Source organism: Cyrtonyx montezumae, unplaced genomic scaffold (assembly GCF_038088225.1).
Source record: "Cyrtonyx montezumae isolate F1298 unplaced genomic scaffold, pur_monq_1.0 scaffold_6, whole genome shotgun sequence".
Classification (NCBI taxonomy): Eukaryota; Metazoa; Chordata; class Aves; order Galliformes; family Odontophoridae; genus Cyrtonyx; species Cyrtonyx montezumae.
The window spans coordinates 9,804,473-9,926,368 of record NW_027072067.1 but is presented as its reverse complement, the minus strand read 5'-3'; the positions used below and the strand labels follow the sequence as shown (position 1 = coordinate 9,926,368).

The 121,896-nt window shown below is 36.2% G+C and overlaps 6 protein-coding genes across 9 annotated transcripts in view; 5 read left to right on the top strand and 1 right to left on the bottom strand.

The window, feature by feature from the left end:
• Positions 1-498: 498 nt before the first annotated feature.
• On the bottom strand, positions 499-112,570 carry CENPP (centromere protein P). The gene is made up of 8 exons (XM_065749860.1): positions 112,420-112,570; positions 111,512-111,669; positions 111,065-111,153; positions 108,083-108,171; positions 101,202-101,298; positions 1,893-1,972; positions 939-1,030; positions 499-620 (listed from the first exon to the last, which is right to left on the bottom strand). The coding sequence occupies exons 1-8, from the start codon at positions 112,554-112,556 to the stop codon at positions 499-501; spliced, it is 864 nt and encodes a 287-aa protein (XP_065605932.1). The 5' UTR covers positions 112,557-112,570.
• On the top strand, positions 19,041-34,708 carry ECM2 (extracellular matrix protein 2). 2 transcript variants are annotated; one of them, XM_065749858.1, is made up of 10 exons: positions 19,041-19,086; positions 23,036-23,349; positions 26,902-27,090; positions 28,320-28,862; positions 29,177-29,292; positions 29,648-29,783; positions 30,941-31,098; positions 32,309-32,448; positions 33,488-33,814; positions 34,269-34,708. In XM_065749858.1, exons 1-10 carry the CDS (start codon positions 19,082-19,084, stop codon positions 34,474-34,476), a joined length of 2,136 nt encoding a protein of 711 aa, XP_065605930.1. In that variant the 5' UTR covers positions 19,041-19,081; the 3' UTR covers positions 34,477-34,708. The 2 variants fall into 2 exon arrangements, with proteins under 2 accessions (XP_065605930.1, XP_065605931.1); XM_065749859.1 differs by lacking the exon at positions 19,041-19,086 and adding an exon at positions 19,675-19,894.
• On the top strand, positions 48,193-63,796 carry ASPN (asporin). 2 transcript variants are annotated; one of them, XM_065749292.1, is made up of 8 exons: positions 48,193-48,461; positions 54,121-54,393; positions 56,087-56,199; positions 58,276-58,489; positions 58,876-58,986; positions 60,607-60,700; positions 61,704-61,842; positions 62,597-63,796. In XM_065749292.1, the coding sequence occupies exons 2-8, from the start codon at positions 54,147-54,149 to the stop codon at positions 62,792-62,794; spliced, it is 1,116 nt and encodes a 371-aa protein (XP_065605364.1). In that variant the 5' UTR covers positions 48,193-48,461; positions 54,121-54,146; the 3' UTR covers positions 62,795-63,796. The 2 variants fall into 2 exon arrangements, with proteins under 2 accessions (XP_065605364.1, XP_065605365.1); XM_065749293.1 differs by having other exon boundaries at positions 48,194-48,461; positions 54,228-54,393.
• On the top strand, positions 75,602-80,028 carry OMD (osteomodulin). The gene is given in 5 exon segments (XM_065749390.1): positions 75,602-75,623; positions 75,626-75,724; positions 75,727-75,833; positions 77,866-78,829; positions 79,693-80,028. Coding segments are annotated over 5 exon segments (1,515 nt in total). The 3' UTR covers positions 80,016-80,028.
• On the top strand, positions 88,861-97,473 carry OGN (osteoglycin). Of its 2 annotated transcripts, none has more exons than XM_065749321.1 (7): positions 88,861-88,946; positions 89,940-90,192; positions 94,018-94,102; positions 94,726-94,884; positions 95,496-95,698; positions 96,238-96,333; positions 96,922-97,473. In XM_065749321.1, the coding sequence occupies exons 2-7, from the start codon at positions 90,025-90,027 to the stop codon at positions 97,090-97,092; spliced, it is 882 nt and encodes a 293-aa protein (XP_065605393.1). In that variant the 5' UTR covers positions 88,861-88,946; positions 89,940-90,024; the 3' UTR covers positions 97,093-97,473. The 2 variants fall into 2 exon arrangements, with proteins under 2 accessions (XP_065605393.1, XP_065605392.1); XM_065749320.1 differs by lacking the exon at positions 88,861-88,946 and adding an exon at positions 89,114-89,271.
• A 2,949-nt stretch (positions 112,571-115,519) lies between the features above and the next one.
• NOL8 (nucleolar protein 8) overlaps positions 115,520-121,896 on the top strand; it is a 12,889-nt gene continuing 6,512 nt past the window's right edge. The window contains exons 1-10 of the mRNA XM_065749842.1: positions 115,520-115,755; positions 115,932-115,994; positions 116,695-116,773; positions 116,922-117,069; positions 117,303-117,371; positions 117,664-119,589; positions 119,866-119,982; positions 120,880-120,996; positions 121,350-121,431; positions 121,682-121,826. Of these exons, the coding sequence (XP_065605914.1) occupies positions 115,617-115,755; positions 115,932-115,994; positions 116,695-116,773; positions 116,922-117,069; positions 117,303-117,371; positions 117,664-119,589; positions 119,866-119,982; positions 120,880-120,996; positions 121,350-121,431; positions 121,682-121,826 (2,885 nt within the window). The 5' untranslated portion in view covers positions 115,520-115,616. The remainder of the gene's footprint in view (positions 115,756-115,931; positions 115,995-116,694; positions 116,774-116,921; positions 117,070-117,302; positions 117,372-117,663; positions 119,590-119,865; positions 119,983-120,879; positions 120,997-121,349; positions 121,432-121,681; positions 121,827-121,896) is intronic.

The window sequence follows — 121,896 nt, the reverse complement described above, 5'->3', positions numbered from 1 at the left end:
AAAATGTTCAGATTATTTGCCTACTTCCAGCCTAATTTAATAAGAAAGCTCTTCAACTCTTGGTTCTAGGAGTCTCTTACTGTTCTCTAGTTACTTTAAAATCACTGTACTTTTACAGAGCTGTGAAATGAAACTTCCACTTTTTATGGACTTGATTGTGACAGTGCATGATCTTTTAACGCTTTCCAGGTGTCTAGAAAATGTTAAAGAGATAAACCACTCTGGTACATTAATGATTCAAAAAAGATAAATTTATAATGAAATCACTCTGTACATGTAACTATTTTGTTTGGCATTTTTGTATTTAAATGGCTGTATTTATTTTCATGTCATGACAATTTATATATAACGTGCCATAACTGTACAGATAGCATGTTTTATGGGTATGGTTTCTAAATGGAAAATAACTTAATGTTTATATTCAATAAAATTATAGACTGCGTAACACAGTATCTTAAATAAAACTACTTTTGAAGTTGCTACCTGTTGCACACGTGCTCATTTTTCCAAGGCCATCACTCGGATCAGGGTCTCGATAGCCGTTGCAATCCCAAACAGACGCAGCATGCTTCGGAAGCAGGTAGCTGCGTTTTCCACAGCCGCTTTCTTCTGCCTCAGGGCTACAAGAGAAATGCAAAAGCTTCACGTTATTTTGGCCCAGCTGTGCTGTTCCTCAAAGCAGCTGTCAGCCCTGCGTTTCAGGATGGGATCGGTTGCCTGCTGCCTGAAACAAAAACGTGCTTGTTTTTGCACGTGCTTTTAAATAAAAATGCATTGGAGGGGAAGCTCAGCAGCTTCCTCCGTTTTCATCTGTTTGCCTGGTTAGGGCTGCACGGTGCATTTCCATTTTATTTACGGAGATGCTGAGCAAAAAAAAAAAAATAAAAAGGTGTTCTACTTAAAAGCTCAGGAACGGCCTCTGCAAAGAGTGGTGTTACCTTGCTCTGGTATTTTCGGGAGAAGGTCCAGAACAGGTGTAACCTCCCCTTCTTCACTGATGTGTATCTTCCAAACAATCATTAATTCAAACCTGTACACACAGCCAAAGGAAAGTTAGTTGCTTTGCTTCTTCAAAGCAGAAAGTGGTTAAGAGCATAGAGTTCACGTTGGGTAATGCAACTCTCAGATCTCTGTCTTTGGGAATCAGAAATACTTTGATTTTCTTGAACCAAGGAGAACTGATAGTTTGTTGATGTAATAATTTCCAGGTACATACAACTTTTCAACCCCTCAAGGATTTATTTTTCCCCCCAGATGTTGTATTGGTCTCATACGGATTGTAAGTTGCTATAGCACAGAGGTCAAAGAGCATGCTGTGCCAAGGGAAGAGGGATTTCTCTGCAACTGCAGGTCAGGCATTGTTCTAGGTATAGCATGAAAACAAGTTCACAAGCATAAGCAGCAGCATGTTCTGGGCTGGGGATGAGATCCACCCCTACAGAACTTTTTGCCTTTTTATAACACAGCAATAAATGTAGCCATGCTCAGGAAGCCCAAAGAGCACAGTAATGGCAGTGGAACGATCACCTCTTCTACCTCACTCATTTCCTTCTAAGGAAAAGTAATAACTACAGCTGCTTTCAGCAGCACATTAACTGCAGTTTTGGTTCATTCTTTAATGGAAAAAAGAACCAAGAGCTATACTTTGCTCCACTAATTTCCAATCCTCACACAGAAGAATGAGCTGCAGGAAGGGGCAAGAGCAATAAAGTCTTTGGTTCAGGGGCTGCAAACTGCTGCTTGATCTAACAGAGGAGAGGCACCCGCAGCCTGTGCTGCTGCATGGAGGGCAGCCCCAGGATCTCTTCTGCCCACTGCTGTTGTAGCACAGTTCAGAAAGAAACGTGTCCCTTCTGCTTAAGAACAGTACAAAATCCCACCTACTGCCTTACCCAGGAAGCTGAGGGTTCTTCAGAATTATGTAGTGTCCCCACTGTCCTTCTGGAAAGGCTACGATGTTGGGATATTTGTCCTGCGAATAAACACATTCAAACAGGCATGAATTTGGTGACAGAAGAGACAGGAGGGCCTCCAGAGAGACCTGAATGTCAAAGTTTGCTGCCACTGTTAACTTACATTTTTAATAGTTAACAGTAATCAAATGCACCATCAGAATTTTTAATGATTTTTTTTCTTTAAGTATCATTTATTCGATGTTTAATTTGCTCACCTCCAAAAAAAAAGCAGAGCTCTGCTCTTCACAAAGGGGTCTGGGAAGCCCGAGTAGGATGTACGAAGTGTGGAAGAGCACAGTTAACTAAATCCTGTTCGTTCTCTTCAGTAATGCATTATAATACAACCTCATCTCACAAAACACTCCCAGCCCAGAGCCCTGTGAGTTCACCTTGCTGAGACACAGTGGATAACTCCTCCTGAGGAACAGGGTCAGCAGATCCCATAGCATAAAGGTAATGAGATCTCAAAATAACTGCATTTCCAAATACAATGGGCCAGTGGAAAACAACGAAACAAATGAGTCTGCTGCTGAACATCCTTTTTAGTGGGAAACGGAGCTACTTATAGTTACTACAGTGTGCTAAGATTCATCACTGAGCACTCAGTCCATCACTGCTTTGTTACTGCACTCAATACTATTGTCCTCAATCCTATCCTGAATTACCTTGAACGTACCTTTTGCTGTAGGTATTTTCAAAGCACATTATACAAGCAAAATAGGAGCTACACGTGTTGTTTGGCTGTTACACAGTAAGATGAGTACTCAGAGATCTGTATGCACCCAAACGCTGAGGAGGAACACTTAATGTCTGCGTCCTGCAGGGACATGCTATTGGAAAAGAATCCAGACACAGCTTATTATCGTGGAGACTTCAGCATGCTTACTTGCTTGTACTGTCTTATGTCCTTTTCACTAACCTGTGTTCCAAACACTGCAGTTCATATGAAGTGTGAACAGAGTGCCAGCCTAAGTCATTCTGCAGAGCTCATGGACTAACTGTTAGGGCTCATGGAAAAGGGGCAGGAGGGCTCATCTCTGAAAGCCACTGGAGAAAATGAGTTTGGTTTTATAGGATTATGCCTCATCTGGCAAAATGAAATTGCTACCAGATGTGACCTTGCTCTGGTTTAGGAATTTATGACAAACTGAAGGGGGTTTGTGCAGAGTGCCAAATGACATAAAGCACATGGAATTTGCCAATTTATGTTTTTAGAGTATCTAGTGCTGTATTTATCATGGGGATAAAGGCCACAATCTGGAAACAAAGATGTATAAAAGGAAACAAAGTGCATAGTAGCTATAGAACAAAAACGTGCCTGCTTTAGGGACACGTGCCTAGCAGCACAGTGATATTTTCAGCTTTACTGTCTGAGGAATTGTGCTCCTCTGATGCCAAAAATTTTTCAGGCTTCCTTTCTCAGTAATGAGTATCAGAGAAGTGGTCGCACCCATGGCTTGCTTGTGAATGAGTACCCCTGATAGCTGCCCTAGCTGATCCTTCTAGCTAGTGGCCAGCATTTTATCATAGGGTTGTAAAAACTCCTGCTCAACAGACCCTGCTAAAGAGTCTGTCCCCTTCCTTCTTGCAGCCCCTTTAGATACTGACAGGCTGCTCTCAGCTCTCCCAGCACATCCCCAGCTCTCAACTTGTCCTTGTAGGGAGGTGCTCCATCCCTTGAGTCATTTTCACAGCCCTGCTCTGGACACACTCTGACAGGTCCACGTCTCTCCTGTGCTGAGGACTCCCATCTGGACACAGCACCCCAGGTGAGGTGTCACAACACAGAGCAGAGGGACAATTCTATGCTGTTCAGAAACCACAGCATAATGTATATAATTTTCTCTTGTGCAACAGCTTCCTTGCACACAGGAAAGACTGTTTTGGTGAGTTGTGCACACAGGAAGCAGTTATTCTGTGCCTTAAAGCAAGAGCTTTGGCAATCAGTCTGAGTGCTGTGAGAATCTGATCTTGTGTGAAACTCACAGGATTCAGGATAAGATCCAGCTTCGTAACAGGAAAGAAGATATTTTAGCAATCCACCAAGCACAGAAAAAAAGCCCAGACAGAAATGCCCGCATCTCTTTTCTAGTCATGTTGCATTCTGAAGGAAGCTGAAGCAGTAGGCATTGGAGCAGTGTGTGGCAGCACCTCACCAGGAGCTGTGCAAGGCTGAGTGCCTCTGCTGGGATGGCTGCTCTGGGTGACACTGGGCAGCAATGGGAACTTCAGCTGCCCAGATTAAGTAAGCAATATTAAACACTGACGGTGTAGGAGAGAGGAAGCGGCATCACCATCTACACCCTTCATATGCCTTGTATACAAATGTAGTGCCTGTCTCGCTCAGGTCGAACGTGGACACCTGGCACACAAGTGGAAATATTAGGCACGTAGTACAGAAAAGCTGCAATAGTGCTTATGTCACTACAGTTCAAAATTCATGTTGTAGGTTCTGGATTATCACCCAGCAACCAGCACAGCAGAATAACCCGATCTTCACAGGTCTCCTGGGAAAGTCATCCCTATGAACCTCATCAGCTGGAGATGTCACTTTAAGTACAGCGATACCAGATGGGAAAGATCAGCTTCAGCTGCATTAAACAAAGCCTGACTTCAAACAAGGAGCATCTTTCCTCAGATGACTTTTAAATGTCAGTTCATGATCAAAAATAAAAGCCCGTGCTATTATTACTTCTGGGCAGAAATGGTTTTCCCAGACCCTTCAAGATTCCAGGCAGGGAATCCCATGGGAACTTTTTGTCTAGAACAGAAACAGTCTCCAATCATGAAGGCACAGCCATTATGACTGAAGGCACAACCTCCCCTTTCTCCCAAGACAGATGTTACATGCACACACTCACACGGAGCCAGATGAGCAACTCAACTTGTAGTGTGCCATAAGCAACATACGTTACTCTTCAACTGCTGAAATCTGCATTGCAATTTTCTGCATACTAAGACTCTTCTAAGGAAACTATTTTAAACTGCTTAGCTTTGTTTAAAATAGTTTGCTTTCTTAGAGCTCTGGCTAAGAATGCACAACAGATCTGGCAGGGCAGCAGCGAGCTCAAAGCAAGCAAATTTCCTTCTAGACCACTGACAGAGAAAATGTCCTGCTCTGCTCGTAGATGGAACAATGCTCCACACACTTACTATTACTTTTAATTTAATTGATGCAGTAATCCCACAAGATGTGAGACTTTAATTTATGGCTTCTTCTCGTACAGAGATCACACTAATAATTTTAAAGACCTTTTAACAACTGGCCGTGCTGAGCAGGGCCATGCTGTTAGCTCCAGCATCAGCACTTCCTGCTGAGGACAAACTGAGGCGGTTTGGTTCGTGCCTGAAAGGGAACAGCATTCTGTCTCGAGCTCAAAGACCTAAATTAGAGAAAGAATGGCAGTCTTCTCAGGAAATGAATGGTGTTTAAGTAAATTTCAGTTAAAACATAAAACTACAAACATGGTTAGCACTTCAGAGGTCAGTTTTTTGTCATACACTTCGGAAGATAGCAGCATACTGTTTGGATAAGCATAAATACCAATTTGTAGCAATCAGGATATGCGACCAACTACAGCTATGAAAAGTAGTTACTACCACTGCATGAGAAAACACTCCAGCAAAAACCTTTGTTTGAAACAATAAAACGTGCACAATAGAATTCTGAAAGAGAAAGAATGCTGAAGAACCAAAGTACAAAGATTTGAAAGCTGAAAGCATAAAAGATCTTAAAAGTCATGACAAAGGGATTCACTCTGTGCAATGAAGGGAACTGAAACCAAGAAAAGACAATGCACTCTTTGCTTTCAACTAAATTACGCAGTGTAAGAACAGTTTGCAAATTGCAAATGAATTTTGGTGAAACTTCACCACTCGCAGTTATGTCTCAGGATAAACACAGTTCCCACCCAACCAAACATTTTCCTTGAGTATAAGAGCCCTGCTGGGGGCCTCTCCATGATGCAGAACCTCCAGTGCATCCACAGGGGAACAACTTCACAGAAATGTGCACAAAGACGTTCTGTCTATGTAACCATCACATTATCTGTGGGACAGCAATCTGCCTCCTGTCAAACTAAAGCCACCAGTGATACCACTAACAGACATGTTTTCTCTACAGCAAAGCAGGAAAAGGGTAATTTGAGGGGTGGATTAGAGAACAGCATGAAGAATTGCACTCTTGACAGGGAAAATCTTTGCAGAAGTTTACCAAGCTGTCCTGCAGCAGCACATACACGTACAGCTGGCTGCTTTGAATGACAATTGCCCTGCGTCCAGTAGTTTCAGAGCCGTACTTTTCCAGCAGACCGGAGCTGGAGCTGCGGATCCCTTGGCTAAGGATCGCTCCCGAGCACACAGCAACTTTCTGAGGTTAGGTCAGGGCTTCAAAGTAGTACCTAAAGCCCCGTGCCTGGGAGGGCGTCTCTCTCAGCAGCAGCCCTAAGCAAATGGACAAGGAAGTTTCTTTGCTTTGTTGCCATCCTCCAGATGATTACAGCTTCACTTGGCCGCCACTCCATTTCCGCTGCCATTTATTTTCCTTTCGCACATTTCCATAACGCTATTTTTCATACTTGATTCAAACATCATTTTTGCAGTCAGTGACTCAGTTTGTCACTATTCTCCTCAAAGGAAAAGCAGTTTCCCTTCCAATTATGTTACCATTCCTGTATAATTTTACACGCTTTTCTGTGCTGTTGTTAGCCAGAAGTCTGAGTAACCAAAGTCAACTGAAGTCAATTCTTCTCCTTATCACCTTCCTAAAGACCACAGAGGCAGGGACATGTGTAATATGTGTAACACAAGCTTATACACTGCATTTTGAACTCCCTGCTCCATTGCTGTGGCTAAGTATAATTCAATGCTTTTTGGTGATTAACTTAATATAAGGCACAGTATGAAAATCAGCAGATACCTCTAAATTAGTAAAAGAATTAACAGTAAGTCAAAGACAGTATAGAGACCCAAAAGATTGTGAGAAAGAAGCAACGATGCTGTACTACAAAGCAGTGTGAAGAACAACAGTCTGGGAAGAAGTAACCATGAGTCAATTTTTCAGTAATCTGAACGATGCAGACTAGAAGAAAGGCATTTACAGGAGAGAAGCTAAGATTGTGTCTTCTTCCTGTACAACAGAAGCAAATTATAGATCTTTACGTGTTTCACTTTGTGGAAGACATTGCAAGATTCTCTCTAAGCCTTCTGATGGCTTAATGCAAGGACAAAGCAGCTTACATCTGACATACCACAGAGATGTTGATTATCAAGTGTGGCCCAACTCACTCTTGTGGAGTTTATGTTATTGAGCTAGTACAGACAGCACATTCTAATCATAACATAAATAAAAGCATCTGAATTTAGTTAATGACTTGGCTCTGAAGCTCTGTGAGCTTTTCTCCAAGTACCCTGATGCTTTTTAGAAAAAGATCATGGGACACAACCAAAAGCACTCAGTTCATCTCAGGAAGCACAGCGTTAGGCACTCGCTGCCTTCAGAGCACAAGTACAGAAAGTTTTCAGACAAGGTATTCAGTTTCTGGTCAGTATTTACTGCTACGGATCTTTCATTTTGAATGCATTGAGGACAAGAGCCTGCCTTCAACTACTGGTAATTAATAAACTCCATTTTGACCATTCGAAGAACAGTTCCGCATTGGTACAGTGACTGGAGTTCTTTAAGATAATGTTTTTTAATGCATATATATCTGACATAATGGAAAAAAGAAAAAACCAACACTCTCCTAATCATCACATATAACATACTCAAATATATATTATCAGTTGCTCTGTGGCACTACCACTTCCATCCCTCCACCAAGTTACTTTTGTAATACAGACTTATGCAGAGAGAAAAAGCAAGAAGGCTAGCACACAGAAAAGGACAGAATTAAGTATTCTAATAAACTTCAGTTACCAGTCCTTAATACTGACTGCCAACTAATAGTCTGATGATAGGAAAGGCATTAGGTGTCCTGCCAAAATAAAGCTTAGAGAAGGGCCTTGTTACAGAGCCCAAAGAGCTGCTTATTGCTTTGTGGGCAAACATTTGTCTCAGCGAGTGAAAATGTTTATGTCCCACTCGAAACACGTAAAATGCCACAATTCATCTCTCTGAGAGGGACACAAACTATTTATAAGAGGTCAGTCTCTCATCACTTATGGCAAACCTTCCAATGACAAGGAGGACTGGGGTCAATTAGTAGCTATCACCTCTATTTCTCAAGGTACCTTAGGCAGTAGCTGTACTGTAATCTCTCCCAGACATAAGCAATAAAGGTACATCTGCATTTCCACAAATGCAGACAAGGACTTCTTGTGTGATAGGCGCTTGAATTAAAATATGCTCATTTTTTCAGTTCCACACAGATGATATCAGTGTCTACAGCATTCCCTAATGTATGTAGTACAACTATTCCCATTAGACTACTATCACAAGGACCAGATAAATGCTTAAACACATACAGATATGTAGGACAAATCTAATTTCATATAAGACTTCATACACTGAATTCTTTTCCTGTATGTCCAAATAAGGGAGTTTTTTTTTTTAAATCAAGCTGTCTAAAGCATGACATCTCAGTTTTCCAACATGTCTGTCGCATAACCATCATGCCATTCTCAATAAGATACAAACACCTACAAGAGGAGATTTTTAGCACTCAGAAGCATTCAATATTTTTGTAATTATTGTGTGTGTAAAGGTATGACGCAGCCAACTCGCTAACAGCAGACCAGTTAAAAAACTATTAACTCTCATCAAAATTTGAGCTACAAAACACATCAGAGAGAAAGCGCCAAAAAAACAGAAAACATAAAGAGCAGCTGTCATTACATCAGAACACTCAGCAACTCTGTAAGACTCCATAGATCAAATCTCTCAGAGCAAGGAGGATTTGGAGTGAAATATTTTCTATTGTCAACTACAGAAGAACATTTTGGGCAGCCATGCTAATTCCTTAGTATGGCCACTACAAGAAAGCACTTGCAGTTTCCAGGCAGAAGTGTACTCTAATGCTGCACCTTATTTGGATTTTCAGTGCCAAAGCTGCAGTCAGCAGGAATGCACTTTGATGTGTGTGTGCAAATATTTGTGCTATTGCTAGGTTCTGCTGCAGAACAAAGCGGAGATGGTGACACCAGTAAGAGCTAGCTGCCAGCTTAACTCATTCGCTTTCTGAGGCAAGCTTATGTGAATAAAAGCAGCTGGCACTGCAGAAATATTTCAAGCAAATGTCGGCAACAGCAGATTTTGTTCTTATGGAAGTCTAGGCAGCTCCACTGTCTCTTTGTTCTTGTCCAGTACATCTGAGGAAGCACAAGCAGCCTTTCCTTCCCCACCTGCACTCATCCCAAATCCCTTGGCTCATGTCACACTGCACAGAGGGTGATGCTCTTAATGCACAGCACGCAGCAATGCAATGCTTGGAGACAACTAATGCATGTCCAGCAATTCTGTAATCATTTGAAGTTTCCACAAAAAGTGAGATATATAGAATGCACTGGGACTTTATGGCAGACAGATGCACTAAATCAGCATACAAACACCAGTTCTTCGATGCAGGTGAATACTTCATGATTATTTTCATCGCGTGAGATGAAAGTACAGATGTTAATTATAACCACTTCACTCTACAGACTGGAAGGCAGAGCAGCAGAAAAACCATTTTAGTTTATTCCAATTTCATGAGAAAAGCAGGTTTTCTCTTGGCTGCTCTATCCCCTACACAGAGGGAGCTCTGCTCATCTTCCCCTCACTGAAATAGGAACAAAAAGCAGAGAAACCTTCAAAAGATTTTAGTTGATTCAGAATTATCTTAAAATACACAATACTAGGGGTTCAGAGGACTCTGCTGTAGGACGTAGAGGCTGAAGAAATTTTCAGTAAGAACTTTACAGAATAAATGAAAAAGGAATCCAACATCCTGCACCCCTTCAAAACTCTCTAACCCTTTGAAGGATGATTTAAAGAAAACTTCTGATTTTAAATGATGGCACTCTTCAAAGAACTGCTAGGCTAAAATATGGTTTGCTTTAATCAAAGCTGTTTAATATTTACTAATTAAAAAATAACCTTAGCACTATTGCAAATCACTTCAAGTTAGCTTTAGTGAACTCAATCTTTTGAAATCCATTCTTGAAAGAAAAAGGAACAGTGAAAGCATTTCAGGCACCTGGGCAGTTAAACCTGCTTGGGTTACCTTGCAACCTGTGCTTATAACCCAGCTGAAATAAGTGGCACTACTGCTTCTCCAGCTCACCACTTAACACTAAGGGGGGCACATCTACCCTCTGCCAGCAGTGCATCACCACAGTGCTGAAAACACAGGCTCCTATACTCATCATATTTGGATCATTGTGCTATATTTGTATTTCAAGTAATAACATACCAAGGCAGGATAAGTTCACTTTGGTCTGCTGTGTGTGGAATACGTTGCCATGGTTTTCAAAAGTCTTTGCAGAAGCTGAAGAAAATATCAATTAACAGCCCCCACATATGAATAAAATTATACTGATATGTATTTGACTTGAAACAAAACTTAAAACAGTCTCCAATGTTTTTGTACAATTCAGTTTTTCAAGATGAAAAAATGATGCTTTTCCATCCCACAATAATCCTGTAGATCAGAACTAATTGATTTGAAGTTGGGGCTAGGTTGAATGTGCACAAAGCTGAAAAGCTCTCAAGTCAGCCAGAGCTCATGATGTGCATTCAGAAGCAGTGGCCTGATGTCACTTGGGGCCCATAGCAGAGGATGCTGCACCAGTGGCACAGCTCTATGCAGAGGACAGCATTCAAGGAAATAAATGAAGGTAAAGAGAATAAAATAAATCTGCTGAGTCATCAAAAGCTCCTTATGAGCATCTAGAATGATTCAAACCACACTCCCTTCAATTTCTGTGGGAGAAGATATCTTCTTGGTTAGGGCTTGTTTCAGCTGATGGAATGGGTAATTGTCAGGTTATTTCTGTGTTTCTGTTTCTGTTTTCTGAAGCAGAGTTTCGTAAAACAAGTATCCAGGGCCACTTAAGCTGTGCCTGTTCTTCCTGCCCCCGTTCTCCTTTCAGCAGCTACTGACAGCCCCACATCTGCCAGCAGAGTTGCTCAGGCAGCTGCAGTGTATCTGAGAAAAAAGGAGAAGGCATGGAAAAAAGGGATTTTTTCCTCATTGTGACTAATGGCCCAGCCACAAAACCAGTAGCAGCAGAACAGTCTGCAGACAGTGCATCACAGTGCTCAAGCAAGAATGAATAATGTTACCACCAAAGATCTCATCTTCTGACACTGACTATTTCAGGCGAACAGCTGTTGTGAAGTGAGCAAGAGGGATAAAAGAATAATTGGAGTACTTCTCAGAACACTGGAGCACTGGAATCAGCTAGTGGCAAGTCCTGTTAGGTCAAAAACTGTGCATCTTCTGCACCAAACTGCTTCCAAACACACGGTGCCAAAAGACAAAGCACCTTGATGAAGAAAGCCTGGTATCTATCGGAGTTAGGCGACAAGTTCTTGGCTAAGACTTTAACCAAACTTCTGAGGCTTCTGCTATGGAAATAAACAGTCTCAGTTCTGAAATTGTTAGCTGATGAGATTGTTGTTTTCCAAAAGAAGAAGCTATTGGTTTTGAAGGAAAAAGCCCTGAGTTGTGCAAGCACTGACCCAGAGGGTACGGTGAGGCCTGCAGTCTGTGCAGAGGGGATACACTGCCACAAGTGATGGTCCATTTGCATGGAGACCATCCCCTCAGCTGCAAGCTTGTGCCACTGACCTTATGTCACAAGAAGAACATAGAGAGATTCAGCATGTATCTCAGAAATAACTGCTTCAGTCATTTCCCGGGGCCTTCCATATAACGAAGGAAAGAGAACACAGAGTAAGTGGCAAAGAGTAGGCAGAAATCACAGTAAAATAGGTGAACTGGAAAAGTCTTTCAGAGCTTTGAAAAAAGCCCAGCACTAAAATTCTGCTTCACCAAGGTAAGTTTCTATACACACAAATGCATTCCTCCACAGCAGCATATTCTGTTAAACTGTGGATTTTTTATTTTTTTAGCAGTTCCCTGACCAGCCAAGTTCAGTGGGGGAACGCGTGGGGGAGCGGTGCAGGACTTCCAGGAAACAGCAGCTCCCAGTCTGCACAAGTGGGGCCACGACTGCTGCTCAGATCATAAAGCAAACACAAGTAATTGCTTCACAAGGTGTTTTCAGCTTACACTCAATCCTAAATGATGTTCGTTGTGAAATCACAGATCTCCAGAAATGCCACTATCATTAAAAACATCAGTGCCATATTAAAAATATAGCTCTGCATGCACTCATAACAAACTATATATATGCTTCCCATTCTTTGCCTCTAACTCTCGCTGGTAGCTCACCACAGAATTACTGTGCAAGTAATTTTTGCCATTTTCTGCTAATTAACCCAAACAAATCACTTGGTTCCACTCTTTGTAATGGGGAAAACATGAATCAACAGACAACAACAACTACTTTTTAGATTTAAAAGGAAACCACAAGCAAAATTCATTATTTTCCTTGGTGTTTTCTAGTACCAGCTGCCAACAAACCCTTCGTTTTAACTACAAAGCTTCAAAATACTTGTCTCCTCAGTTTACCTCTCCTTCCTGAGACAGTCAAGCAGTAGTGAGGCATCCTGTTATTATTTTCTAGTTAATATTAAACCCAACAGATGTGAAAATGCCTCAGGCAACAAATGAGCAGTGTAAGCAGCCAGGGGCAGGAACCCATCCATTGGTCTATCAGGTGAAAGCTCGTGACATGCTTATCTATAACATCAAATATACATATTTATTATTACAAATTGATACTATTTAAGATAGCAATAGTATATAAAAGAAATTTATTGAAGAAATGTGTTACCCTTTTAGAGAAGTAGCCCGTGTTCTGTATCAACTTTTTTTTTTTTGCCATTCTGTCTATCCGTGGCAAGAGTAACCAAGCTTGACCAAGTAAATGGAAAGTAAATCATTGCAAACAAATAGGGAAAGATCACTACAATAATTATATATTCATACTTTTAGTGAATTCAAAACAATATATTTACAGTGTTTACAGACAGATAAAATCTCTGTAGTATTCTATATTTGAACAAAAATTAAAACATAGAAGTCCATCTTTCAATCTTTGTTTAAATGTCATGAAAGAAATGTTCTCTCTTCAGTTCCGGCATGGCTACGGAAAAAAAAGGGACTGTATTGAAGAAGCAATGGCAGGACATGAAAGCCCCATAGGCTTATGTCTGCCTGCCAGAAATTTAACAACTCTTTCAGTTGTTGCGACCTTTCAAATCCTATTTTGAACTTTTCTGAACTCTACATTCCCAGCTTCCAGTAGAAAAGGAGGCCAACTATTTTTATGAAAGAAACAAGCAGAAAAAAGGCTCTCTTAAATACAAAGGATCTCTGAGCAACCAGAACTGAAAAGTGGACTTTAAATTTGTCGGAACTATAGTGACAATACCATGGGTCTTCCCAGAACAAAAAAATCTTACAATACCTGAAAATATTAGGACAACGTCTTTGAAATAGAAATCAGAGTTGTTATTATATGAACTATGACAAGGACAAGAGAGAATACTTGCCTTTTGTGCCTGAAGAAGTGATCACCTTTGAAAAAAAATGAGAAATCTCATAGCTATACTGATAAGCAACAACACTGAATACTGGCACATGAAAAAAGCCAACCCCCAAACTAAGACCCTGGTGCTATTTTAACCACACAGAAGATGTGCTCAGTTGCTGAACTGAGTATTTTGGAAAACTGCAAATGAAAACTTCTGAAACATAACTGTTAAGCATAAAAGGACATGCCAGAATCTGAACCTGAAAAATTATGTTATACTACTTGAAAGAGAAAAATACAATTAACATATTTTATGTTTACCACAACACTCAATATTTTAAAGTCATATTAGTAAAGCTAGGTGGACACTGCATCAGAACACCACCGTGAATAGAGTTTAGACAATGAGATGACGACAGCTCTACTGAATTTATTCACTCATGCACATAAAAGCAGTGGGTAAAGCACATCAGCCTCAAACCTCAGTTGGCTGCTTCTCTTAAAGGCTCTTGGTACCTAACTGTATCTTCCATTACTAAAAGTGTGAAAGTGGGCAACTAAAATTGGATAAATGCAACCAGAACTACAATATGTTATGTAACAGACAAAAACCATCAGATACAATCTGCACGTAGCAAAATCCTCAGGCCAAAAGTGAGGTGAGGTACTGTCCGCGCTCCTTATCAGCAGTGAAAACATTTTTGCCAGATAGAGGAAAGGTTTAAGAGTTGTTTTTATCTTCTGTCACACTGGCATTTTATATCTAAAGTGAGAAAAACATATCTCAAACTAAAAATAGTGCTATAGTATTGAGTGTAAACCTAAATAAAAGGCACTGAGTTGTTGCTAGAGGAAGTTAATATTATACATGTTCTATTCACTTCAGTGAAGAACTGGAATTGGGATGCAGTTGCAGCTAAAATGCAATGTTTCTAATGTGAAAAAAGCTGCACACATCTCATGTTGCACATTTAAGTTTATTCCTACCTAAATGCATTTTGAAATGTAGTTAGTATTCCTAAATATGTAAAAAAATAAAAATAAAAATCTGTTTTTAATTTCCCCTAATGTTTCCCAGCAAGATTTTTTCCTTCTGATGCTTTTTTCCTTAACAATATTGGTTACCACTGATTACAAAAAGGAATGCAGTAACTGCTATAGGCTTTACAAATTTAGTGTACTGCCAATGTTTTGTGTCCTCATGTTTTGTGCTGACTTTAGCAGTTACCGATTTGTTTTTTTCCCACTGCTATTCTTTCCAACTATAAAATTCTGTGTTTTCTTTAAGGAAATCTAAACCAACACATCGCTAAGTCCAAAGTTCAGGATTCCATCTTTGTCTCTGATCAAAAACCCTTCAATTGCAAAGATTCATCACGACAACCAAAACAACTTTAAAAATTCACTGCATTCATTTATTGAAAGTTCTTTCTTTCTCTTTTTTTTAATTAAAAAAAAGCGGTTGTGATTCTCAGTGCTGTCTCCTTTCCTTCAAAATTCTTGAACAAAGCAGAAATAGCTTTAAATTCCTGAATGTGGATGTGTTATGTGACTCACAGGAATAATATCTAAATCAGTGCTTTTGGAATCAATTCAATAATGGATCCTACTTCAACAGAACCCTTCTCTAAATAGCGTAGTAAAGCAGGAGACATAATGAAACATCTATTATCAGAAACATGAGAGAAATCTACTGAGCACTGAGCCAATACTTTGATTTGCAAGTCCAGTTTAAAGAACAGAGTAGAAGATAATACCAAGGCAGCTGTAACGATCTTGATTAGACACCTAAAGCCTGGCTGGTGACACAGAGGAGATCTCCTCAGTCAAGGGGCCAGTGCCATTGCCTTCACTGGGACAGATTACTAAGAATACACAGCAAGAAAAGCCATCACTTGATCTACTGCAGGTACTCAACATCAGTGGCACAGTCAGCTGGAAATATAAATCTAAGGAGATTAATAAATGACCAGTATGTGACTAATGGATGCCTCCTGTAAAAGCACTGAAATCTAGAAAATAAGAAAAAAACGTATGTGTGTAAAAAGAAACATGAAACAGCAAAGCGTTCTGACAATTTAAGGAGAAAAAAACGAGTTGATGCAGTGACAGACAGTCCATATAATGCGATACACACCTTATCAAGGAAGAATAAATCAACACACCCTGTGTGATTTTAGGCAATGTTAAGAAAAAACCTTACTTCTTTCTGATTCTGGATAAGTCAAGCAGAAGAGGTGGTATTTCCAAAATTCACATATAATATTTCTCACAATAAATTTATAACTGTAGAAGAAAAAAATTAAACTTGATGTTTTGCAAAAAGCCTTATGTAATTCATTTAATAATGTTCAGTGGAACATCAATATATAACATAAGATTTGTTGCTACTAAAGCATAATTAATTACCTCAACACAGACTATATAAAATACTCTCAGATAATTCCAAAATAACTTCAAAATAAAAGAAATAGAGACTCATGTTACAAATAACATTCTTTCTAAAGTTCTTTTGGGAAGATTTCCAGGTTTTTTTTGTTTTTGTTTTTTTACTGCAGGATGTGGACAAGAAGAAACTAAAAAAAAGAAAAAAGAAAGAAGAAAATGAAAACACTGTGTGTGTACTCCATGTGCAAAGTTCCACAAAAACCCAAATATCATAGCACATAACACTGCCCTATCACTGGCAGCTCTTTGGTACAAATTACAGAAAGAGTCTGTAACAACTTCAGAAACACTAAACTTGCAATGCTATCCACTCACACAATTCCTATCTTTATCTTTATAATTTTCTCTGTGTTTACTCCAACCCTAGAAACAACAAAGCTTATTCTGCATGGCTACTGCATACGTTGTCTGCCTGGTTTTAACTTGGCAAGCCCTCACCAGCTAGAGTCACCGCTGTGAGCAGTCCTGATAGAGACCGAGTTAAGGAGAGCTCGGGGCCAGCTGCACGCAGACAAAACTGGCATGGAAACATGCTGCCTTTTCTTTAATCGTTTGAATACATGGAACAAGAGAAACGAGTTACATACATCAGGAAAATATATCGATTTGAAGGAGCACTTTTTCTTTTTTTGAGAGAAGTTTATTTTAATGTTGTTTCCAATGACAGTTTCATAACCAAGAATGCTATATCCCCTTCTGAACCACTTCCAAATTCCTTGGGATTTGCTAACTATTAATAGAAAAAAAGATGCTGGTTCAGTCTGGAGAAAAGGCAGCTTAGGGAAATCCTAAGAGCAGCCTTGCTATACCTAGGAAAACACAAAGCACAGCTCTTCAGGGAGGCAAACATCAGAAGTGTGAGAGTCAGAGAAACTGGGAACAATCAAAGAAACTGGTTGCCAAGAGAAGCTGGGTAAACTCTGCCCTAGTTTGCCTTGAAAGGTAAAATCAGCTAAAGAAAAACCTGGTCTGATCTCCTGAGGTCCCCTGAAACATGAATTTCTCCAGAATCTTATGATTTCTACCACATGCAGACATACACTCACACAGTAAGTTAATTAAGGAGTTAATTTAAGCAGTATCATTAATTATTGGAAGTTGTCTAAAATAAATCACTCTTCCCTTTACTACGATTAGCTAGGTTACACCTGGCATTAAATCGGTTCGGTGATGGTTGTTGATGTATTTCCTTTGGCTGTTAGTCTGATAAAAGAAGTCACGCTGTACTGAAACCACTGATACTTAAAGAATCCAACTTTTTGGTACAAAAAGGTATAGCTACACTACACCGCACATCAAGTTGAATGAGTTTTGTTGGGACAGCTGCAGAAATTATCCTCCTGTGGCTCCACATTGCCTTAACTAGGCCACTTCACAAAATAGAGGTAAGGTATTTGCATCTTAGATGGCTAGCTTGAAGCACATTTGCACTTACATACTTGCCTAGGATACTTCTTAATGGATTCTAATTCTTTATCAAATTTTGACTTAGCGTGGCAAGAGATTAAAAACCTTGCATAATTAAAACTCAGAAAATGCTTTATACGAAGATAGAAGTCCAGAAGTGTAGCTGCCTTAACTCATGGGATCCGTTATATTCAAAGAAGTGAGATCAGTGTTTGAAAAGAATGTCTTCTGAGGCAGAAATAGAAAACAACCCCTTATTTCAACTGTATCAAATATCTTAAAAGCCTACTTCCAATATTGCTTGTCATCCAATAGGTAGAGATGTTATAAAAACCTGCTGTAACCACTATAACAAGCCTGATGCCAACCTAAATTCCAACCCCTCTTTTTCACTGATGATTTCCTTGAATAATTTCCACTGGTTAGCTTCAGCAAAGGGAGAGGAAAAGCTGTGTCCCTCTACAAATTACAAGCTGTAAGGACAAGGTCAGTCTACACTGTAAAGAATCCATGCCAGAGGCTCCAGGCTTCCACAATTATTTTGCACATTATACAGTTCTTGTTTAAAGCATTAAGTAAAACTTAAGATAGAAGAGTTAAAAATGATTTTATTCATTGCTGTTTAACTTCTGTCTCTGCAGTTTTCAAGGGAGATAAATCCACATTACGACATCTTAATGGACAATAGCATGCATGTAGCACAGCTCTTTTGTGTCCTGAGTAGCAATGCACTTGGGGTGGACAGGCAAAACTTAGAGATGAAGCAGAGTGAATAATTCAGACGAAGACAGTAAATATTAGATCCCTAAGGATACTACTTTTGAAAGATAAAAGAGCAATTACCCAAACTGAACATGTCTGAAATCATTTATGAGACCATTGTAGCCAAAAATACATTGGTGACATACCTTTATTAAAAGCCCAGCTTGGAGGATTTGCTAGACAGAATTCAGCCACATCCAAAGCAGTGCATTAAACCAGAGTTTTGTATGAGCAAAGGTTGGCCAGATCCCCCATTGTGGCTGCTAGCAAGCAACCCTGTGTCCCAGCTTTCAGGAGATGCTGCCCAGCACACTACCAACAGAAGCAGTAGCATTAAAACATATAAAGAAGTGAATGCTGTCACTCTTGTCTTTTCTAAGTACACCGTCATTCATATACATAAAGTCCTTTACCTGACACACACACTTTTTTTCACCCACTGTTCTTCCACTGTTTGACCTAGTCTATATACAAATCAATGGTTTTAACACGGGAACTGATCTGAGCTATCTCATTTCAGACTCCAGTTCCATTTGTTAAATATAATCATCTCCATTCTTCTTAAGCAGGTCCAGCTAAACCACAAAAGTTTGTTATTTCTACTTCTGACTTCGTGGAGCAGACTGAACACTGAAAAACTATTTCGAGAGACAAAGCATTATCCCAACATCTTGCCACCACACACAGGCTAACAATTATGGTTAACGCAACGGCTGTATCGTTCTGTGACTATCTGTCTGAGCACTCCTCAGAGTGTGAATTCAAGCAAACACATTGTTAATGTCAGAAGAACTCAGACGCCTAACTTCATCTAGCAGGTAAATTTGTCATTTCTGAAGCTCAGCACGCTCATCATCTCCTCAAAGAATGGCACACTGAAGCAGTTCTGAGGATGAAGGAAAGGGCTCTGCTGGCACACAAAGGACATGCGGTAACGTACTGTTTTCCCCTCCCTTCCCCCATGCTCAGCTCTCGTATTTGGATTACTTCTGGATTGCTGTGCCTCAGTATCATGTTTCAGGATGTAATTACCCTTACAAAAAATGAAGGGAAAATGCTTCAGTGACTATTTTCCACGCATAAGCTACAACTTATGCTGAAATCATTGCTGTAAATGGACAAAAGAAAGTATTTCCATGCTAAGACTTCAGTATAAAGCTCTGGTTCTTACAGATTATAGGCTATACATGCAGGAGGGGATTAAGAAAATAAGAATTTAAGAAAAATGCTTTAATTTTAATAAATGTTTCTGTATTAACTTTATGCTTGCCAAAATATATATTATCTCTGTAAAATAATAAATCTGCACTAAAATTGCACCACCTGGAAACTATTTTTCTAAGCACATAGAACAGAATCGAACGCACATTTTTCAGGTCTTCTGAAAACACTCAATTTTCTTGGTCTTTCTTATGTAACTGTAAGTAATGGGAGAGAATTTCCAGCTGTGCCTTGTCAGCCTACGGACCGAACACATTGTGCTGCTTTTCATTTTGCTTAACGGAGGTTTTTAGTTCCCCAAGTAACAGCACCAGCCGATTCTCTGCACACAGAACAGAACAGCGCTTTGTCCCCAGGGAAAGAAGCGATTTCAGACTTAACTAAGGAATCATCTAACGTGTTTCAACAACCCCTACTGTTCCTCTGTTTGTTTTAAAGATATCAGTGTGATTTTATTTCATTTGCAACTGGAGACTAAATGACACCAAGCAGATTCTGCTGTTAGGTTAGATTACAAGGTAAAATGTTTTACATTTTAAATTACTACTTAAAGCTTGGCATTGAATGGCTTAAACTACTTGTTAACTTTGCAAATATGTATGAAATAATATTAGCTATATTTGGCATTACTGAACGTGAATGCTTTTCTAGATAAACTATGCAATACTCGTTGATCTGCTTTTTGTTTGGTGTGAATGCGTGCCATACACTTCAAACTTAAACTAACTGAAAATGCAATTAGTTGTGCTGGTACGGCTAAATGTAACCCATTTCTATGCAATCAATTTAAAGAGCAGCATGTGGAAAGCCTTGGTAAATCAGTTTAACCCCTGTGTATCATCAGGGACAACTTAGAAAAGCATTTGAACATAGACCAACAAGATGAAGGGAGATAACTGAATAAATCCTGATATTCTGGTACTTATGAAGGATCACTGTTTTAAAAATTAACTCTTTCCATTACCATGACAGCAAAATAACTTTTAAAAAACTTTCTGATGAGAAACATCACAAAAGTTACAAACACCGAACGCATTACGTGATAAAGCTTTTAAGAATGCTTATGCATACTATACATGATCTAAATATTTATGGGTAAAATAAAAAAAGCTATAGTTATATTGAGTGTGTCTTATAACAAAATAATACAGCAATTTCAATTTACTAGACATCTATAATTGTGTTTTGAAGCCTGTTCTTTATTGCAAAAGCCTTATAAACTGAATAAGCTGAATTTTCTCCTAATTAGAAGCTGACTGGCACTCAGTTAAATGTAACTTCCTGAAATCTGAGAATTCTACTCATGGGTGAATAAGGCCCAGTGCACTTAAGGTCTTTTTGTTGTATGAGAATAAAAACTTGGGCCTAAAACCATGAGAAACCACTTATCAAATAAGTCGATGAAAAGATATATTTCAGTACTTTGCATGTAAGGAATGCCATTTGGTCTTAAGTAGCAGTATTAAGTGCTCAGTACTGAAGAGCTGCTGTGAAAATATAGCATATGGACTTGCATCAACAGGGCAGGCCTAGAAGGCATTCACTTTGGCACAAAGAGGAGGGCAAGGGGGGAGGGGGGGAAGGTTTCTGTTTTTTGTTTTGTTTGTAAATTTGTAATTCTAGTATTTTATGAAAACTGTTTTCACTTAATAATTTAACTTACTACAGTCTTGTTATATTAAGGTTTAAGCAAAATACTGAGATGTAAAAATACTTGTATCAAGAATGGAAAAGTATGTCAGTCACGTTGCTGTTACACTCTGGTCACAAGAAGAAATGGATAAACGTTAAAATGCACTAATGTCATGTACCAGCATTGCAACTACATAGCTATGGTGTTATTATAAAGTGTGCTATAATATGTAACCATAACTGAGATGTCACTAAGTCAACAGAATGAACAAAGATGTTCAAGACTTTTCTTTGTGTATTCAGTTTTCACTGCGGGTTCCTTATACTTTTCCTACAAACACACAGAAGTTGTGCAATTTTATAGTCAGTTGTTACCATGCAAGAAGGAGAGAAACCAAAACCATTAGGTCATTTGTCCTGCAAGACAAGGTGCTAAGAAGCAAGCACTTTATGAAAAAGAATAGACATCACCAATGCATAGCACAGACTTCTGCATCCATCTGAAATGTTAGCTAACTGTAATTTCTTTAAAGAAAAGTAGGGATATAGTCTATCTAGCATTTCGGAGTAAAGGCCTAATGGTGGATAGAAAAAGATCTCAGTAATATGCAGCCTGGGTAGTTTCCATTGCAGGGGACATTAGAAAAATTTGTGTGAGACATCTCCATTTCAAGTTCTCGTAACATGGGGATAAATGTATTGGCTTAGCTTAATAGAAACCTGCAAATAAATATGTAATTGCTATAATATTTTACAATTAAATTGGTTGAACACAAAAACTATAATATTAGGAAAGAGTAAAACCATGCTGTTTATAAGTTTACCTATTGCCAACTTCCCATTTAAAAATAGAATGTGAGAATTTTGCCATGGAAAGCATCAAAAACACAAAATCACAATATGCCTTACACTATAGAAAAAGTTAGGAAGCTTGTACCAAAACCTTAACCCATTTTAAAAAGCAGAACATTTCAAAACCACATAAAAACATACTACAAAAACTATTCTTATTCAGGCAGAAACAGTTTCTGCTTGCATTTCAATCCAGCATTTATGCCATATGAGTAACTAACTCCAAGGTGAAAAGCTCCATATAAAGCTAGGCTGACATTAACATTAAGAAAATTTCCTTAGACAAAAAGCACGAACGTCTTGTATGTGATGACCAAGTGCTCCAGATCTCCAATTCTTACCAGCGTTTACTAACTCCCAACATTACAAGAACACTTGTAATTTAGTCTCAGGTACATAGGTCACAGTACAATAGTTTCCCTCCTGGAAAAATAATGCCAACAGCGTTATGAGAAATCATTATTAACTTTTGGCATGTACAGGCTAGCTACCACAGTGGTATAGCCATGCTTCATATTGTTACCACTCGTACTGCTGGACCATGGCTGCTCTGTTCTGGAATGCCACCTCTAGGTGACAGTACATGTAAAGTAAGTAATGGAAGGCTCCGGACATACAGACATTCTCAATTCCTTGGAAAGTAAATGCAGAACACAACCCAAGGCAGAGCACCATTTTTAGACTACATACACTTAATGTAAGCTTCCAGAAGTTACAGCAACATGGAGGAAATATTAACAACCAAAATAAAGCTGAAACTTTAAAGCTCTATAGCTCTCTTGCTGGAAGCAGCAACAATTGCTGAACTGGGAATGTTTGCTGGCACTGCACATCTGCAGTACCTGTACAAATGCAACCCTCATGTGCAAAGCTACCATCTTTTTAGATTAATGGTTAATTTTGATAGAAAAAGATACACTTCTCAGCTTGACACATTTAGCAGTTAGCTGATAAAATATCTCTCTATTCAGAGACATGACTGAATTTGACTGGGGCAGAGAACACAAAGGTTAAATTGCTTAGATGAGGTCTCAGGACAATTTATTTCCAGGAGAAAACTTGGTTGTATAGATGTACCTTGGTTTGGTCCTGCTGCTTTAAGAAGTACACCATTTGTCTGACATCTTACTAAAAGTTCTCTAGATATCTAATTGTCTTCTTTTTTCCCATTTCAGGGCACTGTCCAAGCCGTACAAAAACATGCAGGTTTCATCATTTGTCTATTATTTCCTGCTTGTTTCTCTGTGTATTGATTTTTCTCAAAATGAAACAAGCGCAGTCCTTAGGAGGCAAAGGAGAAGAATGCGATTCAGAGGGCTGAGGAAGAGCTCCTACGCAGGGCGCAGGAACCTCAGACAGCCAAGGATGAAGCTTCCAGCTCGTGCAGCACCCAGCATACCACTGATTAACATTGATGATGGTGTTATGGGAGTATTTGACTCTCTCATAGGTTTGGGTGGACATGAATCTAGTTACAGTGTTCTACCAGGTAAGTGTTTAACTTCTCTACTACTTGGAGTGGGCTCATTTTTCTCCTTTTCAAATGAAATATATTAACTCCTTAAAGCTTTACTTCAGCTCAACTTGCAAAACATAGTGAAGTAAGACCTGGTTACCTTTTCTAACCTAAATTTATTGTCTTGTATAATAATTTCGTGTTTAGTTTTATCTTTTGTGTTTAGCTTTTTAACTGTCTGTGCTTAATCTTTATAGAAAATCCTACTTATCCACATAACAGTAATATTTTCTGCACTCTTGCTCTTATTACATCTAATAAAAACTTAGCTAATATTTTAATAACTTCAAACATGTAGGAATTTTGAAGGCCATTTTGAATCCTGCTCAATCTCCTAAGTCAGTTAACAACATTTCACTGAGGCTCTAACATCAATAATACAAGTATTATTTAAAATGAATTTAAGCTCTTGAATTGTTACCATGCTTGAAAAGCAACATTCAAACTTCATCTATGTGCAATAGTTTGGGAATCATTATTTGTTTTGTAAATAAATCAATAACATACAGTAATAACTGCAACATTAAGATTACATTACCAGCAGGAAAATCTTATGTCTTAAGAAATAAAAAAAAGCCACCATTTCATTGGTCTTCACTAAAACCTATCTCAGTAATTGCAGCGTGAAACTCTACAGTCCCCTCAAAGAACATCCAAACACTAGCAAGTGTTTGAAAACAGAGACTTGGATCTTTTAAATCCTTGATCCAGTAAGACAAAGCTCTTGCTCTGCAATGTTTGCAACTTCAACATCACAAATGGGAAATCAGGATTAACAAAACAGGAAATTTAATTTGAGTTTAAAAATCAAGCATATTCTGAAGAACTGAATACTGCTTCTCTATGCTGAAAGCCCAGTTTTTAAACAATTGAAAAATTATGGAGATAATAAAATGCTTCATTTCTTCCATAGCAAGAGATTCAAAGATTGAAGAAGAGACAAGTATTGTGAAACACCAGTACAGGGTCATGTCCACTCAACAGCTCATTTATAATATAAAGGCATAAATAATTCTATTCCGGCATTAAAAGATCACACACTGAATTAAAATAGCATATGCAATTTTATAAACAATTAAGCCCTGGTTACCTCTTGTCTACATAAAATAATTATCTATTTCTATAGGCAAAAAGTTAAGCCTTTTAGTGTGTCACACAAGGCATGACAACTAGGTTAATCACAAAATTTTAGGGCTTGGATCTCCAGAGACCATCTAGTCCAACCCTTCTGCTAAAGCAGGTTTCTTAGAGGAGGCTCCCATTTCAAACTGAATATTTTTAAGTAAGGAGTTTTAATAGGAAAACTAAAAAACTCCTGACTGTAACATCTCTAATGCATAGTAAAATACTACTCAAATAAATATATTTTAAAATTTAACAGAGGAAAATACCACAAAAATAGCATATGCTTTATGTAAGATATTCCAGTCTATCAGAGATCAGTCAGGCTGAAATAATGCATGGTCCCTCCCCCACCACCTCCTCGTTTGTATCCTTCTATCTAGACTCGCATCCAAAAGCTGAGCTAAAACCACTGAACTCATTTTATTTGGAACTTCATGCTGGATTTACACCATATTTCCAAAGGTTAAAAGTCTTGAGCTTACATGCCAAAGACTTCAACCACAAGGTATTTCTCAGTCTAGCTTTTAAAGTTCAAAATTTTTGCAAGTTAATGTCAGATTTGGAAAAAAACTGAACCTATTAAATAATAGAACACTACTATTAATCATCTGTCAAAACAGAAAAAAATGCAATCCAAAACCTAGAACTGAATTTTCATTCTTCTAGCTACTTAATCTGCTGTTAGCAGCCTGAAAAAAGAAACAACTTACAAAGACAATTTGCAGGCTGAAAATTAACAGCTTAAATAGCTGATTCATGGCAACTGGACATCTGTCTTTCCCCTATAAAAAAAAAATCACACAAACTCAAATTAAACCAAACAGTTCACCACAACATAAAACAATTTACAGTTGGTTGCCCTCCCGAGAGAATAGTTTCCCAATTAAGCAGGGCAGAATCAAAGATACACAATGGTATTATTCCTAACATCTCATAAATCTCACTACTTCTTACACATACTACTATATTGAGGTTACTCAATGGATAGGAAGTTTAAGGGGAAATCTCAACCCAGACTTTACTCCCTCTCATATGTGAATTCCAAAGGCACATGTTTCCTTTGCAGATTACTTCAAACAAAAATAGTGGCTTACTGGCAAGCACATAAAAAAACAGAAGACAGGATGCAGCAAACAGTGACAGGGACTTACAGCCAAGTAACATCTGCCCGGGGCTAACTCATATCCTCCTCCTTCAGTTAATGTAGCCTGAGTTGATCAGAGTACAACTTCACGCAGCAGAAACCAACCATATACAACTTGGACTAATTGGCCATTTGAAAATCACAAGAAGCAAATGGTTAATTCCTCCCCCTTTCTATCAGCCAATCACAGAATTAATCTGATAACTTATATCCAAGAAAACAAATTCACGAATGCCTTTATTATGAAGTTGAGTCTTGAACTGTCTTGACGGATTTAACAAAATGTCAGATTTTGAGTTACATATTAGTATCAGAAATATTTCAGGCTTTCATTTGAATCAAATCTATAAGGATCTTGTCAGGATAGTTACAGACTATCCTGAATGCTCTCCATTTACAATTGAACAACCAACAAAGACCAGGGCAGGTAGTGGGAAAACAAATCCTGCACACAATCCTGACAGTGACAATGTCTATCTCAAAGGAAACCCTCTCACATGTAAACTCAGTTGCGATAAGATTTTTCCACCACATTAGACAATATTTATACTCGCTGAAGGAGAAAGTCAAACCATCCTAGATAGAGAGGAAAGTTTCTCTTTATACACAGGAAAGTGCAAAGAAATTTCAGCTTGAAATGAACCCTTCAGCAATACATTATTTCATTAATTAGGCAGCAAAAAGGAAGATGCATTAAGTAAAGCTTCACACCAGGTTCAGAAGCATGCTTGCTAACAGAAGAACTGCATGGAATAAAGAATCTGTCTCGGCCTTTGCTCACTTAGAAGGAAAAAAAAATCCCACAACAAAAACGTCATACTAAAGCACAATGTTTATCCTGGAGTCTGGATGACAGCTGCCTAGGGAAATATTTGCTGAGGTTGATTCCATCACTGGAAGGAAAGAGAGACTTGGAATAGTTTCCTTCCTAAGTCTTCACGCTCCCCAAACTAATTGCCTACTGAATATATGAGTATAACTTGTAATGTAATCCTTCTATGTTTCTTTCTGGAATTTTCAACTAGCACCCCAAGAAAATCTCTTTATTAGATTCACATTCAGAACCTTTGGAGAAAGTAGTACAAGTAGTTGCACAAAGCTGGCTGCTTTCCAAGCAAAGAGATGTTTGTTTGTTTTCAAAATGTGAATGGTAGTGGGGTTTTTTGTTTGTTTTTTTGCAAGATTTTGAATAAACACTGTTGGTTTTTAATTCTGTTCAAGCTATTTAACTCCTTTTTTTGGTTTCTTCTTCTCAGGAAAGAAGGGGCAGTGCACAGCTAATGGGATGATAATGTTCGATAAAGCAGTCTGGTCTCCCAAGCCCTGCATTACGTGTCTCTGTTCAAGAGGAGAAGTGATCTGTGATACAACCATGTGCCACCCCCTGAAATGTCCCAAAACTATCATACCTGCAGGAGAATGCTGCCCAGTTTGTTCTGATACTGGTATAGTACATCATAATATTTTTACTATTTTAAAACTACCTCAAACAAACCTTACATAAAATATACACTTATAAGGATTATCTGGTACAGATTAGATAGTACTTCCACAGAAAGAAGAAGCCTTGAGTTACATGGTAAGAGCAGGTCTAGGTGAGTATGTGTTAATACTTAGAGAATATGTGAAGATAATTGTATTTCTATCTCTCCCCCTTTTCTGCTTTATTTCCCCTGTATACAAATTTGGTAAATATACCAAGAAAGAACATCTGAGTACATTTTATATCCCACTTTCAGTTACAAAAGATTGATAATTAACTACTAGCTCTTTATTAATACAAAGTCTGGTAAATATTTGTTAGAAGTGTAGTAACACATGCACCTAGGTGACTTAAGAGAGGAAAGTTAAGAGAAACAACAGAGCTACAATCATGATTGTGCTTCTTTGATGAAATTATACAAAATAAGTTTTTTTAAAAACAAAATGAAAAAAATGTAGGAGCTATAATGTGATTTCCTTTTCCCATTCCCAATACCTAACCTTCTCTTACTCTGAAAATATTTAGCCTCTTTTTCTGTGCATATGTGTAACACACACACATAGAAATGCACAAAGACAGAACAGAAATTAACTGAAGAACTAAAAGTCATATGAAACAAACTCTGTTTATTGGCATTGTCCTGTTATGTAAGATCTCTGGTAATTGAGTTAATACATTTCCCTTATTAGCTCTACATCTACAGTTATCTCTACCCTTGGGAGTCCCCTGCACAGGAGAACCAGCTGGAGCCTTTTTGAGTTTTGTTCAAATTACCTTTCTGCCATTCCCAGGCACATTTTATTTTCACCTCTTTAGAACTCTGCATCAACATAAAATAAGCAAATAAATAAATTGATACACTAATTCAAAAAGGAAGGTAAGAAAGGCTAAATGCAATTTTCCACCCCTTTTTCTGGAGATGCAGAGTTATACCCATGTACAAAATGGTTTGCATAGCAGGCTTTATCATTCATCAATGTCTGACTCTTCAGTCAAACAGTAATATAATGGCATATTTTCATTCTTTTGAAACATCATCTGAGAATCATACAGTTCTAGAGCTACCATTTTTTTGACTATACAAAAAGAATATATAATATACAAAAAGAATATACAAAAAGAATATATATACTAAAACTTTTAACAGATTTTTTTTTTGCTTTGTTTTTTAAATTCTCATTACCTTGTCAGCCTCCTCATTAGATTCAAATATTGTTTCACTGGAAGACATAACTGAATTGTCCGGTGATTCTCCAGAACCCAATGACCTCCTCAACCCTGATGTGCTGTCAACAGCACGTACTCAAACTGAAAAGGATGAACTGCTTAGAACAGAAGTGATAGAGATTAAAGAGAAAGAGGTTCATAAGAAGGGTGAAAAAAGAAGAAAAAAGAAAGGCAAAAAAAATCAGAAGTATAAAGCCTATCAGAAAGAAAAGAAGCCCAATGGAAGAAGTGATGAAGAAAGAAGGAAATTATTTGAAGAGGAAGAGCTGCAACTTGAAAAAGAAGTAATAAAGAAAAGGCAAGAAGTAAAAACAAGAGAGAGAGATGCAGAACAGTATGAAAGTGATGAAGATGATGGTACTTTCCCCATTCCTGTTCCACCGATAGAAACTCCTCCTTTGCCAGCTGCATGTTCCACCTCAGAATCCACAGTAAGCTGTATTAATGCCAAACTTACACAAATACCACCTATCTCAGATCCAGATCTAACAAGTCTAGATCTTACAGGTAATTAGTGGGTCTAATTTGCGTTGTTCTCTTGAATTAACATCACCAATTGCAAATCCAGTCAGCGGTAGCATTAATACACTAATTTCCTATCATATAAATGTATTAATTACTTGACAGCTGGGATTCTTAACACAATAGATTATAAAAGATCTGCTAATTTTCTTTAAACCAGAATTTCAGTATTAATTTGTATATATCCACAAATACCATATGTAATAAAATGGTGTTATATTTTTTGTATGTACAACACTACACAACTCAATACATACTGTAATTCATAAACCAAACTACTTTCTTGAATTCTTTCCTAGGAAACATTATTACCACCATCTCCAATGAAGCATTCAATGGGATACCTAATTTGGAATGGATCGATTTAAGTAAAAATAATATTTCCTCTTCTGGCATAGGTCCACATGCATTCAAAGTAAGAAAACCTAATTTTTCTGTTATCCTATGACTGAATAATACCTTCAATTTTTCCAGTTATAGGTCTCTAGATCAAAATCCTGCAACCATTGTATATTTACAATACAGTTAAACTTGGCTATTTCAATGAATTTCTCTTGCAATCAGGAATAACTAGAGATTTTTAAATGATATTTAACCAAGCATTAAATGTTAAATAATCATAAGTGAGATACACTAGATATTACTGCACTGTTGTTTAAAAGTTTTCAAATCCTTATGGCTAATGAAATGGTAATTGATCATAATATATGTTTACCAATGTAAATAACACCTTGATGACCTGCATTCTTTCACTCATCCTTATAATTAAGACCCTGAAAAAGCTCAAGCGTTTGTATTTGGATGGAAACATGCTGGTACATATTCCCTCTGAACTGCCATCAACTCTGGAAGAAATAAAAATAAATGACAACCAACTCCACGCCATTGATGAAGATGCTTTGCAAGGTACTTAGGAAAATAATATTGATGACATGAAAAGATTAAGATACATTTGAAAAGCAAACCATTCAAACAAATGCATCCAATTAGGTATAATTATAATTACAATACCATGTTTTCAAAAGGAAAAAAAAGTTGAAAGATTTATATGACTGAGTTTTTAAATACCGTGTTTTCCCTTCTTACAGAACTAAGTAACTCTTAGATAACTAACTCCCAGTGAAGGTACATTTAAGGTCGCTATGTAGAGGTTGATTTGGTGTATACTGAAGATACCTCCACTCTTGATCCATAATTTGACCACTCTGCATCCCATAACATAATCAGAGCAACTCACAATCATTTTAAGCAATGTTAAGTGTGGGCTGACCCATGCCATAATTTCAGCTGAACTTTTTATTCCCTTTCCTTTTTTGCCAAAAGGGTCCCCATGTGAACTGGAATAGTTTGGTGACATAGTGGGGCAATATAAATGCTTGAGTGTGAAAGGCATGTAGGCCAAGGGGCTACAAGAGCCTTCTAATTTAAAATGATCAAAGCTTCTGGAAAAAAAATATGCAAACAAAGCCAGAGTACTTAGGCTTATTTGTGAATGCAATAGTATGTCTCGTTAGCATACACCAAACAATGCTTTCTTCCATTACCTGTATTTGGATGTTTGAGATCTACATGATCAATTCCTTCAGCAGGAGGAACAGTTTAATCTGTGAAGAGTTCTCAACACTTGGTACAGTAAGTGGTTGAAAGGCATCTGACAGGGAGGGGAAGGTATGAGTAAGCAAGAGTAATGTACCCACTGTCACATAAGTGAGCGGAGACCCAGGGGGGATCATTGGGCAACTAATTGAACAAAGGTCAGCACTAACACAGCGCTGCTGCACACAGCCATTAAGTAATGTGGCCCAAAGGGTAGCACTAGCCCTAGCTCTTGTGGCTACTGAACTCTGCATAAAGAAGCCTCTATTAAATTCCAAAAATCCTACAAACTAATCAAGAATAAAATTCTTTTACTTCAAGATGATTAATTTAAACACTTTCAGGAAGACAGTAAATTTTTTCATTACTGCGATTATTGTAATGTTTAAGATGGGTATATTTTAAACTTAAAATTAACTAGATTGAGATGGCAGCCACTAACAGAACTTCAAACCTTTCCTCCTCAGGTTTAAAGAACCTGGTCACCTTGGAATTAGAAGGAAATAAACTCAGTGAAGCAAATGTCAGTCCTTTGGCCTTCTACCCCTTGAAAAGTCTCTCTTATTTGAGACTGGGAAGAAATAAGTTTAGAATTATCCCCCAAGGTCTTCCCATGACACTTGAGGTAAAGCAAAAAAAAAAAAGCTTTGTTTTTTCAGCAACTTTCAGTTAATCCTTTTCCTGCTTTTCTATCAGACAAAGTTAATTCAAATTTTATAATTTTGTTTCCAGATGTGCTAATTCTTACACAAATTTTCTTTATAGAAACTTACTTCTTCACCAACTCCATCCTAATAGGTGTCTGTCAAGTCTGAATTCCTCTAGTATACTCATAAAATGCTATGACCTGCAACAAAATTTAGTAAGATGATCAATTCTGCCTCTTCAGTCATGCAGAATCACATAACCTATTATAGATACTTTCAGTGAAAAAAACATTATTCACAAGATAGCAACATGAATGACGACTGAACCAGAAAAATCTGTTTCATACTGAAAAACTTAGGGAACAAAGACTGTATAGTCTCAGAGAATAAAAACATAATATTTTGATGCCTATGGCTTACTATTCTCTTCCACTTTTTGACTGCTCTATGTCTGAGTTTTCTGAAACTTTGCAAAATTCCACTCGAAATTTGGGGACCAAACAAGGTTTCTTCCCTGAACAATTTCATCCTCCCTTGATTTTTAATGAGGTGATTTCTTCCAGTAGTCTCCTATCCCATTCCCCTGCCAGAATTTGAACTTTTGTTTGTTTCAGTTTATTAATGTCCTATACATATTTTAGTTGTTGCTCAATTTATTTTGCACCAAAACCAGGAAGTTAATCTATGGCTTTGCAAAACATAGTTTTGATACACTGCAGACTCACAGCATTAAGTTTTGTGAAACATGAACATTTTATTTTCCTTTACATTTAAGTTTCAAAACTCATGGGTGCCCAGCAAATATATTAAGAAAATAAAAATTCGTAATGTTTTTCCCACTATTAGCTTTCCAGAAAAAGAAATACATATATTTACCTGCTTCCTATAAATCTCATCAATCCCACATCACAAAGCATGAAGCTTTTGGCAAGGCAAAATGAAGGCTATTCCATTTGATCTCTCAAAGCAATCTGTGTTCTCACAAATGAAAAAAACTGCTTTGAAAAATATTGTCTACCAAAAGTCATGTTACATCTACAAACTCTGGTTCAGATTATTGTTTCTTATCACCAATTAAAAGATTTATCACATACTACAAAGGAGCTATAACAACTACTTTTTTCCTTTGCAGCAGGAAATAACAGCATATTTTGCTTTCATAAATTTTCTTTCCAAATGCACTTACAGGAATTATACCTTGAAAATAATCAAATTGAAGAAGTGTCTGAAATTTGCTTTAACCATACAAGAAAAATAAACGTCATTGTGCTAAAGCATAACAAGTTAGAAGAACACAGAATAGCACCTCTGGCTTGGATAAACCAAGAGTGAGTGTAAAACATTTAAAATACTTTATTTTGCTCTGTCACCAGAGTCCCAAATAATGAAATTAATATTTGTATGTTATAACTTTTAAATTAACTTTTTTTTTTTGCTAATTGTCTTCAACAATTTTTTCTTAATTTCTTTCCCTTATAATCCTGTATAACATAGCTTTAAAACAAAGATTATCTTATTACCCTGAATCTGTACCAAAAAGAGCACCTCAAATAGAGGCTTTTATGTATTAACATGAGTAAACACAAATTTTCTGATTATTCAGTAAAAAAATATTACCAATAATATTCCGTATGATTCTGTTATAATTTTGAGGATATTATTATCTCAAAGGTAACTCAAAATACTTGAATGCTGTTCTAGCCTTATTTCAAGTTAGATGAAAACTTGCAGAAAGAAATAAATGAAGACTGTGCATTCCTATCATGCAGGAGTAGAATATGAGCAGAGCAAGTCATCAATCATCCAAACATTCAAAAATTAAGAATTAGGCCACAGTGCAGAAATAACGGGACAATTCTGAAGTTCAGAAGAACAATTCTCACTAAAATCAGACTACAGTCCAAATCACCCTTTTGTTCCATGGAAATTAATAACAGTTTCACTGCTTAAAGTACAGGGAACACAAACAGTTTCCATGGGAGATTACTTGCTAAGCTATGTAGCATACCTTGCCAAACCCTATAAGCCACAGTTAATTTCTGGATTCATACACTGCCTCATCTGAAAAGATTCAAGCTGTTACCAACAGCTTCTGGAATGACACTGAAGCAGCCACTCACCAAACAATCCAGTCTCGATGGGTTTTAGAATAAAATTTAAAAATCCATGCCAATGAAATGAATGGTAAATACCCAAGCTCATTAAGATATCCTGGTGTATTTTGTTACTGCAATTCTTCAGTGCCTCCAGTTCCCTCTATTCATACTGTCTCTAATTGTTCCTGTATGTTATTTTGTATTGGATATAGCATTAAAAATGCAGTTTGTTGTAATGTTTCTTCCCCATTTTCTTCCTCCTTTGATGCAGAAACTTGGAATCAATTGATCTCTCATACAATAAACTGTATCATGTTCCCTCCTACCTGCCGAAATCTTTACTCCACCTGATACTTATAGGAAATCAGATCGAAAGAATTCCAGGATATGTCTTTGGTCATATGAAGCCAGGTTTGGAGTATCTCTACCTGTCCTTCAACAAACTTACCGATGATGGAATAGATCCAATATCATTTTTCGGAGCATACCACTCTCTGAGAGAATTGTTTTTGGACCACAATGACTTAAAGTCTGTACCATTTGGAATCGAAGAAATGAGAAAATTACGTTTTCTAAGACTAAACAACAATAAGATAAGGTAAGAGCTTAGAATGTTATAAGACATACTTTCTTTTTAAGAACATTTCACATTTAGTAAATTCATCTTGTAAATTTTAATAGAGGACCTAAATCCTGAGTCTCCTACTGCAGTATTTCTTCTGCACATAGGAGGAGAAAACTACAGTTTCACCCTTTATCCTGTTCTTGAAAATGCTCCGAGATACTGAGCAGCAGTTCTGTCCAGAAAAATCAATCTGTAATGCAACTTGGCAATACTTTCCTCAGAAAAATTAAGTATATGATATAAATGAGAAAATGCAAGGAGAAAATCTAAGGAAGAATGACTTCCAAAAGTCTAAATGTATTGCTTTTAAAAAGACAATTTACTGATAAACATATTCTAATCTTAATACATTGCATCTCTAAAATAAATTATGAAGTTATGAATTGTCTTCAATAAATAAAATATAATTCCTCCCACAATGTCACAGGACGGTCCCTCCAGAACGCATCTGCAGGACTCATCTCCATGATGACGATGTTCATTACAACAGTGAAGAGAATGAGAACGAAGACTCACGTTTGGAACACGTTCATCTTGAAAACAACTACATCAACACAAGGCAGCTATCACCACATTCGTTTTCATGCATAAGATCCTATTGCAGCGTTGTTCTTAAACCACAGAAGACCAAATAAATACACAACTTTTGCACCGCAAAACATTTTTCTAGAAAAACAGGTTTATTTATTCTCTGCTACTAACAGGCCTGCTTATATCTATCTAACCCTTCTTACTACTATAAATAAGATTAGAAGACATACTAAAGTAAGGTAGTGTTGTATTTCTTAATAGTGTTTCATTATACAAACATTAAACATAAAAATAGAAGCTCAAACCTGTAATAATTTATTTCTATTGGCAACTCTTCTACTTAAGTACTACAGACAAACTGACCTCAGACACACCTCCACAACACCAAATTTCAGAAAAGAACAGAGCTAAACAGCTGGCTTAGAATGTCTCGTCATAGTATTACTCACATTGGAAAAGACCTCAAAGATCATTGACTCCAACCACGACCTAATCATACTGCCCTAACCCTAAAACCCTCTGCTAAATCATGTCCCTGAGCACCACATCAAAATGGTTGTAAAACACATTCAGGGATGGTGACTCAAACCACCCCCTGTGGAGCCTACTCCAGTGCTTTACAACCCCTTCTGTAAAAAAGTGATTTTCCTGGTATCCAACCTAAACTTACCCTGGCTCAACTTAAGGCCATTTCCCCTCATCCTGTCATCTGTCACCAGTCAGAAATTTGATTAATTGAATTTTAGTCATTTTAAATGATATCAATAGTTTTAAAAACAATACCAATGAAAAACCCTGAACTCACAACTTTCAGCAATGCAAGAATCACATTTCTTAGAACACACAGGGTACTAGAGAAAAACTCCTACCCAATTTCCAACTGAAATTTCAAGGAAAAAAATACTCAATTATTTTCAAAACACATGACACTGAAAGCTTCCAGTCTTTAAACATGGACAAGTTGGTCCCATTCACTTGTACAATCCTTAGGTGGCTCAGATTTTTATACTGCCCAGATCATGTTGTGTATTTCAATGACTGAACAGATAGTCTTGAAACATTCAAAAATGCAGTTAGTCGTTAATTGAAATTTACAGGTAGCCTTATATCACCCCTGGTAGAGACAATATTGATGAATCCATTTCAATTATATTTGATATTAATGTCTATTTAGGTATACAAGTATGTACTTACAGTTAAATGTTTCCATAGAAGGGGGTTCACTCTCTCAAAGATTTAAAAACAAACAAAAATATTCTGTTCCAATTTTAATATTATACTCTTTCTCTGAAGTGGTCTAAATTTTTAATAGAAAATAGTTAATATTTTTCTTTTAAAGAACACATTCCATGTAAATGGAAAGTAATTCTAACAGCTTCCATATTCATCAAGTTCTACAGTATTTTCTTGAACGAGTAGGCTGGTGACAATAAATGATTAGAGATGACTGATGTTATTATTTTTCATGCAATTGCTTTCCACTTTCTCTTAGGCTACTCTGTAAGAAATAACAAAATTTACTCTTTTTCTCCCCAGAACTATACATTTGCTGCCTAATTATATCTTCAGAGTGGATAGGAATAAATGATAAAATGGCTTATCTCTGACATCTTGGACATTCTAAAAAAAAAATAAAAGCTGTAAACAACTGCATGCCATAAAAACCCTCTGGGGATACATACCAACTACTGAACTGTAATTTTTTCCCCTCACTCTGAAAATGGTTTCATGATGCACTTCCCAAACATCTCAATCTACTGCCAGCAAACACACTATGTAATCATCATAAATGGGTCATTTAACAGCAAAGGTGATTGCCCTCAAAACACACACATCACATTATAGATAACACATAGAAACACCTGAATTCTGTCTTCTCTGAATCTATACAATAATAAAAACAAAATCACACTCTCCTAAGTCAAAGTTCTCTTGTTCAAATGAAACATTACCGGCAAGGCACGTTACCTCGTTGTGCAGGGAGTCAAAATATGATCACTTGTAAGAAGCATTCCTAATATATATGGACTTTAAAAAAATGACTGCTTTGGATATTTTGTTTGGTAAATATGTTCAGAAGTCATATCATAGTGATTTCTATGTCCAGTATGTGCTTCTTCACTTTATGATATCATAAAAATGAATTTCATGCAAATCTTTTGTCTAATATTTTTTCCTCAGGTCATTTAATGCAATGAATATCAAACATTTAAAATTACGCTACCCTAAGTTGCTCATACAAGAAGTACTTGATAACAAAACATAATTTTAAAGTTACAATGATTAAAACAGAGAAGCTGAAGGAATACCGTTTTGGAGTCAGAACAGAACAGTAGCAGAAGCAAAGGACCAAGAAGGGGAAAGAAGTCAAATGACAGAAGTTATGCAACAAATGGATGGTTACTCACTTAAGAAATACATGGGCAATTAAATTTGGATAACATTTCCGTATGTCAAACTTAGGTAAAATCAGTTAAAATCTCTTCATTCTTCAAAATTAGAAACAAAATCGAAAGTGAAATTATATAAAGATACTACAGACCAAATCCTGTAATAGCTTTCTCTTAATATTTGAGAAGAATTAAAATACTTTGAGCCAAGAGTAATACATTGAAAATCTGCTAATTTTTGCAGAAATTGGCACCACTCAATCTTTTAGTTCGACAAGAAGCTCTGCTGAGATGCTTGCAGAGATTTCACATTATTCCTAGACAGGTGGAATCATGACTGCCCATAGAAATTCAGTCTGTACAAACTCACAAATCAAGTAATGATTTTGAACCAAAATCAGATTCAGGTGGATACAGAGAAATACTTTCTCTTGTTTTCCAGATGCAGATGTAGGTGCACTTTGTATTCACACAGATTCAAGAGAGAGCAAGCTGCAGGTTGCTAAGACTGCAAGGACATGTCCCACAAGATTTAACTACTGCACAGAGAAAACTGCTTGGAATAGGGCAAAACACTGAGAAAAATCTTTTTAGTAACATTGCTAACTCAGTAGCAGCACTAATTCCAGAAAGACAATGCATGTTGGCATAAGTGGAAATTTGGGGCTATAAACTCTGTTATAATTTATAATGTTGACTTGTGCACCATACGTAAGAATTTGGACAAGGGCCCCATAATCCTTCACACAGACTCCATTATAAGCTCAATGATGTCAGTCATTATGTTAATGCACCTCTTATTAACAGAAAAGAAGTTGATGTTTTTATTGAGTAGGATCTTCCCGCTGGTTAAATGATGAAAGAACATTGAGCATCTCCCTGAACTGTTCTCCTGTGCACAGGGACATGCACTTATTGTAATGTAACAACAGCTAAGGTGCCCAACAGTCTGTTACTGGAGAAGGTTGGATAGCTGTCTGAATTTGAAGCAATGCCTAGAGTCAGTGTTTCCTCTAATACAAGGTACAAGCACTTTCTTTCAAAAATTTTCAGAAAAGCAACTGCCATTTCACTTGCATGAAGATCACTATGAATTCTTCAACATGTTGCAGCTGTTAGAACCTTTGCTGTCCCAAGAACGCAGAGCCTACTGTACATGCCATTCCTAACAGTTCTCCAGTTTCCATTTCAATTTAATAAAGAATGAAGAGATTCCCTGATGTCAAAGCTACAAGTCACTAAACTTCACCTCAAGAAAAAGTTTGAGGCACAACTTCTAGCTTTATGATGACCTGAGAAAACAAAGTGACTGTCACCCAGGGCACTCTGTTTCACAAATGCTACACAAAGCAGTTGACAACTTCTCTGAATTTCGATTCTGTGTGAATCATGCAAGCATCACAGTTGCACATACTGCAAAAAGATTTCAGTGTTCAGTAAGACAAAAAAGCCATCAGAACTGGAAAGCATAATTTTTCTTCCAATGTTTTGGTTGCTGTTTGACAGAAAGAAATAAATGAAACGGTAACGTCTCTCTTAAGGGGAAATTTTAAAACAGCTATATCCTGGCAACAAAACAAATATTAGTCATTTCTGTTGTGCAGTAATACAAACACTAACTAGTCTAAACACTCATGAGAAAACGCTTCCTAATTAGAAATACTACATTTATATTCTAATATACAAAATTCTCAGAGATTACAAAACTATGTCCAGTAAAATATTACAAATACAACATAATAAACTACCAAAATAGTTCTACACAATAACTGTGATAACTGCATATACGAAGCAATTTCCAACAGACAAGCCTGCAGATTACAGATCTGTAGAGCTATGAGACACCTGGTAGTCTGCAAGTTGTGTGAAGTGTTCACACTTCCTAAAGCAACCCATGAAAGCATCTACTCATTGGAAGCAGCTGAGACAATGGAGCCACAGGGAAACACTTCACACAAGTGAGACAGCTATTGCTTTTCTGGAAATTTGGAGTATGAACAACTTGCACAGGGTCACTTCTATTTAAAGGCAGAAAAAACGAATCTGCAATATCAACACACATTATAATTTTTATATAACATTGTGAAAAAATATTTATGCTATCAAGTTGAGGAAGACCAAAATTCAGGACAGATCAGTGCTTTGAGGAGAGTTACAAGAAAACTACCACCATTTTTTGGCATGTGGTAACCACAGAGGTGGAGACTACTTTAGAAAGAGTGCATGTTTTTACAGAGAACTCTTTTTACAGCTTACGTCTCCTGCATGGAGAAGAAAGATTTGGTGGACCAGAAACAGCAGTCAGCTGTGTACCCTAGCCTCATCTGGAGGACAGTCTCCACAACAGCCTTAGTGTCTTCTTGAAAAGTAATAGAAGTAAAAACAGCAATCCAATAAACTAGTTCATAATAATACGTTTGACTAATTCAAAAGACATACTTCTCTGTTTTCTAATAAACAAAAGAGAGATCCCTGCTGCTATTCCTTATATAGTAACATTACCCTTCTATTATAGCTAGTTACCATTGAATCTCAAACTCTCTATTTCAAGGGAAAAGGCTTTAATTTTATTTCCTTTGGCATATTGAAAAACATTTTAAATGGGGGGAGAAAAAGCAGACATGAAATAAGAGCTCTGGTTTAATGATGTCAACAACTTCTGAACAGTTGCAAGGCTCAAAATATTGTGGAAAAATGTTGGAACAAATTTTCCATCTAAAAGTAGGGAAGATGTCAAATATAAAACTCTAAGATGTATTAAACAGATCTCCTTTTCCACACAAAGAAGAGATCCTGCAATCAACATGTATTTAGCTGCTATTACCCTAGAAAATTAACACATTGCTTCAAAGTTTTACTCTGATTCAAGAATCAAAAAGCCACACCCAAACAGGACCAAGAACAATTTTGTTATAACTACTGTGGTGATTCAATGGAAATACATTGCCTTGATGTTACCCATATACAAACTATAAAACGTCATTACATATTCTTTATTAACAGACACGCTACCCCAATTCAGGGTAAAGCCCAGACATTTTAAAAGGAAAAAATGTTTTTTGCCTTTTGCTTAAAGAAGTGAATGGAGAATATCAAACAGAACATTTCAAAAACTTCTTTTTTTATAGCTCATGCAAGACGAACAAGTCACAGCAGCTGCTACTTCACTGAATTACTCTTGGGAAAACATTTATATATTGTTGTATGAAAGAACTTACATAGTCAAATACTGTGTGAAACAGCTCTGGTCACACCATAAAATAACTCAAGATAAATTACCATCCATTTTACTATTCTGAAATACCCTAGTTAGTAAAGAAAGACTAACCTAACAGACTTGCTGGCATTATGGTGTCAACTTTTTCACACAATAAGTGAGCAGTCTTCAAGGAAAAAGCATAAAGTCAAATTCTGTCAGGGTGAATCTCAAAATAACAGCTGTCTTAAAATAACAACTTTACTTTTGGGAAACTAAAAGCAAAGGAACAGAATAAACTGCAGCACCCTTTGTCTGTGGAACTACCTTTGGCTATCGCCAAAGACAGAAGACTGGACTGGATGAGCTCCGATCTGATCCAGTACAGCTGTTCTTGTGCACTTTGTACAGAGCCTCATCTAACTGCTGCTGAATAGAACTTCCAACCTGTGAACAGAGCTTATAAAGTTTCCCAATACACAATCCGGGCACTGCAGTGATGTTTCTTGCAGCAATATAGGAACTGCCTCTTCTCTCCATATTAAAATTTCCCCAGTAAAGAATCATGTTTCCAGTGACACTAGATGATACAAACAAAGGGGAATCTTACTCAAACAGGGAGGTGGGCTAAAGAGCTGTTGACAACTTCACCTCTTGTCACCACCTGGGAGCTATAGAGGAGTCCTCACAGTATGCACAAATCCTGCTTCAGTTACATGCCAAATCTAGAAGCAAAGCTGAACCTGTATCTCATACAGGTCTGTCTTTCACCGATATCCATACCTAGGCCTACAGAAGGCTACCCCCTAGAACTCCATCCTTGTTACTAGAAGTAATTCTACTTATTTCCACAGTTTGTGAGTTTTGGTTTTATAGGTAATGAGGTTTACTTTGGGCACTGGCTTCAAAGCTGTGATGGTCTTTTCTTCAGCATAGAGAAATGTGCAATACTACAACAACACAGCAATTACTGCTGTCCAAAAATTTGCCTGGTGTTTGGGGTTTACACAGGTCTAGCTATTCTCTTTTCCTATGAATGCCAAAAGGCAGCGATGCAATAGCCTTGTGTTTCACATCCAGTCCTATCAGTGTGTCAACCACAACGGACACACATTCTCTATATTCTCTACAAGAAGTGAATAAACACTCAAAAGCTGAGTGAAACCTCCAATGCAATATTCTGGTCTGCTTGAGCCATCCTAACTCCATTCATTAAAAAGATTTCTTTCAAGGAATTATCAATTAAAGTAAGTTACAATATTAGCACTGGCTTTATTTAAAATGTTCATCTTTAAAAACACCAAGTACCTTCATTAACAGGTTGTTATATAAGGAATTTCCTAGTGCCACTGAGTAAATGATTGCTGTGGTTTGGTAGAATTTTCATTTCATTTTTGTTTATTCTACATACAGGAGACAGATCTTTGTGTAGTTACCAAAGGTAAACATTTTTGTAATTTGTAACTTCAGACTTAGATCCCTATTTGTATTAACACAGTGCTGATAAACAGATCAGCTAACATACCATTTACTATTAAGTATTTTGGAACAATTCTGTTAATTCAGGAAAAAAAACCAACCTGTTCCAAGTCCATTAGGAGTATTTAAACAGAAGAACTTCAGGCTTTGCATGGAGTATTTGCAAAATATAACCATGTTTCTCTGTGGGAACTTTTCATATGATAGCCATTCCTAGGGAAAATATTTAAAAGTTGACCTATTTTTTTCCACAAGACATATTTTTCTCAAAGGAATAACACTGAACACAGCTGTGGAAATATTAGATATTCAACAACACTATCAAACAAGACAAAAATCTTCTAAGTGATTATGTAATGATATTTTAAAGGATGAAAATTGAGAAAAAGGAGTAAAAAACTGACTTCATTTTGTTCACAGCAATTTCTCCCAAACCCTGTAGGCTGGTTGTGCCATTACATTACATCCTCCAGCCTCATGCTTTCCATTTCTTAAAAATGTTCACAGCTAGAGCATTACAACCCTTATGAACATCTATCTCATGGTTCATAGCCCCATTTCAATGAATACTCATTGTTGAAAACATACACACACATATATATGGCTTGTTTTCTTCTAATTGAAGACAGTTCTGAAGTTCTTCAATAAAGCTTAGCAATACCAGTCTCCCAGGGAGAACTCTTTTTCCAGTTTTTACCAGCAAAGTCTGGTTCTCATAATGGAGAGTTCTGGCAGTGACATTTTCAATTAGACCAGTTACATTGTGGGTCTAAATAACACATTAAAACCTACTACACTTGCTTTCATGTTTATATAGATCAACTGTAAATGTTTCACAAAGTATTTTTCTTTTGAGTCTGTCCTCCACTCATTTCTTTTGTATTATCCTATTTGATTTTTATTTTTATACTGGAAAAGGCAAAATCTTTTTTTTATGACATATAGGTTCAAACAAATCTGTTGTTACATACAATGAGTATTTATTTTGAAGATTATCTGAATAGACACTAGTAATACCATGAATGGAAGAAACATTGACTAACTCCCCATTTTAACTGAATTAAATTTAACTCCAATCTTCCAAGCAAAGAAAAACCAAAAGTAAGGATATGTGCACCTTTTACCTTCACTATAAGAAAATTCACACAGAAATTATAATAAAACTAAACAATAGTATACTTGTAGTTTGAATCATATACAGACAAATTACCTAAGTGCTTATTTGTTGCTTTTTCTTTTAAAAAAAGTTAACATATTGGTAAGTAAGCTTATTTTCCAAAGTCAAAGTTATTTAGTACTGCTGCCAGCAAACCAATGGAAATTACAATTCTGTGTAATTTAAGTGTTCATGAAAAAAAATCATAGCCTCTGCTTTACAAATTGTTCTACAAAGAGATCTCATTTTCCATACCACAAATATATGCAATTACGATATATGATTTTCTTTCAACTACATAAGTATTTCCACCAAGCAGTAAGTCCTATCATCAGTGAGTTTCTATCTCTGATAAAAAGCAGTGTAAAACCACCCAGGCAACCAACCATCTTATCTAACACATTCCTGTATTTTCAAGAAAACGCCTTTAAAATTAGTATACCAAATTATATGTCATAAATTCCAATTTCTCTGCTAGTTTCTATACAGACTTAGCTGTCAAGTTTCATCTTGCGTTTTCACCTGCAGTCTTGCCAACTCTGCTCTAACACTTAAGTCTTAGTCTCAGCTAAGATGGAATTGTTTTCTTCAGAGTGCCTGGTATGGTGCTGCCTATCATACCATGTTTCTGTGTGTACAACAGCAAGCAAGACTGAGCTTGCACAGGGATGCAACCAGTCTCAGGCCTCTGCTGTCTAAGTCAAAGCCATTTATGAAATATTACAACATTTCTCCCATTTAAACTTAGTTTCCATATTTGTGCCTTTTCTTCTTACTCTTACTTGTGGTTTTCCCCTACGGGTGAAGAAAGGAAAGAAAGAAATGTATGGTAAAATTCAGCAAAACACTGCATGATATACACATGAATAAATAAAGCAACATGAATTCTGTCTTTTAAGTGCCAATTTGGAAAAAACCTACAGATTACCTAATAGTTATGATTTCATAATTACATGATAAAATGATATTAAAACCATAAGAGCTGTAGTTAACTACAATTAAAGCACAGTCTTTCAGAAGTTTCCCAAAGCATTTTGTGTTAGACCCAGCCCTGCAGAACAGCTCTACTGCTACTGTGCCAATGAGACACAAATGAGACACTCCTACAGAATTCCCAGGAGCAAGACATGCACTTGAGAACAGAGGCGAGATGAAGTAATATGGTAGGGCAATAACTTCTTTAGTGAGATAATAGTCTTATTTTATTAAGAATGTTTCTGAAAGCTTTCAACTATTCCACAGTAACAAAATATGTTTCAAAACTTGCAAACAAACAGACTTTGGACATCTTCCTAGAAATACATTACTTTTTACAGCTACAAAACAGTATATGCTGGAATTAGATGCAATCAATTCACAGATCCATGTTCTTCATTAAACCTACAGTAGACAGCCACTATAAATGCGACACATATTGCTTCCGCTTTTTACAGTTTCTATCATAAACTGAGCCAGTCACCTTCTTTTGGATCCTAGAAATTCCAGTGCAGTACAAATTACTTTTGCTGATGAGCACTGCTAGAAATAAGCACAATTCCACATTAAATCATCTTAGCAGGCTGACTAACAATCAGAATACTTCATGCTTTTCTGGATTACATAGAACTAGGTGGGCATGGCTCTTTTTTCCTCAAAACAACTAACAACCAATGGAAGTTGATGACAGATAATGCTTTAAATGTTGTCTTCACATTCTGAAGAACACAAATCTACCGAATGGTCTAAATGATAAAGTTTTCTTACAACTTCTACATTACTCGTACTGGTTGCAAAAACAGAGAAGAATGGAAAACAAAACAGAACAGGATGACCCTACAGGTCACCAGTTTCTTGCTTTTGTTTTTGCTTTTATTTAATTGTTAAACTTTCACAGAGTAAACACTTGGTATTCTATGAGGAAACGTAGGGCTCAGAAACAGAATTTTCCCTATTACCTGAGTGATTCAGTAGTTTGGCACTGGTTGCAAATCTTTTTATTTTAACTACCATTTGATTTTCCATGAAACTGCGTCTTCTCCAACGTCTATAAGATTAGCATTTGTATTCCATAAAAATGTTTCATTATGCTATCAAAACTCATAAGTTTCCACAGAAAATTCCAAAGCAAAACAAATAACTGACATGTACTGAAGCCAAAATTATATCAAGATCTAAATTCATCAAAAACATTTTTCAGGTAGAGCAGATTCCCCATCCAGTTAAGTTCTAAATTTTTTATAAATCAGAGTCAAGGTGGAAAGAAGGAAGCTTGGAACTACTTAAGGAGACATTCTCACATGGAGATGTTTGTACTAATCTGCAGCCTAAGGTAGAGACACCTAAAACAACACAATCTACAAGGGTGAAGAATTAAATCTGTCTCTTTGGGTTACTATTTTACCTCTCTAGTCAGTCATGACTGCCAGATCACTGAATACATAAAACACTAAAAATACAAGGCAAACTCTTAGCAGATGCTGCTGACAATCACTGACAAGACTTACAGTCACATGGGTACATGCAGAATTGGCTTCCCAGCTCTTCTAATACTATAATCTGTGACCTGTTTCTCAATATAGATATATTGCTATTAAAGGCCAGATTGCAAAATGAAATACACTTGATGGAATTTCAAAGTTGGCTGTCAAAAATAAGCAAAAAGATATATACCCAACAAGTGAGAAATAATGCACAGCAAGAAACAGCAATGATTCCTAAATATGTACTGACACGTAATTACTGAAGAGTCAAGACAAACCAAAGCTGAAGGGTACAGTTTTTCTACTTTCAGATGGCTTGAATGCTGTAGCTCAACTTGAGAAAAGCCAAAAAATAGTTAAAACCAAAATGTGCGGCTGCTCTCAACATGGGCTGGTTCTGAGCATGAAAAGAATAAGTCATGTTATTAAAATGTGATGGGCAGTCTCCAAGATAGATTTTTGCAGTTGATGTTAGATTCATCACTTTATGTAAACCACATTCATAAACAGAGCTAGTAAATGGAAAAAGTATTTATTTTGCCGTACAATAACAAATATATACAAGATCAGACTAAAGCAAGACTGCCGTGTAAGTGCAATCCACATATGGCAGCATACGCTTGATAGCTCAGACATATGAAGAATATAGCTCCTTTTAATAAAGAAATTGAGATAGCATTTTAAGAATATAATTCTAATTTTCTATCAGTTCTTCTACTGCAGGTAACAAATCACTAAATATCTGAACAGTTCAACCTTCAGTAAACTTTTACTTATTAAACTTTCAATATAGAGGAGAAAATACATACTGTTGCTTGACTCAAGACTTCTTTCTACTTAAGAGCAACCCTTTTCCAATTAAACTCCAATGTCATGGACTACATGGTTGTGTCAGACATATCATTATATTTGTCTATTTAAAGCCCAAATGGTCTCTTCACGAAAGAGCTGAAATAGTTTTTTCTTTTTATAGCATCACTATAAATGTAGATATAAATGCAGTTATAAATGTATAACTGCAAATCAATTGCTTTATAACAGATTCTAGATAGCAGCAGTTGATCCTAAACTCAGCAGACTGCAGCTGAATTGTTTGTATGCTTGCTACACATTTTACAGAAGTACACTGCAGTCTTACCCTATAAAGCGAGACAAACAGTACATCAAGTACCTAGCATCAAATCTCTCAGCTGCACACTCCAGCTTTCATTCAAAACTCTACAACTGCCCTGCTGTGCTGGCTCATGTAGTGCCATTGGGTCCAAAATTCAATTAAATTGGAAACAGTGATCCCAGAGAGGAATTCTGCGAGAGTAGTTAGTTTTTGTAAATTGGAAATATGCTGCAAGTGTTTAAAAGACAAATTAGACTGAAAACCACAGGCCTATCTTAACATTAATACTGCTATCAACAGCCGACATCTAAATACCAGAATTTCGTACTCCTGTGACCTGAAAGGGTGATTTTTGAATATTTTGTTTGAGAATGCAACTATATCTGTAATAAAAATACTGAACTTATGTTTTGAGACACTACACAGTTTCATTACAAGAACATAAGCACATCAATGGAAGCAATAGTTATTTCTATCTATTGTAAGACTGGATGGTGATATTTCTTCCAGATACTACTCTACCTGCCAGTTTCATCAGTATGGCTATGGTGAAATTCAAACACATAGGCGTGTTTCTACCATCAAAAGACTGAAAAGAGAATTTTATTTAAAAGCATCTATCAAAACTGAGCTGTTGCTAAGCACCAGGAACATTGGAGGGTTTCAGCAAAGCTAGAATCAACTGAAACTGTTGACTCAACATTTTTCTGCTGAAAGAAGTGAAAAAGAAGAAACCAGTGCATTCATATCACAACCCTCAGAGCACCCTCTCTTCCATTAAAGAGCCAAAATGACTTTGGAGGTTTAAATAGCAATTTAGTACAAATTTGCTCAAGTGCATCCAAACCAATGTCTTCAAATCACAAGAGTATTTGGTTAGGAAGCTTCGGTTACTAAATGCAGGCAAGAGAGTGCAGATACATGCAATCTGAGATTTCAATAGACTTAAAGACCATCTCTCAGATTTCCATGTGGGAATGTGATTACTCTTTAAACTGTAATTTCATTCTTTGGGAACAGCGATAGGGAGAAACTTTATCATGATTCACCTATTGTACTGGACCTGAAAAACAATGCTAGAAGTAACACAACTCCTATCTTGTTTGATATGATTGCACCCATGTTTTAAGTTTTGGTATAATATCTATTTCTTCCCAAAGAAAATAACAGTAGACAAATTAACTAGTACGTGACAAACTGTCATTTCACAAATAACAACATATTAAACCTAGATAAAGTAAAACTCCAAGCTGTAGTTCTGCAGCAGGACCATAGTCTTGACACAGAAAGGAGTCCAAGAAACAGTTGAAGTCAAATGTGCACAAACTGCATGGAACTGGATAGACACTATAAACTATAAAATCAAAGACAAGAAGTGAAAAAAACTTATGCTTCTGGTAAACCCAGTCATGAACCTCTGAAGCACAAAGGAGTAGGCAGCCTACAATAGGCAAAGAAGGCAAACCATTTCGAAGCACTGCAACGTGTGTGTCAGCACAAACAACATAACTCAGCAGAAACTCCTTAAACTTTGTTTAAAGCTCACAGCTTCAATCATTGTCACAGAACACAGCAAATACTGCCTGTGTTTTAAACCAAGCATATGCTTAATTTCTCATGTTCAGTAGAATTAGATACATTGATTAATACAATTTGACCTACGTTTTGCATTCTTGAAACCATCTCTCCTAGATAGATCATAGTGTACTGAAAGAATGACCAGTACTCATATCTAACTGCTCAGCAAAGTACCAATTTGGTATTTTCAGAAGGCTTTGGCAGCACATGCATTACTATAGGCTACTGGTTGGAATCTCACACTTTTATTAGTGGTACGCTTTGAGAAGAATAACAGCTAATGCAGTCATAAATAAATGCAATTCCATAGCAGGAATGACCTGAAATGGACCTCACTGTACTTCCAGTGGCCTGATGTCAACTATTATTAAACTACAGGTTTTACAAAGTCTTCCACTAGACGTCTAGAGTTAAGCCAGAAGTTTTGGCTCTAATACAAGCAGTGATGAAAAACATATGAGTGGTAACAAGTTGCCTTAATATCATTCTTCAGTACTAAGATGGGCTAATCTGAAGCAGCAGTTTACTCGGGTGTCACCCAGGGTGCCAGGAGGATCAAGAAGTTTGCAAGTGGAATTTTTCTTTATACCTACTTTCCACTTCACAGCACTCAGTCTAACTTCCTTTCCCTCTCTTTTTTTATAAATGAAATAACTGAACAAAAAGATCTCAGGTGGATTATCAGAGTGCTTCTGGAAGAACTAACAGACTTGCAAGGTATGTCCAGTTTGAATACCTATTATACTTGCATAGCAATAAGAAATTAAGCAACAGATTGCTAATCACTATGTGCAGATTAACATCAATTAAATCAGAATAAGTAGTACACTTCTTTATGGAACATTTGAAAATCTACTTTGCAACTGAAATAATTCTGTGATTACTACATCTGAGCTACAAAGCAAAACGACTACAGTGAACTATTTAACTATTAAAGACTTCTCCTAACTTTTTAACAACTGCTAATAAGCATTTTTCTCCAGTTTTTACAATCTCTGAAACTCTATCATATGTTTACAGCAGTTCTAATGTTTACAACTTAATATTAACTATCTGAAATCAGGTATTTGAAAAGCATTGTTGTTAATTAAAAAATAATAATTGAAATGACATATTAAAGTGATAAGCTTCTCCAAACAAAAATAAGTTAAAAATGCTCTTATTAGAGAACGTTTAATAGCAAGAGTGAAGCAGTGTTTTCTATGAAAAGTAAGTACTCACTAAATACAACTTATTTTATAAATGAGCTATTAATTATTGTAATACATAGCTTCAAGACTGGACTGTTTCTCAATAAAATCATTTTTTCAGCAATGTCACTGGCCAAAATATTGCCTCCTGCTTTTCTAAAGCAAATTGATCAGCAGGGAGTAGACAAAGAGTTAAACAGAAACTGATTTATTTGCGGAATGGGACAATGACTAATAGAACCAGAACTATTTTTAAATACAGCTTTCAAAACAGCTACAGTCTTGCCTTTCTTTGGACAAAGTCTGTGTGCAGTGCAATGATTTGTGTTATTAATGAACACGGGGATTTTTCTCTGACTCTGTCAAGACCACCAGCGTGCCACTTAAACATTTCCTTTTCAGAATCAGTACTATAGGAAATGTGCCTTCCTACACTGCTAACAGAAGTGTTTTCTAAATATACCACTTAGAGTTCTGTCATGTTAAAACCTTACCTGTTAACTGCTTCAGTGTCATAAGGGGTAAGACAGCAAAGGCAACACTTTGCAGTAGTGCCAAGGAGCCCGTCCATCTCTCACTAACAAGCTTACTTCTGCCCCCACAAAAAGCTGTTCCTTCCATTACTCATGTCTAGTATTCTCACGTTACAGAACTGTAGCACACTTACGTGGGAATTTCTCATGCAGTCTGTAAAAGGCTTTAATCATATCCCATACTATGATATCATTTGCATTTAATTCAGTATAAATAAATATTATCCTAAATTAGCAGCAGAAAAAGTTTAAAAGCTTCCATGTGCTATTCAGCAATTCATGTTTTGATCACCAGATTAGTGAGAACAAGCATGTCCCAAGCACTATCACAGTGATTAAGGATTGTTAAATAAGGCAGTCTTACAGCATCCCTACACACTCTGCACATAAAGATGCAGTCTCTGCATTCATTCACTTCACTGTGAGGTGGCTGATAGTTCAGTGAAAAGGTATTCAGAAGGAAACGAAAGGAAAAAGCAGGGCTGCTATAAAAATATTTAATGAATAAGCAGTTGAGCCCACCCTGAATTCACTGCATTTTTATTTTAACTCATCTACAACGTTCCTGTTGGTAAAAACGAGAATGGAGAAGGGCAGACACTGTCTAAACAACAGTAAGTGTTCAGTAAAATACCTGAGCCCATCAAGAAGCTGGCACATGTCAAAAATGATTAGCTCACTCTTCTTCCCTGTGTCCTTGTTAACATTCCTTCCCCCAACCATGCTGTTCCCACCCATTTCTTTGTGCTGACTTTGACACCTGGACTGATTCTGTTTGTTCACCTGGAAAGAATGTGCTGGATTTTACTTTTTAAATGACATTAGTTTTCTGCTGGTTTAGTGAGTTCAATCAGCAGTGAACAGCTTGAGTGAAAGAACTGGTAAAAGAAAACAGAATTTGCCTTAAAGCAGAACGATCCTGAAGAGAAAGCAGCATGCCATTAGGAAAGCTGCATTCATAAACTGTGTTTTCTTAGAGAGAAAAAAAAAAAACACAAATTACAGTAAAATAATTAAGATTTAAAGAAAGAATTACAAACATGAATTTTAGGCTTTAGCTTTGTTCATTCTGTCACTCTTTAAGTATGCAGAAAGTCTGTACAAGTGCTTTGCAATGTGCTACAGTCAAAGCATTCCTGCAGAGACCTATCAACAGCTACTTACTGGTCAAAAGCAAAGCCAAGAAAAAAGCAACACAAAAAAACACACAAAACATCCATAAAATCCCATGCAGTTCTTCAGCCAGTGCCACCCTGCTGTCAAACTTGGTTGCTGCTGCTAGCTACTAAGTCAGTAAGCTCTAAAAATCCCCTAACAACCAAATGGAAAGATCAAATCAGGCAAAGGCCTTTCCTCTTTGCTTAAAAAAATAAAAATCAATCCCAGGCTTCGTTCTGCAAAGGGACTTGTCTTCAAGAGATTGAACTCACAAGACTAATGTATTTTGCCAGTGGTATATTACAACATTACTTTTGTAAAAGTGTTTGTAAACAACAGCTATTTTTCAGGGGCTGAAATGGGCTATTACTCCAGCCACAGCCCTTGATCTTTTCATAGTTAGAAATCATGAATTTTTTTTTTAATGTGAAAGGAAAAATGCAATCCATTTGCTATAGGTGCAAGCATTATAACTGATTTTTAAGTAGTTTCAAGAGACAACTTTGTAAAACCAGACCCAGAACAACGTCACAACATATATGAAAAATTAATACTTGGGTATGATACATTCAAAGTTAACAGACTTAAAAAGTGGGTGTCCCAAGATACAATAAACACTCTGAAGCTTGGCATCTTACCCACACAGACTGCACAGCACTGAGCATAGCACAGAGGTCAGTCAGTATCCTAAGCAGCCAGAGGAAGACCAGATTAACCTCCTGTCTTAGAAAACCCAGCCAAGAATAAGAACAACCCAGAAGTGTGAAAATTAATTTGGTCATCATTTTGTATGAAGAAGCAGAAGACTAACAGGACCAGAGAGTCCAAAAGTGTAACCAAATAAAAACAGTTTTCTCTCCCCAAACAAAAAATTGCAGATTCCTTATCTTCACCTCCACACTGGTTTATATTCAGAAATGCTTTCCAGAGAACAAATTGCATAGGATTGCAAGTATAACTATAGAATTCTAAGAGCACTGAAGCAGAACAGAAAAGAAAATATGGGATAGATATTTGTGAATCTTCTTTTAAAAGACAGTTAAATGAGTAAAATCTACCATACTCAAAAGAGCGCTCCACTAGATTGTGATAAATATTAAACTGGCAAGATAAAGTATGCTGTGCTTGTTTTCAGACATTAGGAAGAAGTAACTTCTCTTTGAAAAGAGTGCATTTTGAGTAATCTACTTACTGTTAGCCTTTATCATTTTTAACAGTCTGAAACATATACAGCTGCATAAGCATAGTGTATATAATACACAGCATTTTAACATTGCTAAGAACCATATACAAGAAACATCAAAATCATCTTGTATATAAAAAAAGACAAAATTCTAGAACTCTGAAAGTCAACACCATTGCACAAATCAGTGTGATGCTACTCCTATGACAAAATTTAATGACAAAATTGTCATTGATTAATGACAAAATGCCTACGTTATTTTCAGCTATAAACAGCTCAATGAGTAATTAGGTGTATATAATTAGATGACTAAACAAGAACTGACATTCATTTAGTACTTCCCTAAAAGGTTCATGATAGTCTAACCAGAAAACTTTTTTATAACAGGATATGCATAGTAAGAATCACAACTGCCCTTTTGTTTTACACAATGACCTATAAGATTCAAACCTCTTCCTGAATTGTGCTTAGATTTTAAAGAAAATAAATAATGGCATACGTAAAAAACACTTTATATACTGTTTGTGATAAATCCCTGAAATTCATCCAAAAGAGAAACCTTGGAGGGGCAATTAATTCATCAGTTCCTATTTACTAACATTTGACTAATTTTTGCTATATTTGATCCCCATATGAGACTGAAAACATTCAGGCATGAACAGCTAATGAACTATTTCAAGGTGACAAATTATTTCTTCCATAAATACTATACCAATATCACCAACTACAGAGCAGCAGCTAATATCTCCCAAAAAGAGATCCATTGTTTTCATCATACTGACCTGTGATCCTATGAGAGTAATTCCTTCACTTCTGGTACCTACTACGCTCATAGGGCTTCCTACACACTCCAGAGAAATTTCAAGGCCGTAGCTTACATATGGAAACACATTCACATCTGCAAATAAAACTTAAAAATACTTTTTGTAATCTCAAAGAAACAACATGCAACTGTGGTATGTTGTACCATGCACAGTCTGGTTCTGAAATCATACAACCAAATTCACATGTACCATTACTTGTAGGGCAAAGAAATTACAGAAAAGAAAAAAGTAAGTACAACACTGAAATTCTAACCCACATCATTAGGATTTGCAGTAGAATGACAATTTAGACTGCACTGGTTTCAGTCTTGGTATAGTTTTGCAGAAGTAGAGAGAACCCGACTGCTCATAGCTGATGAGCAATTTCCCTGTAGCACTGGATGTTCTGACTGTAAAACTTCAGCTACTTGCTTGTAGAGTCTTTACAAATTCCATAACTACTGTACTTCCACTGACAACTGCAAAACATTGTGTCAGTTCTTACTACCTCTATTGCAAAGGTCAGTTTGGCCAATAAAATCATTTTTAGAATAATAACAGCACATGTAGAAAATATTCAAAAGCTTTGAACTATGGATCACCATCATTAGTAACGCAATATTATGTAGTAGACTGGACAATTCAGACTCCTGGCTTTCAAAGTCAGGTACGGCTAAAAGAAATCTGGTAAAAATACATCTCAAGAGAAGCACAACTGAATGAGCAGCTGGAATGGCAAAACTTTTTCCCACATTTTTCTAAAGATAAATCTACTTCTGAAATCCTTGGTAGCATTCTTCTAAGAACATCAGAACAAAAAGTAATTGTAGCTATCTGACATGGAGTTTTCCTCTTTGGAGCCCTGAGTGATCAAATATCTTCATGGTCTCCTGCCTGAAGGACCAGAAAATTTTGGATTTTCCTATTGAATATATATGATAATAATGATTAATATATGAATATTAGAATAAGAATTGTTTAATTAGAAGTGTCAAGAGAGTAGAATAAGTAGTGTTTTGGGAGTATCCTGATGTAATAATTCTGTTTGCTAAATAAACATCTCCCAGTTTTCTAGAAACAAGCATTACACAAATGCCCCTATGCCCAATTAAAAGTATTTTTAATTTAAAATTACTACAACAAATCCAATTTCAAATTCTAGTTAAGATCTGCTACAGAAATTACGCTCCATTCTTTAAACCCTTGATTTCAGAGCCTAAAGTAAATGAAACGATTTTGAAAACTGAACTAAAACAGCTTTGATATGAAATTAAAGCCCAAAATTTAAGTGAAAGCCACTATTTTCTTGTAATGAATAATTTTATACTACTGATTTCAATCGTGCTTCAGAGAGTATTTAAAATATTATTTAACCTTTATATACTAATGTTCAAAACATTTTTCTGGACAACTAATTGTAGCAGTAAGTGAAAAAAACAGTTTAATACTATTATTTTCTGTTTCACATTCACTGTTTCTCGTATCTGGGTTTTTTCACTTTTCCATTAGAGATCATCTACCTTGATTAAGACAACATGAAAGAATACACACTCCTCCTCTTCTTGGCATTGTGCTCCGCTAAACCTCTCATTGGTCCTTCATATTTTACACTAAAGGATATGATGCTCCAAGATATGGAAGACGAAGAAGATGATGATGATGATGACAATTCTCTGTTTCCAACCACTGAACCAATTATTCCTCTAATTCCTTTTGATCTATTCCCAACCTGCCCTTTCGGATGCCAGTGCTATGTCAGAGTTGTCCATTGCTCTGATCTAGGTAAGAATAAATCTCTGTGCTTGCTGACTGTTTGATTCTCCTTTGCAAGATTGTCTTTTTAAAGGATGAATTCTCCAAGCTCCATAATTTGCACACCTTCATGTATTGGGGATGTTTGGTCTGGATGAGAAAAGGCTCCAGGGAGACCTGAGAACTGCCTGTCAGAATTTAAAGGGGCTGTAAGAAGGAAGGGGACACTATCAGGGTCTGTTGTGACAGAACAAGGATAAATGGTTTCAAATTAAAAGAGGGGAAATTTAGATTGGAAGTAAGGTAGAAGTTTTGCATTTTACAATGAGGGCAGTGAGGCACTGGCACATGCTGCCCAGAGAGGTGGTGGCTCCCTGTCCTTGGAAACACCCAAGGTCAGGCTGGAGGGGCTCTGAGCATCTGATGGAGCTGTGGGTGTCCCATTCATTGCAGGAGTCAGACTAGATGGTCTTCAAGAGTCCATTGCAATCTAATGATTCCATGATTCTATATTATTAAATGTCATTTTCAAAATAAGCTTGCATTTCTTTTTTACAACCAGGCTTGTAAGCATCAGCAACTATGCTGTGCACAGGACTTTGTACAAAATAAATGTGCAGCAGTTCAGAAAATTAATACAGTGCTATAGCTATAGCCACTTCCCATTGACAGTGACTCCTGTTGGTAACAACACAGAATGGAAAGGATCTGCTACAAGTACCTGTAAAACTATTTAACTATGTACTTCTTTTGGCTAATAAACATATATAATCTGCACAACTTTTAATCCACTAAGAGAGCAATCACAGTATAATAAAAATGTTAATATAAACATTCTTTCTGCTGCTTCTTTTGCTTCCATGAAGTGATATGCAAAGAAACAAACCATCTTAGGTTTGTGTTCAATAAGATACTAGTCCAATCTGCCACTGTTACTGTTATACAGACATATCCATCCCTAATGATCAAAATCCCTAAGCATCATCATTAATTGACCCAATTGGAATTAGTGCTCGTTTAAATTTTCTGACAGTTTAGGATAGTCAAGGATCAGGATTCTGAACTTAATCCCACAATCTTTTCCTACCTTAGAACCATTGAGTCAACACATTTGTGTTTTTTCTGTTTCCTTGTTTATAAATGCACCATTATTAAGCAATACAAATCAGCAAGCTGCCATCCCTTTGCTAGTCTCTTCCACTGAGTCAGGACCTCGGATGGTATGAAGTGGAGCAGTTTTGTAATCAAACTGGACTGGGGCATTTATGTAAGTGATAACTAAGTACTGGAAGCTAAAACACTATCTTGGCTGATTACACCAAGAACACATTTCTCAGCCCTGACATTAACTCGCAGCAATGTGAGCAACTGGGCTGCTACAACAGATACAAGGGCAGAGCAGAACATAGCCAACAAACACGGAGAGATATCTTGCCAAGCCACAGGAACAACTTTGTTCCCAAATACAAAACAGCTATTGCATGTCTGAGAACAAACTGCTCTGGAAGCACGTAATGAGCACCCTATGTAAGCTTTTCATCAATAAGAGATTATTCCACTCATTTTTTATATCTGTTCTTATATAATTAGTTCCAACCATCATCAAAGTATTCTCCTCTATCTTGTGCTTTATGGCTGTGTTTTCTTTCTCACATAGCAGTTAACTTCTTTGGACATACGTATAGGCATGTAATGTTTCTGTTTCTCTCACATCCTGTAATAGGTTTGACATCAATACCACGCAACATTCCACCAGATACTCGTATGATTGACCTTCAAAACAACAAAATAAGAGAGGTCAAGGAAAATGATCTCCAAGGACTCGTATCACTTTATGTAAGCCAGCTATTTTCTAATTTTGAAATCCTATTAGCAATCTTAAATACCTTGATATTTTTAATATATAAGTGGTATTTTTCTTCTCCAACACTATACTGAAAAATACAGCTCCGTGTCTGCATAGTTGACTGCTCAGGCATAGTAACAAGCAAATTTCTTTGAGTTGTAAGAGTCATGTTAAAAATCACCAAAACAATCCTCAAGATTTATTCAATTCTAAGCACATACAAGAACACTTCTTGTATTTGTACTGCTTTACAGCTAAACAACCTTTTAAAGAGCTCAGTTCCTCACAGGAGAACACAATCTGTGTTCTCTGAGAGCATCTCCAAAAGCAGATGATGTACAACTAACATATACAGCACTGAAACTGAGGTTTCCAATTCACCTGAACAGAAAATAAAGAAGCACTGATTTACCAAAAAAGTTACGGGCTTTCCTATGCTTTTTTAACAAGCTCAAGCTTATACACATGGACAGACTTCAAAATGAGTAGCAGGAGCAACAGATAAACCAAGGTAGTCACTGTATGCAATAAAATGAATAAAATAGGCTCAGAGACCCAAAAAGGTTAAATCTGTTTTGGAGTACAACTTCCACAAGATGTCACCCTAGATCCAGTACTAAGGAGCAGCTGACAATTGCAAAATTTTTATTGTAAAAATGAAAAATCTGTCCCACAAAACATAAGAAGAAAATCTATTCCACATTGGAAAGACAGGAAGTACACATTAAAACAACATCAGATGAATCCTTCTTATTCATATTTGGTTTAGAGCAGGAGCAGAAAATGTCCTGGAAGTAAACATTTATCTATGAGCTTCCTAATTATTAGGAAACCAAACGTGAGACTCATACTGATTCATTGTTTGGAACAATAAGTTTCCAGTGTCCCAACAGTCTGATGTCTGGATGCAGAATGGCCTTACACTTATAACTGGGGTTTGTTTTCAGTATAAAAGCTCTAACAAACTAAACTGCCAATGACAGAGACAGTCACTGGAATACATCAGGAATCACCACATTACATATTAGAGTCACCACTTAATTATGGGATAAGTGAAACTCAAAGTTGCTTTGATTTTTTCATCAGTTACTTTGTGATTATGTGGCAAGACCTAAAGCAATTTTTAGTCAAAGCAAAGTTTATTTTGTACTAAATGCCTGAGCACTAGTCTCCTTAGCAAAGCCACAGATGGCAACACGGATTAGGAAGGAAGTATTTCCTGTTTATTTCCTTAAGCTATTCCCATTTTCACTGGAAAAAAGATTAATTCTGTCTTGCTCCAGGCTTTTCACAACTCCAGGGAGAATAAACATTCCCAACAGCTCAAAGAAGGGGAAAAAAAAAAAAAAAAAGCCAAACAACTCCTTCCCTCCCACCCAAGAAAAAAAAAACACATGTAGAAATAGAAACAGAGATGTGATCTGACATGCAAAGTAATTATCAGATAACCTGCCATGTAGCAGTTTACACAAAAGCACACAGTAATTAAGAACTGTTCAAATACAAACTGATGTACTGTACAGTTGAGAGATGATTAAATTCTGAAAGATTATGACAAGCAAGATATAAATCTACAGGTGTATATTGATTGTTTACAAAGATTAAGTTTCAAGAACGATTAAAAACCTGACTTATATTCTGCAACCTAATACTGAAACAGAAGTTGAAATTCTGAGTTTTGGGAATTTGTCTGCATTAAGGAAACAACAGCAAAGCAGAATATAACTCTAATCCAATCCCACAAAAGATTCAAAGAAACATCTTGTTTTACTGATTCTTGCCACTAGGATCTTGTCAGGTCTGAAAATTTTTTTCTCTACCTTCCAGCTGATGTTTCAACTTCCAGGTTCTTTTTGATTTTTCAAAACTGAGATGTCCAAAGTATATAACAGTTATGTTTTAACAAAAAAAAAGTACCAATATATTTAAATAAGTTTCTGTGCTAGAGTTTTGCATTTTAGAAAACTAAAATATTTAACTGTTAAACTATACATCAAATTTAAGACTTTATCATCATAACATACCAATATAAACTTTCTTTGTGTTGGTCTTCCCACATGTCACAGGCACTTGCTTTGAATAACAATAAGATAACCAAGATCCATCCAAAAGCCTTTCAACCAACCAAGAAGTTGCGACGACTGTATTTATCTCATAACCAGCTAACTGAGATCCCAACAAACCTACCAAAAACTTTAGCAGAGCTCCGAATTCATGCTAATAAGGTTAAGAAAATCCCCAAGGATGCATTTAAAGGAATGAAGTCTTTACATGTTCTGGGTAAGCCTAAGCAGAAAGATGAAGTATTCACTAAGGAATTAGTATCTCGTATACAATTTTCATTCGAACTTTTCCTCAGTGTGGAAATTCTTCTTAAAGAGATATCTGTGATGATCCATTTAAATGTATCATCATCATTTAAATCCTATGCGAAATTGCCACATAGATAAAGTTTCCAGTAACCCTGCATGCCAAGCTAGACAACCTCTTCTCATTGAAAAGCTGGCACTACCAGCCATGGGAACAGGTAATCAAAGTTAAAAACAAATATATTTTTTAAACTTTAGCATTCATTAACAAAATGAAATCAGTTAGTTATAACCTAGTCTTACATACGCAAAATCCCTAATGCCATAAGTACTTTCTTCTTTTCCCCCCTTGGACAGAAATGAGTGCAAATCCTCTCAACAATGATGGAATAGAGCCAGGGGCTTTTGAAGGAGTCAATATCTATCATATAAGAATTGCAGAAGCTAAATTAACTTCAATTCCTAAAGGTACGCTTTGTTTTACCTTACCTATTTTGCCTTCACCAGCTTAATTTTCAACAGGATGTTCTCACATCAATATAATTATAAAAAATTTCATACATTGAGATACATACCTCCTACCTCTCTTGCTTTTCTTGTTACTTACACTTGGGTGTAGAGAAATACCCAGTGGTACATCTCCAAGGCAGCCATGTGCATGCACACACAGCACACCCAGGTCTCCGCCTCCATACCCACCTCTGCTCCCTTGCTCCAGGGGCAGTCCCTTCCTGCCACTGCCATCTTGGACACACACTTGTCAGGAGAAGCAATGGGAAATGAAGTGGCAGCAGCTATTTCAGGGCTTTCACATCAATTCTTAAGGGATATTCAGAATCAGAAACTACCTGAGCGCTTACGGTAGCACTACCCCAGCACACAAAAGAAGACATTTTTCTAGTAATACCATCTCTTACCACTTATCAGAATATATATACAAAATGATTCGGATTTTCTCTTTGTTATGGAAAAATAACCTGTAGAAATATACAGCATGAGTTCAAATCCATGAGCTCAGATAAACAGGAATCCATCATTAGGACATTCTTCACATGTGGAAACGTAGATATTTCTTTCTGCACATGGTACAATGGCAGACAACTATTAAAAACACCCATAACTTACAAAACAAAATCTGAAGAGGACATCTGAGTAATCTCTCTTAATACTAACTTGGACAGAAGCAGCATTCCGGAACAGCAAACTGGAACATAAACCAAAAAACGCTGACCAAAACATGTCAATAAAGACAGATTGCAAAGCACAGCCCCTTCATTTTCTGTCTCAGTTAAGGCTACAACAATCGATAATAGGAGTAGAGCTCTGGGAAGCCGTACTACGAACAGAAAGAGGCAGGTTGTCTTGCTTGCTGTCAGGAAGCAAACTAGACAGATGCTTGTAAAATCAAAGGTGAGATCAGCAAATGGAAATTTCCATCAGCAAATGGAAACATTTTTTTCTCTGAAAGAGTGGTCAGGCACTGGAATGGCCTGCCTAGGGAGGTGGTTGAGGCACCATCCCTAGCGCTGTTCAAGAAGCGTTTAGATGAGGTGCTAAGGGATTTGGTTTAGTGGATAAGGATGGTGGTAGGAAGATGGTTGGACTAGATGATCTTGTAGGTCCTTTCCAACCTAATGTACCTATGAACCTATAAATTCAAACTTGTGACTGCCTTCTTTCACCCTCACTAACAGGATATTGTATTGAAGGCTTTTGTCTTCTGGCCTATTCATGAAGCACAGAATAGGCAGCTCTGGAGTTATTTGTACGAGAAATCACCCTGTTTACCCAGCAGGGAAAAGAAGATGCCTGATAATCCATTTTACTGAGAACTGCAAAAGCTTTCCTCACAGACCATTCACTAAGAGCTAAAATAGCACTATTTTAAACCAATGTTGACAAGTGTTCTGTTTTTTGAAAATGTAACATAACTGTATGTAATACTCCTTCCTTTGAGACAATCTCATCCGAGACTCTTCACCCATCCCCACACAAAAGAAAGAAGTTATTAAGAATACAGTAAAGATTCCAACAAAAATCTGTTAGATCATTTGATTTTTCTCATGCTGTGCATTTGTTTTTCATCAGATTTACCCTCCAGTCTACTAGAACTTCACTTAGATGACAACAAGATCACAGCAGTTGAACTTGAAGACTTTAACCGGTATAAAGATCTTCAAAGGTAAAATTTTCAAGCAGAATGCTTTTAGATCACAAGAGGTCAGACTCAATAGGACCTCTTACTCAATAGTTCTTTTATGAATATGACAAAAGAGAATTCAGATTTGTAAATACTTCAGTAAGAACTGCTGTAAATAAGACCAACCTTTATTTAGATATAAATACTTACTTTTGCTTCATATATATATTAAAAATATCGGCCTTGTTATTGTTACATGTCTTCTTAGAAGCATGTGTCAAGAATAACATCTGATTACAAAAGTAGGAAGTTATTTCTCTAAACCTGAGTTAAGTAATCTGAAAATACTGCCAAGCAATGCTGACTTTTGCATTGCACAATAGAAACTACTACTAGAGAAGAGCTATGGAATGGCTTTTAAATACCAACTTCAATTTCTGAAATAATTAAGATAGAAAGGAAAAAAAAACAAATTGAAGGATGAATGGAAAGAGTAAACTGGTCTAAGCTGCCAACTTCTGAATTACCTTCCAAGCAACACAGAGTGAAGTTCTGCATAAAAAGGCCAAATTAAGGCCTAAATAAGAAAAATGTGGAAGTAGAAAAGATGGTAGTGCTGCTTATTTTAAAAATATGACGGTAAGCTACTATCTCTTTACAATATTTTCTACTGTTTGGTTCTTCATTAAAACCCTTTTTATCAATGAATGAATATTTTTTGTAGCTGCACTACTCAGTGAAAGGGCATGATTTATTTTACAAGCAGATTCATTGAAGCTTATCTTCAACTCTTACACTAAGAAGAAAATCTGCAGCTAAAACTAGCTCACATCTAATCAATTAGTATCCTATAAAGGGAGATTAAATTATGAAAAAATATTTATTAGGTCAATGGTGGTTTCTATCAAAGGCAAGATTTCATCATTCTTCCCCAGTTCTTTTTCCTTTGTGTATTCTTATGAATTTTAGTCTTTAAGATAAGTATGTCCTTGAATGCCATTGTAAATCTCAATCTTCAATTAAATGTTCCTTGTATTGCTTCTAGGCTTGGCCTCGGGAACAATAAAATCAAAGATGTGGAAAATGGAAGTTTTGCCAACATACCAAGTATACGTGAAATCCATCTTGAAAAAAATAAGCTCAAGAAAGTACCTCCTGGATTACCTGATCTGAAATACCTGCAGGTCATATGCTAAGCTTAATAGAAGTCTTTGGGAATTATGATTTGTTTAGCACACTTCGGGTCATAATTCAAAAGCAAACTGTCATTTAGACATTTTGACAACTCAAGTTATGAAAATGAAATCAACTCAAGAAACAGAGTGAATAAGTAAGAAAAATAAAAAGGAAAACATAATACACACAGAAAAGATATTTGCAAAACGTTTGCTACTGTTTCCATGCTAGGCAGATGGAAGCTTTCCTTTCCTGCACTGAAAAAAAACCCACAGATTTCCAAATAAAATTCTCTACAAGACTGAAATGAATAGATTTAAATTTTGAAAAAATTTCAGTATTTGTATTTTGAACTAGAAAAATGCTGCAGTAAGATGTTTTCAAAATACTTCTATTTCCTGAAATCTGGAACACCAATTAAAATCACATAAAATGGCATTCACTTCTGGATGCAGAACAGGGCAAAGCTTAGAGAACTTTTCTGCTTCCCATTTTACTTCAAATAAAAGGAATATTTTTCAGCATACATACAAAATGTATGCTTTTTGTTTGCTTTTATGGGTTGGAAGATACTGTGATTGGTGGGAAAAATCATCTAAGCACTTAAAACAAGTTTTTAATTCCTGATTTTATTAATAGTCTCCATCAATAGTCAGCTGTTCTTACAGCAAACCTCAGCTACCTGTTTGCTAAGGAAAGTTCAGGTGTTTTCCCCATTTACATGCTGAACTATTCTATTTTACTGTTCTTTCTTGGCTGCAGGTAGTCTTCCTTCATTCTAATCACATTGCAAAACTGGGAGTGAACGACTTCTGTCCAACAGGAAGAAGAAAGAAGAAAGCATTATACAGTGGCATAAGCCTCTTCAATAATCCTGTAAAGTACTGGGAGGTCCAGCCTTCAACTTTCCGTTGCATTTTAGCCAGAAACAGCGTGCAACTTGGAAATTTCCTCAAGTGATATCAAAGTCGGGCATTTCAAAAAGCAACCCATCCAAATCATTTCTACAGTACTTGAAATTTGCTGAAAATGTCAATTTCTCAACTTTTAACCAGTTTACAAAGTAATTACTATTTTGGAGAAAACTAATTAGAAATATTTTAGCAGGCTCCATTGCCTTATTTGACAGTGTTCAAGCCACATTTGAATAATTTAAATATTTATATCTCATGGAAGGACTCTTGGAAGTGAAACTGGAAACTGCACTTGGTGTTTCCTGTAATAGGTGTTGAATTCTTTAATCACATATTTTGTCATGTTCCTGCTTTAAAATAAATTCTAAAACTAAAGTAGGAGTTACTTATTCCACAGAAAGGACTTGTCCTTTGTTTAACAGTTTAAAAAGTTTACCTACCAGATAATGACAAATTGTTCTGCTGTTTCTGATAACCAGTAAACAGGCAAATTTGCAAGAAGAACATACAGCATTAGCATTGTGAGGTCTTTCATCTCAAAACTAGAACATTTTAGTTGGAGAGACAAAAATTGTTTTTCGTATCAAGAATTAGCAAATAAGAACACTTAAAATTTGTGGTGCCTATTCTTGCAAATTTAACAAGGATATGTCCAGTGTTTCCTATTGATATAATTTGATGCACTCTGAATGATAAAAGGATGATTCAAGGTTTATCATATGCTTTAAGCTTAATAGGAATGTTTACTAAACTCTCCTTAGGCCAGCACAAAAATCTTATCTATAATAGTTGTAATCATGTTTTTCATTTAATTTTTTTTCCTTTATATTATGACATCACACGGGTTAAGAATCCCTCATTAATTTTAGTAAGTAACCTAAAATTGCAGAACGCAGGCAGATAGCTGGAACTCTACTACTCTGACTTCTTACACAAGTCAGCACACAGAACTCTCAATCCTGACAGTACTGTATAAAATGGATATTTCAGATATCTATTTAGTGTATATTTGCTATAGGGATTCAAAATAAATTAAATTTAAATAATACTTGCCTTCTTATACTTTATTATGATATGTCACATCATAACATTGAGATTACATGCAAACATTTTTCTTATGTAAATGTTTTCTGTATTCTTTTTTCAAAATCTACATACTTAGATTATTCAACACTTTCATCTTCACAAAACTAGAAAGTCAACAATTAGCTTGAAGCAGCTACAGGAAGTGATACAGGCTAATAGCAGAAGAAAATACAGCATAGAAATTTAGCAATTTCAAAGCTCTCTGCCTTTCCTACCTCCCTAAGTACACTAAGCAATAAACAAATATCAAATCTAACTTTATTATTTTTTCCATCAGGTTTCATCTTTTTGTATCTAATATTTTGCTAGTACCAATATACTGGTATGATGATAAAAGCCTGTAGGAGCAAGCAGCATAGTTAAACTTTTACACTTTCTTCACCCAGCACAGGTGAAACCCATGAGGACCCCAATCCATACTGAAGGAGAAGGGACACTGGGCCAGGCAAAGTTCCTCCTGAATGGACAGCTTTTGTTTTACAGAATTTCTGCGTGCCTTTCTAGGCAGAATAAAAAACAAACAAACACAGAACATAAAGCTAAGCTCCATGCCACCAAATCACCAAGCATCTAATTCCTGGCTTTGAAGAGGTTCCTAAGGAGCACCTTTCCTAGTAAAAAAACCACGAGTAAAGCAGTGATATATGTTGAAAACAGTTGTTTATTAATATATACGATTCTCCAGGAGTTGGTCTAGTTTTCAACATAGATTTCTTTATTTAGAGTTGTCACATCACAAATGCAAAGAACTATGATTTCTAAATGCAGACCTGTGAGAAGACAAACCTATGTACATATAGGTAAAGAGGAAATACTTTAGCAGTTTTTTCCCTACTAGAGAATTAGTTACCAGACTCAGAGGAAACACAGAACTGTTGACATACAGTTCATATAGGAAACATACACCAACTTATATCACAGCTCTGCATTCCCAGTGAAGACAGTCTGAACCTGCCTATACTCTGCATTTCAAACAACTCCAGCAGTAACACGCTAGACAAGGCCACAGAGGGAAAGATTGAACTCTAAAGAAACTTTATGAGATTTATATGGAAAGAAAATGCACTGAGAAGAGCAAGAGCAGAAATAAGTAACTGTGAGTGAGATAGCGCAAGAACATAAGGAATTACACATCAAACAGACTACTGATTTATCCTATAGTAAATCATTATCACAAAGAACTATAAATTCTTTCTCAAGAAGAACTTCCTGCTGCATGGTAGCCTTACAAGCACACATTCATACCCTTCAGGAAATATTATTGTTCTCTTAATGACAGGCTCATGAATGAATAGCTCATCATCCCATGCCAGAGAAACAGAGCACTGCCAGTAACAACTGACTACCCAAGAACAAAGCAAAGATTCTAAAGAAATGTTTATTCTTAGCTTGCAACAGCTAGAAATCTGAAGTTGTTCATGATCCACCATGAGTCCACTGCTTGTAATGTTCACTAGCAAAAGGAGAGGCAAATAAAGGATTAGACAGGAAAATTTGTACAAGAGCAAAAAGATGACTTCAGGGACCTTCCAGAGAAGGAAAGTGGTCAAGTGGAAATATAACACTGAAAAAGTTTACTTCTGAAGAAGGTGCAATGGAATACATTATTCTACACTAATTTAATGTTTATAGTTAAAAGGTCAAGCTGCATGGAGCTTTGAGCAGTCTGCTCTAATGGAAGGGGTCCCAGCCAATGGCAGGGGGTTTGGAGCTAGATGATCTTTAAGGTTCTTCCCAACCCAAACCAATCCATGGTCCCATGGAACATAACTGAGAAATCTAACAATTCTTTATTTTCAAGCTTATGCATCAGACAACAGGAATGCTGCATCTGCAAAGAAGATATTTAAGAATGACTAAGGTTCAAATGTGTAGAACTAATTGTTCCTTTTTGTTACTTTACACTTCTCAACTCCAAAGTAGACCAATTCAACCCATTGCTATTAAAACAAATTAGCCCTTGGAAGGAGTTAACCTGTATTCTAACTAAGCTTTAAAAATGGCATTCCACATGAAATTCCTAAAATTGAAAAAAGCCTGCAGGAGTAATTTAGCATGTGAAAAAAAAAGTCTCTCCAGCTCTTGTTCAAACCATGTTTAAGAAAACTGCCATTGAGTTTTTTTAGATCTCCTGAAGAAACATGCTTTGGCTAAAGCTAGTTAACTGATCTTAATGCAGACTACAGAACACATCACTTGGTCATGAAATTCATCTGAAACTTTTCATGGGGCATGGGTTCAGAGAAAGCAGTATCCCTCACACTATATAAACCTAATAATTCCTTACAGATGCTCTCTTAAGTGTTTCATCAAATTTTAGCTCAATAAAATAAATTTTAGGTTCATTAAAGTCAACAAAATAGGAAAGTTTTATTAAAAAAAAATCCACAAAACCATAAGAGGTAAAAACACTGAACACTCTTGATCACATACTTTCAAACCCTTAAAATCCTGCTTGTTTTCTTGCTCTTTCCTCTTTGCCATGCACAATCACAGCATACACACATTCCTAGAAGAAACTTCAAGATACTAATCCTACACTCACATGTATTAAATAATCTCTAAAGTATTTATCAACTGCATACCTTTTCATCATCTTCAAGGCAAATTCACTTAGTTTTATAATGTAAGCAATTTTACCTGTCACATGAATTACATTAACAAATTTGGATTAAAGTACATAGTATTCAAATGACTTATTCTACTTGTCTCCCATAAGACTTATTTTCAGAGAAAAAGCATAATTTCTTATGCCATCTCATATCAGTTGCAAGGACGTCTGTCACCTATGAGAAATGCTTATGTTCAGTGGGCCTCCTCTTTTCTTTATCATCTTTTAGCTAGCATTTGGGGCAATAATACCAGAAACACCACATATCTTTGTCTGTTATGTGATATTTTTGTATCAATGGGATGTCATAACAACATATGTATGTTACAATATAAAATGCAGCTTATGCCATTTTAGCAGTTACCCGGTCAGAATAAAAGCCAGCTACTGATTACACACTGATGTTGTTAAGTGGCCTTTCAATGCACTTGAGTAGCAACAGACAAAACTGCCAAGGAACCAACCCCACCTTTACATTCTCCAAAGATGCTATGGAAAAAGGAAAGAAGAGAGATTGGCTATAAACCTTCCTAAGATTCTTCTTCTAATAAATATTCTTCCTAAAAATAACTGCATTCCTCTGATTAAATTAAAGATATATTTTTTCCATCTAAGCTTTCCGGATTCTAATGCATTTCTCCCCTCCAAAAACCCACCAGGTTTTTACAAAAAGGTTGTTAACATATTTCACCAGAGGGTGGCAGCCTATTATCATCAAATGAAAGAAAAATATCTATAAAAATGAAATAATGAAGATCATTACTGGTAACAAAGGATTAAACTTCACAGATAATAATTAAATTGAGCAGTCTATTTAAGAACCAAAGTACTGTTTAAGTACATTTGAAGACTGAATTCTGTGCCCTGCTCCATCAAGAGCAAAGAACAAAATTACTTCATCTCCCCATATACTCCCCCTGCGGCTTTCCCCAGTATCAGCCTATTTTACAAGCCACCATTCAAAAATACTATAGAAATTAAACAAACAACAACAAAAATATGCCAAGAAACGTAACAAGACAGACACTGAAAGTTCAAAGAACACAAGAAGTCAACAAATCATGATTTTAATTGGCACCATTAGCTGTGGCAACCGCACACCATGTAGATCATAACCTCCATCCAACAAAACTATTCTCATGTCCAGGTACGAAAGATGAAAAAACTGCAAGCAAAATTTACTAATTTTGAAGTTTCAGTTCAGTAGTGAACCCCAGGGGTCAGTGCTGAGTCCAATCCTACGCAACATTTTCACCAATGATCAGGATGATGGGACAGAGCATACCCTTAGCAAATTCACTGATGACACAAAACTGGGAGAAGTGGCCGATAGACCAAAGGGCTGTGCTGCCATCCAGAGAGATGTGGACTGGCTGAGAAAGGAGAAATGGGCTGACAGAAACCTCTTGAAGATCAAGAGGGAGAAATGCAAAGCTCTGTGCACTGGGGGAAGAATAATACTTGGCTCAAGTAAATGCTGGACCGGCTAGAAAGTAGCTTTGCAGAAAAGGAACCTGGTCGAAAACAAGTTGAATGAGAGCCAGCAATGTGCCCTTGCAGCAAAACAGGCTGACAGAATCTTTGGCTGCACTGGCAGGATAAGGACAATTTCTTCATTCCCAGTGTTGCTGCCTCTGACTATGTGAACAAGGAAGCTACAGAAGTCTGGATTCCTATGAACTTGAGTCTTACAACCCACAGGTTCTTCCAGCTTGTTTCCACCTCACTCCAATACCTCAGCATGTTCTCCTACAGCTCCATTCCACAGCTGCCACCTGTTGGGCTGCCAAATGACAGAGTTAAAGTATGCCAAGGGCTTAGTCAACACGTCTGATTCATCTTGCCATCTGGCTGCTTACTCCAGGAACAAGAATTTACAACTATCTTTTCTTCATCTGAAGGACTTATTTGAAGCAATTTCTGATACCCAGCTCTTTTTTCACAAGTTTCAGAAGCTACATACACATTTGCTTTTGAGCAATCTTATGTTAAATTTGGTTATAGCTGGTGATGAGATCAAAAGTTACTGAGTAAATAACTGACAAAGCCAAAAGATATATCTTCCTTTCCATAGGAAATCAAGAAGTGAAAGTTTGACTATTGTAACTGTACTGAATGCTCCCAAAGTTTCACACTGGCAAGCAAAGCAAATTGTAAAAATTCTTGAACCAGCATTTCTCAAAAGCAAATCAAATGCCCAAAGACCAGAGCATGTATGCAAGCCTTAAACACTCATATGACTTCACTAGAAGTGTTGACATTTCAGCTAAATCAAGGAGGTTATGTTTATGAAATCCAATGCAACTTCACTATTAAAAAATCTTGAAGCATTTAACAATTTCCAAAAGCAATTACGTATGTTCTAAGAAGCAATTTCAGCTGTCTCTCAGCAATTACCAGTATTAAGCTATGCACCATACCTGTCAACTGGAGTTGGCCATTTACTAACATTATGACATTTCTTTACAAGTTTAAGTTAAGCCTAGATAGTGAAACCATTCAAAGCCTAATTTCCAGCTAAGAATTTGATATTTACTACTGAAAATGTTTCAAGCAGTTGGATTGGTTCAGGGGAATCAATCAAAGCAAAATGAAGTCTGAGCCATGTCAATTTGTTTTCCACTACTCAGAGCTCACAGATATTTTCCTACATTGCTCTGATTAAAAAAAAAAACAACACAAACTATTTCACTCATTTTCCTAAATTACAAATCAGTAAGAAATAGAAATTTAGTAACATAAGCATTAATTTTCAATGAAGTTCAAGGAAAAGATGAAAAATCAAATGAAAATGTTAAGAAAATCAATCATCACTTTACACTCTAAATAGAAAATTTCTCATTAAAATATTGCACTACTGATCCAGAAAAACTAACATCAGCAAAGCAGGCAAAAGAAAAATTCTCCATTTTGTTTTAATTTAATCCAAGTGCAATGATAAACTCAGAATCTAAAGCCTGTTTTCTGGAGGTCTTTTTTCCCCCCTCCCCCTTTTCTGTGTTGAGAATTGGAGATTGTTTCTTATTTTTTTCCTTCATTCTGGGAAGACTAGAGCTTTGAGAACAAAGTTGCTAATAGGAAACATGCAGAAAAGCCCTGGAGTAAATGAAAAACTGACTCAAACTCCAGCTGCCACGTATCACATACCAGTGTCTAAAATTATCTGGTGAGATACATGTAAGAGTTACTGTGCATAGTCAGAGAGAGGATCACCTGAAGTTGAAGACAGTGTGAGGCACAAAACAAACAGAAAGGCTTCTCAGCTACTTTAGCGATTTCCAAAAGAAATTAATACTTTGAAACAAGAAGTGAAGATGTTTCCAAAAGCTTCTCTTAGCCAATCAGAGACTCAGCTCAACAGAACACGCTGCCAGCAGGCAGGCTTCATGTTTTATGTGAAAACTGCAAGAACAGTTCTACACAATGCAATTCTGGATTTAACCATTATGCTGCTATAATTGAAGGGGGAAAACACAATCAGGTTTTTTTATCCATACTCTTCCTTAAAATCGTATTCAGGAAAAAATTGAAGACTGTGATATTGCCAGAAGAACAGCACTGTGGATTCAGTTTTAATGAGCATCCCACACATTTTCACACATCAAATTGTTGCTGTAATGTCCCTGTGCATCTAACACACCACGTTTGGGTAACTGCAGACATACAGATAGCCTATGCAACTTGCACAGAACGTCTCATAAGCCAGATTCATTATGTATTTATTACTTATCACCTTTACAAAGTACTCTGTCAATGGGAGAAATGCTGAAATGAATAAGCTCTCTTCACAGTTACTTTTGGAGTATCTGTTAAACAGTTACAGTTAAGCAGGGAAAGAAATCTCTAATTGACTGGTTGCCAAAGGATATAAAACTTCGTGAGACAGAGAGAGAGCAAGCCACCAGCACAAGCAAGCACTTGCCTCTTAACTGTTCAGCCTGTGTTATCTTCATGTTCCAAGCACTTTTTAAATATAAAGACCAATGAAAACATTTTTCTTCCAGAAACATTATTTAGAGAACATCTTAACTCCCTTCTTTCCTCCTTGTGGAGGAAGAAAGCAGCCCACCACGATTAAATACACTAAATACAATTGTTTTGCCTCAATTTGTATCCTGCTTAGGACCACCAAGAACATTCAGACATCACACTAGCCTAGTTCTTACAGCTCTGTTCAAGCTTTATTGTCTTTCTATTCTACATGATGAAACAAGGAACCCCTGGGTCAGTAATGGATTAACTTCTCAGCATGAAGAAAACATTTATGTATTAACTTGACCAAGAATGCTCAGATTCAAGAAGCAGTATAATAATCTCTTCTGTAAGAATAATATAACCAGTTGTCTACTCACTTCTCCAGCAGAAATGTTGTAATGCAGTGTTATTACTTGCTCAAAAAAAAAAAAAAAAAAGAAGTTGGTGTTTCTTAACCAGAAACCAGTACTTTCACAAAATCTCTTATTCTCCAATAACATGACTTTCATTTCTATTTTAAGTTTATATATACAACTTCCATTTAGAGGTTAAACTCCTATAAATAATGCTTTCAAATACTTTTTAAAATTATCTCAGATACTTAATTTGATTTTGCAAAGAACTTGCTTCAGTTTATAAGACGACTAATATAGAAAATGAAAGATAATAATGTTCAGAAATATAGAAGTGTAAAGCAAATGCCAGTACAACAGTTCACTAAATGGGCTATACCATCCTATAAGAACCAACAGTACCTTCTCGTAAAACCAAAAATTCTGAGATGAAAGAAGAAAAGTTATACTGCATGCAGACATCCACCTCTATTGCTAAAGTTAATGGATTTATGGTACACTTGACAAACTATGTTTCCACACAGAGGTCTGTATAACTGGCACACTCTTTGAGCTGAAGACAAAAAACCAATCGTGATGTCATGCAGAAGGAAACATGCTTCCAACCTCCCATCAATGACTATCACAGCCAAAGCCCATCAAGTATTTTCTTAAACACAGCAAGAGATTCCTTATTTGTCATAAAACCATCAAGATTACCTATGAGCATTTATATACACCTTAGAGCAAAAAAACTTATCAGAACATAAAACAGAGTAAGTTAGTAGAAGGTTAATAGGTCACTATCTCTTTTCCTTGAAACCACTGTCAAGGTAAAAACTGTAGGAAATAATGCATTTGGTACTGTAAATACTGCGTACTTTACTTCTACTGAAAAATAATTCTTGACAATGTCTTCCTGGAACAATCAGTATTCGTGTTCAAAGCTTGATCAAGTACATTCAGAATGAATTTCAAGTAAAAATCACAGCATTTGAGAACAGGAGAAATGAGCCTGATTTTAAAAGTCTTTAGCATTCTGCACTCTTCTTACTGCTTCTACCCAAAGGAAGAAAAAGTTATTTTTCCTTATTAAAACCTTGTATTGTTATTTATGATAAAGCAATTAAAACACTGTATATTAGAAAAACATTTCTTACCACACTAACTAAAAACCGTTCAGATGTTTTCCACATGGATGTTCCACTGAAGCATACATACATAAAAGTATTTCATTACTCCTGTTATCAGGAATGTTTTGCCATAGTAGTAGCTGTATATTATAGATACGTATTGCTGCTTCTCAGCACAAAGCACGAGAACAGAAAGGGTAACACGTCTTATGTTAACAGTTCCCTCCCAAAGGCAGAGGGCAGAGGAACCTGAGAAGATGAGAAATCGAAAATTATAGAAAATACATCTGTTATAAGTGTAATTGCTTCATAAAGTAACTTTTCTCTCTTTCCAAAGAGTATCCTTCTGCTTACACATTCTAAAAGGGGTCAGTGCAGCATCTTCAGTGCAGCATCAGTGCAACAACTCATGTCTCTGTGATTGCTTTCATAACATACAGATCTATAAGTCTCAGCAATAAGCTCAGTGCTTGCAAAGATGTGATGAGAGTTTTGGACAGCTATCTGACAGAGTCAAAGAATGTTAACAGTTTTAAATACTGCTACTCCATGGGCTCAATTGTGATGAGGCTCAGTCCAATCTCTCAATCGCTCTAAGCACGGGCTTCATGCCATTACCAGACTAAAGTTCAGTTAAACCTTATGATAGAAAACATTATGAATATTTATATTTTGGCTATAAATATTTTCATGTATTATATCCATTCCTGATAGGGAAACGCAACAGTTAAGTGTTGGAAGTATAACACAGTAACAAGAATACTTAATTTCAATGGAAGGTCTGTAACTAGTGTCTAAATCACCTCATCCTACCTAATGAAATGGGGGCTACCATTAATTCTGTAATCTACCATTACAGAAGTGTAACTCGTCACATTCTTATATTCTTTCCTTCAGCTTTGCTGTCAGCCACTACTGAAAACTGGAAACAGGTCTAGGTATATTGGGTTTTATTCAATGCAAGATTCTGTTCTGCCATGGCATACTCAAGTAGCACAAGAACTTGTAATGCCAGTATACAAGTAGACTTATTCTTTTGTAAAAAATAAAAAAAAAAGTAACAAGTTGAGACCCAGAAATTAGGATGCAAAAAGTTTTACATCTGTATTTTCTTTCTGTACCTTCAATCTAACTTTGAAGTGCAGCCCAATGTAGACCATATATGTCCGAGGTTGTTTCTTTCTTCAGAAACCCACAGGCTTTATGGGAAACCAAATTGCAGCCTTCATATTTCCTCATATTTAATCATGCATCCTCTTCTCTACATTGACATTGAGAGCAACAAATCAACATAAATTCTTATCTACACAGATTTCCATCAAATTATCAAGTAAAGATTTTGGAGTTTTGAGCTTGAGGCTTTTCTTCAGAAGTCTGAGAGCAGGGGCAGAGCTTGGCTGAAGAACTTCCTGGTTCTAGCAAGCTCATGCGTCCAGAGTTCTGAGTAGCACTAACTTACACAGCTTAGTGACACTGGACTTCCTTCAAGCCTCTGTGAACAACATGCAGATATTTTTGGCTTCTTCTAGACTGCACATAGGGTACTACACATTTTGGGGGAGGAAAATAAAAGTGTAGAGGGAAAAAATAAAGCCCAAAGAAACTTCAAAGTCCAGTAAACTAAAATTAGTATTCAGGAAAAAGAGCTAAGCAGTGTAATTTTCCTTCTTACGTGAAGATGAATCCCACTAATGAATCATGCCACTTCATTGTCAGTGGTTATATTCTCTACTTATTCTGAGAATACTTTACCTAGAACTTTGAAATTTCAAATAGACAGTTTTTAAGTTCATTTATTCAACAAACTAAGCAAACCCAAGATCACTAGTCTTCTTCCTTACCCCTTCAGCTCTGAACCAAAGTTGAAAACAAAATTCTCATTAATTGAATGAGTTAATAAAGGCAGTAAAATTTCAGATGTTAAAAAAAGTTAATACAAGTGAATTTACTTAAAAGATTTGTCATAGACTTTGAGTATGATGTTAAATTTAATCCTCTCATTACCCTCCTTGCAAGGAAATTCCTACCATAATTCAAACCAAAGCCAGAAGATGGTCCAACCACACAGATTTGACCAAGATCACAAAGTAGACTTGTTTACATGTAAGACAGCTCATGCAACAGAAAAAGAAATGCATCTTAATGCATACCACAGCTAGCCCTGCAGCATCTTCTGCAACTATATATACTGCAAAGGAAGAGCTCTGCTACAGTTTTCAGATGGACAGGCTCTTTTACCCTGTCATCATGGATTTTTAAATGGCATAATGAGATTTCCAAGTCTTACGAGGATTGAGGACACAGTAGTTGAAAACTATAGAAAAATATCAGGTATGATATTAAATTTTAATTTGGTCAAGTTTTATTTTTAGAAAATATAGTTTTATTTTTTGCTTATTTCTTATTTGGTACTGTTTATACAATAGATCTTACAAAACTGTGCTCTAAGTTCTTTGACTTGCACTTTAAAAAGCAAATGAATATAAACCCAACAAATTTTGTAGCAGTAAGCAACACTTCACTAGCTAGTGTAATAAATTTTTCTGATTCATTATTATGAACATACTTTAACTAAAAACAAACAAAAAAACCCAGTAACTTGTTGTTTGGTATTATTAAGGTTTAATTATACCATGGCAGTTATTTAACTACTTGCTGTACAGTTCATAAGGGATTATTTGGGTTTCATATTACTCTTTCAACATCTCCTTCACAATTCTGTATTCTATACATAGACACACGATTGCTGTATTTTAATTCTAGTATTGCCCGCTCCTACAACATTACTATTACTCATGACTTTTGTTTATATCTCAAATGTTAAAGCCATACATGATTTTTGTTCATTAACGATGTTCCAGTCCACAGTGCTACAGAAAAGAGCTTGGAAAGGTCTTAAATCATAAAACCACAACAAATAGATCATCAACCTCAGGAAGCTCAAAGCCAAAATAAAGTTTAATACCACTTTATTTTCTTCTTTTCTATAAAGAATTTTTCTTGTGAACACGTATAGAAATGTATTTCTTTTACCAACCCAAAAGTATAATAAAATACATCCTTAGAGTTTTCTGATAAATTATACAACTAATTCAGAACTGCTTCTCTGCTTCAACAATGAACTTGTTGCCCCTTTTCTCCATTTTTGCACATATTTCCTAAGTACTATATACCAGTAAAATAATACAATAATATCTTTTTAATCACCTTGTAAAGCTAGGAATGATATATCCACTCACTCCACAAAATGGGTTTACATCTCATGTCAGTACTTGCCCATTTCATACAAAATGCTCTTCATATCCAAGGAAACATACTGTCAATTTTAAAACACTATATATTATAGCCACCATATAGCCAAAGTGCTTTGCAGGAAACAAACACAAAATACAGATTGTGAAGTGAAAAAGTGTAAATTTGAAGATATTCATCGGGATCTACTCTATAGCATGCTTTCCCTAATTTTTACAGTTACTTTTTTTTCCTCTTTTGTTTGTTTTTAATACTGTTTCTTAACCTCCTTCTCCCTCCAGAGGATAAACCCTTTGGATAACAGAGCAAGTGTAACAGAAACCACAAAATGAACTAATGACCTCTAAAATATTTTTGAAGTCTTACACTTGCAAGTATATATTTTTCTTAGTGGAACTGATAACACTGAAGCGGTTTAAACAAAATCTCTTTGCAGACTTGTGATACTGCACCAACAACAGCTGATGATGTGGCACAACAGTTTTTTTTTTTTTGCTGGCAAATCAGAAATAGGACTAAGGCTATTATTTTACTTCGCTTTCCCACAAGGCTCCTCACCACAAAATATGGTTTAGAGACATCTTTTGTTTTCCAGCTGTGTTAGGTTATTGCTTGGATGATTTCATCAGCACACTAAGTTGCTCTCCTCTACAAGTTGAGCTTCCCAGACTTCCAAGGAGTAATTTTTCTTGGGAAGCAGGAATAAAAAGAACTAATTTTGTTATCCCTACATAAGATGCATGAGTTACTTCTCACCACAAGTATTTCATTTCAGCTGGTAAACAGACTGCAATACTGTTACTGAACTCTTAGCTTTTTTGTTTGCTTTTATTATTGGTTTGTTTTTTTAAAGAGATGCAGAGAATGCTTGTATGCTTCTATATTTTCTTTCAACTTTGCAAGTATGCAGCTTATTTGTCTGCACGTGATTTCCTTCCCCCATTATCAGTTGACATCATCCTTTGTTTCAAAGATACTAGGTCCTTCAAAATATTTCTGAAGAAGCACTTTTATTTCAGTGCTTTGAGACATGAACTGCTAGTTTGTAACAACAGTAACCATCCTACCAAATACACTCTGCTTCATCTAACCTATGAAAACCCCTCAAAATACAAGCCCCTCCCACTCTGAAAAGCCTGTTATGTATCACCATTCCATCTGCAGTGATCATAATTCTTCCCTTTACTCTGTGTACAGGACTACTGAATTGGGAAAAGGTCTAAGTAACCTTTTTCCTAAAAAATAATAATAATAATAATAAAAAGGTAAAAAGCTATTCTTCCAATATATACTGCCTGAAATCTCAAAAGCAATTAATTCCTCTTGAAGCACATTATTGCGTCCCTAACTCAGCCATTGTCCACTACATTTGTCTTGATAGTGCATTTATACAATGCACACAGTGGCAGACTGGCCTATGTGGAAATTTCACAGCTATTTCCTTACATTAGCTCCAACATCTGACAATACTGTAGAGATACTGAAACCTAGGCTTTGCTCAGGACCTACACACAGCGTAGTTATGAACAACTGACTCCATCCAACCCTGTTCTTGAATATTTAATGAGTTACTGAAGCTTCATTAAACAAGTGTCCCAATACAAATGACACAAAACCAGAAATTTGAGTTAGACAAGTCCATAATTGACATCAACCAACCACTGCTTCACGTTTAATGTACGCAGCACAGGAGGATTAGGAGAATCCGTTCAACTCCATGGTTTTCTTACCAATTTTCTTAACAATCCTTCTCTCCTTAAATTCATAAAATATGTCATACAATGGGGATCAGTCAGCAATAAGAGATGCATGAAATGAGTGTTTAAGTCTCATCTCCTTTGTTACCTTATTCTACCAGGCATAGTCAGAGAGTAAACTACTAAAAACAGTTAAAAAACTTGTTATTATTAATAAACATGAGTAGCATTATAAGAAAACTGAGATTATCTGCTTTTCTCTGTATCATGGTTCCCACATTATATAGAGTCTCAAAATATCTGTTTTAATCAGCAGTGTTACATTTTGGCTCACCTACTGTCTCACTCATACAGCTTGATGCAATTCACAACTCCAAGTCTGCCACATAATAGAGTTCCTCTGACAACACAGGGGTTTTCCTTTGCAAGAACAATGGTACAGCATCATCTTGGGTTATTTAGGGAGAGGATGACTTTACATGTTCAAAGAGTTTAATAAGGCTACACATGCACTTCCAAAAGTCTGAGGAAGAAGCATTTGACAAGAATTCCATCTGCACCCATCCAAAACTGATCTGTAAGGCTGGTGCTTAACCCACTACACTGGAATGAATGTAGCAACTACAATGTCTAATAAGCACAGACTGTATGCAACTTTGCATACACAGTTCTTTTGCAACTTTGTTGTTGCACGTGAGAAAGGAATGAAGATAGACGATTTTCCTGCTACTTCCCCCAGATCTTATAGTACGCCACTTCTGTATCAGGGACAGCACAGATAGAAAGCTCTTCATAACAAGAATTCAGATAGGAAAACTTACTTGAAGGCCAGTATCATTGCTTATGGATGTTTCTTGAAAGATCCAAACTACTGATTGTTTTGCTAACAGTATCACTGACAGCGCTTCCAAGAAAACGCATTATTCTGCTTATTTACAATAGTTCTATACTGCTTCTTTTTACAACTGAGAGATTTATACCAAGTAATCATAAATTAAACCCCATAAAGTTACTTTCTTTCTCATCAACAGGGTAAAGGTACAACTTTAAATATGGGGACTCTGAGCCAGCTATCAATCATTTACCTTCTCTGGACTGCTACTGTATTTTGCCAATATGAAGACTACGATTTTGCAGATGAATATGATGAGGAGCCAGATCATCAACATCCATATTATTTTAATTCTGATCCAAGTGCACAAGCTGAAAATCCTCACTTTCCTTTTCCAATCGAGTGTGCCCGAGAATGCTTTTGTCCACCAGAATTTCCACTATCAATGTACTGTGACCACCGTAAGCTTAAAACAATACCAAACATCCCTGCTCACGTCCAACAACTCTACCTGCAAAACAATGATATCGAAGCTGTACCTACAGGACCATTCACTAATGCTACCATTATAAGAGAAATTAATCTGAGCTACAACAAAATTAAATTTAATATGATTGATCATGGTGTTTTTGCCAAATTGTCAAACTTAGTGCAACTTCATTTACAGCATAATGAATTGGATGAATTTCCATTCCCACTCCCCAGCTCTCTAGAGAGACTTCTCCTTGGTTTCAATAAGATTTCTCAGCTGCCTGGAAATGCACTGGACAGATTACCAAACATAACCATGCTTGACCTTTGCAATAACTTTCTGGATGATTCGGTACTCAAAGAAAGTCACTTTTCAGTCATGAACAACTTAATGCAGCTCAACTTATGCAACAACAAATTACAGACTATGCCTCCTAACCTGCCATCATCACTTATGTATCTCTCTCTTGAAAATAACTCAATTTCTTATATTCCAGAAAACTATTTCAGCAAACTTCCTAAAATCATTGCTCTAAGAATGTCCCACAATAACCTGCAGAACATTCCACACAACACCTTCAATAATCTACCAAACCTCTTGGAACTTAATCTTGGACATAACAAATTGAAGCAAGTATTCTATATTCCAAGAAGCCTGCAGCATTTGTATATTGAAGACAATGACATTGAAAGTATGTCGATGGCTCTTAACTCTTGAAAAGCAGAAACGTAGAAGTGGAATTTAGAGTTGGTTGTAGAGGGTGGAATCAGCCTACTTTCTTCACCATCTAGAATTCATCACTTAGCCTAAATCAAAAACTATCAGAAACGCTTATTTTGTTGCTGATTTTGAAGACCTGTCACTTTACAGCTGACAGGTTGTATAGAATCCAAGCTTAGAATCCACAAGTCATCCAAACATTGTTTAAGAAGTACTGAGATATTCTTCTTTGCAGATGTATGCGATTGAGCTATCAATCTGGACTAACAGTTAAGGTGCATTGACAAAACCCATACACTGTGCATCTCTCACGAGTAAGTGCTATGTAGCTTTTAACTTGCAGCACAGGAAAGGTACCATTCCATCTTCTTCATGATGGAATGTAAACGCATCCCTCCTCAGCTGAGAAGAAAAAGTTAAACTAGAAACAATTTTATTTTCCTACTTTCCCATGATTTCCAAGTGGATATTTTGTAAATATTCTCCAACTTTTTCATATACCAAGTTAATATCACTTAGAAACTTTCTTCTGATGAAACAATTGATAAAAAACACAGAACAAGAACTTTAAAAAATTCCATTAATATAAAATAGTAATTATGATTATAGTGGCAGCCATATGCATGTATATATATTATTACCCCACAAACTTACTTTGCAAATTCTAAAACTTACCACTGTCATTTAGAAAACCAACTTAAAACAGAGGAAAAGTCAATTAATAATGCATCACAAAAATATTTTCCATTTTAGATTCCAAAATTTCAGTTTCAATTCTTGAATACTTAAATATAACTTTTTCTGCATTTTAATTCATATTTTTCTCTCTTACAGTGATAAATGTTACTTTGATGTGTCCATCTATTGATCCGATGAACACCAAGCAGTTGACCTACATACGGGTGGACCAAAATAAGTTAACAACTCCAATAAGCACATATGCCTTCTTTTGCTTCCCTCACATTAGAACCATTTACTACGGTGAACAAAACAGTCATGTCAACAAGACAACGCAAATAAGAACACCGGTGTTTCGACGACTTTTAACACCAGAAGAGTACGACGAAATAGAAGATGAAGATCATGAAACCCATGATCAAGAAACTGAAGAAGAGCATGAAGCAGGAAACAATTATTTTTATCCTCACTTTTGGTGAAGTAATTAGTGTTAATGAGTATACAGAAATTTTCCTTACCTGTGGAGCATTCATGTCCATTTTATTTTTGAACAGTTAAATACTTTGCAATCTTTAAGCTATCATCTATTAAGTGGAGATAGAATTTTAGTGTACATAAATAGGCCATTAACGACGCAAAAAAATATAATTCTAGCAGCATGAATACTCACAACTGTATTTGGTACAGTATGAAATATAACCAATATTGATGATGGACTTATTTGTGGGTTGGCAGCCTAAGTACAAGAAAAGCAACCTTGCACATTCTAAAGTGATTCAACTTGGCAAACAATTACAGCACAGATGAATGTCATGCTCAACAGGAATATGTGGATAACATCAAAAATCTGTCCACTCAGTCCAGCTAGATGTTCAACTACTGGAAGTAGTAAACAAAGCAGTAGAAAATAAGACATACAAGAGAAAAGCACAAGATCATAAAACATCACAAGCTTCTTGTACATCTTGCACAAATACAGATGTTGATTCACTCAGTATCTAACTAAAAAAGAAAATCAAACTTTTCAGTTTCAGATCATGTGAATATATTGTTTGTGCACTGTCATGCCAAGATGTGTTATAATATTTACTTCTCAACCTGTGCTTCAACTATCACAAGTCTTTCAAAAAAGATTTTACTTGATCAGTCATTAACGCAATGAATGACTTTTCATTAAAGGTCATACACTGTGCATTAAGACAACTCTGAACCATTAGTACTTAAATTTTACCTATACTCTAGTCTATATTTTTAGAAGCTATTAAAAACGTAACATTTCAATTAGAATTGCACATCAGCCAGAGCAGGCACAAACAGAGGCATTCCAGGCTTTATTAACAATTTAGACTGCCCTTCTTTATTGATAATACCAATAAGCTACATTCTGCTTCAAAGTTGAACAAAAGTTGCTTCAAGTAGGAACAGAAGAGAAGAAGTAATGAAGAAGATTCAAAGAAAAGAAGCATATACTGTTTGAGCTACAGAAAGCTTTTCATTATGTCTTGTGCCCACAAAGAGATACAAGTCACTCTAGGGTAAGATAATATAGAGCACTTAAGCCCTTTGGTTTAATTAAATTCTTAATTTTTTTATCGCTTCACTGAAGAAAACAAGTGCAACAAAGCCAACACCATACTACCAGATTTATATTACACCAAGTTTAGAGAAAATAAAACATTTTACATAAAAATATAAAATACATAATAAATACATAAAATAATAATATAAATTAAATCAACAATTAATTAATCAACAAGCAAATTTGTACTAGAATTTCTAAAAAGTTTTAGCTTTCTAAAAACATTATGTCTTGAAGCCCTTCTTAGTATTTTGGTTTTTGATGCAACAGATAATATGCTAACAAACTGAAATACCTTAATATTAATTTATAAATATAAATACACAAGTCCTCACAAGCACACAAATATAACCAAGTCTTTAAGAACAAACTCTTTGAAAAATACGTGCATACAAAATGTATTATATCATAAGCAACTTGGAGTCTTATGTGAACTAACTCAATCTTCTTTCTCTCCTCAGCCCCTCCACCTGTTTTCCTTTTTCCTTTCACACATGTAGCTACCATGAAGATCAGGTGCCCTTCTGTAAACCACTAGCTTCAGCTTTTCAGAATGTACCTTCCTTTGTTTAAAAAACAAACAAAGGACCCAACATTTATCAACCTCAAGAACCTCTGGCTTCACTGAGGAACATATGTGTATTCATTATATTTAAATACTCTTCAAAATCTTAATGTACATTATATACACTTTTAAATAAAAGCATCTGTTACTTTATAGTTTTATTAATATAAACACATAGTATACTAACTGTAAAAATCTTAATAATTATCTTTCAGACTAAGTGAACAGTGCACAAAATGCAGATCACTTGTTTTAAGTTTTTCAGCTTTAAATAAAGATCACTGCTCAATTACAGTAGGTGTATTATGTATATAAACAGAAATATATAAAATCAAAAACCTCCTGCTTAGCATTATTTTTTGAAGTTGCAATAATGTCAAGCTTTTAGAAAATAGTCGCATATGTTTCTTAAAGTTGAAAAGACAAGCCTAAAGTCTTAACTATTACATTAATCTCATTGACATGGAACCTGAAAACTCCTCCAAACATTTAAACAGTCTGAAACATTTTGGAAACAAGCTGCCACAAGGAGGTGATAGAATAGGCAAAACTGAATGAAATATAAGAAACAGCTTAAGAATAAATGGTCAGTTTTTGTTATAGAGGGAGTCCACTGGTAGGAGTCTTGAAAAAGGCCTAGATTAGTTCTATATACTACTTGCAAAAAAAAAAAAGCCTAATTGGACTGATCAGTGAGACGGCAACAAAAAAAATGCTAAAAACTGGTGAAAAATTGCCTGTTTCCAGGATGCTAACATAACGTTAAATTTTGTTTACTAAATGTAAAGTGATATCCATGGGAAAGATAACACTAGCTCCACATCAAAACTGAAACCAAAAATCATTGTCTGACTCCCATCACTCAGGAGCAAGACTTGAAAGTAGCAACAGATTAAGCACTGGCTCTTGTACTAGACACCGTTCTGCTGTTCACTTATAGATTTGTGACCCATTGAGCTACCCAGGTGCTTGCTCTGTAATTTATATTTTCAGTCTTTTTCAAAAGAAAACAGATTCTTAAGCTAAGAACTAAGTAAGTACCAAACAGGCCAATTATTACAGAAGAGCCACTAAATACAGAAACCATGCCTGACCTGGCCTACAGTACAGTGCCTGCATTAGCAATTAAGGTGAAGCACTAAGAGTGCATCTATACACAAAATACTTGTGATGAGGCCATGAAAGACATCCTCAGTTTTTGAGGGAGAGAATGTTTATTCCAGACTAGCCCCAGGCAACTAACAAAATCCATTAGCAGTACATCAGGTACATCCCCAAGAACATACATCTACCAGTCTATCAAACCAGAAAAGAACCAAGTTCAGGTACTTTTACAAATTCTGTGATACAAATAAAAATACAGGGACTTGGCCTTATCAGAAGATTCATTTCAAAAATGTGGTCCTGAGCCTAATTAAAATACTAGCATAAATTTGATCAGAAACACGGTAACTGATAAACATGGAATTCCACTTCCAACTTTGGACAAACTATTCAGACAAACTGTCTTTTGAAGTCTTATCTATGAAAACAAGGATAGAACTTTCTTAAATACTAAGCTAAGTATTATTTACAGTCCATAATAATTAGCAAGGCTTTATTAGAGCACTGCAGATACCTATTTAAAATTTTGATACCTATGTAAGCCTACAGAGAAAAACTCATGGTTTTCTGGAAAACATTCAGTTACAACTAGCCTTTTGTTTACACAACCAAAGCTCTCAAAGCTACAACACCACTGACAAACAGATTTTTTCACTGTCTATACTGCAAGATACATTTCAGTGGAAAAAAAAGCAAAATAAAGTAATAATAGTTTCAAGTCAACTGCCTACATTTCTTCCCTCAGTCTCAGAACAGCAGGAGCTTGTTTTTCCTTTTTCAGCTTTTGAATGTTGGCTTCTAATACTTATGAAGATTACTTTTTGAGACATTTACTTCAGCATTCTGATAAATTAGATGGATTAGGACAGAAACTCCTTTATAGCCAACAGATGGTTTACATTTCAAGCTTTCCGACTTCTTACAACATATCCACTTTCCACTCCTATAGCATGAACCAATTTCCTTCTTTGTTTCCCAACTTCATCACTGCAAGCAATAAACATAGGAATTTTCTACATGAAATAAAAGATTTACCATTTTTTAAATTAAAAAATTATGTGCCAGAAGAGATTTTAAGGATGCCATAACCATTTCCCAATGCTAGTACAGGTAATATAAACTTTCCAGCAATAAACCTATACATATCTGAAGTTATAAAACTTGACAAATACACAGATATATCCTATGAGGCTTTAAGTTTTGTCTAAAATTTACATTTCTAACCATCTAGGCCATTTAAATAAAAATAACTTAATCTTGCAATTTATATCATAAATTTAATCTTGACAACAAAAAAAACCCACAAATTAACTGTATTTTCATGTACTTTAATAGAGGAAGGACAAAAGAGACAAATATGATGATTAACTGTAAGTACAGAAAATAGAGGAGATGCTCTGAATAACGTAAGAAGCATATGACAAGGACAAACTAAAATGCCTATATAAGGTGAGTGAGTCTTGGAACCTTATCTCTAGTGAACATATAGTAATGGCTCTAAACCAAGGATAATGTTATAAAGAGTCACTTCCATTTGATAAGTGATTCTAAGTATTTATAATAAATTGAAGTAGGTTGGCTTTTAAATCAGGATTTAACTGATAATAAATAAATAGGTAAAGTTTAAGAGAGCATATATGCAGTTGAGTGAATGACAGTGGTATTTGTTACAATTTGTATTTAAGATAATTTGATTTCTAATTACAATTGTGAACTTTATTTTAAGACGTGCTTTATTCATTTAGAACTCAGTAACTGATACAAGGAGTCCTTTTGCAGAAGTACAAAGAATAAATGGAATGCCTTCAGCTTTAAAAAATTCTGATTATAAATCAGAAACATATGGAAGGATGCTCATACAATCACTAGGCCGTTTTCCAGCTGTCTCTGTTTTGCAGCTGGTTGCTCCAACCGTGACCCTAACTTATTCTAAATAGCAGATTCTTGGAAACAGTTCTAACTTTTTCATTAAAACAAAACAAAACAGTGAAGGTATTTATGCATACATTCTACGTTATCTCCAGTTCTTCTTCAGTCATTCAGAATCTTGAGTATTTTAAGCTCGCTTTTTAGATAAAGGTGAGTGTTCATCTTAGTTCTAATACTATTTCCAGAACCACCCCAAGGATGCTGAATGGGAATATACTTTGCTTAACATGTTCTGTACAACAATTCCTACATTCTTTGAACCTAATTTCTGCACATTGCTCAAGAAGAAACCAGGAGGCTACTTCCTCTGTTTTGGCTTTTTGTTCCCAGAAGGAATGGAAACCCAGCATAAGCACAGACATTATGCTGCCTTACAACTAATTGTACATTTCTTACAACTTCCAGTAACCATAATGAAGCTAAGCAATAAAGGGTGATTCATTATTTTAAGAACATTAAAAACAATAAAAAACTGAAAAACAGACAACTCGCCAACCTGGTCCTTTAGGGACCATAATACATGACAAAGGCCAATATCCTTAATCAGCTGTAAAAACATATAATCTTCTCCCAAACATAGAACTAATTTGAGCATTTAAATATAAATGCTCCATCGTGCTTTACTTCATAAGGAAAATCTTGACAGCAACTCTATGGAACACTTCCTACTGCTGCCTCAGAGCCACCTCTGTTAACCCACGCACCTCAGAGATAAGGCCACGTAAAGGCAAAGGGACCAGCACAGACAAGATGTTACAAAAGGAAGGAAGATGAGCGCTCACCTGTCTCCAAGGATCTAGGCTCACAAGGAAAAAACTCTAGAAGAGGAGATCTCCAACAAAAGATCCTTCCTCAGTAGCAGTCAGCCCTCAAATGAGGTCTGAAAGGGGTGGAGCCTGACTTCACCCCCTTCCGGTTGCATAGGTGAATTGCCTTCACCTGTGCTCCCAGGGCTGTGCGTGTCTTTCCTTCAGGTGCTCAATCAGTGGTTCAGGCTATGACGTAGCAGGCCGCTAACACAGGCTGCTTTTCTGTTTTCATTTTAATTCTTCCCTCTTCCCAGCCTTCTGCCTACCATCGCACAGTCCAGTATCTACACAGACAGTGCTAGTCCCTGCTGCAGGCAACCAGGAAAAGTCACTTATAACCAGCAGCCTCAAAGAATACAATGACTTTCTCCTCTGGAAATCCAGCTCTGCTTAGCTCAGTCCTTGTGGAGCTCTACCGGGAACAATACAAGCGCCTCAAAGAGAATTATCAACAACCAGTCCTCTCTTACACCTTAATGAATTAGGATAGCAAAGCTTTCTTCTAACATTTTCGTACTAAACAACTAAGGATTAAACAAAAAGTACTAAACTCCATCATGGTAAATTAACTAATTAACTAAATTAACTAATTAACTAAATTAACTAATTAACTAATTAACTAAATTAACTAATTAACTAAATTAACTAATTGACATGTTAGTATTCATGAGAACTGGGTTTTGCTAAAACCCACAGAAATTGGAGAGCACTGCCCTATCATTGAAACTGGCTTCATTTTGTCTGCCAACATACGCTGGGTAAGAACTGCTCATGGCAGCTTTTGCAGTATGCCCCTTAATCACTTGGTTTTTCTTAAAGGAAGTTGGAGTTATTTTTTGATCTGCCATAGCAGAAGGTTAAGAGCAGAAATAAACAGTTCAGCCTGAAGCTCTGAGCAAATCTTGAGATATGAGGACACTTAAAACTCAAGATAAATAGATAGAGCTGAAAATTAGCCAATTCAAATAATCCACAAAACTCCCTCTCATTTCTGCCTGCAAAACAAAAATCTATTTTCTGTTCCTCTGGGATATTTCCAGCTTTATTTTTCACTTCGCCTGTTTTGGACGCTAAACACTCCTAGGTACTAGGTTTCTCCCCAGATGGTGAAGAGCATATAATCAGAAATATCTATGGTTTGGAGAGGCTACCTTAACTTTCTCCTTCCTCTCCTATATCTTTCTAATGCCTACCAGCCTTACTCATCCAATGTCTCTCTTTATTTGATTTTCCCTTTTAAGACAGTTTGTATAAATAAGATACAACAGCTAAAAAGAAGAAGATAAGTAAGGTACACCTGACAAATGAGAAAGGGTATCTTGAACACATTCTCAAGGCCCTCTTGAAATACTGGAGCTCAATTTTTTTAACAGAGCTTGCTTAGCTTTTTAGAAATGAAATTACACTTCAGATTTGTAAGTAAACTCTAGTAAATAGAGATACCTACAGTTAATACATCTAAGTGCTAAAACTGTCTCAAGAGGATTCTCTGCTTGCCATGGTGAACGCTTATTACTGGCTTCTCTATTGCCAATGCATATGAACCACATTTTTTATTCCAGATAATTTGGTCATTTCAAGTTATTTTGAGCAAGAGTAAAGCAATGCTGAAGCTCTAAAAAGCAGTTTTTAGTCCTTGTTTGCAGTCACCTGTGCCATCCCCTTCTTTGCACTGAGCACTTGTTACACAAATCCAGATGAAAAAACCTTTCAGATAAAACTAATTTATCTGAAATTTCTCACTTGCTGATACAAGTACTTGCCAGTACAAGGGATGACAGACTAATCATGGGATGGGACTACTACTTTATTTGGCACTACCTGTTTTAAATGATAGTAAAACTGTACACTAAGGTAAACCTTGATGACAGCATGACTAACTAATTAGCACATCAGTCTTCAAAGATATTTGTATGTTCATGAATGCCTGGATAGCAACAGTGAATACATACATTACAAAATGTTTTTGTGTTAAGTGATCTTGATGAACCGGCTTTTGAAACTGTTTTCTGCAGATGCAACCACAAGTCTTCAAGCATTACAAACCCTCTTCTCTTTTTCTTGCACTATTATCTTACACATCATCAGCATGACATAAAATACTAAGTATACTCGTGATAGAGTATTTACCATGTGCCTACACACAAGCACTGAAAGATGTTGGTTTTACAGTCAGACAAAGTATTAATGGGGACGTTCAGCAGGATGAGGAAAAGAAGAAGGTGGTTGGAAAGGGACCAGCTACAAAGCAGAGATACCAGAACTGCTTCTGAAAAGTGCAATGTAACCATTACAGATGATAAGATGACATTGACAAGCTACAACTTTTTTTGTCCTTTTTCTAGGAAATCTACCTTTTCTGTCAGAGTCCTCTCAACTGAAAGTTCCTACATTCTGCAGCAGAAAACATGTTAATATCTTAGCCACAAAACACTTAAAAACTTCTTCCCTTTTGTTCATCTCAACAGCAACCAGTATGATTCAGAATCCAGATTCCATCATTACTGAGATTCTTCCCTTTACATTTTAGTGATATACTTACAGAAAAACCATTATCCTAGAGAAAGCTGCAGGCCCTAACTATAACAGTTTGCATTTACACTTTTACTACCAACATCTGGTTTCTAAACAAGACAGGACTTGTAGGAAAATCTAAATATGTCCACTGTTTATCTTCAACATTATTCTAGTTGTCAGCGCTATGTTAAAAAACAAAACAAACAAACAAAAAAGCCCACAAAGATGAGAGGGAAATATTAATCTGAGTATATTTTCAATAGGTTTCATTGACACATACTTTATAAATACTCAAGAAAATCTACTTTGTAAACTTTCTGGTTGCTCATCTGGCTCCCATTTATAGTGATTGCCAAAAGTACATAATAAGGAAAAGGATGGGGGAGGAAGAAATGCACTGGAAATCTAGAAAACTGCATTTAGTTCATATGAAAATTCTACACCTGGGCAATATAAGTAATTTATAAAACTGAAATAGAACATGCAATAAATATTTATTGCAAAACCCAATTTCTAAACAAATTGTGTATCAATTCATTCAGTAAAGCACTTAGATGTGAATTACTTGGCTGAAAAAATCTCAGCTAGCTCACTCAAGCCCCACCCATCAAATTCTAAAAGCTACTTTTTGTTTCCAAAACTCTTCAGACTGAAAAGCTGCCATTTCTTACTTAGGTGAAACTTCTCTAAACATATACAAGTTGTAGTGAAACATTTAAGCACTCATAAAAATGTGACTAATATAGTATACGTATGTTTTGGCTCTACCTCTGTCTCAGTCAGCAAGCAGCTGCTTTGTTTCTTAGCTAAACCATTAAACAAAATGGATAACACATGCCTTGTTACAGAACTCTAGCCTGCACAATTAATACTCGATTCAGAGAAAAAGCCTTCGCAATTAGAAAGGGTAAGTCACCACACAGCAGAAAACTACTGCTTTACCACGTAGGATGAACCAGACTGGATAACATTTGCAAATGTTAAATCTAAGTACAGCCCCCTGCTCCAGGATATTACCTCTTACCCTAGGGACAGAATGCTGGCAAAGCATTTTTTACCCCATGGAAAGCACTTTTAAGACTGTCAATCTTGGAAAACTTATTCATTGTATTGCAACCTGGACGCAATTCATAACTTTACTCTTTTATCAGTCTACTTTGGTTTAACATATGCCTAAAAGAATAGCTGGTTTTAGGACACAGTCACAGAAGAACTTGGAATCTGCTAAAACGGTAGGTGGACTTTTTTTTCCTGAAAGTACCTTCACCTAAAGCACATGAACCTAAAGCTTAAATAAAGCACTTAATTACAGCAAGCAGAGCAAAATGCTGAGTAAAGATAGATTTTAAGAAATACTGTGTAGGTATTTAAAATGCTTTAAAATAGTACTTATAGCCTCCATTCCAACCCCAGCTGAGTACAACCTGTAAAATATTACTGGAGGGAGAAGAAAGGGAGGGAGGGAAGATTATATTTTGCTGTTTGCTTTGAAACGTAAAGACAAAGGCAATGAGAAAGATTTTCAAATCCAAATGCTTTATAGCAACATATTTTGACAACAGAGAAAAATCTCTCATTTTAATTAGTTAAGACATATATATGCCAAGTGTTTAATAAAATGCTTTACAAAATCCTCCTGCTTTAGCAGAAAGTCCTTTAGCAGAAATAACACTCTGGCAAATAGGCAGATAGGTAATATTTTCTTTGCTAGTTTGGAAAAGGCTGTTAATTATTTCCTAGTTTCATTTCACATTAATAACACCTTTTTATAATACTTCAGTCTAATTAAAGAATACCAAGAGTTAAAAGTTGTTCCATGTTCCTTATGCGTTAGAAACCTCTGCCAACTAGTTCTCTAGGCTTTAAATATTGTTTTGACGGATTGCATTTTCATTTCCAGTCACAAAGAAAGTATTCTCCACAGTCAACACACGAGCAGACCTTCACCAGCTCAGTGAAAGCAAGTACATTGTTTGGTGAGAAAAATGAAGACATTGCAGGCTACTTTTTTCCTGGTTGCGTTTGTACCTTTGGTGAAGTCAGCACCACCTACACAGCAAGATTCAAGCAAGTTTTATGACTATGATACTGACATTGCCACGGGAAGCCTGATCCAGCAGGATTATGAAATGCTGTCCAAGGATCTAAGAAAGGTATTTTATTTATATAATCAGTTTAATATTTTAACTGCTAAACATTATATAAACGAATAAGATGTTACATGTCTGTCTTTATTGAGAAGCCTTTTAATAATGGCAAAACACAGAACAGTTACAGAAATAAGAAAGCCACTCAAATTAAAACCACAAAAACAATACTCTTGCTATAGTCCAAGAAGCCCCAAAAAAGACATGCTTTTGCAACTAACACCAAAGCACTGATTTTAACTCTGCTGTAACTGTGTGCCTACTGTTTTAGGAGTTTCAAGAGGGATACATACTAGCATACCAGCTAGACAGTTTGAGTGACGTTGTATTAATAAAGTAAGTTTGAATTCAAATTAAAGAGGGTAATTTTTTCCACTGATTTTTGTTATTTAATATCAAATAAATACTTGAAACAATTTTACAATATGCAACCTGTCATTCTAAACCACAGCTTTTCTTTTTACTCAAGCTATCGACCACAGCTTTTCTTTTTACTCAAGCTATCGTGTTTTTTGCTTTTTTTTTTTTCTCCCCTCCCCCAGGTTATTTTGGCTTGTTTTGATTTTGCAATTTTGAGGTACTCCAGAACGTCCAGGGCTGCGGATGTCACCTACCATGTTAACACTTTGAGACTCTTTAACAATAAAAATACATTGTGACACTCACTAGCACCCCCATACGGTCAAACAGTCAACTCGGAACCATTTTGCTGCAGCTCTACACAGGAGCCTGTAAATTTAAGCACTGGAACAGGAGATACAAAAATGAATTAAATCAAGTGCAACAGCCACAGCTGAAAGGGACAGTGAAAACCCCCATCTCCTTACAATAAATGTGTCTGATAATGAAATAAAAGGGGAGAGCAAACAATAAGTGGTGTAAGCAATAAAATCCAGCACATCTATAGAAAAATCATATATATCATATATATCATATATATATATATATATATATATATATATGTATTTTAAGTATTTTTCCAGTTTTACTTAAATTATGGCTTTCCATGCTAGGCTAAAAAACAGCAGCTAAATATTTATGTTAGAAATTAACTGGGAATTCTTAAATCTGGCATGTGCCTGAGTGACGTAGTAACATCTTTCATAAACTTCTGAACAAGACCCTTTAAGATGACTCAACAAATAAATGACAACCCAATCAACAAGTAAGATTTTTTTACATTGCTACATATTTTAACTTTAACACGCAAAGCACAGCATCAAATGGCATTCTCTACTAACATTGTTCTCTGAAAGTACACCACTACTCACAATAGGATTATACCTACAAGGAAGTAGCACCAGCAGATATCCCACAGACTAAGCAATGTCTGTGCTGGCAGCTCCATAAACTAGAGGTCTACTAAAGGCCAACAGTTCTGCTCAAGATAATTCCAGGAATGCAATCGGTCATTATTTCCACCAGGTCAGTTCTCCAATGACATGTTTTCATTGCAAAATATTAAATTAGTTCCATATGTGCAACAAATAGTTCTGTACAAATTCCACTGTCCCCAGCTTAAGTCACTGCATATGCAGGCAAGTATTCTATTCAATTATAATAGAAATCCTAGCTTCCAGAATATTTCAGCTAACTGAAATATGTGCCAATAGTTTCCTTCAACTTGCCCAATCAGAAAATCTTGATCTTGCATCAGAAAGCCAACTCCTTACTGTATACTGAATCAAATTAAATTCCCACATTAGAAGTACCATCTACCTCTATTTGAGGTAGTGATCAAGTACAATGCCTATTGTTCAAAACCAAAGCTGCTCCAATCTGACACCATTCACCTCACTGAATATAAACACTGAACTTTATAACACACCCTTCTTTGCTATCAGGATGAATCAATTACTTTGCAGAAGAAGTTCTAAAGATGTTTAAAGTGTTTAGATGTCACATGGTAGTCTGATTTTGTATGGGGAATTAATATATGTGGAGTAAGATGCAAGTAGAATTGAAGTTTGAAAATATATCAATACTCCTTCAGAGTACTATACTCTATAAATGCAAGTAATTAATTTTCTGCTGCTATAATCCAAGAATCTTCTGCACCAATGTTCCATGGCTACAATTTTTTTTTTATCTTACCACAAAGCACATCCAATATATTAGCTATTTATACTTCTTTGTTAAGAGGGTGGGTGGGAATATATTGCTTGTGTATTTAACATTATTCAGTTCAGCTTTTAATTTTTGTGTTGTTTTTTTTTTCTTTCTGTTGTTGACATATCCTGCTTTCAGAAATTAGTTGTTCACTGTATTCTGCAAAGAACTTGCATATTCATCCTTAGATCCCATCTCAAGCAGGATATCATTTTAGAAACCTACACCTGGTACAGATATGCTACATCAGCAATCATTCTTTACTGGCCTCGATACCCATCAGGATCATGATTTCACATGCCTAATCAACACAGCTATGCAAACTAAACATTTTTCAGAAACTTGTAAGATTTGCTGCTTGTTTGTCTTCAGTGTATTCAGCTTACACTCCAGCTTCCCTACATCAAATACTGGAAGTCTCTCGCTCTGCACAGAAGCTCCATGCTTCAACTGCTGAACTGCCACCAGCAGTCCAATTTAGGTAATGTCCCATCGTTAACAGATCAACCTCTCCCAAACATCACAAAAACAACTCACACAAAAGAGCTATAGCCTGGGTAGAGAGACACAGGAAAAGCCAAGAGACGGATGATTCACAAGCCAAAAGGGTCACAGTGACAGAAGCTGGCCAAGATATTTATTTCTCAAGCTCAAGTGGTGGTAACTTACTTACTTTGCAATAAATGAGACCAAGTTAGTACCTAAAGTAAACTGACAGTATTTTCCCACTGCTCTAGGAAGTGATATGTGTGCTACATGCCTCAACAAAGAAGCTAAAAATAAAGAAAGATTTGTTTCTGTGGTAGCAACTGATACACACAGAATCTCTCTTCGTTGGTTGCTGTACCCAGGCCAGGATCCTGATCATTAAGCACACTTAAAGAAAATAGTTCTCCACAGCTAAGTACGCCACAGCACATGTTACTCTGTTCTACAACTATCTCCCATCAAAAATGGCAATAAATGATGCTAGCAGTCAACCCAACACCTCCCTCCAAACATTAATATATGCAAACTATGATCCACTGTATGCATACTGTAAGTCTAGAAATAGTATGTACTTCTCTAAAATTCCTTTTTATTGTATTCAGTGAAAATTTATCTTTTCCAACATTACCCAAGGCTCTGTTTGTTAGCAGCCCAGGTTTTAATATAGACTTAAGGACAGTTTAATGAAATTGTACTGCTAAATTTTAGCCAATACCTAGAAGGAACATGTATATAAACCAAGTTTTTCAAGCCATTGTAATTTTAAATAACTTCAAATGCAAGAAAAATTAAGGATATAATTTTAACTCAATCTAACTTATAAGAATTCCCTCAAATTTTTCATGCTTTCTACAAAATCTTCTGCCTCCTGAAGTGCAGGTTTTTGTAGACATTCATTGCTTACACATTCTTTCCTCATCATCACATGGTCTGCATGTCTTCCTACTCTGCATGTTTCTAGTCTGCACCTTTCTACTCTTTTTTCCTTATGAATATTGGTCTTATCCAAAGAACAGTAGCAGTTCAACTTCCTGTCTCGTCTTTTAAAAGGAAGAGCTCATGTACAAAAGGTATATAATATTGCATTAGTCATCCAGTGTAAAAGAATAATTTAAAAATTAAATATCACAAGATGATACAACACAGGAAGCTCATTTTAAAAGATATACTATTTAAAAATCTTGAAATATTCTGTTCATTGCTTTTTTAAATAACATTTGCTCTTACACAAAGGATGGAAATAATGTTTCTCTTGACACTGGCCTGAGACTGCAAGCAGATGACAGTGAACTGAGTGCCAGACCCACAAAGGATACAAGTAAGTTAACCTTGGATATATGGATACCACTCTATTCATAAAAGAATTAATGCAAAGAAGAAATGAGCAGTAATTCATTAACATGTATGATGGACAGGACAAGTCATAACAGGCTTATCCTGCATTAAAGTAGATACAGTTTGTCTCATTACTTAACAGCTCTTAAAAAACACAGTAAATAACAGATTTCCTAAGCTATTATAGAATTATAATCACTAGTTTTTATACATGTAACTACACAAAATTGCTAGGAGTAAAACAGAATAGACTTGACCCTGCCAGAAATGCAGAGCGATTATGATATCAAGTGTGAGTACTTTCAGATGTATCTAATGCACGGGGTTGCAGTCAAACTCAAACTGCTCTAAGCCAATTAAAGAATGAAATAATGTTAACCTTTACAGTATTTCAAGACAGGTTCAGGTAAAAACAGTGTATAGATGTGGTATGAAAATAGACTACAAAAAAGATTAAAAATACCCCAAAGTTTTAAATATTGCTAGAAGAACAATTAAAATTTTAATAGATGATCTTAGAAGATACAATAAATAAATAATTTGAATACTGAAGCTTATGTTAGTTGATTAACTTTTAACTGACAACTCAAAATACTTCGCTTTCAGATTTGCCTACTTGTCTGCTCTGCGTGTGTTTAAGTGGATCAGTGTATTGTGAGGAAATAGATATTGAAGCTGTACCTCCACTGCCAAAGGAAACAGCATATCTTTATGCACGATTTAATAAAATAAAAAGGATAGCTGTCTCAGATTTTGCTGACATTAGTAAGTAACATTCAGATTTTAATTTGTTTACCTGATAACTCATCTGCTGGTGCTCTTTTTCACTGTGCTATAATTAACAAAATAAAATTTCTATAATTAACAAAATAATATTTATAGTTCGTTTTGCTAGTTTACATGATGTGCCTTATCTAATTCAGTGGCTGTATTAGCAATGGAACTATGAAGGCAATATGGAAACCCATTTCAGCCCACATATCCATCTTAATATTTCCAAACCATCAAGGAATTGTTAAACACAAAATTTAATTGTATGCCAGCCAGGCCTGAACAATCATGTGTCTTTCTTTCAAATACTCCAGAGACCTTGCCTACCTTCTTCACATTAAGATGTGGCAAATTCTACTGTTATCTAAAATCATGTTGTCTCTATGCAAACAGAAAAGATCTCATATACATACACACACACAAACTCATTTATTTAATCAAATTTATGAATATAAATAAAATTTGTAGTTTGTGATCTATAAATCTAAGTACTAGTAGGGTGGAACAACTATAGTCACTGTAATATCTAACATAAAGCCATGCATTTTTCACATGTTATGTAATTCTGCGTCCAGTATTTAAACTTCCACTTCTTTTGTGTAAAGCTACTCTGAGAAGAATTGATTTTAGCGGGAATATGATAGAAGAAATAGAAGATGGAGCCTTTTCAAAGCTTTTGTTATTGGAAGAACTTTCTCTTGCTGAAAACCGACTTGTAAAACTTCCAGTTCTACCTCCCAAACTAACAACATTTAATGCAAACCAAAACAGAATCAAAAGCAGAGGAATCAAAAACAATGCTTTCAAGGTAAGTCAAAGATCATAATCTGGGTAGGCAAAGTAAATAAAATGAGTAACCATAACATCCAATATATCATCACATTGATTTGTCCTGTACTGCTGCATCCAAGAAATAAAGTGGGACAAGGAAGCATTTAAGTGTTGTGAAGGCACTCTGGACTAACAGCTCTTTGTACACTTGCTCTCTCGTGTAGTTCTTCTAAAAAATTTAACATATAATCTTACATACTTCCTTTTTCACTCTCTCATGCACACACAGAGATGGTTCTAATAGAGGCCTGTGGATCACAGAATTGATAACAAAAAATGACACCTTTAAAGTCGTGCCAAGTTTTATAACCAGAACACTGACATGGAAATTTCTAGAACATAAAGGCCTGTTCTAGGAGTTTCTTGATAAAACAGAATTCAACATTCACAACAAAAGAATGTTTCCTGTCAGATCCCTTTATAGGCTTTATCTGCGACTCAGAAGAAATGCAGATGTCTAATAACAGATATGAAAATAAGTAATATCAGCACTGATTCTCTCTTTTGTTCCACTAGAAACTGACAAATTTGGCCTACCTCTACTTAGGACATAACGCACTGGAATCTGTTCCTCTTAACCTACCAGAAAGTCTGCGCATTCTGCACCTTCAGGTATTTTTGAAGTATTTATGGTTAACAGTAGATTATGAAAAGAGTGAGTGGTTGCACAAACCTAACTTTACATCCTTCTAAGACATTTTACACTGCAGTTGTGCTCAGCTCTATAGTGCTCCTCCAAACATAACAGTTTACTTCTACTCTGTATGGTCACAACTATTCAGTGTTCAACCTGTTTATCTTTATTAAAATACAAGAGAAAAAAGCAGTTAAGTCTTAACTCTCCCTAGAGTTAAGTAAAATTAAATAATCCTTGCTGTCAGAAGTTGTTGACTAACTACCACGCAAGAATTTGTCATAAATTTCTGTATACCAAGATTAAGAAATTGAAAAGATTAAAAAAATAAAATAAAAAAAAGAGTACTAATCTTTGGTCAACAATAGATTTCAAATATCAGTAACAAGCTCAAATTGTTTACTGATTGGTTTGAAAAACCTTGATTCTTACCTACCTGTAACGCAAATCAATACCAGAGCCAATAAATTGAGAGTAAGAGGAAAGTTAAAGCTCAACAATTCTCAACTTGTATGTGTGTAAACGCATTCATTTTCTTAAAAATCTCAATTTGTTTTGTTTTGCAGCACAACAATATTACTACAATCACCGATGACACTTTCTGCAAGTCTAATAACACACGTTACATTCGCACACGTATGGATGAGATAAGGATGGAAGGAAATCCAATCCTCTTGGCAAAGCATGTCAATGCTTTTTCCTGCTTGAGAACACTGCCTGTAGGAACATATTACTAGGCCACTACTCATGTAAAAACATGTGCCAAAACTCAAGCATGAAAACAAAAGATCACTGTTATTACTGTTTACATGTTTGTATCTTCTCCCCTACTAAAGCAATTTTCCCTGCATACCCAGAACCAGGTTGAAATAGGGTTCTCCTCTGAAATAATTATTTCTAAGCAGCCATCTGTTTAGCAGTTACAATGCCACCAATACTTTCAGAATCTTTTGTTAATCGAGGAGTAAAAATAGTTACATACACATATATATACTTGCAACTTTTAATCCAGCAGTTACTCATTACATGCACGTAAAATCCTGCAACTGTTACTTCACATTTCTTACCAGTTTCCAGACAATGAATGTATTTTACTTCGACAAACCAAAACATACCTTGAGTAAGCTAAATTTTTTTACTCCAACCACATTTGTTTTGACCTGAGACGAAAATTTTTCAGTTAAAATTTCAAGATTGTATGGAAAAAATATTGCATTTGAAGAAAAGTTATGTTTAGAGTCATGATTTCTCCAAGTTTAACGCAAATGGAACATTTCAAAGTATGTGTCAAATCTTCTTTCAATATTTTTCTTCCAAAATAATCTAAATGCCATTATATATTACAATGGAATGTATGCATATAAACTCATTCAACTGTATATGTTACATATAAAGAATTTTACACATTATATTTTTGATTTAAATATATAATATATATAGACATTTCATTCAGCTGTGCTCATCAGAGTCATTCTTGCCACTTCAGCTTTTCCATTTTAATACAGTCGTAAAATACAGCAGGGTATGACTCAAGCACTTTTTATTTTTTTTAATTAAGACATGACGTAGACTGAGCCTTTTTCCTCTGCTTTTTCTTGACAGGAAATGTGACAGTACGATTAACTACAAATTGAAATCATGCTTTTACCTGTAAACGAGCAGGTTTTCAACTAGAAGTCAGTTCAAAGAAACAAATATCTTTGTACCCAATACTTTCACTATATACATAAAAATAACATATCTTTAAAATTTAAAGTTAATTCTAACATAACACTATTTTTAAAATAACACTTTTTAAAATAGTGTTAACCTCAAAAAAGTTGAACAAGTATTATTTCACTCAACTACTTCAAACCAGTCTATTAAAAAGACAAAACATGTGCAGACCTCAACAGACCATTTATAACTTATTACATAAACACAATATTTCCTATTACTCAACTACACACTTCCACTTACTTGTCAATTTGTCTCCTCAAATACCAACCAGAAGTTTAAACTCTTCTAACAGACATATGCCAAAAAAGTGCTAATTCCTATCACTAAATCAACATTGTACTAACCTTGAAGCTAGTGTAGATTTCTGATTTGTAGAAATAGTTAAGCACAAATGCATGATGATGTATCACTACCACCAAAATCAATATTGATTTTATAAGATATTTTGTATTAATTATGTCTATCTTATTTAGCTAAACTTTGATTTGTTAGTGCTTATGCTCTAGAGAATTATTACTGAATTTAATCTTAATTCTGAACATACTGATGCTCTGCCACTAAGAGTGCTCAGATCTAGGTGATCGTGTCAAGCACCAACTGTGAGTTCATCTTTCGTGAAAGAGGATGCAATTATGAAAATCAAGATAAAATATTTTCACCCTGAATCTGTTGGTCAAGAAAAGCAAAGCAGTCCCCATCTTTTCCATTTAAATGTTTTAATATAACAAGTAAGAATTTCCATTGTTCTGATATACCTGAGAATAAAACCAAGTCCTACAGTGAAAATAAAATATGGTGTTCATTTTTTCATATAAATCTTGAAACTGTTCTATCTCCAGGCATTTAGGGAAAGATAGATAAACCACTGCAGAACACATCAAAACATATAAATTTGGATTGGATTTGGTATATCAGGAAAGAAATGAAAGCCACAAATTCTCATCACAGTTTGGTAAGTAAAACATAGAAAATGTGGTTAGAAGTACAGTAACATGACATAAATAGTCATAAATAATTGCAACTTCACAAAGCCCTTTCCAATATTAATGGGATCAGTAAATACCAAAAGTCTTCCTATTATTTCCATATGAAAACAATCATGTGCAAATATATACACGTGTATGTAACATACACATGCATGCAAACACACTAGGATCTAACCATTACCACATCATGAATCTTATAGACAGTTGTTGCATATATTTTTGAGAAAGTACTAAATATCAACAGTAATTTAATGCTCTTAATATTTTGCAAGCAAAACAGAAATAGACAACTGGCATATTCTGTAAGCCCCACATAGGCATTGAATTATCTCATGAGTTTTGATTTCCTCTCCCCACTTGCAGCAACTTAACTCATTAAAACTTGAAGAAAAGAGCTTCAGTATGTTTTTCTGCTTCTATTTTTGTGACCTTTATTAATGTCAAGCTGAATGTATACCATTCTTTCCTCCCCCCCTTCATCTGTTTCTATTCTGTATTTTTAATAAAATGAACTTCTCATTAATATCAGCTTCAACAGTCTTTTTCCAACAATGCCTTCACAGTTGCATAGCAGTCTAAGGGTGCATCTAGACCAGAAAATTATTTGTAGATGTAAATCCATTTTGCAAATGGAATATTATCACTGAAATGCAGCAAGTTCTACAATTTAAATAACATCAGGTGATCATCACACAGAAGACAGCAAAAAAAACCATAGGCTAGGATATGTGGGATAATCATTTCACTCTTCAAAAGCTGCTAAAGTCCTATTTTGGAGGCTTTTTTTCCACAAGAAAATAGAACTATCAGCAGAAGGTAGCAGCATTATACTGAATGCATTTTGTGTATGAATCATGCATCTTGTATCCCAATTTGTTTCAGTAAAAATTCACACCTGCTCAAGCACAACATTAGGGAATACATAATGCAGAGCACAGAATGTTTTTAACAAAGCACTGCTGTAGTCACACCTACTTTAACTGCTCCTGCACACAAGAAAAGCCTTTTGTCAAATATATTGCAAGTTGTTTTCTGTTTATTTACAGTTATCCATCCCATGATTATTTTTCGTTAAGCGAAAAAAAAACACATTACAACATTGCCATTTCTGATTATCAGCTTTCTTTTTTGTCATCTACCTGAAGTAGTCATTATTACTTCAAGCATCCGAATGGTTATTACTTTCTTTTCAAGTACCACAGTTAACAGGAGAAAAAAAAAATATAAAAAAAATCTATCTTTCCTGTTCTTACCCTACACAATGTCAGAACCATTGTAAGTACTGTCTATTTCTCATAGCCTGGGTGATTTTCTTTTAGATAATTAAAAAAAACCACAAACTAAAAGCAAAAAAAACAAACAAAACAAACAAACAAAAAAAAACCAACATCCCAATTAAGTCTTTCCTCTAGTGCTGTGCAGTTAGCTGACTATACAATTAAAGTCTAGCTATAGCTACTATAAAACAATAAAGCAGCTAAACATCCTCCCATATCATCACCCATTCCTCATATAAGATGTTCTGTTTGCAAGACCATGGTACTATATTGTTATTATTTTTACTTTGCGAGACAGCTTCTTATCTTAAAACCAGTACAAAGACAAAGTAAACATGCCAAATAACAGTAACATAAAACAAATATTATTTTCCAGTACAGAGGGAGGAACAGTTATCCCCCGTTCAAGTAAAATATTTCAGAACTGGAAGTGCTGTAGCCCAAACACATACTCTCACACTTTCAAAAGAGACAGATCCAGTCCTTTAGAAGGAACACTTAAAAGCCAAACATCACAAGTACTATTTTAATTTTTCCTTTTGCCATTTTTTTCATTTGTTATTGTTCTTCAAAATGAAATCTAACAGCAATAAACAACTGTGTTGCTCCTCCACAGAAAAGGCACTGATATTCTTATTTTCCTCCATGTATAAGGAACACAGTAGCATGGTAAAAACCATGTAAATGCCAAGCCAGAGCACCGCCCCTTGAACACAAACATCTTGAGCTAATATTCTCTTTTCCTAACACATAAAATTAAGATTTCCAGACCATACTGAAGAACACAAAGTTCACCTTCATTGCTTTTTTAGTCAACCACTTAGGCATCAGAGTATTCATATAGAAAACTTTGATAGACAGTACCTTGAAATGTGAGAATGTGCACCTACGATGTTCACACCACTTAGTATAAGACAAAAGGCTTCTGAAAAACAGCAAAAGACTTCCGTGTTCTTTAGCACTGCAAAAGAAAAATATACTGTTTATGCCAAACAGAACAAGTAAGAATTACCAATTCTATAGCCTAAAATTTGCACTTTTACTTTAAAGAAGCTGTATTTAGTAGAAGGAAAATAAATAAAAGATGAGCTAAGCATTTCAAGCTTCTCAAAAAGATAAGCTGCAACAGAATTAGGCCTATACATAAAACGGGATAAATAGTCAAAGCAGTTCCCCTGCAGAGTCTTAGTTGGACTTCAGGCTTGTTCATTAATCTCTTCCTCCTGAATAAATTCCCAAGTGCTTCATCGTAAAACAGTAACCTGTAGAATTGGTAAAATGATTACATTTCTAGGCACGGAGTAATCCTCTGCTTTTTGTCCTACTCAACCGAATCTTTGAATGAAACTTATTACCTGACTCTGCCTAAATCATATTCAGTCTTTTCAAGATTAACCTTGAAACTACATCAAGCAAGAAAGTCTTCTCATTAAACAACGCCTGGCAAATTTGATCTAAAAATAACTTAAAATACAGTTACATCTTCATTCAACTTTCATCAAGTAAAGTGGTGATGTTCTCAGTAATCAGTAGAGTAGGGCTGGGGGAGGAAAAAGTGATGCAAATGAATCTGCAACTGAGAAATGGGCTGCAGAGATATTAGAGCCCATTCTATGCAGAAACTAATAACCCAGGATGGAGCTGAACCAATCCTTGCAAGTCCCCCCTCAGTACTTCCAGTTTTAGACTCTCACATGATTTAGCAGTTCACTTACATATGGATACAATACAGCTTCATTCATCTCAACAATCCTATGCTTGCACTAAATAATTCTCTCAGCCCCTAGTGTTCTACACATTTCCTCAATATGAACATAGCCAGAGTGGACTCTGTTGTGCTTACAGTTTACATCATAAGACTGAAATGTAAATGATATTTTGGCAAGGAAATATTTCAACAGCAATACACTACAGAAAATACAAATGCTTTTCACTTATAAAGCCACTGAAAAGAGAGGGATCAGCAGCAGTCACTTCCAGGCAATTACTTCCTGAGTAATTTTCAATACAAAAGACAAAATGTAAGGCAATTAAGGAACAGTTCCTATTGTTTTGGCTTTGCTCTTTTCAGAGTAACTGAACAACATCAACTGCAAATATTCAAGTACAATGATTCCACACTCAATATGAGATTTTTCCATTTCTGCTGACCGCAGTTAACAAACAGAAGCAGCTTTTCTACTCCAATGACTGGCACTGAAGTTACTTTCGTTACATGCTTACTGCTGCGTCCTCCAGCAGAACTAAGTTTGCATGGCAATTAAAACGTATACAAGCAAAACATTTTCAGTAAGACACCATTACTCTCCCTCCGAAATGTTCCATGAAAGTAGTCAAAGGATATCAGTAATGTGCAAAAATTTTCCATGAAACAGTCAGAATCAATTTTATTAAGAGATGTGAACACTTAAGGTAGGTACCATCAGAGAATTAGAGATCATCTAACAAGAAACATAAACAGACTTTATTCACCCCCTTTAGTATAAGAAGCTATATATATGCTTTAATCTGAAGAAGAAATATAATTCCTCCACAAAAATTCATCACAGAGAATACCAAAGACAGACTAGACAAAATAGATCAAGAGCTGGTTTGAGGAGAGAAGGAGGGAGGATATGTTTGATCTAGTTTAAAACAGTTTGCCATGTCACTATCAGACCATCTAAAAAGTTGCTCTCCCTCCTGTTTATAAGCTCCCTTCAAGTACTGGGAGGCTGCAGTAAGGTCTCCCTGGGGCCTCCTCTTCTTCAGGCTGAACACCTCCAGCTACCTCAGCCTGTCTTTGCGAAATAGGTGCTCCAGCCCTCTGAGCACCTTTGTGGTCTCCTTCAGTCTCACTCCAACAGCTCAATGTCTCTTGTGCTAGGGGCCCTAAGCCTGGAAGTAGAGATCCACAAGGAGCCTCACAAGGGCAGAGCAGAGTGGTACAATCTCCTCCCTAACCCTGCTCCCACTCCTCTCTTGATGCAGCCCAAGTTACTGTTGGCCTTCTGGTCTGCAAGTACACACTACTGGCTCACCTGGAACTTTTTGAACCTTAGGTCCCTCAAGTTCTTCTCTTCCTTCCCAAGCTCATTCAGGTCCCTCTGGATGGGTTCACTTCCTTCAGCACAACTCAGCTTGGTGTGTCCTCCAGACTTGCTGAAGGTACACTTGACCCCACTGTCCAGGTTGTTGATAAGGATACTGAAGAGCACCAGTCTCAAGGCTGAACCCTAGGAGATACTACTCACCAGCCCTAACCTGGACACAGAGCAACTCTCTACCTGCAGCCATCCAGCCAATTCCTTCTTCATCAAATAATTCACCCTTCAAATCCCTCTCTCTCCAACATAGAGAAAAGGATGTAATGCAGGACCTCATTGAATGCCTTGCAGAAATTCAGACTTCTAATATCTTTCCTGTTTGAGATAAGCTATTCTTTTTTGGATTTTCAGAACAGGTGAGAGCCAAACTTGAAGCCCATAACAGAATGGCTGCAAGTGTATTACTGACTCACTTCAGCAGTTCAAGTGAGAACTTTGCCTCAGGTCCAGCTTTATTTAGTGTATAAGGAACAGCAACACATTACAGAAACCGGAAAAAAAATAAATGTGACATTCATTCAGATTCTGAAAATGTAAAAGAAAAGCCAAACAAGTTTTATCCTAGCCTGGAAAGAACAACATCATTAAAGGAAATTACTCAAGTAGTCACAACTGCCAGGAAAGCCCAGCCAAGATAAAAAAAACATGCTGGCAGCACAGGCTAAATTGAATCCCTGGAAGAAAGTAGACACACACTAATCTACAGCAGCTAACTGTCTCTGTGTCCCTGACAGGATTTTGTTTTACTTTTTTTTTTTTTTTTTTAAACCTCAACTCACAATCATTTATATTAAGTCTGTACACAGTATAGTAAAATTCTAGACTTTAAAGACCACTCACATCTCGCTATCTAGCAAACATGATTTTACACATACAGCATTGTGCCTTTTAAGCCGGCATATATAGAAGGTAAGGATACAAACATTTTCAACAATTTACATACTTGAAAGCTCTTCAGAATGGCCTTTTTGATGAGTATCCACTTTTAAGCGGTTTAAAATAATATCACAAACCTTATGACATTGTTAGAACACAATGTTACTTGCTTTTTTAGGCAACATAGTAGACAGAAGTTCTCAAGACTAGATCATCAAGTAGAGAAATACAGATTTTTATAACAACTTCGGAGAACCAGTTGCATCAAGCATTTTAAGAGGCATAAAAAAATGGTTAAGGTATCAAAAGGAAACTGCAGTGCTGAAAGAAAGGACTTTTAATTCTTGATTCCCAAGTTTGAAACTCATTAGGCAGCAAGGACCTCTCTATTTACTGTCTTTTGTTGAGTGACTTTTTACCAGTACTATTATTCTCCAATTGAAGAGTGAAAAAGATAATACAGTATGCCATCCTTGCACCATCCAACTTTATCCCTGAATGATGCTGATGAACGGCAGTTTAAAAAAAATAATAATTTGACTTTGAAGTTCCCTGGATCGGAGAGCCAAAAAGCTACATGTGAGCAGTTTTTCAATTAACTACCTGACAGCACTTAAACTACTCATAAGAAAATGAACGATATTGGGTTTAGAATAGGTAAATTCCTAATTAGCATAAATAAGCTTAATTCCTAATGCAGAAGTGAATTCCCACAAATCCTAACATACTGAGAATACCTTCAGAATAATATGAGGACTGCTCTGAAAGTAATGCCTCGTATCCTATTACGTTGGCAGAATGGCAGCGGGGGTTAAACTTTCCCTCCAACATTCCATAACATTTTGATGCCATACAAGAGATGTCAGCAGATGAGCAGAATGAGAAAATGGCATCTGACACTGAAGCATGTATGGAGCAAATGTGTGCCATTGAATTCCTCCATGCAGAAACAAACTACATCTGCTAATATTCATCAATGCTTGCTGAACATTTATGGAGACCAAATAGTGGATTTGAGCCCAGTGAGGCAGTGGGTATTGCATTTCATCAGTGGCAACGGTGCATCACCTCTGCTGGTACAGATTTTGACAACTAGGGTGTGCAGGCACTTTTTCCAGCAATGCTGAAGAAAACACAGAGTTAATGGTGGAAGGCAGTATTGAAATATTATGTTCTGTAGCTGAGAATTTGCTCTATCAAATAGTGTTGTGCTCTGCATATCTGTTGCAGATTCTATGGAAATAAATAGGAGTGCTAAACATATAATGATGTACTATTACATTAAATTTTAAACCTCTTTTTGGAAAGAACTAAGGAATACAAACTGTCACTAAACAAAAAACTTTCCTACGAACAGAAAACATCAATCTCCAAAGCCAACATAACGTAAGAGAGAAGCTATCCAAAGACAGCATTTTCAGGCAGTGTTAACTATGCATCAGGTTAAAATCACATGCCCTTCATCCAAGTACCATTTCCTTTTACACTATAACAAACAAAAAAGCATCTAAGAAGCACTAAAGTTGTACCACTATTTAAGGGTTCAGTACGTCAGGCTCCTTGCGCTAGGACACAAAACCAAGGAATTACTTTTACAGCTGTAGGAATAATTTATGCTTCACCTCACTTCCAAGACAGCAAGTCCATGCAGTGTTTGACGTAATGCATACCTTCCACAAATCCTTCACTATGCCTGTTAATTCTATTAATTACTAAAACACATCAGCAGATTTCCAACATAGTCCTCCTAAGTAGTCTATGCAGTCGCTCATTTCCCATTACCTATTAGACTAGTTAAGTTATAAAAAGAAGAAATAGGAAAGAGGATTTTTCATGGATATTGTACTTTTCAGTACTATAATAAATTTTAACTTAGGTTATAACTTGTGCAAGCAGACATGAGCTAAATTCAAAAATAGAAGTGTTGTGATTCTATCTCTATAGACATTTTTATTGTTACAGCATGTTTATGGAAGAGTACACCTCTCAAAGTAAATACTGTATTCCAACAGTACCTTGTCAAAAAATTAACTTGAATTTTCCTTCTTTTAAAAACATGCTGCTCAAGTACTTCATTATTCGTGTTTTTTTCCAAAGCAGGATGGGCTTGGGAATTAGAACTGACTGCCAAGTTTTTAACTCCAGTGCTATTGAAGGTCCTTTTCTGTCATACATTATGAAAAATATAACCAAAAAAATAAGAATGATGGAGAGAAAAAAAATCAGGACACCAGAGAAAAATGCACTTGGCAAGTTTGGGCCATAGAAGCGAAAGAAAAAAGTGGTGGGGAGACTGAAAAGAACAAAACCAGATTAATGGGGACAAGAAATGGGGGAAAGGAGGGAAGAGGCAGGAATCAAAATTCTAAAAGCAACTGGGACAGTGAAGAATGAAAGAGCTAACTGGGAAAAAAGTCTGAAACTAGACTTGAGAAGAAGGGATTGGGAACGAGAGTAAGAAACTATAAGGGGGAATGAGGAAACAAACCTTAAAGAGGCATCACAATCAGATTAAGTCAGTATAAGGATGCACAGCTGTCTAAACAGATATTGCCTATATGAGCTCCACTCTGGCCACATATTTTCTGCCTTAGATTAGTAATAAATGTAAAAGCAGTAAGTTATATTTAGACATCATCATTAATTACTCTTTCAACCAGCTGAGTACATTGGAATCATTTACCTTGCAGCATAATGAATTTAAACACTGGAATGAGAACAACAGATGATGCATGCAAATAGAAGCTAAAGAGAAAGCAGAACTGTTTGGTTTACTGATAGCAAATTGCCTTAACTCACATTACTTATGAACACTTACATTTACTACGAATACTTGAGTAACATGGAAAAGAACAAGGATAGTGAAAAAAACAGAGGCAAAACAGGAATGTTCAAGCCAGAATGAAAGTCTGAAGCTATTTCAATGCTTTAGTTTCTGGTATAACCATCAAATCCCAAGACAACTATGCTGTCAAAAAATACATATAAATAAATAGAGTAATTTCCTTTCCTAAATCCTGCTTCCTGAGAGAAATCAACTACTATTCTTCCTCCTACCACTAGCTATAGTAGATTTGCATGGAAATTCAAAATTTCTAAACAAAGCACTCAGCCGTGTCTACAAACTAATTAAGCCTAAGGTAACTTAACAAACCTTTCTTCTTTCCAAACCACTTGCTTTCCCCCTCCCTTCTCAAGTCTAAAAATAAACACATTAAAGGACAGGATTAAGTTAGCTACCAGTAATAATAAATAATTATAATGTGGAGATAATGGGATTGAGTGTGTCCTCAGCAAGTTTGCAGTTGACACAACAGCAGGAAAGAATTTCATTCAGAAAAACCTTAACAAGCTTGAAAGGTGGACCCATGCAAACCTCATGAAGTTCAACAAGGCCAAGAGCAAGGTCCTGCATCTGCATCAGGGCAATCTCTAACATCATACTATGTACCAAAAGCTGATAAGTTTATGATTACATGAATCTGAGTTTATCTTGTTACCTATTTCTCTAAACCAAATATTTTTAAACATCTAAAGCATATTACAACCCCAAACGCGTTCCTTTTTGACAAGAACTCATTTAAACCCTTTCAGGCCCTATGAATGATGTCCATTTCATCTCGTCTCCACAAGAATATGGACTCATGATAGGCAGTGTTAAGGTTGGGTTAACAGTACATTACCAACTGAAGAAACCGTCAGCAGCTTTCATCAGAACCCTGTATGGCTTCAGCATCAGATAGCCTATAAATAACTTTTCTTAAACAAAAAACTCCACTTTACCTGGACACCAACTTGCTTAATTCCGATTGTTGTCCAAATTCCATCACAATGTTGAGATCAGTAATAGAAGCAGACACATTGTCCATGTTCTAGATTGGACAAACAACAATGCAACATTTTAGAAGTTTCTCTTGAAAGAAATATAAAAACACACATATAAAATAAACCAAAATATATACAAATACTGCTACATATGAAAATAATAAAATGATGATTTTAAGTTGTCTTACTTGCCTGAAAATTTTCTTGCATTTCAACAATATCAGCATTATCCAGGCAACAAAGATTTTGGAGTAATATCTAAGCTACTCAACACAGAGAATAGGCATGAAAAAAGACTTCCTTATAATTAATTCATATACTTACTTCCATGCCACTTTTACTTAAGACTCATCATTTTTCAATGCAATTCCTCCATCACATAAACCAGAAAACTCAAGTATAATATCTATTTTGGAAAACATCCTAACCCTTAAATCCTAAAACTCAGAAGTCCTTTTCCTGCTTGCATTCCTTCCCTTTTACAACCTACTGTTTTATATCAATTTCTTGTCTCTTTTTACAATAACATTTTACTCAGGGATACCTAATAATAAAATGTTTCCAAATTAAAACACCTAATCTAAGAAAACATGGAGAAATGAAGCCATGGAAAAATTTATATCTTTTTTCTATGTATTCTTGAGCACACCACAGAAATTCAGCAGATAAGAGCAAATGAAAAATAATACCTTGAAGGCCATAGCAATTGTTTCACTTTATCATGGAGACTTTTTACTTTTCCTTATTCCTTATTCCCACTAGAAGGAAATGGCAACAGAGGAAACTAATGGGAAAAGCTGGAATCAAATGCAAACATTCCACAGCAATCCTTAGTACCAATTAGACAGAAACACTGCCAACACTGCCCTCAGCAGGGATACAGAAAGCAAACCAAGATGCTGCGAAGTTTAATGATTTGGGTAAGTAACATCAGGAAAAAAGCATTTTAAATTTAGAGCAAAAGGTTCAACACATGCACAGAGGAGCTGCTAGCAGTTATAAACTAATATGCTATCCTCTAAGAAAACTGCTTTTCCAGGAATCGGGATAAGAACATCAGCTAAGATGTCACTGATGTCATTCCAAGGTCACATAAAAGCATTTAAATGAAAACTCTTGAGAAGAACGTAATTTTTTAATAATTGCTTTCTCGATGGTTTTAGATCTATTTGGGCAAATTTTCAAGCTAATTCTATGCATCTGTTCCTAATATCTAAAAATAATATGAAGGGAAGTAAGTAATAAATGCTTTTATATTAAATAGCTTTCTTCATCCACATTTTGACCTTTGTGCGCAAGAACAAACAAATAGAATCTTCCTTGCTTGCACTGCAAGCTGGCAAAACACTAGTCAGCTTTGGAATACAAATTATCTGCTAGTCTGATGCCATATCAAAACTTCACAACACCCAAGCCATTATGTTTGGATTTGTACAACAGCAATAAGAAAAAAAGCCTTTAAAACCATTCAGGTTCATACATATACACAAAAACTGTGCAAAGGAACATAAATAACTCTGTTTTTGCAACCATATGAGTACTTCTTGACTTGTGTAGGTAACACCAAAAATAAAAGCCTAACGATATGGATGGGGGAAAAAAAAATAAAAAATGCTCAGTATTTGTGTCTGCTTGACTAATTGACAATTTTCCTGAACATGTCCACAACTTAAAGACCAAAAAGCACAAAATGTTGGTGATACAAATTTGATTAACTTGTCTCTACTGTATTTTAAATTGTAATCTACAGGTACTATGCATATTAATTTTTTGCATGACCTAATCTTATTAATTACACTTAAAATTCTATATTTCTATTAACTGAAGCTTTGTTTTTTAATACAAAAACACTTACTTTACTATGTATCACTTATCTGTACGAAGTATAATTCTGACAGGACTGGTTTTGAGTGTTAAGCAGGCAAGTACTGCCATCTAGTGGTAAAAGGTATTTAAACCTCACAAATACACTCAACTGTCAGATTATTCATAATCTGTGCTCCATTAAGAACAATTACCAAAGAACACAATTTATCATTCCAAAGGATCATATAGATGACAAACATAATCAAGCCCTGCAGGTTATTTCCACGCCTAAAGCTAAATTTTACACATCAACACTAATATAGTACCACGAGGACTTTTATGTTCTAAGCCATACTTAGCAAAATTACTTCATTCAACTAAACCCTTGAAGTTCCATATAACACAATATACACGAGTATCTAAATATTCATTTTCTAAATACATAATGGCTTCTCTTAAGCTTACAAAGAGAAGATGCTTTTTTTACATGACAAACCAGTTTTTAACACCATCAGGCCCAAACACTATGTAAAAGCAACCTTTAAAGTTCAGCTGAAAGCAAAGTTTTCCTGAGAAGAAAGCTTCCCAATGTCAAAAAAAAAAAAAAGAAAAGTTATTACAAACTGGGGTAGCAGCTCTTTTCCACTGCTTAGCATTCCAAATTCCATGCTAATAGACTCTGGTAACAGCTTCCTTACAAAAAGTTTGTCATAATTAGTGTAACTGCAGTCTCCGCGATGTAATGTTGATTCACACTAATGAAGTGAGTAGGAGTATGGACAAAAAAGAAACTGTTTCTGCTTTTAAAGTTTCAGCATTTCTTCTGTTCCCTCAAGAGATGTGGGACTTGAGATTTTCCATTCTCCAGTTCAAGATAGCCATTTGTAGGAGAATGTGGTAAGAATTTCGTGACCGGATGTGGAACTTGAACTTAAGAATTATTCTGCTTGGATGCATGTGAAATTTGAAAGCTGGGTCCATCTGCCATGGAGAGGTTTAGACCAAGGAAACTCAGCCATAATGATAAATACCAGTTAAAGTTTTCAGCTGAAAAATTAAGTATTAACTTTCATTCATTTGAAGTTATGCTTGCTATTTTTTTATTTTTATTTTTTAATATACATTGACAGTTACCTGCATGTCAAGAAGCTGGAATTCCAAGCAAAAAGACAAGAACTGGCATTTTCCTGATATACTGTGTGTTGCAACTGTTTTATTTGCAGCTGTTATTAGGAAAAAAAAAAGTTAACAAAATACTTAATTATAACTCTATTCAACTATTACTGTATTTCTTCCATTAGTCATGTTTAAAGTACTAAACAATACTGTCCTTCACAGAAATAATTAAATTAAGTTAAACACATCAAGAAAAACAACAACAAACTTCATAGGAGACTTCTGCTTTTCCACTTGGTAAAATACAGTGCTTGCTCCAAAACTATTTTGTCAGTAAAGGCATTTTGAAATACAACAGAATTTTCTTTCTGCTAACAGTTAAAGTGGAATTACAACATGCATCGCAAATGTAATCAGCTGAAACACATTCAGTATGGCACAGGTAACAGCCACAGAAATGCTTACTTTTTTCTAATGTTTTCTTAGAATGACGTGTGATCTGAATACCAAGAAAATTCATTAAAAAGGAGAGATCCCTCTCCAGACTTTCAATTTCCTGTATCAGGTACAATGGAGATCGATGTCCCTTATGTCCTCCCTGAAATTCTCTTTGGAAAAATTCTCTAGAACAGAAAAAAAAAAAAGAAAGAAATAAGAGATAAACGTATGATAAAGAAACAATCAAAAGACACAAGAGATAAGAAAGTGTTTTGTCAAATCAGTACAGCAATGATGTTAAATTAAAGGTATTTGTACTTTGTTCAGAGTACTTCCAGCCCAAGATCAGCTGTCAGGGGTCTAATTGCAGATAGAACTCTAACCTAAGAAATACTTTGTGTTCACTTCCAGGCAGACAAAATCTTTATTTTCAATTTTTATATGAAAGCAGTTGGAGGAACACACTGCAAAAGCAAGCTGTGATGCCATTAGCAACCTGAGTGACATAGCTTATCTACCAAATATACTTCGGGTTTGGAAGATCAATTAAAAAATGAGTAAGCCTTGAGGCTGCACTTTTACAGTGTATTTCCAGTCACACCTATACATGTCCTCAGCTTTTTTTGTTGTTGTTAAACAATGTACACATGCACAAGTTTGCAGGGTCCACACATAAATTGATATTATGCTCAGATTACTATGATTCCTTTCTTTACAGAAAAAGGAAAACAAAATACCCACACAGATTGCACTAAAAAGAAATTAACAGCTTATTATTTTTAATCTTTTAGCATAATTGATCCATTTTCTAAAGAAGATCTGCATCACAACAGCATTGCAAAAACAAGTAAAAGTCCCAATGTCACAATATAAAGGCAAAAGCTTAACAAGGATTTTGATAAATATCACTAAACCAACATATGCAGAAAACATACTTTGACTTCAGTACTTCTTCATCAGAAAAAAAGGAGGACTCATGTTGGATATCTTCATATTTTTCAGACAGCAGTTTAATCTCTTCCTCCAGTGACTGAATTTCATCTTCATAAACTTGGTAAACACTCTTGTCCATTTCCCACACTCCAAGTTACTAGATAAAACAAATGTATCCATTAAATCCCACCTCCCCCAAAAATGGGTCAATTTTCATAGTGAATTTTATCCAAAATAATTAATTTTAAAAAACAAATATGACATTAGGCAACATTTCACCTGCCACAGCATGAAGCAATTCAATTGTATCTCACGTCTCTTGAAAATTAGAGAATTGATAACTACAATTTTAAGTATCCTGAGTAGCTCTGACAAATACAATGATTTACACTGTGGTAATGAATGCTGTAGAATTAAGCAATGCTGTTTGCTATGGAAGATTAAACTAACATATAAGCCTTGATATTCAGCAACTAAATTCAGCAGGAATTCTGCCATCAGCCTGAAAATAGAACTAGGCTTCAGGGCAAGCAGTAGAACTCTACTCTTGATACTACAGCATTTTGTCACCAATGCAATTCCTACTTAAAATCTAAAGAAGCCCCATTGGAAGGGCATTGGTCTACAAGAAGATGGGAGAAAAATTAGCTTTTTCCATGCAATTCTGAATGTAACAACACTTCCTAAATAACACGGTAGCTCACCCTGCCAACAGCGTCATAAAGATGAAAAAGCTTGTTCCCAGCAAACATAGGAAGCTGAAAGATACCAGTAAGAAACTGATGGAGAACAAACCTCTACCTCGAAATAAAAAAATAAAAACTTAAAATATACATATCTGAAGTATGTAACAATTTGGAGAAAATAAAAGTGTTTTTGTTAATTCCTTGAAAATATAAGTCAATGGGTCCAAATGTAACTCTTCTAGTAATTGCAAGACATAAATCGCTGTACAACTTACAAATACAAAAGCTAAAAGAGAAAACTAGCTCAGAAGGATTTCTTTGAGAACCTTGACGTGCAGTGTCACGTAGGAAGGCAGCTCTACCTGCAGCTGCTGTAACAGAACGTGATGCCGCCCCGGCCCATTATAACGCACCACCTGCTGGACGAAGCACAGCTGCTCACACAGAACACTAAAGCAAAAACGAGCAAAAAGCAACGAGGAGACACAAGGAGCAGTCACCTTTCCCACACAGACAGAGGACGCGAGATGACAACGCGGGCACGGAGCGCCCACCGTAAGCACTGCAAACGCAAACGGAGGCGGTGGAAGTTAGCGGAGCACAACCGCCCCTAAGGGAAACCGCCACCACTGGCGGCCCGCGGCTTCGAAGTGCGCGCCTAGCCCGAGCCCTGGGCGCTACCACTGCCCGAGTGGGGGTTGCAGCTCAGTGCCGCTGCCCTCAGGAATCAGTGAGCCGCCGGAAGGGCGTGTCCCAAGGCCGTTATTCGCGATAAATTATAAAGGCTTTATTTACGCAGCTATTTACGCTTGTGGGAGATTTGCTTTTTTTTTTATATCCTCTTATGTCTTGCGGAAAATCCCCCTCCCTTTCTTTCCACTTGGTTGCGCCCAAATCTCCTGCCATTCCCCGGAACTGCGTGCTTCTCTCAAAGCCGTCCGGCCGCAAACAGGAACCCGGCAGCGGTGAGGGCAGCGGCGGGAAGGGGCGCGGCACGTGGCGGTGGTGAGGCACCGTCTCCTCGCGGCTGGAGGGGGTGGGGGCCGCGCTAAGGACGCCTCAGTCCCCGCGGCGTTTCTTTCTTCTCCCTCGCGTTGTTGTTTCTTTTTTCTTCCTATTTAAAGCTTGTGGTGCGCGCGTTTGTCTTGTGCTGTTTGCGTGTCGTGGTGCGTCTTGCTGCTGCTTTTGTCCGTCTTTTCCTGCCGTTGCAGTCTGCGTGCTGCTGGGTAGTTCTGTATGGCAGGCGGGCTTTGTGACTCCTGAGCTTCCCTTGGGAGCTGGGGTCCTGGTGGGCAGCGTGCCCTTGAGTCCGGCGAGCCAGTGCTCGCCCAGCTGGACGAGGGAAGTGGTCCGCCCCCTCTGCTGTGCCCTATGAGGCCGCACCTGCGCTGCTGTGTCCGGTTCTGGGCTCCCCAGTTCAACAACGGCAAGAGACTGCTGGGGAGAGCCCAGCAGAGGGCTGGAAAGGTGGTTGGGGCCTAGGGCATCTCCTTTGTGAGGAAAGAGAGACCTGGGGCTGGTCAGCCTGGAAAAGAGGGCTGAGGGGAGTCTTGTTAGTGCTTGTGTATATCTAATGGTGGGGCTCAAATGAATGAGGCACGGTGAGCACATGGTGCCCAGCGACAGGACAGGCAGTGGAAACAAACTGGAGCACAGCAATTTCCATGCAAACGTGTTAAGAACCCCTTTGGTATGAGGGTGGCAGCACTGGAACGAGCTCCCAGAGAAAACATGGGCTTTCTGTCTCTGAAGATATTTAAAATCCAGCTGGGTGCTTCGCTGTGCAGTCTGCTTTAGCAGGAGTGTTGGACTAGGTGATCTCCAGAGGTCCTTTCCAGCCCCTAGGATTCCATGATTCCTAATCGGTCCAATGTGAGTTTGTCCTGCATTGAAGCTTTTAGCTCTATGTATTCGAACAGTGCACGTGTGTGTTCATGTAAATATATGCAAACACATAAATACTGTAGATGTACACAAACAAATTGTGCTTCTACATGGTCAAGTGCCATCAGCTGGGTTGCTTCATCCCAGGGCCTCCTTTGCTCCTGTTTCTTTTTTAAATATTTGAACAATGAGAGGTTGGTGAGTGGCTACTGGAAAGTAAGAGGGATGAGCTTATGTTTTGGGTTCCTCTGTTTTTGCTGTTGTTCCCCCTTGAAAACTTGTTAAGCTAGAAGGGGTTGTGTGTCTGCATGAGCTTGTCAGAGAGCTGCAGTGGCTTTTGCTGCTCCTGAGGCAGTGATACAGCTCCCTACTTGCTCCCAGACTCTGCCTGGCTGCTGCTTTTCTCACCTCCTGGTTCCTTAACTGTTTCATAACTTTTTCCCTTATCAAGACAGTTGTAGTCCAAAACATTTTTCTCTGAGGTTCTTTGTGGAAAGCTTCTGATGGAATGTTTTTTTTCATAATTTGGTATTGTGGTTAGCTTAATCCATGCAATTTAAGTACTAATGAACTGTTTTCTTTTTACAGAACAGTGCATGTTACCGATGTGACAGCTTGACTCTTCCAATATGGAGAAGAAACAAGTTTCAAAACGTCTATATGTTGGAGGGCTTGGCCATACAGTTTCTAAGGCTGAACTTCAAGAAAGATTTGGGAAATTTGGACGTGTTTTGGATGTAGAGATTATTACCAGAAAAGATGACCAGGGTAACAGTTTTGTATCATCCTATAAAAGTGAATTGTTTTTCAAGTCATAGCATGAAGTAAGATTTTTTTTTTTTGCTCCAGAGGCTCTTTATTTTAATGAAATAAAGCTGAAAATTAACTTAAGAGAAATAGTGAGAGTATACAGAAATTAATTAAATATTTGTTATATTGAGCAGGGAACCCTACGAAAACTTTTGCTTACATCACTGTCAGCAGTTCTGAGACAGATCTTAGAAAATGTAAGTATATGTACTTGTATATATACATGTTAATTTTTATTTTTGATAAATCATGTTCCTGAACCAAGTTACATTACTTGTAATACATCTGATGTCGTCTAGACATGACATGGTTGAGGTAGACCTAGTTTCATTCTGTTGTCATATGCATTTCATTTGCTTTAAGCTGTCATTTTTATGGAAGATTTGCCAGAGTTTTCAGTATGCGGATATAAGCAGACTGGTAAAAAACTACCTTGCAACTGAAGAGATTATTTATGAGTTTATCCTTGCTCTTCCTTCAGAAGGTGTAGGAAATGTTTCAACTATTTCCATCAGATCCGTAGTAAAAGGGACTTCCCGTGAGTGGAAACCCAGAAGGAGCTTGTGTTATGATAGTTCTATGAATTCCAAAGTAGTTGCACTTAGGAAACTACATATGCAATTTGTAGCAGTAAAATACCAGATGGAGATAACTATACCCGAAGTAGAGGAATTGGTAACTTAATGTTTTATTTAGGAAGCATGGTTGTTAGGAATAGGAAATCTTGTGTACAGACTCAAATAGCACTTTTCAAGACAGAGCCTTGATTTTTGAATTTAGACATTGTTGTTTAAGTGTAGGATATTAGATTTTTCATGTACAAAAGGGGACATTCTTAAGTTCAGTGTGTATTTTTTAATGTAGAAAATGTTAATTTCCAGTCTTCTTGTTTTACAGGCATATCAATTTTAAGTAAAACCAAATGGGAAGAGAGGCCACTTCAAATTGAATTTGCCAAAGAAAGCTTTTTACACAGGTAAAAATCAGTAAAAACACATGCTTGTAATTGAAGTTACCCTTTTTCTGTTCAACTGGTATTGTTGTGGCAGTGAGTAGGGTCACTGCCAGCTATGATTTAGCACACAGGCAAATCATTTACATAGATGGTGTACTTTTTGATATAGGCTTGCCATAGAGAGAGAGGAAGCAAAACTGCAGAAAGAAAAGCCACAGAGAAACGGTGAAACAGTTCTTCTAGAATCACTGAAGAAGGCTGGAGTTGTAGACTTTCATATGAGAGCTGTACCAGGTACAGAGGTGCCAGACCATAAGGTATGGTGGGGTAGCTGTCTGGAGAATGAAAATAAACAGGATTGCGTGCAAGCTTATAACATTTTTATCTATGTTAAATCTTTCTGCTGTGTATAAAGAAAATTATGTGAAATGTTACTAACTTAAAAAAAAAAAAGTGTAGAGAAATGCTATTCTACGTATTTGTGTCATTCTTGTAATGAACCTTTTGTTTGAGGATTTTTTTTTTGCTAATTTATTTTTCTTTTTTTTAGAATTGGATTGTAGGCAAATTTGGCAGAGTCCTACCTATCCTTCACCTTAGAAACCAGCAAAAAAATAAAATATCCTTTTTGTTTTGGTTGGATGTAGACACAGTTCCCTTCTTTCTTTCATTATATGGGTGAATGTATTTGCTTAATGTTCTTCATATTGACTGCTATGGCGTGTTTATTTTACTGAGTCCTTTAAGTAAATGTTGTCTTGTGTTTTGAATAACTGCAAGTCCTTTTTTTAAAGGCATGCTGTCATAGCATTAAAAGGACTCATCCTTCCCCTTAGAATTTAGTTTGTGGAGATTAGAATTCTGCTTGTTGAAAGGAATCATGTTGTTTTTATTCTTTAACTCATACGAACATTGTGAAATATGATCCATCAAAGTATTGCCACAACCTTAGAAAGCTGGAGCAAGACTTGATGCATGTAGTTCCTGTATCCAAGCTTACTTGGCATTTGGAAGAGAAAAATGACAGCATAAGCAAGAGGCGACAAGGAGAGTTCCCTGTGACTAAGGAGCAGCCTAAAAAACTGAGACAACTGAATAGTGAAGATCTGAAAGGAGTTGAAGTGCTCCCTTCTGGGTGTCAGTCACATCTGAGAAACATAAGCTCATCACAGCTAGGTCAGAGATCGAACACCAAATACAAGAAGTCTAAATTGCCTTCATCAAGCAGTCTTAATAGTAAAATATCAGGGCAAAGTTTACTATCAGATAAAAACAGCATTTCTAGAGTTACGTTTCAAAATGACAGAATGCATGCTTCTGACAGCGACATTGATTCTGAAGAGGAAATCAGAGCAATGAGGAAGAAAAACATGGGAAAAGAGCGAGCTGAAAATGTTGAGACTGAAAGTGACCACTTGGAAATTGTTGGAGATAATTTTGAGTTAAAATACAGTACTCACTGGTCCTTAGGCAGTCGAGACACCGTGAAGAAAGCTGTCAAAGGAAATTGTAAAGAGAGAGACGCTGTAGAATGGGATAATGGTTATGACTCAGCAGATACAGATGAGATTATTGCTGAGAGTAAAGCTCCAGGTCTGAGTAGCATGAAAACTGCAGTTTTAGAAAATTCTGAGCTGGTGAAGGTGGAAAATAAACAAATGTTAACTAGTAAGAACTGTGATTTGGTAAATGACTCCTCATTAAAAACTCACAATTTAAGAGAAGAACATGATGAAAGCAAAGAGGAAATGAGAAAACTAAGAATTTCTGCCTTGTTGAGTACAGCAGATAACAGTACAGCGAAGACAAGTCACAGTGAGAGTTCTTATTCGGAGTCTGAGGAAGAGGAGTCTGAAATCAGTTCTGATTATGAAACCATGATGCAAAACTGCTATCGTCTAGACCTTACATTAGATGATCTAAAAGCATTAGCTGCTGAAAAATCTGAGACATCAGTAGAAGAACTGGGTAGCACACAGAGTTCTAGTCAGTGCAGCATTAAAGAAAATGATAAAGGCCATGTGACATGTAAGCCAAAACTCTCTAAAATTCCTCCTACAGTTGAAAAAAAGTGCATTTGTCCTGAAGATATAGTTGCTGCCATTTTAGATGGGGAGGAGAATGCTGATGAGGAGAGCTCCAAGGGACAAAATAGTTCATGTTTGAAATACCAGCCTTTCAGAGGAATGGGGTCCCTTTGTGAAGGGTTGACTAAGGACAGTACTGATTTAAAAAAGAAAGATGTAGAAAGTTTAGGTTTTGAAGCTTCTCTTCCTTTTTGTTGTGAGAGATCACCTGATGGACCATCTAGGACCCATCCATTATGTTCACTTGAAGTTAGCACTAAAAAGAAACAAAAAATACACTGTGAACAGCACAAAAACTCATCAGATGCTGCCTCCTTAGCAGATGTGGATATTTGCAGGCCACATTTACAAGGAAAGAACACAAAGATAAATTCTCTGCAAGATGACCAGAATTCAGAGCGTAGAGGTACTGTTCCTAGAGCTGATAAAAGAGAAGGGGAGAGCAGTGACATGGATAGTGATGCTGCTATGTCACAGAAACATATGAAACGACAACTGAAAAGCCCAAAACTGCTTTCAAAGAAAATGAAGATGGATATAAACAACACAAGTTCAGAATGTGAAGTTAAGAAATGTGCAAATAGGAAGATGAGTCTCCTGGGAGATAAAGAGCTTAAAGGTACTTCTTCAAAGGTAGCTGATACAAAAAAACAGTTGCAGGATAACCAGAAGAGGCTGGCAGCTCTGGAAGAGAGACAGAAAGAGAGGCAATTACAGAAGAAACTCATTCAAGGAGCTCTTTCAAATTTGGTAATTACATTCATGTCTTTTATCTGATTAGCAGGCAGTAAAACAGAAAGGGAAATTTAAATTATTTAGAATTTAAGTTATTTTAAAATCTTGTTGTGGATTTCTTGATTATGTTTTTGTTTTCAGAGTATGTACAAAATGTTGCATGCCTCATTCCTAGGATATCTCTAGAATTGCTGGATTTTTCCTTTAGTGTCAAAGAAATGTCTCCAAGATCCTTCTGTGTGACTGCACTGAGCATTTACCTGTTATCCTGCCTGTTTTATTCTTATGTAGGATTGCCAGCCACCAAACAAGCATAAACACATCATATTCAATTCAGATGTGGAAAGTGAAGGTGAAGTAGATGAAATGTTGGAGAAAGATGAGAATTTGAAAGATATGCATGAAATAGTAAGTGTTACTAAGAAAAACTCTAGTATTTTATGGGGCAATTCTGATGGGACCTTAACTTTTATTTTGGAGACTATTTTTTATAGCATAGTGAAAGGAAAGTTTAGATTATAAATATTTAAATTAATTTGAATAATTATATTTTAGCTAATTTGAAAGAAATTTCGAAGACTATAACATTTGTCTGCAGAAGCTGGAGATCTTGGAGATCCGTTTGTAAGGAGGCAGTGATCTGTGTGCAAGACGTTTTAACTGCAATTTAAAAAAAAATAAATAGTTTTTTAGTTTACAAGGCATGATTATATGGATTTGCATATCTCTGCTTTTGGTTACAGGAAGGGAAAGTTTTGGCTTCAGTAGTATGGGAAGACTTGTTGCTCTTTCCAACACAGTGGACAAAGGATCTGTATTAATGTAGTCTTGTTTTTTCAAGTGATATTTGTGTCCAAAAAAATTTGTTCCTTTAAGTTGTGGAGTACTTACCTTTTCTGGCAGTTCATATTTGTTAACTGTCTTAAACTATGTTCTGCAGTTTACACCATGAATGAGACTTGTTGAGAAATGTTTTAGACATCGATATTTTAAATTGAAGTTGATCTCCCTTCATATAATCAGAAAGTTGGATTTTTACAGCTAGCTTGTATATTGTAAAACCTGAGTTAGTTTTTATGTGGATATTTTGCCTCATTAAACTTAGTGATAATTAACTGTAAAAAATTTTAAAAGGTGTGCATACTGCATAAGATTTGAAATGAATGGGTCAGTAAATTGGTCATTCTAGAAATACATTTTTTCAGATATGTTGGAAAGCACATCAAAAAAGTTAATGCTGAATTATTTTATCAAACTTTTGAGAATGGCTCCTTTTCTATACTTCTCTTTCCTTTAACAAACAAGGAACACAATCCTAAATCTTCTAGAAGACTCTTTGAAAGCAGCGAAGATGATGAAGATGATAGAGATGATGAGAGATTCAAAATTAAACCACAGTTTGAAGGCAAAGCTGGTGAAAAAGTGAGTGAAGCTATTAAAGACTTAGCTTTCTTGTAAATCACTGTAATGCTGCTTCAGAAGTACATAGCATGTAGCTTTGCATGCATGTGCAATATGATTTTGACAAACTTACCTTACCATGACATTATCTCACAGAGAGAAAACAGCAGCCATGGAGGAAGTAATACAGGTTGGGGGGGTGTGAGGAGAGTTTTCTGGCATTGTCATTTTTAAATATGGAAAAATCTCTGAAAAAGCCATTGAGCTGAAGATTGTTAGTTAGTGTGTGGTAGTAATTACAGTGTTGGAAATAAAAAGTTAATGTATGTTGATGAGTTCTTCTCCAGCACTTAATAGAATTTCTTTTTATTTAGCTCTTAAATTTGCAATCACGTTTTGGCACAGATGAAAGATTTCGCATGGATGCTCGATTCCTTGAAAGTGACAGTGAAGAAGGTAAGGTTATTTTCGTTTTCTGGCTAATAATAGTAATAGAAATATATAATGGAACCTTAATTTTGGATGCTTGAAGCAGGTCATAAGTTATTTTTGCTTCTCTGGTCATTTCTCATAGAAAATAACCTAGCTGTGTGTACTGTATATTGGTAGTTGTTAAATATTAAATTAACTAAACATTAAATATTACAGGCTTACTCTGGTCATGATTGAGGAACACTGTTTGCTTGTTTATTTGTTTATTATTTAGGAGAAACAAATACATTGTCAGCAGATGAGGAAGAAGAGTTTGCTGCAGAGAAAAAGAAAAATCTGCAAATACTGGGAAGTCTATTGAATATTGACCTAGAACAATCAAAAACAACTAAAATGGCCATAAATGCTAAGCAATTCAAGTATGTACCCAAGGTTCTTCCAGTAAATGTTATGATTGGATTGTTGGAATTAAGAATTAATATTTTAATT

Coding starts and splice junctions, on each gene's coding strand:
- ASPN (XM_065749292.1), top strand. CDS start 54,147: ATGAAAGAATACACACTCCTCCTCTTCTTGGCATTGTGCTCCGCTAAA. Junction 58,987..60,606: donor ATTAACTTCAATTCCTAAAG/GTACGCTTTGTT, acceptor GTTTTTCATCAG/ATTTACCCTCCAGTCTACTA. Junction 61,843..62,596: donor CTGATCTGAAATACCTGCAG/GTCATATGCTAA, acceptor TCTTGGCTGCAG/GTAGTCTTCCTTCATTCTAA.
- CENPP (XM_065749860.1), bottom strand. CDS start 112,556: ATGGACAAGAGTGTTTACCAAGTTTATGAAGATGAAATTCAGTCACTG. Junction 111,154..111,511: donor TAAGAAAACATTAGAAAAAA/GTAAGCATTTCT, acceptor TCCTAATAACAG/CTGCAAATAAAACAGTTGCA. Junction 101,299..108,082: donor TTAAGCAAGTTGGTGTCCAG/GTAAAGTGGAGT, acceptor TTTCTTTTGCAG/TGCTAAAGAACACGGAAGTC.
- ECM2 (XM_065749858.1), top strand. Junction 29,293..29,647: donor TAGGTCCACATGCATTCAAA/GTAAGAAAACCT, acceptor CTTATAATTAAG/ACCCTGAAAAAGCTCAAGCG. Junction 29,784..30,940: donor TGATGAAGATGCTTTGCAAG/GTACTTAGGAAA, acceptor TTTCCTCCTCAG/GTTTAAAGAACCTGGTCACC.
- OGN (XM_065749321.1), top strand. CDS start 90,025: ATGAAGACATTGCAGGCTACTTTTTTCCTGGTTGCGTTTGTACCTTTG. Junction 95,699..96,237: donor TCAAAAACAATGCTTTCAAG/GTAAGTCAAAGA, acceptor TTGTTCCACTAG/AAACTGACAAATTTGGCCTA. Junction 96,334..96,921: donor TGCGCATTCTGCACCTTCAG/GTATTTTTGAAG, acceptor TTTGTTTTGCAG/CACAACAATATTACTACAAT.